A 144179-nucleotide genomic window follows, 5' to 3' on the forward strand; every position below is an offset into this window, starting at 1 on the left:
CACACTCCACTCCACATCCTCAAAGTAGACCTCATTTGATGAGTCCTCTCAACTCTGGACCAGCCGGATCCCATGTTTGGCCAAGACTCAAATCTCTGTGTACAAATGACCTCCTGCTCCTGCCAATTACAGTCCTTAACCACTTCATCAACAGCCTCTTCATCCAACACTGCCAGGGGTGGACTGGGAAAAAAATTCAGCCCTGGCAAATTCCAGCCCTTACTGGCCCCAATTTCATTATTCACTTTATAAAAGAAAAAAAACAGGCTCATGTGAGATTATGGCAGAAGCAGCACGAGGCACACTTACAGGCTTTCATAATTAAATAATACACACACTGGAGCAATTTCTAAAACCTTCAAATAAACTACCATGGCACCACCAATAGAATGAAAATGCTTGCATATTTAAAACATATTTTGACATGCTTTTATTTTGAAAAGTAGAAGCCCGACGGCACCAGACTGGAGGCTCCAGCCGTACATTCTTGCATATTCTTGTCAAACTAGTGTGATACATCAGTGTTGCTGCATTTTTTTCTTCTTTCCAGCGGCTCAAATCGGCCCAAGAGTGCGTCGGCCTTTCTGGCATTCGCCAGAACTGCCAGATTGCCAGATTTCCAGCTTGCCAGCTTGTCAGATTGCCAGTCTGCCTATGAACACTGCCCACACACCAATGGAGGCAAGAGTCATTAGATAGAAAGTAAATGTTAAAGTGATGGTCTCCCTCTCATGGTAGCCTGGATGATGTCCCAGAAAGTGCTGCGTAAAGGGTTGGTTCACCAAAATTACAAAACATTTTCTGACTTATCTAGAGTGGTATCTTGTCATGGATTACCCAGGGTTTGAGATGTTGACATATGATGGAGAATAAGATTTTCTTTGTGGTGCTCACAGCATAAAAAATGCATTCTAAAGAATTAAACAAGAACATCTCTTTCAACAAACAGTGCAAGTATTACTTAAAAAAAACACACAAGCTATTCAAAGTTCTCAGAGGGACTATTTCTTTAAAAGAAGCAAGTCCCAGAAAACTGTTTACATTGAGGTCCGTGGATTATCTGGAGAAGGGACACTATATCACTTCTTCTATATATATATGAATATATAATTCAATTTTAATCCTGTGAGCCCCATGAAGAAAACTCAATTTAAATCGATTGAATTGTTGTGGCAACATAAATCTTGACCTAGAAAATCAAAACTTCGGGGGCTTTCGATCATATCACATCTTCATCAGCAGATGGAAAGTACTCCGAAAAGATGGAATTAAATTCCATGAGAATCCACAGAAAAGCGACTAAATGTGGTGAGATTGTTTTCTCAACTGCTGTTTCCAAGGACACAAATTAACTTTGAACCTCAACATTAAAACTCTATATGGTTAAATACAACTAGAGAACTAAAATTTGAGAAATTAAAGTGCCCATATTATGAAAAAATCACTTTTTCTGGGATTTGGGGTGTTCTTTTGCGTCTCTGGTGCTTCCACACACATACAAACTTTGAAAAAAATCCATCCATGCTGTTTTGAGTGAGATACGGTTTCTGAATGTGTCCTGCTTTCAGTCTCCTAGTGAGCTGTTCAACATTGGCTCGGACTGTGACGTCACAGTCCGAAATGAGCTAAGCTAACCACAACCGTTAGCTCGTAGCTAACGGTTAGCATGCTAAGCTTGTCGCATGCTACGTCCGTTCTCAATAGCAAAGCACTGCTACAACACACACAAGTTCACCATAATCTACAAAAGAACTACTTACGTGCCCTCATTTAGAAGTCTCCCAGCTAATCCTGCCTTGTAACTGACCAAAGTTGGAGAAACAGGCTTTCTTTTACTGTCTCTAGAGTTAGCTAGCTGACATGCTCTACATCTGAGCTACTGAGCATGTGCGAGTGCAATCAAAGATAGTACAGAAGAAGAAGATGAAAAGAGGTCTCACTCTGTAGCTAAAACAGAAACCAGGTGAAAAGAGGATCTGCAGCTGTGAGAGAGAGCTGTGCAGTACAACAACAATATGGTGTTTTTAGAAAATTAAACCATGTAAACCTATTCTGGTACAACCTTAAAATACAGTTATGAACCTGAAAATGAGCATAATATGGGCGCTTTAATAGCACATTTTTTAATAACTTCAGTGTACATTTTCCAACACACAAACCTTTTAAGGCCTATGGAGCCTCCCTTTTGGGAATCATGCTAATATTTTGTCAACTTTGCAGGTTACTATTACTACTACTATTACTTATTGCATTATGAAAAAGCTTTAGAGTAAGTAGATTGCATGGAAAGGTGACTATTTTACAAATCTATAGGATGATAATCACAAACATAAAAGTTATGTGGTACTGTTTTCCCACAATGTGCCCTTTTCCATGTTGACAACCACCACTAACCACAGAGATGCACAAGGAAACTTTTGCACAAGTCAGGATGACATTTTGCTTTCATCACAGTGGAGCTTTGTGTTGCCAGAAAAGCTTTAAAATAAATGTTGGACCCTATGAGTCATTATGTTGCATGCTGCTTCGCTGGAAGAGCCGCCCCTCTACTTTGCTCAGTGAGTTAAATCACAACCCTTTGATGAAAAGTTCAAACATAAAATGAATACTGACCACAGTGGGAGATTCTAACCCCTGATCTTTCCCACTCTCAATAAAGCAGACCGACAGATCCTGGAAATTAAATTTTTTGCCAAGTGAAAGAATGTTGTTCATGCTATGACAGGCAGTAGCAAAGGCTTCTCCCACTATGACTAAATTGTCACGGAGAATTTAATGGGTATCTGTTCTCCCTGAAAGAGCCTTTTAAAGTGGGACAGACAGTATCTCTGATGTTTTTTCAAGTACATGGAATTTGGTTTGGTTGGTTTGAAGAGCTACCCCAAAAGTCATAGCAGCAGTTTGCTTGATGCTATCAGGGCTGAGCTTTGCACCTGTCTAAGACCCAAAAGAAACTTGTCCCATGCTTTGGTTTTATGGCCCACAACTTAACTGTTTTGGTTCACCCTCACCGCTCCCATCAACCTGTTTCCAGCTGTAACAGGCAGCCTTTTTGCCGAGAAAGCTTTTATAACCTGACTGTACTCTATATGTCCAGCATCAAATGGCAGAGACAAAATCAGCATCCAACTGGTGAACATAGTGGAGCAGTTAGCAACTGACTGAGTCAGAACGATCAAACCAAAGCTAAAAGAGAGTGACTATTGTTTGCCCAGTGGCCACAAACACGCCAACAAATGAATGCTTATGTAGCTCCGTATCTGCTGGCTATCTAAATACGAAGGTAACTGTTTAACACGTTATATAAACTTAGAAGGTGGTAAAACGTAACACTGTCTTTACAGCTTTTTTTTCACCGCCAACAGTGGCCAACATTTTTTATTGAACATGGAATAGCAGGTTACTGCACTTGTACGCTGAATCTATTGTCTGCCATGATTGTCTCTCACCTCCAGGACTGAGCTGTTGAGGCGTCAGTATTCTCAAAAACAAAGTACAGTTCATATTGTGCGTCTGAAGGCAAATGTGTTCTGAACGGTCACACTGTGCAGTAAAAAGCTGCCATGGTGATGGCCGAGACGTGATCACTGTTCAAATGGGGATGAAGACGCACACTTTCAGACGGTCTTTCTTTAAACTCATTCATAGTGGTGGACTCGGTGCACACACGAAATGTAATGGAAGTAATTATGTGAAAAATGAAAATGGGGGGAGCTGAAGTTATTTTCATCAAAAGGTGTACAACTGTAAGAATAATACCTCAGAAGGGTCTTTTTGAAAGAACCTCAATGTTAGTTGAAAGTTGAATGGATAGATGGGTTTTCGGATGGACATATCCACTCATAAGATTCTGCACCAGCCCATCTACTGTAGATGTAAAGCAACAATGGTAAAGTCCATCGCCGTTTGTCTGAAGATATCAAAGTCTTTAAAACTAAATTCAGCTGTTTTACAACCTTTCAACAGTTTCCCTGGAAACAAAATCATGTTTTAAAATTGTGCAGGATGTGACTGCCAAAGAGAATAATACATCAAGTGTTTGGTGGGTGTTTTGACATTTTGGTCATAAGTCTGTAAACAAGGTATATCAAAGTTTTCACATGAAAAGTGAGAAAAGTTTTGATGTATAAATTATTTTATAACTCAGACTGGGCTCTCTCTGTGGTCGATACTGATAGCACTCAGTGCCTGTCTGTCGTAACTGAAATTGATGGTGGTTGTTTCACTTCCAAATCTGGCCCTTCACACTCTTTGGCAGAGCTGCGTAAGGTGGAAGTGGAAAACACTGCTTCTTAAAAAATGTGGCAGACACTGAAGATAAAACTCACTTTGTATATGAACCTTTCCTTTAACAGTATATTAGAGGGTGTCAACACTGTTGTTTCAATGCCAAACACTGAATAACTGGTCTCACTTTCTCTTTAGTAGATTTGAATAATTTTGGCATTTAGCCTTCCCTAATGGAAATCCAGAGTAAAACAGCATGGCATTTTCTAAAGACAGAATTGCATTTGACACTTATACTGATTAATCACTGCTAGAAACCCTTCAGATACATATTTCAGACCAGATCTCTATTGCCAGTGGATTAGCTCCAGTTTAGACTTGAGAGACAAATGTCAAAGGAAAAGCATGTTGAGAGAGTGAAACTCTTCACAAGATCCCTGTATCTGGGCTGTCAATCATAAACACAAAATTGTGTTATGTGGCAAAAGGAAAAGTCTTGAAATCAAGTTGGTGTTTGCTTACCAAGTTAATGTTAGCATGTCCATCCAATGTAAATTTGGGTTAGCTGTGATAGGAATTCCCAAATTAAGTAATTTTAAAAGTTTTTAACAGTTTCTTGCACAACTATAATGCTAAAGTGTTACCAGAACATCATTCATCCATTTAAATTTGTCCGGTTTTGTTAATTTCACGAAGTTTACTTCTTCATAGGCTTTAATAGGCATTTTGTAAATGGAAGACATTTTGCCATTTCACAGTGGGAAAAGCACAGGTGAACATAAATAATTGCTGAATTGTGTTTAGATGCTTCAGTTTCAGGGTCCTGGTATTGTCCATGCTGACTCACTTTCACACTTTCATGGTTTACAGGGACACGGGAGTAGAGTCATCATTAATGTTATCAGAAGCACCTGTGCTGTGAAAAAAAACACACCTGGGACAATCAATTAAGAGACAAAGTTTGCTTCTGGCCTACCTAAACACTCCTCCAGGCAGATGTGTTCAAGTATAAATCTGATGATAGGCAAGTTGTCATTGACAAGACACTGTATGGGCAGATTTCTTCCTGCATGTTCTGACTTGATTAATTTAGCCTGCATTGGTGCTAAATTATCACGTTATGTGACAGACTCCACCCATGAGGCTTTTAAATCAGGTCAGACATATACTCCCAAAATATAAAATGAAATAACATTTCCAATTGCACTTAAAACCATGTATGCTTAACTCCTCACAAGTGGCTTAATATAACCTTAAATACTTGTAACTGCAGTTCACTCAGGTTGCCATGTGGGTGCAGCAGCGCACTGTAACTATAGGCTGCACTATTCCCATCAGTGCAACCAACTCTGGAAAAAAAACACGTCTGTTTGCAAAAATAGCAAGAAAATACCAGAAAATAACATCCCTCATTCACCCTCTTACAAAAGTGATGCATTTGCACTTAAAATGTTGACCTGCTGGATTGATATCCACTTTTCACAGCACATCAGTTTCATCACCAGCTGCATTTAATGTCAAATCTGAGCGAACTGCAAGAGGGATGATGCAGCATTAGAGAGATAAGAGATACCTGCAAGAGAATTGTACATTTTACACAGTGTAGTTCGATCGACACAAAATGAATTCAGTTACAAAGAAATCTATCAAAGAGCATGTTTATATTTGGATAATTTGCAGTATGCATAGTCCTAGCGCTATAGATGACCTGAATGCACATGCATTTCCTGCACTGATAAAGCAACACTATTATGAATTGCCAGAAAAAAAGGAAAATATGGAGAGAAGCGTGTCCACTTGAAGTCCCCGGGAATTCTGTCATCAAATGAGCTGTTGGCTGTTTACATATAATTTGGCATGCTTTCATCTAGTTTTGCAACAACGTTGGTTCTAAGTGATCATTGCTGTGGTGTGTTTACACTGTACTTATCACATATCACTTATTCCAAACACAATGCTGTCGGTGCTGCCAGAAATATAAAATGCTTGTGTACTGTAGGACCTTTGCTTTGTGTTTAGAAATCTAAAAGCTGTTGTTAACTGTCTGAGACAACATTGCCTTGGTACCAATTATCATATAGTATAGCAAAGCAGAAACGTGAAAATGTTGTGAAATTATTTCTGATTTAGGTTGACAACTAACTTTTCCACTGTCACTTAACAGCAGACAGGTAAGGTCAAAGTGCTGTTTGGCTGCCTGCATTTGATAGGTCGCGGCCAAACACAAGGTTAGACCTCCTGAAAGTCACGGCTGTTTCCAGCTGTGATCTCCATAGCCGGCGGCATGTGTCACCTGTCCTGGCTGTCACCGGTAACCCTGGGACGTCGCTATGGTGACAGCCTCATTACAGTGATGACTTGGCCAAACTGAAAACGTGATCGTGATCGTGATGTTATGATGTGCAGTGTTCCAGTGATGACCAGGGGGAGAGAGGGGGACATTTCTGCAAACTTTTAACTCCTGAGCTACAGGCTTTGAGATATTTCATCCACGTACGTCCTGCAGGCTGAAGAAGGGGCCGAGGGAGCAGTTTCCACAGCGACAAACCACAGCAGCCCTGACTCATAAGCTCCTGTGGTTTATCGCTGTGTGGCTGATGCTTATCTAATCCACCCAGACTCTCCGGTGGCTCACACCTTGACAGCAAACAGGTCATAAGGTGTTATGTGCATAGCTAGAAAAATAACATTTTAAAACAAGGCTTTGTTATTGTAGCTGCTTAGAAGAATTGTCCTTTGATAGGGGAGGGCGGGGCATTTTTCTTCATTACTCACAGACTTAAAATACATTAGTCATCTTTTGATATAAGAAACATATATGTGTGCACAAATTAAAAAAATGATACAACTGCCTCAGGTCTCCTCTATTTGATTCCTTGATTAGTAGCTACAAAAACAGCAATACCCAGGACCCCCACTGACACAGAGTCTTATCCTGCCCCAATGTTTCGTTAACATCAATTTTCCACATCTGACTCAATGGGTTACATTAACGCACAATTTTTTTTTATAATTTCATTATTATTTTAAAAACACAAATATTTTACATATTTCTTATTGTAAATGTTTCTATTTTTTTTATTTATGATTCTTGTCTTTTGCAGTACTTGTTTGTTTTTCTCTCTCCCACTGTATGTTTATGTGAAAATCTGAATCTGCAGTTCTAAACAGTTGCTGCCATTGTTTCCATTCCTGTGGGTGGTGCCGGTTGTCAGGTGAGACAACTGAAAAGCTCCCCATTGGGGAGAATCTTGCCGCCGGCTAAATGTGAATGTGTAAGTTTGTGATTGATCAGTCACTAGTCTGACAGTCTAGTCTAGATAGTCTAGATTTGAAGTGCATAGTAACATTTTTGCCAGAATGAATTATACTCAATGATATACACCAATTTCATCTATCCCATGGGAAGTTTCTACTTATATTCAGTTCAGACTGCTAACACCACACTGCTAACAATATGAGCCTTCTGAATACACCGTGACCTTGACGACTGAGAAGTTTCCCAGATAATATAATAAAGGGGATACTCTTTTGAAAAGGAACATTTTGGTCAAATAAAAAAAGGAATTGCCACTGAAAGATTAGTTTTTAATTTTGGTCTAACTAACAGAGTGAAGTGTGTATTTGTTAGGGACTATTTTTAGTGGTGGATTGAAACATATTTAGTGCTCTAGTGAATATTTCCGGCAGTAGGATGGTGTATATGTGGGATTGAGTCAAAATAAACTACCATTACTTTAGAATATCTACCTTACGTAAATAGGACACTCTTATCCAAAGCACCACGAGTATGATAAATGAGCATACAGCATCGGGAGCCCCAGAGGGAATAAAATCCTGAACTGTGAAAGCTTTAGCGCAGCTCTGTACCAACTGAACTGACTGAAATAAGCTCAATAAGCCTGAGCAGAAGATACAATCACTCTCTTAGCTGAGCTTTCACTCTGAAGGGCTTCAGGAAGGTTATATTAAGAGATTGTGATCTTCTAGCCACCACCACCTTGCATAGTACCAGTGATGCAGTATCACCAACTCTTTTACAGATACTTTCCCTCCATATGGCCCAAATTAAATGTGTTAATGTATTTTACCGAGATTCTTATTTAGTTCCTTGAAGTGAAATGGAGCAGTGTAAGTATTTACACCATCATACAGGCTGAAATATGAGCCAGTCATTGTCATGGAAGATCTCCTTTAACTAGTTCCCTGCCCTTGAAATTTATAGCACCTTTCAAAAGTGTTCACACACGAGTGCTCATGGCCTGACGCTCAGACACAATGTGTGTTTATAGCTCTGTGTTATTCATCAAGGTCAAAGTGTCCGTCTCACTTGACTGACATCTGTTTGAGCCAATAATTAATGGCTCAATAATTGATGTGCCCGTCATATGGGCAAAGAGATTACAGAGAGGTTAGGTCAGTCTGTTACGCATGCTAATGAGAGGTCACCAAACAACCTCTGCAGTATTGGATGCTGTATTGGCTGAGCCGTCCAGGAAGTGATGAACATTTCACTATGAATCATAATAATAATAATGTAAACTTTATTAATCCCTCAAGGGGAAATTACAATGTTTTCACTCTGTTGTCATTACACACAGGCCTGAATACACACATGCTCAGTACCTATACATGCACTAAATGGAGAGGTGTCAGAGTGAGGGAGCTGCCCATGGAATGGGGGTTTGGTGCCTTGCTCAAGAGCACCTTGAGGTGAACTGGAACCTCTCCAGCTACCAGTCCACCACCATACTTTGGTCTGTATGGGGACTTGAACCAACAACCCTCCAGTTCCCAACCCAGCTCCCAACTGACTGAACTACTGCCACCCCCGTCATCATTTGAGTTTCTGTTACCTTAATTACAGTAAACACTCTTTTTAGCTGTTTTCATGACAGCACTGGCTGACAGTTTTCTAAGACTAAGGCCTAGTCCACACGTTTTTTTTTTTTAAACGTAGCTTTTTCTATGCCTTTTGGCCTTTTGTCCACACAAAAACAGCATTTTAGGTCACTCTAAACGGAGCTTTTGAAAAACTCTGGCCAGAAGACTTTTAGAACTACAGTTTGTGTATTGTCATGTGACAGGGAAAACAGAGTTTTGGGCTTGTGTGTGCGCCGTTATCACCGTTGTCAGGTGTAAAAAATTTGGCGACATTTCTTGCAATGGAGGACGTTGCCAAAATAGTACTGGTAATTGGCTAGCTAGAAGGACTTTTTTGGTGGTGGTTTTGTTCTGGGAGTGCTTCAGAAGTTAACTAAAGCTCAGAGTTGTCCACTTGTGATTAGATTTTAAAACCAGGTGAAAACAGCCTTTTTAGGACGTGTAAGTAAGCACATTTTTTTACTTTAGAGTCAGGCTAGCCGTTTCCCTCTGCTTCCATTCTTTGCGCTAAGCTAAGCTAGCCTAACTGGCTACTTACATTTAATAGACAGACATGAGAGTGGGTCTTCTCATGTTAAAGCGAATAAAATATTTTCCAAACAATTGAACTTGACTGTCTTGTTTTGGGACTTGACGCAAAAAGACTTGAGGATAACTTGTGACTTTGATTGCTGTCCACTATGGTGTAGTAAGTGAAATACAAACAACATTAGAATCTAAGGGAGATGGACAGTTAAATAGCAAGAACTATTTTCTGTGTCAACTTCTTAGTGTGCGAGTCACACTAACAGGAGAAGGCAATGCTGTCTATATGCAGGAGCACTGTGATAACACAGCTGTCAGACAAATCCTTGAAATGTTTTGGATTGCACTGTTCATGTACCCCTGTTCTTAGCAGAGACCCAGAGTTTTCAAGAGCGAGATGCAAGCAAGCATCTGACAGTGAGACACTTCACAAGCTGTGTGTTATTAAACTCAATCACAATGAGGTAGAAATCTGTTTTTAAGTCTAGTTACCAAAAAACTAAAAAATTGGATACAGGGAGACATGGAAAATCAATTTAGTTTAAATTAAAGGCAAATGATTACTGGGGACACTTTTGGGGGAAAATATTCCTGGTGGATAATTTGACTCACACTTAAATGATCAGCGGCTCCATAAACAAATTAAACCTAGAAGAAAGCCCACTTTTAACTTCGAATTAGCTTTGTTTTATCAATACTTCCCCCTATTTGTAATTGAAATATTTGAATGGGTTTATTTTTTATGTTTCATCGAAATACTGGCATGAAACACCGACAGCCCAGGGTAATGAAAGTATTTGAAGCTCTATTCCAGGCATAATGTGTTTTATGATGGTGCCGACAACAAAAACAGGTCCTGCTGTTGCCACAAATTGAACTTGGCTTTGCTGGCTATTTTCATCCTGGAGGAAGGACTCGCTAGCTAGCGGTAGCCGCTAACAGCTACTAACAGCTACTAACAGCTACTAACAGCTACTATGTAAACAAACCAAATTTGCATGGATGCATTCACTCTCTCTTGTAAAATACACGGAACCACATCTGATCTGGTCATCATGTGACGTGATATGGCTGAAGATCAGGGTCATTTTATTTCTAGCTAATCATTATCAATTTTTTTATTTTCTTTTTAAAGTGCCATCGCCAAAACAAAAGGAAAGAAAATAAATCTCTGCACTGCACCGACACTGCTACTTAATATATTTATATTAATGTAACTCTATAATATATATACAGTGCCTTGCGAAAGTATTCGGCCCCCTTGAACGTTTCAACCTTTTGCCACATTTCAGGCCTCAAACATAAAGATATAAAACTGTAATTTTTTGTGAAGAATCAACAACAAGTGGGTCCCAATTATGAAGTGGAACGAAATTCATTGGCTATTTCAAACTTTTTTAACAAATAAAAAACTGAAAAAGTGGGCGTGCAAAATTATTCAGCCCCTTTACTTTCAGTGCAGCAAACTCTCTCCAAAGTTCAGTGAGGATCTCTGAATGATCCAATGTTGACCTAAATGACTAATGATGATAAATAGAATCCACCTGTGTGTAATCAAGTCTCCGTATAAATGCACCTGCTCTGTGATAGTCTCAGAGGTCCGTGTAAAGCCCAGAGAGCATCATGAAGAACAAGGAACACACCAGGCAGGTCCGAGATACTGTTGTGGAGAAGTTTAAAGCCGGATTGGATACAAAAAGATTTCCCAAGCTTTAAACATCCCAAGGAGCACTGTGCAAGCGATAATATTGAAATGGAAGGAGTATCAGACCACTACAAATCTACGGAAGACCCGCCCGTCCCTCTAAACTTTCAGCTCATACAATGAGAAGACTGATCAGAGATGCAGCCAAGAGGCCCATGATCACTCTGGATGAACTGCAGAGATCTACAGCTGAGGTGGGAGACTCTGTCCATAGGACAACAATCAGTCGTATACTGCACAAATCTGGCCTTTATGGAAGAGTGGCAGGAAGAAAGCCATTTCTTAAAGATATCCATAAAAATTGTCGTTTAAAGTTTGCCAAAAGCCACCTGGGAGACACACCAAACATGTGGAAGAAGGTGCTCTGGTCAGATGAAACCAAAATCGAACTTTTGGCAACAAATGCAAAACGTTATGTTTGGCGTAAAGCAACACAGCTCATCACCCTGAACACACCATCCCCACTGTCAAACATGGTGGTGGCAGCATCATGGTTTGGGCCTGCTTTTCTTCAGCAGGGACAGGGAAGATGGTTAAAATTGATGGGAAGATGGATGGAGCCAAATACAGGACCATTCTGGAAGAAAACCTGATGGAGTCTGCAAAAGACCTGAGACTGGGACGGAGATTTGTCTTCCAACAAGACAATGATCCAAAACATAAAGCAAAATCTACAATGGAATGGTTCACAAATAAACATATCCAGGTGTTAGAATGGCCAAGTCAAAGTCCAGACCTGAATCCAATCGAGAATCTGTGGAAAGAACGGAAAACTGCTGTTCACAAACGCTCTCCATCCAACCTCACTGAGCTCGAGCTGTTTTGCAAGGAGGAATGGGCAAAAATGTCAGTCTCTCGATGTGCAAAACTGATAGAGACATACCCAAGCGACTTACAGCTGTAATCGGCAGCAAAAGGTGGCGCTACAAAGTATTAACTTAAGGGGGCTGAATAATTTTGCACGCCCAATATTTCAGTTTTTTATTTGTTTAAAAGGTTTGAAATATCCAATAAATTTCGTTCCACTTCATGATTGTGTCCCACTTGTTGTTGATTCTTCACAAAAAATTACAGTTTTATATCTTTATGTTTGAGGCCTGAAATGTGGCAAAAGGTCGAAAAGTTCAAGGGGGCCGAATACTTTCGCAAGGCACTGTAATTATAGAGTGTGGTCTAGACCTACTCTATCTGTAAAGTGTCTTGACATAACTCTTATTATGATTTGATACTATAAATAAAATTGAATTGAATTAACAATGACTCCAGTGCGTGTGGGTGGATGTACATGGGTAGATTTGTTAGAGTACCTGTGTGTGTGTGTGTGTCTCCTTTAAGTAAGTCTCCAACCTTCTGCTCTAAACCTATTTTGAGCTTCAGTGAGTCACCTGAAAAAAATTGCCATAGTGTTCAGAGAGCAACCGGTGAGCAAACCTTTCAGCGACTCCTCTGCAAACCTCCCCTCTCGTTAAAGCTTTATCTTTTGTTACTGGCTTCTAAAAGCACTCTGTAAAACACACACACACAGGACAATAAAACCAGGGCACTTTTAATGCAGATGTTCTGTCAAACTCACAAGCAGGACCATGTTTCAAAAAGATTGCTGCCTGCGAGCGAGGATTTTTGAAAACGTCCAGATAAAGTTAAAATGTCAACACCTTAATGGACTGGAATGTTAATTGAGGCATTTGTCACAATGTTGAATCAAAGCTTTTACACGGACATGGAAATGGGCTGCCTGGACCTGCACGGTCCTGCCAGGAGTCCTGGGGGCATTGTAAGTGCAGCTCATGTCGAGTATCTGTTACAGCATCCCGCCCGTGCTGCGGCCTTTAGGGGTTTCTCTTCTCGAACGTCTATAAATGAAAAATGAAAAACAACTCAATATAACTAATGAAAAGCAACGTCTTTCTTGTTACAGTGACAGAGAAGCACAAAATGATGAATCTAACTGGAATTTGGCCAACACGTGCAGGTAGCCTGCAAATAAATCACCTCCCTGTACAGTGAAATGAACAACAGAAACGTAGACCACGTGGAGGAGAATCTATAGCAAGATGTGATATTCTCTTCATTGATTCCAATAACAATGAATGTTTTATTTGAATCTTTCAATACCATTGCTGTCATTTTCTTTAACAAGTCACCCACTTTCGAGTTTTATGTGCAGATATCCCATTGGAAATTTAAAAGGCTATCTGTTGGCCAGTCTTTCAAAAACAGATGTCGACACGCTCTTTAAAGTTACTGTGGACTCGTAAATTCAGTACAGGCCTCCAAAAACACTCATAAATAACTTTGTCAGACTCTGTGTTGTTATTATTTTTGACAGGTTGAACAGTGCATGTTGTAATTTAGTCATGCTTTTATTCCATTGTTCTCTTTGTACATCATTGTGTATAAGGAAATGTCAAATGTATCTTTTGTGATTACAGGAGCCTAAAATGTCACATAGTTATGACTCAAGATCCGTGACAACAGACCCGCGGGAAAAGAATCCTTTTTATATTTTAGGATCATAACGAGCTGTGTGCTTATAGCTTCGTCAGGACTGATGATAATGACATCCAAGTTTTTCCCATTATAAAAAAAAAAGATTCCTTTGCACCTATTATATGTTATAATAAAGATGTTTTTTTTTCTCCTTCCGTTGTCTTACCAGCACCTCTCGTCTGGCACACTCCTTTTGTTAATAACTGCATCACTGCCGCTAATTCAAAAGTCAGAATTATATTATTTTTATTATTATTTCAATTTCATTCTGCCATGTCGTATTTGCAATTTTAGCCGGATAATCAGACTATGCCATTTCATTTCACGTCATCATTCAGACTGACACGTTTATAGCCATGTTCTGTCTGGGAGAGGTTGTGTTGTTTTGCTCGAACCAATCAGATATTAATTTCAGTCGACACGCATCCAACATATTGCAGCAAAGAAATATTTGTGAAGATATAGCGAAGTAATGGCGTCCTGAGCAGAGAACGAAGTCACTCTCCCTCTGTGTCTGTTGTAATCTGTTCTTTGTTGCGCGTGCATGTTAAACGGCCGTGAATAAACGATATTTCATATATGGGGAATTGTGTGAAAGCTGTGTGGAGGTAATTCCAGCCTGCTGTTTCTTTCAGCCCCTAAAAGTATAATTGTACAAACTAACTGAATAAATCCAATATGAAAAATCCAACTAATTCAGCGTTCTGGGACCAGCCTATTATTATTTAGCATTTATATCAATATTTTAGTGGATAAAACTGTAAATCAACTGTAAAAAAACAACAAAAAGGAACAATAAAACACAGTTATGAAGTGAATGAGAACACTATAAAAATGTATCAGTTTATAGCTACGGAGCTCAAAAGTCTCTTCTTTATTATTTCCTGTTTTTGTATTGTGGCATTTATAATGTTTTACTATATACCATACTATACTAAATGGCTGACTTAAAAACACCTTATGTAATCATCATTATTGTATTGTGTTGAAACACGCATCGGCTAAGGTTCACTGGATTTCAGGATCAGTCTGGTCATCAACTAGAGCCAAGAACGAAGATTTTCTCTTTTCTCTCTGAGTCACCTACATTCCAGTGCTCGCTTGGTTGGACATCCAGCTGTTCACAGCATTTTCACCGCTGACGGGGAAGAAGCCAGGCAGTGTTTTTCTGCTGATAGCTTTCCTGAACAGCCGATAGAGAGGCTCCGCATCCCACTTACAGATGTTTGTGATCAATGCTCCAGTGAGATTAAATAGAAGCAAGATAGTAGCCAAAGATTCTGTATTGGTTTTGCAGAGCAAGCAGGGTCTTCGGTGGAAAGAAGCTCCCCTCATCTGGCTGGACGGCCTGTTTTCTTGCGTCAGGGATCTCGGAGGTAGATGTCCTACAAACGAGGGATGGATGAATAAGCTTCAGGGTTCACGGAAAAGTTCACAGACTGAATTACTGAGTTTAATATGTACCGTATGAGTTATAGTGTTGTGGTGAATTAGGGTCTTTCCAAAATGTCAGAGTTAAGGAGCTCAGACCTGCTTTTGTCTGTGATGTTATTTCCTGGATGGAAAAAAAGCCACCTGGGCTTTAAGATGTCAGACATCATGAATGTATTTATGGTGTGTGCATGGGCGCATCAGTGTCTGTGATTCTTTTTGTTAATATATGGGCTGATGTGTATCTGCCATGTGTACGTATGTCTTCTATTAAAACCTCTGAACGTAGTTAGCACAATATACTGCATCTTTGTCAAATTTACTATGATAGAAAGAGGGTAATAGCTGCAGAAAAAGGTATCATGATCATTGTTTTGTCAATCAGTTGTACATATGCTTCTTACTCTGTTTATTCTGCATGTGCTGAATGCATCAATGAGGTGCGCAATGTTAAAGACTGAACAAAGATAGACATCTTGCCTAAAAGAGGACTTTTGTTCAACTTATTGTACACAAACAAAGTATATTGACGTCTGTCAATGTATGACATTGCTGACATAGGGAATGTAGCCATTGTTGTGCTGAAAACAATTTCCACAGACCCGGATCATTGACAGATAAGTCTGGTGATATTTAATTTTTTGTCAACAAATCCAACGAGAAGTCCAAAACCAACAATTAATTTCTCCTACTAGGTATTGTCTGTGTATAGCCAACGTACGATAGGGCTATATCATATTAAAAACCCAAATGAGCCCCATTGTTGCACTGGATGACGTGAACACACACATTTTAGTTTATTTTGACTAAATCCCACATACAGCTGCTGTACTGTAAATACAAGAGCACCAAATGTATTAATCTACAGCTAGTCTCGCTTTGCCAGACCTTCCTCTACAGTAGAGTCCGGATCGGGCCGATTTTTTCTGTCTGAGGCCGGCCCGCGTCCGACAGAGCCGTGACCGAACCCGGCCCGAGCCCGACAGGTATTAAGAAATTTGTGTCCGAGCCCGACCCGAGCCCGACACAGTTAAAATCTCATTTTTTTCCTCATACTAATGACACATGTAGGCTACGTTTGTTTGTGTGGAAAGCCCGCTTTTGTTAAGCAACTGTAGGAAGGCATTCGGAAATGTCAACAGATGAGCGCATCAGCACACACGGGGCAACAAGCGCACGTTAATAAGCTGTTGCCTGTCAGGACCCGTCGGCCTCGGGTCGGGTATCCATGCATTCCTCTACAGCGCTGAGGAGGAAGGTCTGGCTAGTCCACACAGCATTCCCGGATGGGAGAAAAACGTGCTGTGGTTTATTGGCATTTCTCGAAACCAATCACAATCGTCATGGGCGGCGCTAAGTGCCGGACAGAGCCACGGCGCCTCTGCAAAATAGCCTCAGGAAGGAACTTGTTTTGGTGGAACATGTGTACGTTCAAAAGTTGTTTTAGTCGTGCAACAGAAAACTCAGATTGGACAGATCAACCATAGCCCTCAGAAACTGACCGGAGTTTAGAATGCCAACACAAAGGAAGTGGAAGGTAACAGACATCTGGTCAAAAAGAAGGACATCCGGCCGAATTTCCTTTGGCACCAGAGAAATCTCGGAAGTGGAACGTTGTGGATATAGACTAATCCACAGCTGAAAATAATCCCCAACAAATACACACTTTACACCTGTTTGAGTAACGTTATCAAAAAAAACTACAGTGTCTAGCTGTTCTTGGAAATTACTTTAAACTTTTTTTTTTAAAGACGTATATATTTTTGACTTGAGATGTGGGAACAAATAGGCCTCGGGCCACAGACAAAGTAGGGAAATGTGAGGGGACTTTCTCCCCAAACACATTTGTGACTGCACCAGACTGAATATGTTCAATAACTTAGTCGAAACTCACACCATTTTAGAACTGTTTAATTTAATGTCTTGTGCTATCTTGTGCCTTCAGTGTTTTTTTTTATTATTATCTAGAATCTTTTTTAACTTGTCATGTAAAGCTATAAATAAAATGTATTACAATATTGGCAAAAATCTGAAAGTATTGAGAGATATAACACATTGATTTTTCCGTCGACAGTAAAACAAAATACAATTATCCTTTGACTGCACTGTAACTTTTGCAACTGTAAGTATTTTTTGTCTTACTCTACTTTAGCTCGTTTTTATTTCTTTTCTCTTGGCTCTTTAATGACTCTTTTAATTGTCCTTTCGCAATGTTTTTCGTTTTCACTTTGTCTTGATGCTTTTACATGTTTTATATAAAGCACTTTAAATTGCTTGCTGAAATGTGCTATATAAATAAACTTGCCTTGCCTTTGATGGAAAGTGAAGTGAATGTAGTACAGATGCTGTATATAGTCGTGCCTAAATGTTATGCTGTTCGGCATCCGCCGTCGCTGGAGTAAAAATAACTACATGCAGGTAACAATCTGCTGCATTATTAATCCAATAGGTCACCTGTCGTTCAGTAACGCAGCAGATTTTGTTGAAATTACACAAATAGTAATAAATGTAACATCACTTTCGGACAGGTCTGCTCTGCCTGCTCATTCTAGTTAAATACAATATGAAACTGAATAGAATCCAGCAGGAACATTTACATTGATCGGATTATCGATTAGCTTCTGCTTTACGAGCACACATTGGGATACAAACAAGGAGAGTGCACATCCTTCAGAAACATATTTTGTTAGTAGTGGAAATGGAGTTATGCTAGGACTTATAATGATGTATTCTGAATTTGAATTAAGTAATCTGAATGTGAATGTTGCTATAAATCCACATCTTGATACAAACACAAGTAAAGTGAACATCGTTCAGTTCAAAGTAAGAGATACATATTTTATGTACTGGATGTCTATATACTCCATTTATATTTTTCTACCTGGATTAATTTGAAGTACTGCATATACTGAACTAACTTTGACACACTGAGCTGCTTTCTCCTCTCCCTTTCCATTTGTGTGCATCCCGTCCCAGAAATGCTTGTTACTAACCTAGCACTGGGGAGTTTACTCCCCGGAGTCCTTATGCTTTTTCCACCCAGTATATTTCCTTGGAGTACGTTGGCACCAAGATCTTGGTTGCAGCTGTCGCCGTGGTCCTGCTGCACTCCCTGCTAAGCTCTGCGGTGCCCTGCAATGTCATGCTGCGTCCTGCTGAACCCTGCAGCTTCCTGCTACGTCCATCCATGCTCTGCTGTGCCACGCTACATCTTGTAACGCCCTGCAGCGCCCTGATATGACATGAACTACTACGACTACCATTTGAAGTCACTGTTCCATTATCTTTAATGTGACTATTATTGCCACTGTTCATCACATCCCCAACCGGCGCCAAGAGTCTGGGTCTGTCCGAGGTTTCTTCCTAATAGGGAATTTTTCCTTGCCACTGTCGCACTGTTTGCTCTTGGGGGAATTATTAGAATTGTTGGGACTTTGTAAATTATAGAGATCTGTAAAGTGTCTCAAGATAACTCTTGTTATGATTTGATACTATAAATAAAATTGAATTGAACTACACAGGATCACGAGCATTAACAAATTAGGACTCTTTTTATTTGAAATTGTTCACCTTTTACACACTGACAGTTAATATACACAAGCCTTTGTGGTCCCTCTAGCCCGAGACATGGTCAGTAACAATGTGTGCTGGATATCAACAAGGATTGCATGTGGTGGATGGGAAGCATACACACACACACACACACACACACACACACACACACACACGGACAAGCACACACTTGCACACACATGGATATGCAAGGACAGATACAAACACACACATCACGACACTTACACATACAGTCTAACACAGTCTAGCCATCTAATGTAGACATCAACAGAGGAGGGGCTTAAAGTGCATACAGGAACAGAGGAGGGCCTTGCTCGCTCTTATGATCATTAACAGCCTTTTAAATTATGAGCAACATTATTCCTCCACTGAAGCAATGATCTTAGTGCCACGCTGTATCTTTACAAAAAGCTTATCCCTACCGCATTTTTTTTTAGCTCAAACTGTGCCTTGCATCATGAAATAATGACACTGCATAGTACACTGGGGTTAGTCTTATACATTATTGCGGTGCAATGTAGATCCAGGTCCGGGGGTTCCGGGTATGAACAATGGGCTGCAGGATGGCACAGAAAGCGTACTGTATACTGAAGCCCAGGTTTTTCAGTGGGATCAGAGAAATAAATCCATCATGAAGAAGTGTCCAGTGCTTCGCTGCAGTCCGGTTAGCTTTACAGTAAATGTGGGATAATCCATACGAGGAGAGGTGAGAAGATGTTCCCGGATGCATAGAAGGAGTGCAGATGCTGACGTGACTCCTCGGCCTGGTCTGGGTGAAGCACTTGGTTTGGTCCTTGACAGGAGGCGGTGCAGAACCGCCCAGGTCAGACAGGTCAATAAGGGGCAAATAGGACTTGTGGGTGGGAGGTCCTCCTGACAGGCCCGGGGGCCGGGCGGAGCAGTGCGGCAGGGAGGGTCTGTGTCTGGAAGAGGGCAGGGGTCGGGCCGTGGTTAGTAGCGTGGTTCGTGCGGTGTGTGAATGTGTTGCTGAGGGCTGCTGCCACTGCCGCCAGGTGAGCAGGTATGATCTGCGCGGTCAGAGGCGAACACTGGCGCTCCTTACCCAGGGACAACTTTATCTGGTGGGGGAAGACAAAATACAATCAATACAGTCTGTACAAAACAATGTAAACACATCAAATAAAAAAAGGCCGGGTCTAAATCATCATTGGAAATTGTGCTACTAAGCACAAACATATTTTTACCTTCTGGCTAGTCTAGAAATCCCTTTTTTTTATACTTTCATAACTACAGATACCAAAACAATACTTTTTTCAATACATTACTGTGAGAAATATAAAGAAGGCACTTTTTCATTTAACAAAAGAAGCCAAAGTGTGCAAACATTAAATGTCTTCTAAGCACAAGCTGTTTTTAAAGTCTGTTTTTTTGTCTAAATAACAACCAGATCAGGAACTATTTAATCAAAGAACAGGGAAATTCAATTGGAAAATCAATGCAAACCTTTGGTACTTTTATATATTTGTTACTATTGGTCGGTACCAAACCAGTACTGTGGCTCGATCCTAAGCCACAATTTTTTGTTGTAAAATGATTTGCCAGTTAATCGATTATATTTACAGAATGTTCATCAACAACTATCTTCATAATCGCTGAGGTCGTTTATTCAGGGAAAATGCGTCTAATGTGAGGATTGGATTCTTTTCTCCATCTTATACCACCGTAAATTAAATTTCCTGGATTTTGGGCTCAAAACAAGCAATCTGAAGACATCAGATTGGTCGCTGGGGTGGACCTTTTATTTATTTTTTTCTACTTTCTGACATTTTACAGTCTGCATTTTATCAATGCAGTGTATCTGTTTTGTTGATTTCCCAGACTGTTAACAATCTTGGATCAACAGAGGCAACATGGTGGCATTACAAACATCAGATTTATTACAAGAAAAATGAATGGACCTTTTTCACAGCAGACATTTTGACTCGTCGGAAAAGCACAGCTGAAATTGATAACCTTAACGATGGCTCAATTCCATCAAGTGTCCCAGTAAGCTATTTCAGTGAGTCAGCATGCACAATACCAGGGCCTCTCCTAAGTGGAATGCAGCCATCATTAATGGTTTTGAATACTGTGCTTTTCCTACTATGACATGTCAACATGTCTGCCATGAAAAAGGTCTATTAACAGAAAGCACAGGTGGCTGAGGACGCTGCTGCTGCTGTAGTGCAGTGTGCAGGCACAGAGAGATTGGGGGGAGGGGATCACACGGGTGCCACAAATCAGCTGCTAATGGCTGAAAGGGTTCCAGATGATCTGTGAGACACCAGAGCTTACATCAGAAACAGCAAAAGACATAGTAGCCCCTTTACATTATATTTAATTGTTCAATCGCTTAACTAATACCTGCAATTTAGACATGTGACCTCTTTCATGTCTGACAAATGCTGCTATTTTGTGGCAGTCTGTTTCCAGTGGGGATTTAGTTATTTCAAAGTCCTTAATTTTTGCACATCAAAAATTGAAGAACTGCTTTAAGAGTGAGAATGGAGTTATGTAGTTTTTATTCTAAAAGAAGAAATGAAAGAAAAAAATGACAGAAGGACAAAGAGAAAAAAAGCGCCCAACCTCCAAAAACAGCCCAATAAGGGTAAGAAGGTCACCAAAGTTATCTGGCCTAATCTTCTGTATCAGTAATGGAAAATCGACGGTCTCACAGCACCAGGATGGTAGCCGTCGTCATGGGTTATCAATTACTGACTCAGGCATCGTAACCCTATGGGACGCATTCTTTACTCTCCGCTCATCAAAGAAGCTCCTCTCCGTTAACTCAGTCAATGATGGGTTTCAGAAAAAGTCATTTCCCCCACACTGGTAACCCCCGCACTCCGTCTCGGCAAACAGTGGGTGTGATTAATGCCGTCTTCTGAGAGCTTCTGTGAGATGGAAAGTCAGGCTCTCCTATATCTTTCCCACATTGAATCCACAAGGCTCCTTTATGCATCCCACCAATCCTGCGTCATTTGCCACTCGACAAAACAACTTTTAACATTTGTTCTAACTTGCCTGGAGTGCAATAAGGCCGGGGGTTTGCCACATGGGCAGCTAGTACCAGAAAGTTAAACAATCACCTCCAAGTATTTAAAAGTTCTTTCAGTTCACTTCTTATTCTGTGGTTTGTCAACTTGCCTGACGTTAATTCTGCCTTGATGCAGAAGACCACATGCTGAGCTACTCCGAAGAAGTTAAAACCGACATTTACAATTACTTATAAATAGTATTCGACCCCGGTCTGCATTCCGCCTCCAGAGAGCTGGCTCAGCGGAGCCTTGATACATGCCATTTTTGTCAATAAAATATCAAGTTTTCCAATTAAATCCAGCTTTTACCTGCCATGCATCTTTAATAAAAGCCAGGTAACAGGTGATCCGGTGATGAAAGTTGACATTTTATTGAATTAGGTGCCGTCAAGTAGATTGAATGTGATATATTAAAGAACAGACACTTTGGACGAGGTGTATAGGATTTTTTTGCTTATAAGCAAAGAAACAATTAACTGCCAAACTTCTGCATGGATTTTTGTCCAATGTTCTCTCCCATGCAAACGGAGCAAGACAGAAGGGTATATTGGGGTTAAGCACAGACCTATGCTTTTTATGTGACTGCAAACTACCGAAACGGGAAGTGGCTGGAACAGGAGAATGACAATGAACACAGTCTCAGATGTCAAACAATAACTTTTTCTTATGGGTTGATACATCTGTCTCGTAAGAGGCTATTAGAACTGAGTCACTGTGATTGTTGTGTCGACATCAGGACTTTTGTAGCTGATAAGATGACACTGAGGCGTGCAGTGACTCACCGGCTGCTTGGTCTGGCCTTTCTGCGGTTTGCTGTACGGGCTGTATTTAGGCTTGGCTGGTTTACCTGCTGCTCGGTCTTTATGACGCCGGCTGCTGATGTGCTGAAAAGAAAAAAAAGAAGTTTTAAATGAAGTCAGACAGTTCCTAAATCGCACTATACAGTTGGTTTCAGCATGTCACTCTACTGTGGTCAAAGCTGCAATGTTTAAAGATACTTTTTCACATTAAAAGTAATAATTAATAAATGTATAAACAGGATAGAACATTTTTCTTAAGTGTCTATCTGTGACTTTATATTTATGCCTAAAACCCACATTTGAGTGTCAATTTTCTCCAACCTTCATAATATTTTAGAACTAATACAGTTTGCTGTTGTTGTGGCCAGGGGTTAACGTTACCAAGGCGAGCCAGTCAAAGCAGATTTTTTTTTGAGGAAGGAAGTAATGGTTCTTTCTGCCTCCATTGCTTCCAATTTAAACACGACAAGCGTCAAGCAGAAAGATGTTGGCTGCTGTACTTATGAACATGCACTGCCATTTGCCCAGTTTATGACGGCTGAACTTCTTTTAAATAGCCACGGCTCGCTGTGTAACCCTGGCAACCATAGAAACCACACAGAGGAAAACAATTGACATTTTACATTTCCTCACCAGCAGTGAGCGAACAGAGCAATCAGAAAAAACGGTCTTGTAGTAACATCAGCTTCCAAGTTTGAGTATCTAGGCTGAGTCATTTAACAATGTTTACGATATTGGTGAGCTAGATGGCTACATTCATCATATCATATTGCTACTTTTCCTTTAATTAAAGATACAATCCACTCTTTTTTTGCTACATTATGAAATTAGATTCTGTGTAATGGATGTAATATTGGATACCAAATACTAGCAGTAAAGTCCAGTTATTAAGGTTGATTATTGTATATTGGGCGTACAATATATACTTTTTTACCATCATAGAAATAATACAAATAAAAAATATTTTTCTACAGGAGTGCCCTCTGTATTTTCTCTCTACACAGAACTGTTGTCTACAGTTTGTAGCCACGGCAGCGGAGGAGTTGCTCCATACTGCCACCCGTTGAAAATACAGAGGTTGTACAACACAGCCAACACATTCTTAGTCCCAAGTCTCCTTTAGCGTCATATTTAGACACGCTTGGTCGGGACTCTTGGCGTCTCTTTTTGACGCTCTGGATCGGAACTATTGGCGTCACTTTTGCAAATGTATCTGTCTCTGCAGTCATCTCAACCATTGAATACAGCAACAGGAAATTCTTTTTTAACAAAACAAAACACCACTAAATGTTGCGTTAAAATGTGTTGTAACTCGCGTTACTGAGATTGTAACGGGTATAATATTACCGATATTGAATTAGTAACACGTTATATTACTGCATTACAGCAAAAAGGAATACATTACTGTAATTACGTTACTTTTGTAACACGTTACTCCCAACACTGGTGGGGTTACAAAATGTACGTATTAGTGACACGCGGGACAAAAACGGGGACACCCATCCACCACCCCAACCAACCATGTGGATTTTCGGTCTTTCATACTACTCGCTACTGTTGTTGCTTGTAATACTGCGTCATCTTACAGCGCCGCGGTCAAGCTGCTGCTCTGCCCGCTGCGTTCCATACAGACGCAAAAGGGTGATTTTTGCGTCGAGTTGGGAGTGAGAACGGGTTGACACAGCCTATCCTGTCACGCGTCCTGAGGATGGCCCTAGAGGAAAGGTCTTTGTGTCATTAAAATCAAAACAATTCAACCTCAGGGGGCATGAACGTTCTCAGAAAATCTTTTGGCAATCTAACAATTTTAGGGGGAACCCAAACCATATGATCCATTTTCCAGGAAGCATTCATATCCTTAACCCTTGTTTTGTCCTTCGGGTCACCGGGACCCGAAGGACAAAACAAGGGTTATGTACTTCCGTTTACTTTGTTGAGAATTGCTCTCTAAACCCTGTCTCTTGTAAAGTAAGTAAGTAAAGTTTATTTCTAGAGCACATTTAAACACAGTTTAAGCGGACCAAAATACTGTACAAACAAGCACTAAGGTGCTGTATTAACCCTTGTTTTGTCCTTCGGGTCAACGGGACCCGAATGATAGTTTGTCGGACAAATTAGCTATTCAATGGGAAGGTTTGACCAGTTTCATCGCAATCTGCTGAAATACTGGTTTAGATACTGCACCTTTCCCTGGTTATATCATAGAAAAACTGTGAAAATGAAAATCGTCCATATCTTTTTTTTTTTTTTTTTTGCTTTCCAGATGCCTGTTATTGCATCCTCAAGCTGGATGCCATTTCAGGTATAGATAGCTTATCATGCGTCGAGGTGGGAACCTGACCAACAGAGAAGGAGGGAAGGACTAGAAATACACCTCCTGCCTCAAAGCGTAAAGTATTAAATCTTTAAATGTTTTATTGCGACTGGAGCCACCCATGGTGAAAACGACCGCAGTAATGGCTCTGCAAAGTACAGTGCAGAAAGCATTTACTAAATGACATGTTATGCTCTCATGTTAAATACAGTTTCTGACAACCAGTGGATCTGAATAAACAAGTAAAAAATAATATGGAATGACATACACAGAAATCCCCTGTAACCTCAAGCCAATAAATAATTCAGTGTGAGTACACGTTGACAACAGAAGGCAGATTTCTGGCTATGTCTAATATTTCACAAGTGCATGCATTGGATTTAACAATCACACTTTTCCTCTGGTTTTCAGCTGTAACTGAAATGTGTCATGGTGGATTCTTTTCACAGAGAATCACTGCTGTTTTAGAAGTACTCAGTAAAAGGCCCTGCATGAAAAATTCATACAAAGCCTGTCAGAAAAAGCCAGTTTTCAGTGAAAAATCTCAAGGTTAGCTGGGACAAAACAGAGTAAGTATTGTAGATGGAATCCACTCCCCCCCCAGTGACAGAATGATCACCAACTACAAGAAAAAAGGAATTGTGGGGCGCCCCAAAGCAACAACCAAGATACACATTACTAGGATGAGTTTTCAGCCAAGCCACACTGAGGAAAATATCACAAAGAGATCAGATTTGCGTCAGCTTTCTGACCTGATTTCCTTAACATCATGTAAACTAGCAACCTTTTTCCTTATTTGAGGAGATGGATTAGGAGAAACTCGATTAGTTTTACTCCTGCTGGAGAAACTTAATTTCTTGGCCAGATTTTTGCAAGAGATTTCAGGCAGGGAAAGCTTTGCTGTGACAGCAGCGCAGCTGGATGAAAGGAAAGATCATTAGTAGCAGCGGTGCATCTTTGTATTCAAAGAATAATCTTAAATCCAACCAAAATGGAAATCTGACACTGAAGTAAATGAGTCTAAATAAGAAGGTTTTCACAGATAAAGAGCAAAGTACTTTCAGTACATTCAGACACATGCACAGAGTAAATTGGGTGCTCGATGATACATTGAGGATATGTTGTACGAAATCTAAGTGCATCAAAAGAGAAAGAATGAGCCAAAGAAAAAGTGAAGTGAAAATGCATTTTCCAAGTTCTTATATGTCCCTGTATTTATTGGCTTAAGCTTAAATACTTATGGTTATCTGTATGCTGTGTATCTTCTGTGCCAAATATCTTTCTAGTCTTTTTATTGTATTTTGTGTATTTTGTGTTTTTTAAATATTAAAATTCCACTTCCTGTAAATCATTGCTCTATTCTAATGAATTTTATCTTGAACTCCAGGGTGTTAATATACAGGTTTTCTTTTTTACTCATGTCACTCATAATTCCACATATCATCCAATCACAAGGACGCCTGGAGGCAACGAGTACTATCAGTCAATCACAGCACAGTAGGGCAGGACTAGGTGGAAAAACACATGAATTCTGATAAGACCCTTCTTACTGCGGTCTATTGGCCAGTGATGGGGTATGTATCAGAAATGTCAGTGGAAAAAAAATCTGATTTCTGTGTCCAAACCACTCTAAAAAAAACAGTTTTGTGTCACATAAGAGCAAAAAATAAATTGGATATGGGCCACATTTTTTTGTAACGTGAATGTAGCCTTTAGTCGTCTACTTGCTAAGCCATGCCCCATCTTTGAGTGATTTAAATCCGCCCATGAATTCTGTTTCACTCTGAAATCCGTCTGTTTCACTGTAGAGAAAAAGAATAGTTTGAACTTTTATGAAGGGTTATGTGCTGGACTATTTCTTGGACAGACACAGTGAAATTAGAGGTGACCGATAAGAGAGTGGTATCAATCTTCTCTCATAACTCAACGGCAATAAAGCTTCTTTGGCAAAATGTCGACTATTACTTCAAAGGCAAAATGTTAAAAAGTGATATTTGAACTGTCAAATAATGATAAAATTTAGTAAAATATTACCTTTGTATCTCCATAACTCAGTAAAATCCAGTACAATGCCATGACCTTGTAATTAGTAGTTTGACTATATTCCAGACCAATCTTTTCTTCACTCTTTTTGCTTGAATTTATGTTTAAAAACTTCACTTAAACTCGCTTTGTGTGCAGTAAAGTTTGGAAGAAGTTTACAAAGTCTTTCTCTGTCCCTCTCACCTGTTTTAGCTGCGTCTCTGAGTTGACATGCACATCACACGTCTCACAGTAAAACGTTTTGTTCTGCAGGCCCGTTGTTGACTTGGTGGTTGTAGCCAGTTTGCTTTTGACTCCCGACCGGGGGAAAGACTTGATGGAACCCACGCCGGTCCTGGCCTCGAGCATCGTCTTGTGCTTCGTACCTGCAAGTTCAAACAAGAAGCAACGCGGTCAGTAGATTAACTTCATTCGATACATGCTGCCCGAAGGGAAGGTGTTGTCCCTTTTCTTGTGTAGGAGATATGAGGGTCAGTGTGAAAGGGTCAACTTGTAAATTACCCTGAAATGTCAATGATAAAACTAGAGAACTCCTATGAAAAATGTCATGGTTCACACAAATCTTGCTTACTTGCATGTCACCGCAGGGCACTGTTTGCATTGAGGTTTAGCTCAGTCTTAAGTCTCACATTGCGATGCGGAGGAGGGTCTGGCTAGTCCACACAGCATTGCAGGATGGGAGAAAAACCTGCTCTGGTTTATTGGTATTTCTTTAAACCAATCACAATTGTCATGGGCGATGCTAAGCACCGGACGGAGCACCGATGCTGCTGCAAAATAGCCTCGGGAAGGAACTTGTTTTGGTGGAACATGCATACATTCAAAGGTTGTTATAGTCATTCAACAGAAAACTCAGATTGGACAGATAGTCTAGCTAGCTGTCTGGATTTACCCTGCAGAGATCTGAGGAGCAGTTAACCAAGATAGTCCTCATAAATAACATACAGAAAGCGGAAGGTAACGGACATCCGGCGGAATTTCGAGTGGGAAAGGAGCAATCCTGGAAATGGAACTTCCTGGATATAGACTAGTCTTTAAAGTAATGGTTTGGAGTAATTTACCCTAGGATCCTTTGCACCATGACCTCGAGCCAAACACCCCCAGAAGCTTTTTTCACCTGGGTCTAACATTGGGCGAGTTAGCGTAGAGTAGCGTTAGCCGCTGAATAGCTTAGCGCAGGGGCTAATGGACCCACGTTTGTATCTCGTAAATGACCCCACTAATAATGCCCGAAATGATACCAAAGGTCTACACTAGTACAAATAGGTTATGCACTCATAAAACGATGGATTGGAAAGTTTGTAAGTACACCAGAAGTTTATGAACACTTGCCTGCTCTCTTCTGCTCTCTGTTGCTGCTGCTGCTACCTGCAGTTAGACGAGTGCTTAGGGCTGTCTACAAATTACTACACCGAAAAGAGATACAAAAAAATATGTATTAATTTAATGATTAAATAAGGTAATGTCTCCAAACTTACCTCAATTATTACTTGTCTCCTGCTAGTTATATTACAGCACTTACTTTAAAAAATAAGTTAAATTAAAAAATATTTTTGTTGCATCTCTTTTCGGTGTTGTAATTTGTAAAGACGTCCTAAGCATCTACTGCTCGCAGCCAACAACAGCAGAGAGCAGAAGCCAGCAGGCAAGTGTTATTTACATAAACTTCTGGTGTACTTACAAACTTTCCAATCCATCGTTTTATGAGTGCATAACCTATATGTACTAGTGTAGACCTTTGGTATCATTTCGGACAATATTAGTGGGGTCATTTAAGAGATACAAACGTGGGTCCATTCGAATAAAGCTTCTGGGGGGGTGTTTGGCTCGAGGTCATGGTGCAAAGGACCCTAGGGTAAATTACTCCAAACCATCACTTTAAGTGACTGGACTTTCATGTGCATTCGCCATTTTTATGTCCATTTTGATTCCCTGCCGATACAGGTCGTGTCAAGGTGTGCTCTTGAAGGGATAGTTCAGATTTTTTTTCATAGTCAGTGTATTACCATAGAAATAACATTTTAAAATTAGAATGTTTGTTTATATTAGTTTGTTTGTTAGTTTTGTTAGTTCCTAACCCTTTCAAAACACCAAAGTCACACAAAAACACAAACTAACTAACCGATCGAGGCAGCGGTAGACCAGCAACTCCCGTGTTCTGCGAGGTAAAATTACTGTTTTTGTTAAAGGAGTCTGTTGGCTTTGATAATAGCATAGAACGGCTTCAATTCCCCCATGGAAACTTGAACAGGGCTGTTTTACGGCAGGGTAAAGTGGTAAAGATATTCTAAATATAGCTTAAACAGATTTTTTTAGGTGGCTAAAATAAAAAGATTTTGGTGCTGTCCCTGTCCACAGCAGTACCCTTAGCCTATATTGCTTAGGTACATGTTGGTATTTCTGTCTGCTTCTCCTAACTACAAGCATTCTGACCACCATCTACTGTAGGTGATACACTAACTAAGTAGCTTATACAACCCCACTTCAAAAAATCCGAACTATCCCTTTAAAACAGCAGCAGCTTTCAGCACTCACACGCATTTTAATTCAATTCTGGGTCATGATGATAAATGGTGATAAAAGGAACAGGGTAGTCACAGTGCTAAACATAATAATGACAAGAAAGGTTTTTTTTCAACCTGTTGTGCAGTGAGCTAGCTTTTCCTCAGTTCTCAAAAAAAACGCTACAGTTTTTGGGAAATTCACTACATTTCAAACTAACGGAGTTTTTTTGTTGACGAAATTGCCCCTCCCCCTCCTGTCATATTTGAAACTGCTCTATTTTATATATACTTTAGCCATACTACATGCCTTACTTCCTTCACTTTCACAGCAGCTAAAAGAATATTGCTGAGACACTGAATGAAAAGATGTGCACATGCTGGTTATGAAAGCGTCACACGCTCTCTGTTGAACAAGCACGCCTTGGCCTGGCTTTCTGTAACTTTGAGGTCAATTGTGTAATCTAGTGTAGACTGCTTTGCTTCAGTCTGGAGAAAAGGTCAGTGTGTTTGTGTCTGCCATGCCCCTGTTGTTGTTTGATTTGTTCTTTTGTTCAAATGTTTAATAAAATGCTCACTCGCACATCGCTCCATAAAAGAAGTACGCTATGAGGCAAAAGCAATAAGACATTCCGGTGCATGAAGCGCAGATTGAAAACATAGACGACTCAGAGTACTGTCATACTCTGCGTGTTATGAATGGGGTATTAGGAATTAGTTTGACACAGTGTCTCAGAATACAATCTTTTTTTTCTAAAGCAAGGCTTGTCCCACAATACAGTACCTGATCACAGTTGAATAGAAGGAGTCTATGGAAATTACTGACAAACCCCCAAAATGTTTGAAAATGTGTTTTTTAGACTTGACAATTATTGTTGAAGACAGCCAATATAAATCAATAACGATGACAAAGAACACTTCAAGACTGAAACTGGGTCATTGTGTGGAAATCCACCACATAACAACCTTCTTCACAAAAAACATCGGCTGAACAATACAACACTGATGCTTGGGTGTTTTTTATGGAAATTGCATGACATAAAAAGGAAAAATCATTTACATTAGTAGCACATGTCTCCAGTAGTGGAATGTCACTTAGTACATTTACTCAAGTACTGTACTTAAGTACAAATGTTGAGGTACTTGTAATTTACTTGAGTCTTTTCTTTTCATGCCACTTTCTACTTCTACTCCGCTAGATTTCAGAGGGAAATATTGTACTTTTTTCTCCACTCCATTATTCTGACAGCTACTAGTTACTTTACTAATTAAGATTTATGCACACAAAACACATGTAGTTTATAAATGACGATGTTTTATTATAAATTAAACTACCCCACAATATACAGGCCTACAGGTCCAGCTGAAATGATTAGATGATTAAACACAGAATGGTTTTGATTGTTTTCAGTTTCATTTTTCATTTCAGTTTCAGTTTTTTAATCCTCCGTGTCCTCCTTGGTTACTAGCAACTGCGTGGAGGGGTGGTATGTGATCACGGGAGGCTTGTATCATGTGGACGCGCCGACAGTTTTGTTGTCATTACTTAGAATTCCTCCTGGGGGCGACAGAAACTACGCACTATAGCTTTAAGTAACATTTACAATGCAGGACTTTTGCTTGTAACAGAGTATTTTTACAGCGTAGTATTAGTACTTTTACTTAAGTAAAGGATCTTAATACTTCTTCCACCACGGCATGTATCTCACACGCCTCTTACCGCTGTTGTGAGCCTCCAGCTGCGACGCCGAGTTGACCGCCACTTTGCACAGCGAGCAGTACAGAAGACGCCGAGCTTTCTCCTCCTCTGTTTCCGCGTCTGTCTCCGCCTCAGGGTCGGCCTGAGGCTCCACGTCTGGTTCTGAGGGTGAGTCTAGAGCCGAGTCCCCTCCAGCAGCTGAGGTAGTCTCTGGGGCTGTGGCTGTGGCTGCAGTTGGGCTCGGGACTATCGCTAAGGCCGCAGGTGCCAGCTTTGGCGTCGTGAGGGTTGTTAAAGATGCCAAGGGTAGTGCCGGTCTGAGCCCAGGGGATAGCGGTAGGGGCACTGCTCCAGGAACGCCATCTGCACAGAGGAAATAGATCATTTGTTTTTGAATCATATGGCTTTCATTCATCATTTAGGGGCAAACATGTTTTATTCATGTAATGTTCAACAAACAGGTGGCTGAACTTGTTTAGTCAGTCTTTGAGATTTGGACATGGAAGACTAAACATACCAACAAAACAAAAATGCCAGATTATTACCATAGTTGAAAACCTGAGTGAGTAAAACGGGTTTCGTTAGGATTATGTGAGAGTTGGGTTAAAAGATAGATATTCTGTCAATTTGATTGGTGTCACACATTGGTGTGAGTTAAGATTTTAGTTTAAGACACTGCCCAAACCATGTTTAAAGAGTTTGTGAAGAGGACAAGAACATAGGACTGGGCGATAAAAACACAATAACAAAAGCAAATGAAGAAATTATCTTCACCACTTTGACAACACCTGTACAGCATTTAGAAACTATGCTGCAGAGTTAGAAACATGTCCTAATATAGAAGCGCTGCAAGATGCACAGAACACAACGGAATTGAATTACAAAACCACAAAAGTTTCCAGGGAACAAAGTGTAGGCGCTAACAGTCTCAAGCACCAGAAATTAGACCAGTCCGCTGGAAAACGCTGCAAGGCTCTTAGAGAAAGCCCCCTCAACAAAATGTAACAACATCTGCTTTTTCCAGCACATAATAGACACATAATAAATACAAGCTGCAGCCTTTTACATGGTGAAACACATGGTGAGGATATGCGAGGTCGGAAATTTGGATGTTTAACAGATACATAACTGATAATTCACTTCAGTGGCTAAAAACATTTTGGAATTTATATTGATTATATGCCAAAATGTAGACAAAAGTAGAAAATTAAAACTGTACATGTCTTTCTAAATGTATAAATTAGAATGAGGAACAGGTTTGTGTGCTAAAAACTAAATGACCCATTTATATTTCTAGAGGCAGGAAAATGAAGTCAAACTGGTATCAGACTCGACTTTCAGAGGCAAAAAGCCCTGATTTATATTCATGATAAAGTAGTAAATGGTATATAAGTGAGGAGTTATTCAGGCGATAATTGATTTATGCCATGGTATGTATGTACATATCAAACAAAATGCAATCTATATTATTGAAATAGACAGCTCTGCAAAAATAATAAGCCCTTTAATCCATGTGTTTGTGCATGAGATCACATTGACATGTTACACAAATAGCTGCTATGTTCTGAAAGAAATGTGGACAGCAGTGGATCAATATATTTGACTCATAAAACAACACCACATGGCAGTGTATGTAATACAGAGGACTTGCTGCCACACGTAAGACCTACGGAAATTTAATTTTGCCTTGGGAGCGCCACCTGATCGATGCCAATGCCTCTGAGTTGTCCGCACTAAAGCGTCACACAAAATGAAGATCAGCCAGCAGGAGAGCAATCAATAGTGAATTATGTCATGCTATTTTTGTGAGCCATTATATATGGTTCTCATTTTAGTTAAGAAATACATCAGATGTTTGGAGCAGCAGATCTGTTTCTGTCATGACCTGTGGTGAAAGAATGACAGACATCCTTTACATAAGAGGAATCAGCGAGAAGCCTTTGGTGAATGCTGTCTATTTACTCAAGCTGAGGTATTGAATGGCATTCAAGGACTGGAGCGTCTCACTCTGGATAAAAGCTTTCAGCTAAATGTTTGAAATGTTTGAAATGTACGCATTTTTCTTTTAGCATTTCGGTGTTTGTGAGCATCCAATCCATTAACCTTTGAAATGGATTTGAGGCACATTTATACTCCTAACACTCTTCTCTTACAGTTGACTGACGCCAAACTGTGAAATTTGCTGCGCTTTCATGAAACCCGCTGCCTTCTCTGAATGCAGATCTTTAAAGTAATGAACAGTAGCAGGTGGGAAATAAACATACAGGAAATAGGACGTTTGCATTATAATGAAGTGGAAAGCTGCAAGAGGGTTTGCTCTAGCAATATGTAAACAACAAAATCATAAAACACATGATGACAAATGCCTTAATATTATTATTATTATTATTACTTCCTGCTCTGAACCCGCAACAAAAATACAATCAACAGCCAAAACAGATACTACCCTATGACCTTACTTCTCACAAATGCACAGACTTTAACCATGACGCACAACATTTCTTTTTCAAATCTTCTGCTTTGTTAAGATACTCCATCCAACCGGGCCATCCATCCTTCCCCATAGGTACATCCTCCAGCTCTTCCTTGGAGATCTTGAGACGTTCCCAGGCCAGATGAGATATATAATCCCTCTAGTGGTCGTCCCCGGGGCCTCTTCCCACTCGGTCATGTCTGTCTGTCTCATGTCCGCAGGGAGGCATCCAGGAAGTCTGAACCATCTCACCTGACACCTTTCAGCGTGTGAGTGCAGCAGTTCTACCCCAAGCTCCTTCAGGATGTCTGAGCTCCTTAACTTATCTCTAACAGGGCTTTCACTGCAAAAGTGCAAGAGCAAGGCTATTATTTCCAACAGGCTCTGTCTCGGGCTTCTGCGCGAGTCAGAGCAGCACGCACTACAATGATTTTCCACCAGGTTATGTAACATTAAGTCAACTTAACACTATGACCTCCACAACACGTGTCCAGTGGGATTTAGGCATTGCCAGGCGACAATTCTACTGAAGAGAAGAATGGCGGAAAAGTTCATTCAGAGTTCTGTTAAACTCTACTCTCTCATTCTACTGGGACTTCAGCAAAAAATCTCTAGATGGCAGCAAACAAATTAGAGAGGAAGGGGATCCTGGTTATTAAAGTGACACTGTGATGCTCTTAATTCTAGACACTACCTCACGCAAACTATTTGTTCTTTTGCATTTGGTCTGAATGCACCATAAGGGGAGCCCATCCTCTCTTTGAAGGAAACTTATTATGGCTGCTTGTATCCACGATCCATTCTTTTGCTAATCACCCAAAGCTCATGATCAAAGCTGAGGGTTTTAACAACAACAGTGAAATCAATTTGACCAACAAAAAAAACCATGGTACTTGAACATCTTCACTCAGGGCAGTTATTATTTTTTTTATTAACTTTTATTTATTCAGGGGAAGGTTCACTGAGAGGCAACCTCTCTTTTGCAGGAACGCCCTGATCACATTCACACAGATATACATTCAGACCTGGAAGCTGCCCGGTACAACCACAGTCTGCTAGCCACTGAGCAAAGTTAAGATACTATTTTGAAAAGCCATGGACTGAAGTTGCTAATTTTTGGGATGCACAAAGTAAATTAGACCTTTATATTTGAAATAACGAACTGGATTACATGATGTGGAAAATGAAACTACATTCATCAGTTTGTCTTTTCATTCTGTAAGTGCTGCAGCAGTTCGTTTATTCAGACTGTCCCTAACGGGATCTGTCCATCCAGCAAGGACGTCTATAGATTGCTGTTGCCAGCAGAGGATTGAGCGCTGGTGATGCAACGTGGTGCAGCTATGACTAATTGACCTCTACTTGTATAGCTGTGTGTGTTTTCAGTAGACAATGCCTAAACTGATCTAAACAAGAACATTTGGCATGAAAAGGCCATTATTCCAGGCTGTTGCACTCAATACCCAGACTGGAACATTTATTTAAAGTCCCTGGATTCTGAAAAGGGGAAGCAGTGACTTCACTTATTAGTTGTGCATAATTTATGTTCTGTTTAATTTGAGTTGAGGCTGAACAAGCTACAGGCAATATCAAAACTGCGACGCTTATATATTTAACAAGATCACAGTATGAACACAAAAAAAGAAAACCTGAGTACTCATTCTCTCGCATACATTTGAACTTCAGCTAAAGCAATACACATTTTCAGGTTTCATGCTGACAACCATCAGTTTTGATCGAACCCTAATGGTTTAAAAGCCATCAACATAACTATACATTACCGTTTCACATCAAGCCCAAGCCATTACCACAAGAAAATAATGAATCTGCGAACTGTTTATGATGTGGCTGACCTTGTCACTCTTGATGAATAATGTTTATGCCAGGAGCATAACGCCAGCGACCTCTTTGCCTTCTGCAATTAGCAACCCCCCTACTCCCAGTCGGCTCCGGTGTGCCAGGCATCAAAACAACCTGAAATCACAGCGATTAACTCACTCAATCTCACCGTGCTCACCAGTGAGCAAAAAGCTGCCATCACACCTGCTTCTCTGGGCAGCTTCTCAATGGCACGGTCACCAGGCTGAGTGTGGTGCAAGTAAAGGTTTGGGGTTCATGTAAGGGCAGTAGGTTTTTGAATGTGAGTCGTCATTTATTGGCAGATGTTCTTACCGTGAGTGGGCTAAAATAAAGGCACCACCACAATAATCTTAAAGTGGTAATCCAAGATTTTTTGGTCATTGTCAGGGAGTATTTTCTGGTGGCATGTTGTCTTTGCTGTGATGTTGATTCTCCTGACCGTCACAGATTGCTTTTGTTTCTTTTTGTAGATGGCCCTCATTTCTCCTCTTTAATTTATTAAAAGCTGGAAAGTATAACCTGCATTATTTCTCCCCAAGAGAATGTTTCTCTGGCGAAGCATGACTCTACATTGACAAAGTGAACAGCAAACACCAGTTGGGGAACTTACATTGTTCAAGTGCTATTATTAAGGGATTATCCAACATTTTGGCAATCTCCTTGCTTGCTCTGATTGTGAAGTGTGAAGATCAATATCAATTTCATTTTTAGGAATTCAGTAGAGAGATGGCTCCATGATTTGGTTCTTACAAATCTTCTTATCTAATTTAGCACAAAGATTGGAATGAGAAGAAAACAGCCACCAAAAGTGGAAAAATATACCTTCCAACACTTAAGCGTGAATGTTCATTCTTCAACCTAGAAACAGTAGTTTGACATCCTCAGCGTAATCTTATCTCTGGCTCGACACTTAACGCACTGACATTTTATTTGATCAATCTTCCTATCTAACTCTCAGCAATAATATCAATAATAATGTATCTTCAGAAATGTCAAACTATTCCTTTGAATGGCGTGCAAAGACAGCTTTGGAGTAGTTTTTTTAACCACGGTTGGGTATCGCTTGAGTTTTTTTTCCAATACTGGTGCTAAAACGATTTAAAACAGTCCAGTGCGTAAACGGTGCCTGACTGATACTTTAAAAAGAAAGAAGAGCACAAAACGACAGTTGGCGACATTAAGGCTAAGACCATATGGTCTAAATTAAATAAAGTATAACAATAACTTATTTCACTAGTTGCTGTTATACAACAAAAAAAAGAACCACTAGATGGCAGAAGGCTACTTTACAACAACAGGTTGAGTTTCTCAAGGTGCACTTGAATGCAACATTAAGTCCCATTGGTGTTGTTTTTCCTACAACAACAAGTGGCCAGTGTGTCTCACAATGTGCAGCTAGCCTACACTGTGTCTTTAGCTGCAGACTGTTGTACGTCCCTGTGTTGGAATCCTTTCGAGTGAAATACAGCCACACATTAGACTGTTTACCTCTCAGCATTTTAACCGTGTTCAGGCCAGCTAACCTAGCCTAGCTAACAGCAGGCAAACGTTACCTGCTGCCAAGTGTAATTTTAACTAGCATCACATGCAGTGATGCTTCTGTTGCCTGTAACATCCGTTGCGAAGCACCAGAGTGTAACAAAAATGAGGCACCGAAATCTGTGTTTCGGTACCCAACCCTATTTTTGACACATCAAAGGTGGACATTTTCTTGTTGCTAAGCTAGGCATAACATGTCAACAAATCTACCCCTGAAATGAATGTACTGAGATAAAATAGACGCCGAGTGACTTGTCTAAAAGTCCCTTTTTGTGCACGCATATTTTCCAACATGGCAGAGTACTTCTTTAATTTTACTGACAGTAAGGACAACACAAGTCAGAGCTGATAGCTTTTTAATCTCTGTATGATAGAGTGAAGAATTATTATTCAACACGAACGAAAAAGGTTCTGTCTTTATCTGCCTACTTATTACAAAGCCTGGTTGGTGAGGCCATCCCATGTTTAGATATGCATGTCTTTGCCCTTGTGTTGGGGTGAACCCATCTACCACAATGTCATTAAAGAGCCATTTGCTGTTGGAAGGGCAGGTGATTAAAGATGTACTTTGGCTGCCCCAGGACGCCGTGCACTCTGGGTAGCCTCCAGTAATCCATATCACCAGCCAGTGTGACCTAACTGGCTCTTGCGAGGCCCAGTTAAGAACTCAATCCCCTCTAAATAATGGAGGTAATGACTGTGATCAATCTAAAGTTGGTATGGGAGAGCGGGGCCAGACAGCAAAGAAAGAAAGAGATAGAGAGGCCAGGTAAAAGAAAGGATAAGAAGCAAGAACAAAGGAGGGTAGATTTGGAAGACAGAGAAAGATGGAGCTGAAAAATGAAAAGTTAGATGAATAACATTGAAAATCGGCAGATGCGACAAAAATACAGAAAATGGGAGGTTTCAGAGTAGAAAAGTAGATAGAAGATGGCAAACAAAATCAAGAAAAAGGCAGACCAGGACAGGGGCTGCGACCCTTGGAGACCGGACAACGCCTCTTTTCTTTCCTCCATTTGTACCTCAGCCTCTCCCAACTTTCCCCTGAGATCTGCTTTGGTGATAGACGAGAAACGCCGCTCTAAAATCCTTCCACTCTACTTAGGCTTTCAGGCAATCACAGGACTCCCCAGAGATCTGATTACCTTTCTCAATGCAGCTGGATTAAGCTCTTTAATTAAAATGATTGGGCCTTATTATATGCTGTCACAATTTAAAGGATAGAAATCCCTCATGGCTCTTGAGTTCTGTCAAATTTCATTTGACATCTATGATTTTTTTTTTTTTCCTCCCCTGTCAGTATTCAAAGTAAGTAAATGAGAAAAGTGCCACGGTTTAATATTCACAGAACAAAAGATTGATAAGGTCAAAAATTTGCATTCACAAATAAGTGTGCATTGACGCTTGCAGTCATCGTTTTCGTTGAAGGGGGGGAAGCTGACATTATCTCAGACATGTAACAGCGGCAGGAGTCACTGAATTGAATTCACACTGATTTATCTCTTTCCAATTTCATCCATAGCAAATGATCCGCACCTAATTTCTGTTGGGAAGTTTTTGCGGTTACACATCGCCATCCAAAAATCCCCACAAATGAGAACATTTGCAGCCCTGCACAGGTATGGAGCCAATCTAATCACACACTCATCAGGTTTGCTGCTGTCTATGTCTGTAAGCGCTTTTTACAACCCAGCGCGCATCTACTGAGACTTAGACACAAAGGGTGTTTTTTTTGAGTGGAGGAGGGTGGGGTGGGGAGGGTGGCGGAGGGCGCCGGCAGCCGATGGGGACCTGAGGAAGAAGACTGTGGAGGGAAAAAGCCTTAGCTAGCCTCCTGCCTCCCTGCAGCCCCCGCTCCATTGTACAGCTGCTGTCAGTGCTGGCATGGCTCCCCTGACAATCTGCTCTTTAATAGCTAATATCAGGGTACATTTCCTCAGGCACTGGACTGGAACTGAGAGATGGCGGGCTGTGCTGTGGGCATTTCTCTCTCTCCCTCTTTGCCTTACTCGCTCTATCTCTACTCTCTCTGGCGCTGGCGTAAGGAGGACACACACACATACATACACACACACATACACACACACAAACTTGACAGGCAGCCGCTGAGTCACCCGACTAATCTATACTATCTCGCTGTGTCCAGCTGTCCATCCATCTCAGAACACACACAAGTTAAACGCTGAAGTAAAGAACGCGGATGCTCGGTGCATTTTATTAAATCTATTCTGTGATTACACGCCTTCACTCAGACTCATTATTCCTCTGTGATGCACTTATGTTTTTTGTACATCGACTTCTTAAACCGCCCTGAGGAGATGGACTTGAAATCTAAATCAACAGTTTCGTTCACAGTGAATTTCTTCCATTATAGTGTGTAAGAAGTTTTCTGTGTTTCAGTATTTCACCCAAACAGTTTGTATTTTTTGCTTGCAACTTTAGAGACTTTCCTGGGTAATATACATTTCACAGTAAATTTCACAAGGTCACTGGATGCAGCCTGACATGTTGTCTTTGGAAGTCTCCACTTTGGTGGCCAAAACTGTTTGTCTTTGGTACAACTGAAGAACTGACTTTTTAAATTCATCAAGTAAAACTAAACAGTTGTTGATTAAACTTAATATCTTAGTTCATTGAAGTTAACTGAGTCAGTTTCACATTTTCAAAATTAGTGAGACGACTATGAATGAATCAGTTCAGTTGACTCACATTTTTAAGGGAGCAGAAAAACTTTCATTTTTTCAATTTCATGTTTTACAGTGTATTAAAATAATATAACAGCTGCCACAACAAATAAATACTCACTAATAATGAAGTAATTAGACCTCTGGTTACAAAACAGATCCTGAATGACACCATCAGGTGTATTTCTGAAACAAAAAACAAGCAAGCACCTTTCATTTTTCCCGGCATGGATATGTGCTTTGGAATTATATTATTACAGACCATATATGTTGTTCACTGGTCATTTTGAAGCAAAACAAACCCATTGAAAGCCCACTCTGCAAAAGCAAACAGAGCTCCCCCTCCCTGTTGTTTCTGTCGTCTCCCACTACGGCCATTACTCTTCCCTGAACTCTGCTTTTCATTAGAGTGAGTTTGGTGCCACTGATATACCGTCAAACTCTTCAGCCTTACAGATAATGCAGCATTTACCCGCCTCGACAATTAATTCTTCTGACATCGGAGCACATTAATATTCATTACCCAGTGCCACTCGTGACAAACCGCCCCCCACCCACACACACACACACACACACTGAAGATGTGATAGTGAGATGGTGCAGAAATGTGCTGTGGGTTTTTTAAAGAGCACTGAAATGATGGATAGCCATCTGTCTGTTTGGTTCTGAAGGCTTGTTGTTTAAGGTCTCTCGATGTCACTGCCTGTGTATAATGTGTTTACAATTGTGGATGTTCTGTAAGTGTGTTTAATGTCAGGGCTATGTAGTCCATTGCAGATGGGTATCTCAGTGCAGATACAATGGGAGGAAGTTTTTGTGTGAATCCCATCTTTACTGTTTAGTTGTGGTGTGCAATATTTGGTATCGATCCGATACCAAGTAAATACAAGGCCAGCATCGCCGATACCGATACAGATGCTTTTTAATAATTAAGGTGGATGCGTCATCAAATTGCTAAATCTGAATTAATTTTTATGACGTGTTTTTGTGATTTTACCTTTGGATTATTAATTACTTAAAACTAGAGATGGCCCGATACCATTTTTTGCTTACCGATTCCGATACCTGAACCTGCGTATCGGCCGATACCGAGAACCAATCCAATACCAGTGTGTCATATATTTTATTATGTTTTAACAACTGTATACTACTATCCCTGTATGGATGTGATATGATTTCCATCTTTGTTGTCTGTCTGGCTCAGGTTAAACTCTTTGTGAAACATGAACAAATACAAACAATGAATGCCAGAACTTTCTTTTATTCTCCAGTTTGCGGAAAAAGAGCATAAATAAACTACTTTAACGTAGATTTTCTTTAGGGCTTTATTACGTGGTATCGGATCGGTGCATGAACCCTACCGATACCAGCGTTTTAGGCAGTATCGGAGCCAATAACGATACTGGTATCGGTATCGGACCATCTCTACTTAAAACCCAGGACAGAATTTTGATATGCTTGTATAAATTTGTTGTGTTACCACTTTATCATACAGCCTTTTTACAAATTATACAGCTTGCCGTTGTTTCATTTTTGGCCTCAAAATATAGCCACACAGCACTCCTATTCCTCTGCTCTCTGCTCCGTCTCTGTCCTGCTTGTGTGTGTGTGCTGCTGGCCGCCGCTAAGTGACGTGACGGTACAACATCAAATCACAAGAGACAGACAGCCAGGTTGCCTTTTTGATGAAACCGCTGGCGAGAAACTGATACTAAAGTATCAATCTCATTACACTGGTATTGATCAATATCGATAGCAAAGTTGGTATCGATATTATCGATATTTAGATCGATCTGCCCACCACTACTGTTTAGTAGGCTACTCAGAAGGATTATGTATAAAGAAGACTACAAATACCAATGTTCACCCAATATGGATGCAAGCAGCAAAATTAGACAAAAGCTTAATTTGACCTTTTAAGTAGCTTTAATATATGAAAAAATCTGCTTTTTATTCTGCTCTTTGAAACTACTATAGTTTTTTACATGTTGTTATTTGGATAGTCACAGGGTGTACAAATAACAAGGTCACATGAGACACAGCTGTCTTCTAACCGTATACAAACTGGGAACTATATTCTCAGAAAAGCGAAGCACTGCTACTTCTGCTACTTGGGCGGAGTGATTTGCTAGCAGCACCTGAAGCCCTGTGGTGAGGAGCAGAGAGTTCGCCTGGAGTTCACTCAGAGTTGGAGTAATAGAGCCAACAATTACTAGATAGTAAAAGCATAGTGACCTTGTTATATGTACACCCTGTGACTATACAAATCACAACATGTAAACAGGAACATGTTGGCGTTATTTTGTCACTTATTCTGAGAAGTAGGCTAGTTGGAACCAGTTACCTCCAGGATCTGTGCTAGGCTTAGCTAGCGCTGTTGGCGTCAGACAGAGTTACAACACGCATGGAGATGAGAAGGATATGTATGGACTTGTCTAACTCTGAGGGATACGGTGAATAAGCTAAAGTCCCAATAAGTCGGCGTGTTCCTTTAAAGCCACTGGAAACCCAAATCCACAATAGCATTATAACTATGTAATTTATGATCTTATATACAAAATTTGTTCACATATGAACTCTGGACAATATCCCACGAATCAGGTGTCAGGATCATTGTCCAAAGTTTCCCTTTTACACATGTAGCCTACAACAGGAAATCCGTGTCCATGTGAGACACACTTTGACTTGATGGAAATACTTTGTTTGCTTTAGTCGAGGGGTGGCACATGGGTTGAGTGTGCAGGATGGAGGACATGACGCGGATTGCACCACAGTCATAGTCGGTTTGTAATTTGGTCATTAAAACCGAGTCACCATTCCTTGAATCTGTCTGAGGATTTTGCGTTGTCACATACAGCTCTGCCGGGTATTGTGTAGATAATTTTAGGTTTACAGTGTGTGTGTGTGTGTGTGTGTGTGTGTGTGTGTGTGTGTGTGTGTGTGTGTGTGTGTGTGTGTGTGAGTGAAAGGGGCATTGGATGCTCACGGTTCCCAAAGAACATGAACACCCCACAGTCCTTAATGTGGTATAAAAAGATGCATGAAGAAGAGTTAACAGTGAATACACTGTTTTAACAAAGAATTGAACAAAATGTGTTCCTTTTTAAAATGGCCAAGTTTTAAATTTAAACAGTTTTAAGTTATACTTTCATAAATGCACCAAAGATTTCACACGCACTCTTGCTTGAGACCTCCAAGATGGCAGGCAAAGGGTGCATTACTTCACCTAAAAGGTCTCTTACGGTAAATGTTGACAACTGCTGCTTGGCTTAGCTCAGGGGTTGCTGAAGTGCAAATTGCTCCACTTAACGGTTTGACGTTTGTATAGCAGCTTAGGAACTCTGTGGGATGTGAGACAGAATGCTACCAGGTGTAAAGTTACAATTTAAAGTACTTGCTAATGGTGTTTTCTCACTGACTTTTGAACTCAACAGAGGAACATTATTAATATGTGTAGCATTTATGAGCCAAAATCACCTGAACATTGTGTCTGAGACATGATATGAATACCAGGGCATCTCCACTGTTTAATGGTTATGTTTTCACCTCAAGCAACCTTTAAGCTTCAAGCATGAATAGGTCAGACTTGACAAATAGGTCATGGTGCACGATGAGCTCCAGAAATGTGCTCCTAATTTAAATACTTGTGGAACATTGGAAGAAGACATGGGCAGAGGTAAAATTAATCCCAGATCGTGACGGCTCAATGTGTTTCCAATCCCTTTAAAAAACTTCAATTGTTACAGTTAAAGGGGAAGACTTTCATTGGGCCAATTTCATGACATAATAACAGGAGGCTTAAAGGACATTACAGTGGAGGAGACGGAGAGAGCAGGGCTCCTCAGCCACCAATGACGTTATCCTCCACAGAACTAATATGAAGTAAAGCAGACAAAATAATTTAAAATAATCTGCATCTGGTTCCTGTCAGCTGCAGGAAGTTGCAGTTAGAGTTTGTTTACTTTTTCATTATGTTTTAAAGGAGTTCCACCGAGAATAGGAATGTTTTTTGGCAGACACCTGGCCGAGATAACCGGATTTATACAGCCACCTGGCTGCGACGTGATGAATATTTAGTTATACACAGTCAGCACACAACAATGTGCACCAGCAGAAATGTAATTAAAAATGGGATAATAGGACTAACAAAAAGTACAAATCCAATATATGGAGGCATGAGTTTTTGAGCACACGGTTATATAAGTTGCAACGTTTCCTAAAAATGCCAACAAATTGAAGAATTCAGTATGCTTTAAACTAACTAGTTCGTACACCATGTCTTCCAATTACATCTAAAAGTGTACCTGTTCTGAAAGCCTGCTGTCATAGCCTCCCCCCTGACTGCCACCCTGATCTCTCTCCAAGAACTCTGTGGTTTTTGCATGTCTTTGGAATGTCAACGCAATGAATTGTACAAACGGGGATCATGGCACACCCTCTGAAACACTCTGTCCTCAAACGCATAAGTAGTTGATTGAGAAATGAAAAAAGAGAGCATCTCTCTCAAGATCAAATCTCCAGCAACACTTAAAGAACAACTTTAACTTTGTTTCAGCTTGTGGTCTTCATCGGGGTTATTTTAATGCATTTTATGATGACCCTGATGAAGGCCACAAGACAATAAGTTGTTCTTTATACCACAATTGTTGCTGGAGTTTTTACCTCTTCATGAAAGTTACATCCCCTTTATTCGGCTGTTAGTGGGTTGAATAAGACATTTTAGTGGCATTCAGACTGAAAACATCCCTGCATTTCATTGCTGCATCGACAAAACAGTTTCATTCAAATGATTGAGTTTTTCCATACAGTGCTTTTGTTTGTCTGAACGCAGCCTTAGATGATCCGACAAGCATTTTGGTTGAAGCGTACCTCATTTTTCTCATTTCTGCCAGCCACTGGCAGACCAGCTAACACAGGGTTGATATAAGTCCATCCAACTCCTAAAGCGATTGCATTTTGTGTGCAGCAAATGTAAAATGCCAAAAAGTTTTTTTTTTTAGGTCCAACATTCATTCTCAACAGAAGGGCAGCAGCTACAAAAAGAAAACAACATAGAACGTGTTGGGGAATGTGCAGCAAAAAGAAAAAAAACACATACCTTTCCTGTCAGTGGCATTGGGGACCTGCAAGGTGTTGATGCCTTTGCCGATCTCCTGGTTGGTGGTTTCCTTGGTGACCACTGAGCCTTTGAGCTTACTCTTCGGAGCGTCCAGGGCTTTTAGTTTCTTGGCGTGTTTGGTCCCCTTATAGTGGGCCAAGGCCTGGCTCTGTGAGGAGAACAAATAACAAGCTCAATTTAACGCTGGGAAAGCAGCTAAACACAGAGCCAGGATGAAATGGAATATGAAAGCCAGAAGAACACAGTCAGACTCAATGAAGCACGCTAAACACAATTAGCGGGGGACAGTTGATAGGTCTTGCAGCCCAGCGTAACGTGTAAACATTTAAAGAAATACAATATTTTCGTACAAAATGATTAATACACACAGGTAACTGGTTTTCTAAGTAATAATAATTATTATTATTATTATAGCTGCTCCGCAGCGATGGTCGGCCCGAGCATTTTAAGGAGGAAAAGGAAAAAAGCGGTGAATGGAGAAGAGGAAGAGGAGAAAAATGGCAAATACATGAGCGTTCTGTCAGCAGAAGCACCATACATTTTGCACACTAAATCTACAGTGCTCTTCGAAAGTTGGGAATTTTTTCCATGAACATTAAAGATTTAAAGCTTTAGTGTGTAACGTTTTGATATTAATGAACGTCCGTTACATTCAAGCCATTGCCAAATGAGCTGCTACAAAGCTAATTAAGACTATCAGCTCCACACAACTCTCTCTGTATCTCGCAGTATGGCTATGTTCAGAAGATGGTGTCGTCCGGCGACTTTCCCCCGCCGAAGCTCGAGTGAAGATAATTACCTCTTCTGAAGAGTCCATCATGTTTTTTTAATCCTCTGTGTACTCCTTGGCTACTGACAACTGTGGGGAGGAAGGGTGGGGGCGACAGTGTTGTTGTCATTGCATAGAATGGGGGGCGACAGAAACTACGCACTATAGCTTTAATTTGGAAACATTTCCAGGATTTGTTTACACTACTGTATGCAGTAAAATGTTTTAATGCACTGTGGGCTCAATTTTTGATAAAACATCTGAATACAATTTTTGTGGAGAACAGTCTTGAGATGAAGTTCCCATAATTTGGTGTCAGTTAAAACAAAAATGTGGGAGGCGAGAGATTTAATAAGTTTTGCAGTTTTTGCAAAAGGTAGAGTGATGGACTTCCAAATTGCTAGTGGGTAAATGCAGAGTACAGTTTATTCTCTATTGGGGCTACAGTTTGACGTAAGCTGCGAGGTTGTAGCATGTACGGTTAATTTGTTATGAATTTATAAAGTTTAGAATTTTAAATGGCTGTTGTAGCTCCACCATCAATTAGCACACAAATTGCAGTAATAAAGTTTGGCGGGACTTGTGTGCAAAGTTTGGTGTGTTTTCATGCATGGGAACATGGATTTCTAAGGAAGAAGAAGAAGAAGAAGAAGAAGAAGAAGAAGAAGAAGAAGAAGAAGAAGAAGAAGTAGAAGAAGAAGAAGAAAAAGAAGAAGAATACTGGCAAAAACCATAGGGTCAACTCATCTTGGCCCCTAATAAATAATACATTTTATTTATACCGCTCTTTTTACGACACTCAGACACTTTAGAAAATAGTTAATAAAAAAAAAATAATAATTCAAATATTAAAATCAGTTCTAAAAAGGTGAGTTTTGACTCTGCCTCCCCAGGTCTGGTGTCCGACCCTGAGAAGTGGAGATGGAGACAGGTGGTTTGCCTCAGAGGAGCTGGTTATGGAGGGCTTTGTAAGGGAGAAGAAGGACTTTGAATTGTATCTGTTGTTGGACAGGGAGCGAGTGGAGGTTCTGGAGGACAGGAGTGACGTGATCATGAGAGTGAGAATTGGTGAGCAGAAAAGCAGCAGTGTTCTGGATGTACTCAAGTTAATTTAGGACTTTTGGATGGTGTACCGTAAAGAATGGTGTTGCAGTGGTCAATTCTGGATGTGATGAAGGCATGGGTCAAGGTTTCGGCAGCAGAGAAAGAGAGTGATGGTCGAAGACGAGCGATGTTCTTTAGGTGAAAAAAAAGGCAGTCTTGGTGATTTGATCGACATGGTGTTCAGGTTAGATTTTTATTTATTTCACCCAAATAGCTATATATTAGTAAATGCAGCATTTTGGAATTAAAATAATTAAGTACAATTCAACGAGCTGCTTTAGAATGCATTGATCTCAAATACATATTTTCTTATATATTTCTTTGCAAAAGCTGTCCCTTATATAATTAATTTTCCTTGTTTCCTGCACTTCAATAGCTGTTGAGATTTCAATTGTGTATGGCTATTCACAATATAAAAGGGGTGGTAATGAAATGACCATTCAGTGTTAATATGAAGCTAATTTCTTTATTAATAACAATAACACCTGGAAGTCAATGATTGAAAAATTAGTTTGACCCACGATGCATCATGTACGGAGTGGCTGTTTGCTTTAAAGTCCAAACACATGGCACTACTAAGATTCACCTTCACAAAATATTCACCCTGGCACACAGAAGTGGGACATATGCAAAGACTTTGAGCTGTCCTTGTTTACCTCTGCACACATCCCTGCATACTTTGCCTGTGGCAGGAAGGTGGTATCAGGAGAGATGCAATTGCCTCTTGGAATAAATAAGTGCACCAACCACGCATCCCCAGAAGACATTTGTAAGCATCTTTATTCATGGACACAGTGGGGACATTCACTAAAGACAGCTGGGAAAAAAGAGAACATTCCAGGTAGTTCTCAGCATTACCATATGAGTAAAACATTGTCCCTGTTTCCTTTAGTTCCTATTCAGAAATTAGCATCAATTGTTTCAGCCAGTGTATGGAAAAATATAGAAATACCACAGTTGAAAAATTCTCCATTACAAGTAAAGGCCCTGAATTCAAAATGTAACTAAAGTAAAGTACAGAAGTGTATTTAAAGTATCTAAAGTAAAAGTACTCATTATGCAGAAGGGCTCCTTTTAAAGTGTAATATTTTAGAATATCATATTGTGTATATTATATTGTGTTTTTAGCCAATTTTAGTCTTGTGCACTACTGGGTAGATTAGTACTGCATCATATCATATAAGAATATCATGTGTTTTTTAATGTAAAAAATAACCAGCAAATATAAGATAAATCAACACATTCTCGCTCCCGTTGCGTAAAATAAGGACACTTGGTCATGTGCCTTTGGCGTTTGTTATTGCCGCTGTCACCTAAATTGGCCAAGACAAGTGAAGAGGTTTTTAAAAATGAGGCAAAGTTCAATCATTTTGTTGGCAAAGGTTGTGAAATTGCTGAGGTGCCTTAAACGTTTTCCTTTCATTCCAGAAACCATTTTTGGGTGAGGCATCACTTTTTCAAACTGAGTGCACATCTTATTCTGGCACGAAACGATTCATTTTAACCCACATTCGTCACTCTTCAGGTACCAAAGACACAAGTTTTTATTTAATTTTGTCATGAGACTCAGGTGATATGGATGGGTGTTTAATGCGACTACGCCAATAATTCGTCTTTCATTAGAGCAATGAAGTGGAAGAATTGCCTGAATTCCAAGTCTGACACATGCGTGATTAAAACTGGGGGGGGGGGAATCATTTGTTTTCCCTCTCGGTGCTCTGTGACAGGGGGAAAATCATAGTCGGAGGGGTTGTTCTAGGATTGAGGATAGAGAGGCTGTCTGGAAACCAAAAGGGCACTGTTTAAATCCCCAGGTATCCATCAACAGACATGCGCCCATTAGCTGTTTTGGCGCTGTAAGTCAACCTGAATGTGAGTGTTGGCTAAAATGTAGATCGTGCTTAGTCCTTCCTTTAAAGGCACCGAAAACAAATTTGCTTAACCAGCTTCTTACTATGAACGATAGGGTCCAATCCGAACACAAACTGTTCTGCGAAACATAAAATTGTGTCCTGAGTTTTGAGTGAAATTTGAGTTTTTAACTAATAATAAATAATACCTTTCCTTTATTGTTTTTTTTTAATTTAATCCACAATATTTACTGTTATAGAGAAATACTTGCGACTCGCAAAAAATATTCCCCAAAATTATGTATATGCCTATTTTTTTAAAATAAGTGATGTAGTACAACCAGCCTGTGATTGACCTAGATTCAGGGTGTTTGCCAAGGGGTGTAGCCAGTAGTATCATAAGAATGGAAGGACAGTGTCTTAACGGGCAATAGAGAATGTAAATTTAAAAACTTTGTGATGCAGATGTTTGTGGTTTCCTACTTGGAGGTCCTCCTCCTTGTTACCACATCACTGCTGCACACATGCAAAAACTTACCCGCCCATCCACATTCCTGTGGATAACTTAACCCCCCAGTCAACGATCCCAACTCACAACAAAGAACCAGTGATCATTGTTTTAAACCAAAACACCCGGTGTGGGAGCCTCAGTGTCAGTGGGGGAGGGGGATCAGGTAACATGGGAGATAGCCATGCCTTTAGACTGATGTGTAAGTCAAATGTGCCATGACTAATGTCTAATCCAAATGGAAATAAACACATTTTTAAACATACTTGCCTCTGGCACCAGGCCGCAGCCAGCACCTGGTTGATGGTGAAGCATATTTGTATTTTGCCTCAATAAAGTTACATTAAAATCTAAGCATTAATTTCCCAAGAGTAAATGTTTGACAGTAGCCCATGAGTGCTATTAAATCCACAATCTAAACACATTCCACTACAGCTAAAAAGTGACACAAAAAAATGGAAGTACCTAAGTAAAGTACCTAACCCTAACCCTAATCTACAAAACATACAAACCACAGGTACAAAAGAGTAGAAGCATTTAAAAAAATATATACAACAAGGCAAAGCCCAGTAAAGATGCAATTAATACTAACATGGTGATCTGTCCTTCAATCAACACCTGGGAACCTTTGTAATTATCATTTTAAAAGATGCAGTTCTTCCCATTCCTAATCTGACAGATCAGGACTAATGAGAAAACCATGCCCAAAATCATCAAGATGCCAAATCCAAACGCAATCCCCATGAGTGAGTCTGATACTCTGTCCAACCACGTCATAATGTGCATTATACACGGTGTCGAGTATATCTCACGTTTGTCCAAAACCATGCACTTCCTGGAGGTGTCTGTGCAGTTACAAGAGTAGGGCACCACTGTTGCGTTTCCCCAATCAAGATATCCTTGAGATAAACCACAACAGAACCCGGACATTTCCAGCTTCTGAAACTCCTCCTGAACTTCCTTGGGCTGTTCGCTCAGCGGAAGCAGCTGCTCCATGTGTTTCCTCGCCAGCTCCTGGGCAGCTTCAGTTCTTGATATGGCTCCCAACGCTCCCACGGCCAAAAGCATGAGGAACATTGCGAGCAGGCCCAGGAAGAACAGGATCAGCAGGCAGCGGTTCTCTCGGAACGCTCCACAGCAGCCCAGGAAGCCAAAAATCAGAGTCACGGCACCGATAAATATCAGGAGGTTTAGCGCCAGCAGAAGTTCATCAGTCATCTGGTAATCTGCTTTGTTGCACTTGATGTGTATGGAGAAACTGAGAATAATGATTCCACCCACAAAAAATAAAAAGTTGAAGGTGAAGAGAAGGTATTTGATCACCTTGCTGACCGTCATTGTTCAACCCCAATGTCAATCCAAAAGCCAAATGAGAATGACTCCACCACTGGGTGCTACTGGGGAACTTTTGACCCTTGTTGGAGGCGTGTTCAGTGGGGGAGGGATCACCTTGTTTAAAGCAGAGCACAATGAAAACTGGCCTGAGTGGGTTTGAAAATGTTGTTGTCCCAGTTGTTAAAGCTATCCAACACACACACCTCCGGATGCTCTCTCAACTCAAACAATGGGATGGCTTGGAGGGTGAAACAAAGATTGTATTCATTGGAAAATAATCGTAATAGGGCACCTTTTCGACGACCGCACGTCTCGAAGGCGGCGGGGGCAGCGCCCAGCTTCCGCGTGCCTGCTAGAAATAGAACCAGCGCCTATTTTTCACGCTACACGCAAGCGTGTTGGAAGCGTTTCCAGGCAAAATAGAATAGGAAAATATGTTTATATGTCATTTAAACACAAATACATATTAATAAATGACATGTTGATGTTTGAAAGTCTCTAGGTTATGATGTAAATGCAGATATATAAATGTAATAAAAAAAAAAATTGATTTTCTAATATTGCACCTGTCAATAACGAACAAAATATTCTGTAGCCTATTTTGCCGTCAATACTGCCGACGTTGTCTTTGCTGTAATCAAATCAGTATATATTTATGTTTAACATGGCATTTGATTTTATCAATGGGAAACATACTTGTGTCCAGACAAGGCTAGCAGCAGCAGCAGCACCGCGTCAGACACGTTTCTGGTGTGTAAAGACATAGAAAAATCCATGCAGCCGCCACGCAGCTGACACGCCACAGAAAGGCCACGCTCATGCCACGCAGGCAGTGTGTAACCGGCTTAAGATTATAAATGTAGGCTCTGCTACTCATTCTCTGTATCTCTCTAACAGGCAACCCTTCCTGATTGGGTATCTTTAGTTTCATCTTGGTTCTCTTTTGCTTACTTTTATAACTTTTAAAGGCCTTGAACACCCACATAGGTGTTTCAGTTATTCTGGCTGATTAGACCTCTTCCTAGGACTCATGGTCCTCATAGGTCAAGACACATGACACCGTTATCATTCTTATTGGTAGATTACATTTGTGACGTACTAAAATCCCATTTAAACTCCGGCCCACCTTCAACCTGGGCAGAGGTCTAATCAGCCAGAATAACTGAAAACACCTGTGTAGGTGTCCAGAGCCTTTAAAGGCCGGGACACACAGGGCCGATAATCGGCCGTGGGACAGTCTGGCGAGGTCAGTGACTCGAGTCTGTTCGGTGTGTCCCGTGCCGTCGTCAGTCTGGGGGGCTGTCGGCCTTCATTTGGGCCGACCTGACATGTTCGGTCGGCGGAAGGGCAGTCGGGACTCACCCGGAAATGGCGAGCGGAATGAGGTGACTAGAGTCTCTCAAAATCTGACGAAACTCTTTTAAACTGACCTTTTGTTGAGCTGAAATGAAGACAGATTCAGCCACTGCACGGCCTATTTCTCGCTTAAAATGTTTTCAGAAACACGTTTCAGTGAACTATTTTAGTACAATATGAGATCGTATTCTGAACAAGCCGCCATGACAGTCTGGCTTTGAATTTCCGGAGAAAACAAACCCATGTGACGCGTTCGTCCAATCAGCTGCCGGTTTTCATTTCTTGTGCAACAGTACAGAGTAGCTGTCAGTACCCGATCCGTTCCACCTGCACAATCCGTTCTGCGCATGTGCAAGATGACACGTATGCCATGACGTAGGCGCAGATGATAATGCTGCGTTCATGCCACCTCGAAATAACAGGCACCGCCCCACTGGTTACGTTGTTTCTGCAGCTAGATTCAGTCTAAAATAACGTTAAGTCAAACTTAATGGGAAAAGCAGGCTACAGCTAAATTAAGACATTACAGTAATAACAATAAAGACAAGTATTGAGTGATTGTATTTTAAATGAGCACAAGTAAAGTAGAACTGACGTAACAGCTGTTATATATGTTAACGTTTATTTTCAAGTTTTATTTTGAGGGTTTTTTAAAGTTTACATGCTGTCTCAGCTAGCGGTTAGCCGAATTAGCTGTTAGCTAAACTAACGTTAGCTTCCCGGTGGAGGCTAACGGCAGACCGCTATAATCACCTAGCGGTCCGCCGAATTAACCGTTAGCTAAACTAACGTTAGCTTCCCGGGGGAGGCTCCGTATTAACCGTTAGCTACCGCTATAATCACCTAGCGGTCCGCCGAATTAGCTATTAGCTAACTAACGTTAGCTGGAGGCTAGCGTGTGAACATCTTGCGCATGCGCAGAACGGATCGTGCAGGTGGAAGCGGTGCCGTTATTCCAAGGTGGTGATGGAATGAACGCAGCATTATCATCTGCGCCTACGTCATGGCATACGTGTCATCTTGCACATGTGCAGAACGGATTGTGCAGGTGGAACGGATCGGGTACTGACAGTAGCGCTGCCTGCTGCTATGGAGACGTATTACGTTTCTCAAGTCGGTGTCGCCTCAGAGGCAGTTTTTTGGACCTCGGGGACCCGACTGATCATCTCGACTGGCTTTTCTGTCGACGGTCGGCCGTCTGGCTGGTGTGTCCCGGCCTTAAGTTGCCTACATCCCAGGTTTTTTAAGGAGGTTCTTTTAGTGTCCCTTGTGCCTGGGTGTTTTAACCCGAACCTAACCCTACCGTGTGACAGAAACTGAGATAAGTGAGCCCTGATAGCTCCTGGACCATCAGAAAGTTTTATCTCTGTAAAAGGGACTTTTTTGGGAGCCTGGAACTAAGCAAGAATAGAACTCTCCTGCTGTAGAGATAGGTAATGCTATAAAGTTCCTAAAAGGCTTCCTGGCCTCCTCGAAAAATTCCTGTGGTGGAAATTAGATTAAAATGAGAAGCAACGTGTACAGTATATTGCTTCACGTCTATTTCAAGAAAATATAAGAAAAAAAAGAAAAATTCCATTTAGATTTGTAGCATGTGAGTTACATTTGCAAAAACAATACGTCAAGGAAAAGAGTTGCTGTAAATGCATCACATGTAAACAGGTAATAAAGTGTTGTCTGCAAAGGGAGTAGAGCAGACTATCTGGTGACTTACTTGCTGTCAACAAATTACAGATTGAGTCCAGTTTATGATCTTGACTCATAAACATGACGGCATCTAGTAAAGATCTAGCAGAAACATCTTAAAATCGTTTAAAACAGAGAAGCTCTTTTCTCTTTATGTCATTAGGTCATTAACTGGTTTACAAACAGATTTCCTGTTTCCTAACAGAGCAGCTTGGATCGGTATTTAGCACAACACCACAGGCTTCCTGCTCTGCATCATCTCTCAGTCCGAGCTGCAGTTTCACTTTATGATAAACTGTCGCTGAAGCAATTTAAAAGACTTTATTTCAATGCAAAGAAAAAAACACCCTCAGGGTATTGGAGATCGCATAGCTCAACACAGCACTACCCGGTGATTTACAGGCAAACATAGTCCATCTCTGGTACGAACAGCTGATGGACAGTAAATATAGACCAAGATAGATTTCCCCATGTAAAATATAATAACCTCATATATACCTAATAATCCTGAATATTTATATTTAGAGATGCTACTGATTTGGCATCATGCTGCAGCAGCAGGGATTTTCCTTTTGAAATATTTTGATTACTTTCGAAACCGTATGGAAATTAGGTGCGGGGGAAATCGAAACCCATCTGCGGGTCCATGGGTTAGATTTAACAAGCTTGTATTAATGTAATGCATTTCATTACTGTATCTTAGAGTACACATATGAGCTAATGACTGCAGAAATACTTTGTGGTGAACTCAGTTTGTAATACAACCTCCTTTTCCGTAATCTATTTTGCTCATATGATGCATCATATTGAAACCAAAGATAAAGAGAAGAGATCCAGGCAAGCTATCATGAGCATGGGTTATAAGGACAAATGCAAAGAATGCTATAGGTGCCTCCCTGAACCCCAATGTGGCATGCTAAGAAGATGCTTTCACATTAACAGCACATTATTTCAGACATGAAACCATTCAACAACTGAGAAAAGCACATTTGTACTTGACTCAATCACTTCTCTTGTTTCACCATCGTAAAGCTAACGGTGCATTATTTCAATGAGAATGGGTTTCAGCAAGCAGGTCACTATAATGTGTTCCTTTGACATTATTAGATGTTTTATTTATTTTGTAAATGTTGTAATTGGTTATTTAACACATGAATACGACCATAGATACCAGGAACATTTTGAGTCCAGGACAATATATCTCTTGAGATTAAACTTATTGCAGATATATTGGTTACGATGTATATGTAACCTAATAAGTAACCATAGGTTGCAATACAGAAATGTCAAAGATAGGTTTGATGGAATTCAAACACTCAATCACTGTTACTTAGTTTGTCCACCTTCAGAGCACTGACAAGTTTATTTTCCAAGACTTGTGACATCTATTTTTAGATTTTGACTTTTTCAACACCATTTTTTCATACAGCATGGTGGTACTGAGATACATATTTCTATTATAAATGAGCAAGATCAGTAAAAATGCATTTACAAAATATACAATAGGGCAAAGCCCAGTAAAGATTAAATTAACACTAACATGGTGATCTGTCCTTCAACCAACACCTGGGAACCTTTGTGATAATCATTACCCATTCCTAATCTGACAGAGCAGGACTAATGAGAAAATAAGGCCAAGAATTATCAAGATGCCAAATCCAAACGCAATCCCCATGAGTGAGTCTGATACTTTGTCCAACCACGTCATAATGTACATCATACACGGTGTCGAGTATATCTCACGCTCATCTAAAACCATGCAGTTCCTGGTGGTGTCTGTGCAGTTACAAGAGTCGGGCACCACTGTTGCGTTTCCCCAATCAAGATATCCATCAGAGAAACCACAACAGAACCCGGCCCTTTCCAAATCCTGAAACTCCTCCTGAACTTCCTTGGGCTGTTCGCTCAGCGGAAGCAGCTTCTCCATGTGTTCCATTACCAGCTCCTGGGCAGCTTCAGTTCTGGTAATGGCTCCCAACGCTCCCACGGCTAATAGCATGAAGAGCATTAGAACCAGGCCCACGAAGAACAGGATCAGCAGGCAGCGGTTCTCTCGGAACGCTCCACAGCAGCCCAGGAAGCCAAAAATCAGAGTCACGGCACCGATAAATATCAGGAGGTTTAGCGCCGGCAGAAGTTCATCAGTCATCTGGTAGTCGGCTTTGTTGTGCTTCATGTGTATAGAGAAACTGAGAATAATGATTCCACCCACAAAAAACAATAAGTTGAAGGTGAAGAGAAGGTATTTGATAACATTGCTAACCGCCATCGTTCAACTCCAACGTCAATCTAAAAGCCAAATGAGAATGACTCCACCACTGGGTGCTACTCCTTAAATATGGGGACCGTTAACCCATGTTGGAGGCGTGTTCGGTGAAGAAGGGATCACCTTGCTGAAAGCAAAGCACAGTGAAGGGACCTGAGGGGGGTTAAAAAAGTTTCCCCAGTTGTTTAAACTATCCAGTTGCAGCACCTCTTGATGATGTTGTCGTAGAAAAACACAGTTACAGATATTTACTTAATTTACTTTAATACAAATGGTTTGTACTCATCTCTCTTTGCATGATATATTGCTTTAAGAATGATGGGTGGGTTCCCAACTTGGTCAGAGCTGCTGCTAACTGTTCAGCTCCTATTTCGGTAGTATGTGAGGTTGTAATCTGAACCCTACAGAAGGGTTTTCCGGGGTGAATGCCAAGCCCCTGTGATTGGTGGAGGGAAGGGTGGACGACCCTTACATAAGAATCAGACCCTCTGTAACAGACGCCCTCCCTAGTCATGTGGCATCTTTAGTTTATCCTTGGTTCTCGTTTGCTTATTTTGTACAACATGCACACACGCCACATTGTCATACATGCAAACCTTACATTACTGATCTTACTGACATTCACATCCCACGTTATGTGTTCCTTTGTTATGCTTTGCAAATTAATTATTTTTGTTAAATAAATTACTTTACTGTTTACTTTAAACTTGCGCATCTCCCATATTTGTCCTGGCCCAAGAGTCAGGTTAGGACAAAATGGGGGCTCTTTCCGGTCAAAGTTATTAAGAGACTTCATTTTTACTAAGTCTGTTATATTGTTCTTTGATTTGTTTGGCACGTGGTTGTGTTACGCACAGATCAGGTTATTGAGTCCTGGTGACCTGACGCGCCACAGAGAAAGGACCACTGTACTTGGCCTGGAAAGGTGAATTAACCAGAGGAAGCAGAGAAAGAACTTGATTGCCTGGTGTAAACTGAAGAACCTTAACCTGCTGGTTATAGCGGTTCTTCATCTTTCCCTGCGTGACCCAAAGGTTTTTGTCTCACCATTTCACCTGCCCTATACAATCTCAATCTGAAACTATTCACATAATCCATGAGGTTCTGAAGGGGGTCCTCAGGGAAACAACCATTCTTTAACACTGCAAGGGACCATGCACCTTGTCCAAACACTAAACACCTGAACCCCTTCCCGAGCTGCTAACATCAACCAGGGCAACCCATCCTTCCAGTCACCAGACAGCTCTGTACAGTAAGTGTGCAACAAGAACTTCAGTGTTTGATGAAAGCGCTCAAGTGCTCCTTGACTTTGAGCATGGAATGCTGCCAATTTATTATGCTTAATGTGCAACTGTTTAAGCACTTCAGTAAACAGATGGGATGTAAAACTTTAACACTGGTCAGACTGGAGCACTTTTGGGATGAAAAATATAGTGAACTGAGTCAACACTTTGACCACTGCCAGCTGTAATGGTGCAAAGTGGCAGCAGGATATCTTGTAGCTTGACATATTACAGTCAACAGATATGTGTGTCCATATTTGGACTGAGGCAAAGGACCTACACAGTCCACAATTGAGTGCTCAAAGGTCCGTCCCATTACAGGGATTGGAAACCAGGGAGCTGGTTTAACAACCTGTTTAGGCTTGACAGTACCCTGACAGGTATGGCATTTTTTGATTAATCGGGCAACGTCTCGCTTTAAACAGGGCCACACATTTTTTTGCACTCATATGTTTTATGGACACAGAGATGACCTCTGGAGGAGTATACTGCAATGGTTAACAGGGACATCAACCTGGAAGATCTGCTCTCCCAGAGACTTTAAACCCTGCAGCACCCATTTACGAACCAACGAACCAAGCAACCCAAGAAAGGAAATAACACTGAGCAGCACTCCTAACCTCTGATGCTGGTGCAACTCTATCAAACAGCTCAGTTAAAGATGCATCTTCCTTCTGTTCTGCCATCAGCCTGTGACGCTGCTAGTTGGTTTATCAACTGTGAATCTGGCAACTCCAAGCACTCTAGTTTCTGTACATCTGGCCCAGCATGAGTGGCAACCCAGCTGGCAGCTCGGGTGACAGCGCAGGCTGGGAAAATGTCATGGGAGCCCTGTGGCCTCGCTGAGGGTGCTACCACTGACGGGAACTGCTGGCGGTTTCCCTACATTAGGCACCCCGTCAGCCCTCACATTATCCCAAACCAAGCCAATATTATATGAACACCCTCAACAGGCAACTGTACCCGATAGGGGTCGTGGATTTGTATTTAACTTTTTAACCTTAGCTCCATTAGAAGAACCCCTGTAGAAGGGACTTTTTGGGGGGCAAGAGTTGAATTCTGGTTTCGCCTGTAGAGATAGTTAATGTTATTAAGTTCCTAAAATGCTTCCTGGCATCCTCAGACAATTCCTATGGTGGAAATTAGACAAAAATGAGAAGCAACATGTACATTTCTTCATGTCTATTTCAAGAGAATTTACAGAAAGAAATCCCATTTAGATTTGCAGCTTGTAAAAAATGCAGGTCTGAAAAGTAAGCCAGTTTACAAAAAAACGTGAGTCAAGATGAAGAGTTGCTGTAAATGCATCAAATGTAAACAGGTAATAAAGCATTTCCTTCGAAGGGAGTAGAGCAGACTATCTGGTGACTTACTTGCTGTCAACAAATTACAGATTGAGTCCAGTTTATGATCTTGACTCATAAACATGACGGCATCTATGTTTTTTTTTAAAACAGAGAAGCTCTTTTCTCTTTATGACCTCAGGTCAATAACTGGTTTACAAACAGATTTTCTGCTTCCCAGCAGAGCAGCTTGGATCGGTATTTAGCACAACACCACAGGCTTCCTGCTCTGCATCATCTCTGAGTCCGAGCTGCAGTTTCACTTTATGATAAACTGTCGCTGGAGCAAATTAAGACACTCTCTTGCTGTAGCAGTGTTTCAATACAAAGAAAAAACACCCTCGCAGTATTGGTGACCTCCTAGCTCAACACAGCACTACCCGTTGATTTACAGGCAAACTTAGTCTATCTCTGTAATGGACAGCTGATGGACAGTAAATACAGACCGAGATAGATTGTCCCATGTAAAACATAATAACCTCATCCTAAGTAATAGTCAACATATTCAGTGTTAGAAATAGACTGAATACTCCTTTAATGAAGGAAGGATGACATTGCTATTTAGAGATGCTACTGATTTAGCAACATGCAGCAGCAGCAGTGGTTCTCCTTTTAAATATTTTGATTACTTTCTAAACAGTATGGAAATTAGGTGCGGGGGAAATCGAAACCCATTTGCTGGTCCATAGGTTATATTAAGCAAGCTTGTATTAATGTAATGCATTTCATTATTGTACTGCAAAGTGCACATGTGAGCTAATGACTGTAAAATACTTTGTGTCAAACTCAGAGTTTGTAATACAACCTCCTTTTCTGTAATCTATTTTGATGCTATGACTATGAGTCAATATTGGCATAGATGGCGTAGATGTCAGGCCTGGACTCTAATTAGGTATACTAAATTTGGGCCTGATTGGACAAACCACTGCCTGTTTCGTGGTGAAAGTTGGACATTTGAAACCTTGCTAGGGCCACACCGTTGGACGACAGCTAAAGTGCTTAGCAATTTAGTGTTGCCGAGTCCTCTAAATTGTACTGACGAATTTTGAAGTCAATCGGGTTACTTCTGTAGGAGGAGTATAGTAAAGTATAACGCCTGCAAATGGTCAAAAACTTCAAAATGGCCTCCTGTTGGGTTAAGGGTATGACTCCAAGAGGCGTTTTTGTAAGTAAGTAAGTATGGACATTTGTATATGCCTACCAAATGTCATACATCTAGGTGAAACCAACTGCAGGAGCTACTTTTTGTAAGTTTGTAGGGGGCGCTATTGGGCCAATTTTCCACACCTAAGCTTTGGACCCATGTAGATTTCTTCAGACCTGGACAGTCATCATGGATGAAAAGATTTGGGGCAGATTGGACAATGTACATTTGAGTTACAACAACTTCCTCTTTCATGATGTAACATTGAAGTTTGCCGTGCCACCACGGCCACGCCCTTGAACACAAAATCACAATCTTTACAACACAGCAGCATCAAGCTATTTAGGCTTTCCTGAACACTTGAGTTGAATCTATTCAATCTGCTAGGAGTTACACATCAAAGTATAGTGACTGTAAATTCCTGTTGCCAGTAGGTGGCACTATGACTATGACTCAATATTGAGATGGAGATGTACTGACCAATTTAGAAGTCAATCAGGTTAAATCTGTAGGAGGACTTTGTTAAATTTAGTGTTGTTTTTGGCAGCCTTTTTTAATTTTAGTTTTAGTCTAGCCTTTGTGTCAAGCTGTCATTTTAGTTTTTATTGGTTTTAGTCACGTTCCTACTCTTTTTAGTCTAGTCAAGTTTCAGTCAACTAAAAGTCTGAGCATTTTAGTCTTATTTTAGTCAGAATAATCCATGACTATTTTCGTCTAGTTTAAGTCGACAAAAAATGATGACATTTAGTCTAGTTTTAGTCAACGAAAACTGACGACATTTAGTCTAGTTTTAGTCAATGAAAATTGTATTTTAGTCTCTTTTTAGTAATGCAATTCTATTTAACTCAGTCAACATAGTATACGTACCTAGTAGGGGTGGTACGGTTCATGAAAAAACACCCGAACCGCTCGGTTCGCTCGTCTCGGTTCGCTCGTCTCGGTTCGGAGCATGTGTGTACCGCACGGTTCGTCAGTACACTGTTAATGTGCACTAACCTCTTACTGCCGTAGTGCCCACTTTATACACCTATGTTAAAACACTTACTGGAAATGACGAATGGGATGGGCGTGACAAACGCAACACATGGCAGCTGATTGGACGATCGCGTCACATGGGTCTGGCTGGTCCCTAATTTCTGGTCATGGCGGCTCGTTCAGAATACGATCTCATATTGTACTAAAATAGTTCACCAAAACGTGTTTCTGAAAACATTTTAAGCGAGAAATAGGCCATGCAGTTGCTGAATCTGTCTTCATTTCAGATCGACAAAGGTCAGTTTAAAAGATTTTCGTCAGATTTTGAGAGACACCGAGCCAACCGCTCCTCAAGTGGAGTGGGGTGCCGCTGCAGGTCAGCGTCAGTCCTGCAGAAATGTCCAGTGGGAGAGGCGTGCCCAGAGCTGTAGGATGCGCCAGCGTGTTTGTATGTCTGGTGTGTGGAACATTTTGGATTTCATGTTACCTATGATGAAATAAAACAATATATAGAACTGCCACTGTGTGCATGTTTTGTGCAACATGCATTCAATATGCTAATTTTAGCTATATATCATATGCTGAAGTATATTCTGGAGTGTTAAAGATTAAAAGAAAAAAATAACAAGAACCGTACAGAACCGAAAACCGTGACCCTAAAACCGTGATACGAACCGAACCGTGGGTTTTGTGAACCGTACCACCCCTAGTACCTAGTAGTATAGACAAAACCAAAATTTTCTTTTAGCCAATTTACAACATATTTATTTTACCAACCAAACATGTTAGAAGTACACACACATACATTTAAATAAAATGAAATAAAATGGCATCACATGACAATGCCAGAAAAAAATTAATACATTCAAGTTGTACCTCCTTGTGGCAAAGAAATCCTGAGCACTAGATGGCTTTTCCATCTTCTTGGGTTGGACTTGCTTCACTGGTGCCATTTCTGGAATCTAGCACAGGAATAGATACAATGTCAGGACAGATGCAGCCTCTGGAAAATCTAACTGTTGTAAATTAAGTAGCATAAATCCTTGCTATGATTTTTACCATAGTAAAAAGTCTACATAATAAAAACAGAAGAAGTCTAAGCAGTAGTCTCGGGAGGCATGTTAATGACAATACCATTTGTTTAAATGTATGTATTGGTCTAGAATAAAGTATTAGCAATTTAGCAACACACACACACACACACACACACACACACACACACACAAGTTAACCCACTTTACACTCTCTCACAAACAAATATACACGCACACGGTAGTCACACACGTTTGTCTCAGTCGTTTTCAGCTCCAGTGGCTAACGTTTAAAGCTAACGTTAAAATGAGACACATTAACCACAGCCTCATGAGTTGGCATGATCTTTCTAAAATAGAAAGTAACATTATGTTAATGTCTTGACTTACCTTAATTTCTTTCTTTCCAAATGTCGTTTCTTCTTTTTCTCCCAAAGACGAACGAGCCGGCCATCGGTCCCTTTCTCTGTGTCAGACTTAATTTTGTTTGTTGTCGTTTACGCTAGCTAGCTAACTCACCGCAGCTGCATATTCTAAATAATGCTGCGAGTGGGGCTTGAATGTCACCTGCGTCTGCGCAGGCAACTGTTATAACATTTCGTCTCATCTCGTTTTGGTCAATGAAAATGAAGAGACATTTTAGCATAGTTTTTATTTTGTAAACCACATTTAGTCTCGTTTTTATTCGTCAACAATATTGCATTATATATTTAATTATAGTCATCGTCACATGACCAACATTTACGTTGCGTCTCGTCTCCGTCACGTAATAAAGGTTCATTGACAACGATATTTCGTCATAATTTACGTTGACGAAAGCAACACTAGTTAAATTTCACCGTGGCTCTTGAAATATGATGGAAATCTCACCATGGATAATTTCGTCGATGATTTATACAGATGACGAGGTTGAAAAGGTCAAAAAGTCCTATTTCTTATATGACTAAATGTATTGTAGCCTATACGTTGTTCAAAGATGGTGTAATGGATAAGACTCCTCTGGACCTCCATATTATGTCTCCGTGATGGATCAGACTTCACAAAGCTTATAAAACCCTTACACTTGGACATTATTTTCTTCTCACATCTTTGGGTCCATCTGACAAATCAAAGCCTCACCGTAATAGCAAAATGACAACTAACAATGTGTGATTTTCCATCAATCTTTTGTCTGATTCACTCTCAACACCAACACCTACAGAAGACCGAATACATGGACTGTATTTCACATCTTTACTGGAGCTAAATCTTTCAGTGATTTACTTATTTTCTGTCCCTTTCAGCTACAGAACAAATCTGTTGATATTAATCTCTGAATCAACATTTATTTAATTTATATTCATATTCCTCATACATTAAACTTGTATTGTTTCATTATGTAGCACAAAAGCTTATTTTACAGTTCCATCACTAATGCAATAAAAACTAAACTAAACTGCTTGTTAATGTCAGTTGGGCTGTACCAAAAGTGTTTAAGTCATTCACAACTTGGTAATATGTTTGCTAGAAATTAGTTTCAATACTATGATTCATCTAACCTCATTTAATAATGTATTGGTCGGACTTAAATGTTATTCAAATGCTGTTCAGCGTCATTCAAATTAAAATGCTCAATTGCTGGAAGAGGGCCGTTCAGACTAAAGCTTAGAAAAAACCTGAAAACAAGCTGAAACCTACAAAGACTGGACAAACCACACATAAAGACTGTTTTCACCAACTTAAAACTGGCTAAACAGAGAACAACACACTGAACGACTGAATGAAGCTCTAGTGGTAGAACTAAAGTACTGAAGTAGTATTACTAAACACAAAGTAGAGCTGAGGCTGATGGGAATGTCATTAGATTTGCGTAAACCAAAGATATAGCCATATATAATTTCTGACCTGTTGAAGGTGCTAGAGGAAAAGTCAGAAGATTAACAGTTATACTTCATAAGGGAAGTAAATTGTGTTCCAACCCATCTGCTACTTGTCAAGACATTTCACTGAATAATATAAACTTCAGGGACCTTGAAAATCTTTTGGCCCGTTGGTCTTACTCATTGTTTATACTTACACGAAACGTAACACCATTTAATTTTTATTAAACCTAAATAATCGTGAGCTAGGATATGCAGGGCTGTCTCATGGGGGAAGTCGGGCGACATAATGTAAAGAGTGACAAAGTTATTGTAGGGAGGAGGTCGGAGTGGATGGATGGGTCAATTAACACAGGACTTTCTCCAAAGAGACCACCCCGTCTAAACATGTTCTGCACTGTAAAGGCTTGCACAGGCGCACTGATGGCTTGTGTTGCTGGAGATTCCTAGGATAAGGCACGAAAAAGAGTGCATAACTTTTTTAAGATAGCATGCGAACCGTTGTATGACGATACATTGCTTGTGATGGTGCTAGAGGAAAAGTCAGGGAACCACCAAAATTAGGAGGATTCAACAACAAAGGTGCAACAAATTCCTATACAAATTTCATTCAACAGTTTTTGAAATATTTTAGACTGGACTCAAAGTGGTGGACCATCAAACAGACATGGAAGCCACAGGGCTAAAAAGACAGTATTCGTATTCTAATGATAACTATGTGAAGGATAACATAACATCAGGGCAGGTGAGGTTAAATACTTAATTCTTTGGAGTTTGTAATGTGGTTGGGGGCAGGAGTACTTTCACTTTTTTTTACTTCAGAAGAAAACTTGCTCACCTGTGAGTTGAACCTCAGCTGACAAACGCTGCAGGAGACGTGCTTCCTCTTTACGGTGGGAGGGAGGCCGAGGGTGTGATGGAGGACGGCTTTCTGCACGGGGTCCATCTGGAGGATGGAGGGAAACACAGGGAGAGGCTAATTAAAACTGTGCTAAAGCAGACCTGTAAATCACATTCACTACTCCATCGCTCACTGGGCTGTAAAGAAAAAAAACAGGCTGCCTGGAGCTTTTTAGAAAGCTGGCCATTCATCTTTCGCTTCAACAGGTGCTTTGTGGCTCAGACATTAACACAGACATATCAAGAATCAATGCCCCATTTCCAAACTTGAGGCACACACTATCCATGTTTCACTATAGGGACTTTACTGTAATGGACGTAGACAAAATCCCTCAAGTGAGCACTTTAAGTACACCATTGGCATTATTGCATCCTCTATGCATTTCTATATTATTAACACTCTCCAGAACATACAAAAAAACTACAATGAAGTTAACCTACAAACAATAATTGTCTGTGTAGCCACCATCTGCTTACCTTATGTTATAGTATTTGATAGCTGTCCAAAAATATATAAAATATTAAAGAAAAGTATTTGGTGAATAATTAAAGAATATTCCTTCATTGTGATCAGTGTGGCCCGATGAGTTTATTGCCTATATCTCATTAAACTATCAAAGCAGAGAAAAACAGGACCACACACACACACACACATCTTTGTCTTTGGCAGTAACTTTTGTCCAAAGCGAGATACAAATGAGTTACAATGCAAGTCACGGTAGATCAAGGAGAAGACATCAAGAACAAGTGCCTCAACACTCTTCTGTTCCACTTTCCACCTGACACAAGTGCAACAAGGCTTGCAGGGCCATGAAGTAACATGTAAGTGCCTAGCAAATGACAATCTTAGAGCTAGAGAAGGATAGATAGAAAGAGTAACAAGCTGTTGCTCCTGAATAAAATCAATTCAATGTGTGGATTGCAGTGAAGATATACTGTAAATCACCTAACGCTGCTTTTGGAAGACAGCCAAGTTCTATGGTGTGGAGGCACAAGCAATATCACGCTGCAGCTTCACAGATAATACCTGTTGGCAAGATAAATTCATTGGGCCCTTGAATTGGTTCACCCATGGATGCCATTAAATCCAATGCACTGCAAGCAAGCCCAACAGAAAAAAATGCAAATTAGATTAGATTGGATTCAACTTTATTGTCATTGTGCAGAGTACAAGTACAAAGACAAGGAAATGCAGTTTGCGTCTAACCATAAGTACAAAAAAAAAGAAAAGTGCAATGTGATATACAAAGTATAGACAGGTGGTGCATAGGCAAGACAAGAAATATATTGCAGTGTTATAAGAGCAGAATAAATATGGCTATGTAATATGAACAATGTATGAACAACATGTACAGATATGTGCAATGTAGTAGCAGTGACATTATAGTAGCAGTAAGAATAATAAGAAAGTGATGCACATTGTTTCAGAAAAGTTGAAAAATATTGAAGAATTATTGTAAAGTTACCTGAGATTATTCACAAAGAACATGAGCACACAAACAAAAAGGCATCTACCACACAAATATATATATTTTTTATTTTTAGGACTAACTAGGAGTGAACAGGCTACTGCATTGCTGCACGCTGCTTGTCTGGTTGGCATGGGCCTCCCTCTGTGTGGTGACAGGGCTTTGGGCAATGAACAAACACATCTGCCTCACCGAAAAAGTGCCTCAATAGGCACCACTTGGCTGCAGAGGGAGGAAAGGTGCTGGCGGTGTGTGGGAGGATTAATCCACCTTGACAATTGTGCTGCAGAAGGTAGTTACCCTGATGTTACACGGTCACCTTCTGTGGATGCTGTTTGGCTGAACTGAGGCTGTTTTTCAAATATTGGAATTTTGAAAGTATTTGTCTGCAGAGGTAGAAAAAGTTGAAAACTACTGGTGCTTCAAGTAGAACCGCACAATAATCTTTACATAAATGTCTTATTGCATTCTCTGTTGATTCATGTGATATATCCATGCAGTGGCTCTACAATAAATCCAAGTTGTTGTTGACACTGTGTCAGTGAGAAGTTGATTCAACTCTTCGGGTTAGGTTTGGGTTAGGATTAGGGTTAACCCCTCAGTCGGGAGTTAGGGTTACAACATCAAGGGTTAGGGTTAACGCTAACCCTTGATGTTGTAGTTGGTGTTGGTGCTGGTCTATACTCAAAGGTATTCCTAATATTTAGATTTTCACCCACACTGGCAGCTAAACCAGCGAAACAATCCCTGAAGCGCTGAGGCAGGAAGGAGAGTAATCATGTGCAGGTGACAGCAATGGCTGGAAAGCTACAGCAGCTTGGCAAAACAGACAATCTGGCCAATACTGGCTGAAAACTGGTCTCCATATTTACACTGTGACGGACTGAATGAGGAGCAGCTGGGTATGCAGGTGACGGGGTCAGGCGATCTCTAGAGGACGTAACCTCACTGAGGGCGACTACAGGGCATGTGATGCAAAAAGAAAAAAAGAAACATGGGATTGAAATGTGCAGAAAAGACACACAGTTGGAGGAGGATAAGAAGGGGCTGAAGAGAGGGAAAGAGGGAGGCAGTGCAGACATCGCCATAACAGACTCCAAACATCCCTCCAGGCCGGTCAGGGTGCCACCAAGAACTTGGAAACCGAGTGACTTGGCTCAGAGGGACTGGATGGTGGAGAACTGGGTCCAGAGGAAGAACTGACTGAGGCAGAAAGCAGGGGGAAACAAACTTGGACGGAGGCCTAATGGAGACAAACTGCAACTGAAGCTCAGAAAAGGCCGGGCGAACAGATGCAGACTCTCTAAGAGAAATAGAAGCAGCCTCTGGTACAGTAAGTAAACATGACATTGGTCTGAAGGGGATGCGGACTCTGAAAGAGAGACAGATACAGGCTTGGACTGACTCTCGCCGCATGCGGCTTTAGGCTCAGACTGTGACGACAAAAGAGCCACTGAATAAAAAAAGCAAAAACTGGTTCTGAGGAGACCCATTTAGGATCAAACAGAGAAGCAGAAACAATCCGCCAGAGACCAATTTAGGAAGCAAAAAGGGTCATCCAGGTTCAGACTTAAAACAGACTCAATTAGGTGAAAAACCAGCCACCATAAAAAGGGTGTAATAATTGTTTAAATATGGGGATACCAGCACACATGGCATTTATATTGTTGCACTTGGTTGTATACATGAAAGGTGACAAAAATAGTTGTGTAAAAAAAGTTTCTGTCTTCCAAAATACTAGCAGCATAAAGTGATCACGGTATCCATTCACTGCAATCCAAACAAGGAATTCATTTTATCCTTAAGCAACTCTGCAACTCAATTTTCCATTGTCAGAGAGCAGTTTCACATCAGCTACTTCATGGAGCTGCACACCTTGTGGCACTCGTGGCAGGTGAAATGTGGCACTGAGTGTTGAGGCACTTATTAGTTAAGGCTTCTCCTTGATCTGCCGTGGTTTACATTGCACCTCATATTTGTATGTTGTTTTGTACAACATCATCTGCCAAATGAATGAATGTGAAAGTAATCAGGAGGACGTCAGCCTCGCATGTGCGGCTCTGATAGTTTAATGAGCTGTAAGCAAAAAGAGCTTGAGAGAGAAAAGAGTACAGCTGGTCAATTGCTGCGTTGGTGTGAATGTGTTTCTGAAAGTTACATAAATTGTCTCCAATTCCGACGTCGAAAAGGTGTGTGGGGAGGGAGTTTCCAAAGCTGTCTAACCATCTGACAAGCTGTTCTGATGAAGTATACTGGTGCCTTTGGACACAGAAACAGGTTCAGGACAAAGACAAAGAAAAAAGTATCAGATTCAGACAGAAGCTGTTTCTCATAAACAAATCAAAGTTCGCACATTTTCCAGAATTTCCCTTTCACAAAAAAGAGATGGTCCATATAATACGGGTTCTCACCTACTGGAAATACTCAGATGCGGTTTACACCACGGGCACGTAGCCAGTTCGTGATTTGTCATAAACAACCAAGTCCCTTGCCGTTCCTTGAATTTGACTAAAAATTTCAGAATCTTGTTGTCTCTCAAGTTAGACATTTCCGTCGCCGTCTTTGTGTAAATCAACCTTCTTCTTCAACCTTACTTTTTTTTTTCTTCAGAATGGTGTAAGCTGCATGATTGAAACGTCATTAACACGCCCACTCTCTTGCCGTGAATTCTCCGGACAATGACATGCCCTGTTCACATATGGGCTCAATTGGACAGTACTAGGCAGCTGACAGGGTAAAGTCCATTTAATGTCCGGACATTTGCATTGTCACATGCAGCTTCTCCGGGTAATGCCTAGATAATTTCGGGGTTGCAGTGCATGTGTTTGCATGTGTGCTTCAGAAGGAGGGACAGCAGGGACATATTGTGGATTTATTGCAGGGTTGTAATGTGTTGCTGGAGTTATGAGGTCCCAATATGGTTCTGACTTTGACATCAGATTTAATGCCAGAAAACGCAATAAAAAAGTTGTTCATTACTGATGCTCTTTGAGTGAGCAGTGAAGTCAAAATCTGTAAGTATGTATTTAAATACAGTGCTTTACACTAAATAACGTATATTTTTCTTCCGCTTTAATCACCTGCATCTTTTTCTTCCATCTATTAATAAAAACATGTCTCAAATAAAGTGAGTTGTCACTGTAATATTTTTGAACGGTTCCACTTAATTTCTGACACAACGATTCATACATGTAATCAAAATCATGCTTCAATAAAAGGTTCCTCTCACAGCAAAAACAATTAGAGCAATTGAGCTGTCAGCGAAGTGAGGCAGTCTCACATGAATCACTCACAGTGCTTATGTTCACAGACAATGCTCAGTATCACAAAGTAGTCCTTGGTGGGTGTTTTTCAGACACTAATGTTCCACTGTGGCACTCAATATAAAAGGTTTTCTGAGGAATGGCATTGTGTTTCAGCACTGCAGTAAATTTATATTTCTGATAGGAACAGAGTGTGTTGACACACATCAACACGGTGCAGGTCTGCAGGGAGAATGTATGTGGTTTTCAGTACCAATTAGTAGTATGGACCAGGATCAGTTTCACAAATTGCCAGAACCGGGACAGATGCTACATGCTCATGCTTTGAGCCTCTTCGTTGTTAAAGAAGTCGCCAGCAAAACACATACACAAAGTAAAGTGCTACCCAAAAAAGCTCTGCTAAACCAATTGTATCCGACCTGCTCGGCACCACACGGCAAACAGACTCAGTTAGCCACTAGCTGGTGAACATAGTGGAGCATTTAGCAGCTAAGGAGCCAGATATTTCCCGTAGGAGTCAGCGGAGGTAAAAGTAGAATGAATATGGGGCTTAACATTCATCAGGTCACTAGAAACACAAATCTAAATGAATTCTAATGTTGCGTCATGTCTGCTGCATGTGTAATTAGGCTATAGCACATTCATCATATCAGCTTTAGAAGGTGATGATATGTTGAGTATGATCCACTGCTTGTAAGTGCCAAAAAACTCAATTCATGCAGCTTTAAGGCAGGAACAGGTCCTTAGTTTTGCTCTTAAGATGCATCCAGATATAACAAAAAATGGAATTCAGAGATGGCATAAAGAGACAATAAAAGCTTTTACAGCTTTAGTAGTACAGTATTCAAGGGTAGAATGATCTAACACTCCTACGTAACAGACGGGGAAAAAAATTGGATGCATTATCGGCTTTTAATGAAGAATAAATTTACTAAAAATGAAACATTTAAAATATACAGCAGAGCATTTGAAAGTAGCTCCTGTCAGGAAGGAACATCTAGAATAGCAAAGATGACTGAGTGCATATCACTTTCATATTAACAACATCAGCTCTTTTGTTCCATTAATTGCTACGCTATGCACAATCAGCATTATGAAACGCTGCACTCACTGTGTAGGCAAAGTCAAAGAGGTAGGAGCAAATAACGCCCACTTGCTCAATTGAAATGCATGTAATGATTTACATTGAAATGTGCAGCTTCTCACCCTGAAAACACAGAAAAGTCTGCATTACGTTACCAGAGCAGGGACTCTCCTCTGCCTTTGCCCTGACACACTTTGTTGCCAAATTGGAAAGAAAGAGAGTGTTATGCAAGAGTCCACCTTTGTACTGTAAATCTCACCCAAGTTTTTGGGAAGGGAGAAGGGGATGACACATGGAGTTGGCGAGGGTCGCTGGCAAGAGTAAAACACTACAGCAGAGAACCAAATGCACTGCAGCCTGCTGGGAAACTGGGGCCTGAGCTCTGGAAAGCTCCTGCCAGTTAAAAACATCTGGGCCACGAGAGAACGGATGACCTCTTACTAGAAACACGCACCGGGATAGAAACATGTTATTTCTCCTTCAGTCTGGTGCAGATGCTGTGAAATGAATTTGTGATGATGAGGCCACAAGAAATGGCAAAATCCTGCAAAATGATCAGGAGAAATTTAAGTACGTGGCACTATCATTAATCATTGGGTATAAAGCGAAGAAAAAAGGGATGAAATGTTCTTTATCCAGTGTGCTATTCTTGGCCGCTAATTTACGGACAACTCAGCACCACAATTTCACCATCTCCTGTGTATCTTTTACATGTATCTCTTTAAGATTTATTCATGTAGCATTTCATTCCCTCCCCGCACTAAAACATGATGTGTTCAGGCCCCGTCTGAGGAGAGCAGCTGCTGTGCCAGGGACACGTTATTCCCTGAGCTCCTGCACCCATCAGCCACCCACTGAGCCACACACTCCGCACGGGCCACGCCTGCCAGGGACGGAAATGTCGCCGGAGCAAATGTACCGTGACACACATATAAAGCACGAGGAACCACATAAGTACGAACACCCACGCACACGCCAAAGCATATCACGCATGCCCATTTTCAAGCCTGCAGCAGCGTACAGTGCACGCTAAATTCAGTGTCATCTTTCAAATCACTTCCTCAAGCTCTAATATGGAATTTTTTTTCTCAGTTGGTTGAGTTCCAGCACTAACACTTGTCAATCATCCTGATGAGCTGTCTGCCTTGAAACAGCCTCCCGCCTGAGGTAACGGTAAAGCCGCCGCAGACGATCAGAGAGCAGGTGGCGAACACAGACAATCTGCAATTAAAGAAAAATAAATGTTTGCAGTTCCTCTGAACAGGTCTTGGGCTCACATAAACATCCTTAACATTGTTCAAAAAGCAATTTCAGGTACAAATAAAGGGTTTAGGATCTTACACATAGAGTCAAAGACACAACCAGTAATGTGTATATGGTAGCTTATTTACTATTTGAATGTACAAATGTTGCATAATGCAGCTTTAAATAGCTTTTTTTGTATTTGTTGTTATCCTGCGCGAGTGTTCTAGTTCTTTAAATCAGTACTCCTAATCTTTTATTTATCTCACATACTCACTCATTTTTTCAAGCAACAATTTCCTTTGTCTTACCTTTTAGGGTGGCAGTAGCTCAGTCCGTGGGGACTTGGCTTTGGAACCGGAGAGTCGAGAGTCATTCAGACTGATAGATAACTGACCAAGTATGAAGGGTGGACTGGTAGCTGGAGAGGTGCCAGTTCACCTCCTGGGCATTACCGAAGTGCCTTTGAGCAAGGCACCAAACCCCCCAACTGCTCAGGGCGCCTGTACATTGGCAGCTCCCTCGCTCTGACATCTCTCCAATGGATGCATGTGTGCGTATTTTCTATGTGTGTGTGTGTGTGTGAGTGTGCATATGAAAATAATAGTAATAAAAATAAGTGTGTGATAAGTGAAAATGTTGAATTTTCCAAACAGGGGTTAATAAGGTATACATTATTATGTGATTTTTTTTCCCTCTTTCCTTTTTCGTTCATTTACGAAATTTCAGATTAATTTGACCATGAAGTAAAATCTAAAAGCACATTTTAAAGCTTGCAGATAAGTGAAATATTTTACATTTTACTTTCATTTGCTAGCTTTCAGAGACAATGTATCGTAAATCTATTTTCTCTGTGGGCGTCTCATTTCACTGGTCCGGCTGTCTTTGATTCGCACTGATGTGTCTCTGTCTCTGTCTCTGTGTCGACAGCGAGGGAGAATAAGCAGGTTATTTGCCGGATACTATCTGACAGCCCACAGAAGGCCTGTCCGTCTCAAAGTTCAGCAAAGCAGCCGCCGCGGTTGTTCCCCCGCTCAGCGCTGCCGGATAATGTGACAGGACAAGACAGTGATGAGCTGAGATGGCGGTCGAGAAAGGCTGTCTTTTACAACTGACGACTGATAAAAGGGACAAAAACACACCCTAAGTGCTATCTGTTTTGGTCGCACAAGGCTTCGTATGCCAACCGTCCCTGATGTCGGTTTGTGTGTGACAGAAGGAGTTTGTGCCGCACAAAGAAGCTGGCAAAAAAAAAAACTCAACAAAGGATCAAATAATCAATTACGTGACATTTTGGTTTAATTCGGTTGTCTGAACACTATCTGAGGGGATTACACAATCTCTTTGAAGGAGCAAAGCAGTTAGTCACAGTTGTACTGCCCCACAGCATGAATGTGTGCTCTTTATCCTGCATCGTGTATGAGCTTTGTTTTTTATTACGTGATGTAAGTTTGTAAAATCATATTTGCTCCTTACAAAAAAAAAATCACAATCCACAGTAGAATAAAATCAGGTTTTCTCTTCTACCTTTTCACTCTGCAATAACGATCTCTAAGTTATTTATTATTGATGCTATTATGTTTTGTTTACATCAATAAAGAAGTAAAACCGGTGCGCAGTTGGTTAATCATCTCATAAGCAACACATAAAATGGTGGTTTTCCATCAACAGTATAACTCAACTCTTTTTCATTATGCATGTGAATGTATATACATCATTTATGTGGTCAAACAAATTACAGACTAGACGATACTGGAGTTATAAATCTGCTTTCTACGAACACAACTGGAAGCAGTAACCCACTCATCTTCTAGATATACAGTAGAAACAAGTCCAACAATGACTTGAACATGTTTTTGGATATATCGCCTCTATGTTAAAGGTTGAGGTGCTTTCTCACTGAACCTGTGCACTTTGGTTAAAACTATAGTCTCACATTGCCAGACCTTCCTCCATAGCGCTGCGCATGAGGGTCTGGCTAGTCCACACAGCATTCTGTGATGGGAGAACAATTTGCTGTGGTTTATTGGCATGTCTTTAAACCAATCACAATCATCTTGGGCGGTGCTAAGCGCCGGACGGAGCCACGGTGCCGCTGCAAACGGCTGTACGTTTAAAGGTTGCTTTAGTCGTGCGAGAGAAAACTCAGATTGGACAGATAGTCTAGCTAGCTGTCTGGATTTACCCTGCAGAGATCTGAGGAGCAGTCAACCATAGTTCTCAGAAATCAAGTTTAGAATGCCAACACAGAGAAAGCGGAAGGTAACGGGCACCCGGGCGAAAAGAGGGATATCCGGCGGAATTTCGAGCAGCGACGGAGCAATCCCGGAAGTGGAATGTCGTGGATGTAGACTAGGTTTAATACAAACTCTGGTGTGGTTTGTTTGGGCTGGTGAGAAAGCTGTTCATTGAACCCTGGTGTGGTTTATTTGTAAATGGTTCCATCACAGGAGTTTTTGATAGTAAATGTAAAGTGATTTTAGCATGATTTCAAAAACTAAAAACTACTGTTGAATCTGCTGATCATGATCTGTTCATGAAGTGATATTATATCCGATCTATATAAATCATGATTACATTCATGCAAATCAACTATGGTAACCGTGCAGAGATTTCCCCTCAATCAATCAGTCCAAAGCTGTTAAAACCGAAGTCTGCTGTGCTTGTTTCTTACTGTGTGTACTTCAGTTCATTAAGCTCATTAAAAAGTGAGCGACCTAAAGATCCCCCAGTAATATCCTGCAGATTATTGCTGAACAAGACGCCTCTTTTTCATTATGCACAACATGCGGTCGATTTGCAATCTAATAATACTAATAACGCTCATAATGAGTAATTTCTTTGTGAGCTCCCTGTGACGCCAGAGAACAGAAATAGACACATTAAAGCATTAAGTGCAGCAGAGTCTCGCATTACCAGACCTATCTCCACAGCGCTGTGTCTAAGTGATAAGTGAGGAAATGCTCTGGCTTGTTTGTATTTCTTTAAACCAATCACAGCCGTCCTTGGCAGCTTGAAGCCCCGAATGCAGCAACGATGCCATTGCAAAAAATAGATAGTGGAGATAGTGAAAAGGGGAGGGATTTTTCCCTGCACATCTGTGCACATTCAGTGAGCTGGACTAAGTACAGCATGACCGGCTGTTAGTCATCCGACTTTGATTTCCCCACGTGGGTCCTGATCTGATGATGCGGGATGACAATCATCAAAACTGCCCAATCAATGAGTTATATGCAGTCTGTTTGACTTCATGTGTACTCGTTTTGGTTTCTTTGTAAAAAAAAAAAAAATCAATGTGAGCACGAAGCAGACCACAACTAAAAGGCAACTATGACTATTTTTTTCTCTTTGTCAGGACCACATGAACTAAACTGCAAATGTGAAAGCACCCTAAAACCTATATTAGGGAAAGATTGCCGTCATGGTTAAAAAAAACAAATGTTGACTGCAGATAGGAGACGAGACGTGAACCGCATCCTCTGGTGCAAAATTCTCACACTTTCATAGCCCAACTATACACCCAGAATTTGCAACAGCTGTGTGCTTGGCCATCAAGTGGTATTTCCTACCGGACGTGCTGCGAGGATCAGTTCACAACGACAAAACACACAGATCACTTTGGTCTTGTCAATGGAACCATTTGGCAACTTTTTAAAAGTAAACTTTCCATTCAGAATCTTATTGGCATCCATTTTGGCGTCTCACGCTCGCCATCCACTCAAAATGTAACATTAGCCTACTACTCTTTGGCCGGCTCGCAAGCCCAAACTAGTGTGTGCGGTGTGCCTGTTGTTTTGTTTGCGGTCTAGCTAGATCCGGTGTGGTGTTACTAGTTGTTGCAACAGCATGTAAAAAAAACGACAAAGTTTGCTAGGCCAAAAAGAACGTTAATCTCGCGATAAAAAAATTGACGCCGTTAAAATGGGTTTGCGTTAACGCCGTTAATAACGCGTTTAACTGACAGCACTAGCTTAAACTGAATTTCACCTGGATTGTATGTCCACACATGCCAAAAAATTTCTGTTTTTACAGTAAACAATGTCATCTTGCAGTAATCAAAAGAGAAGAGGAAAATTGGACAACGAGAGCAAATCAGCTGCTGATTTAACGTTGGATAAAAATAATGAGCCCACACAAAAGCCAAACCGACTGCACATACCTATGCATTTTAATATTAAGGAATTTATTGCAGCACCGGTCATTTTAAAGGCTCTATAATGATATCATGCTAAGGTGTATGTCATGCGTAGAGCTGCTGGATAGCACATATCTGTCCAACAGACGCCTGTGTTTTGATAATTTATACACAATGTAGACTATATTTGAAAGGTGTATGACTGAGGCATGTAGTGTTTATACTGGGTCTTCTCTTCACATGCTCCGGAGGCACAGAGGAATCTATTCTGTAAAAGCAAGCAAGGTATATAATATAAACATTCATATCTGTTAAAATACATACAGAAAGAAAGAGTGACTGGTCAATGACGGCTCCACTGGTGAGGTCTATTCATGGCCGCCAGCCTTGCTTACTATTAACCAAAGTGGGATAAATGACCTGTCAAATGTAATCCTCGCCCCTATGTGTCTCCCATTTACCTCGGCCATCTGACCCAGTCCGTTAGCTCATCATCAGCTGATGTCATAGCTTGTTGCCACACGGGAAGGACTTCAGAAACTAGCATGTCAAATGCGAGGGGGGATTTCATTAGTTTATAACGAACGAGAACAGGCTTCCAGGTGTTCGTAGAAAAACACAGAACATTATGATAAAGGAGGAAAAGAGGGGAGTGACCACCAAAATATTACGCAAAATGTAGCAATTGAGTCCAGCTTTGAGGTTTCAAAAGTACCACAATAACTCAGCATTAAATCACTAAAGCTAGTGTGTAATATTTTCAGATATTAGACTAGGAGCCCCAAAACTGACAAATTAGATTAGATTGACTTTTTTGTCTGCCTCAGTGGAAATCTGTCTTTGACTTAGTACAGCAATGTACAATACCAATAACACAACACACCATTACAAATAGTGCAAATTGGTAGGTAGCAGCAAATAAGCTATGTAAATAACACTTGAGAGCAAATCTTGTAAAATAACAGTTGTTCCCAGATGCAGTCATTCTATGTCCAATGAATGTATGTCATATGGATATACATTTAGTAAAATGTAATACACCAATACATAATATTGCTAGTTACATATGTAAAATGGGTAGGGAAGAAACTGTGCTTTGAATGAATTTCATAAAATCTGCATTCTGTCTTCAAATCCTTCTTTTATATTTTATTGGTTTTAACTAAGTTACTAAAGATCTATTTGGTCATCTTCAAACTTTTTGGGGAAAAGTCTGTTTTACTTAAATAAACTTGTTTATCTGCGTTTCTGACTGAAGGATCCCTCTTGTACATCACACTCAAACAGGTACATGTACGTGTGTTTAGCTTTTTGTATAAATATTTCAGTCCAATTAGTAATCACAGAAAAATGAGGAGTCAGAGACAATGTAAAATAGATCTTATGAACATGTCTAATTTTTTTTTTTAAGCCAGGTTGCTTAGTGATGGCAATTAGGAAATAGAATTGCCAAATGAAGGTGAAAAGACACACAAAAAAGAAAGGTGCAGCATGGGCCAAATGGATGTGTTTTATTGTGAGGACATAGCACTCTTATTTTCTTTCACTGTCTTTCTTTCTTTGTTTGGATATTCACTTTCACTGTCTTTTTTTCTCTTTCTTTTTATATTTTCTTTCACTGTCTTTCTTTCTTTGTTTATATATCTATGATTATGTTCTCCGCCCTCCAACAATCAGCCCCTCCTTCTCCCCCCTTTCGATTTCTTTCTCCATTTTTTGTAGCCCTGATCCTTTTTGTCTTCCCTCCTTGCTCTGCTCTCTTTGCACTTCTCTCTCACAAACACAATGTTTTTCACCAGGTATGAATGTTCCCGACAGATTCTCCCATTGCTCCACCGCTGACCCCTCTCACACCACTGGGCCCCATCAGGATGAAATATTGAACTGGGAGAGCTCCCTTAAGGCATTTGGCAGCCTCACAGTCTGTCCCCTGTCCAGCTGAGATGAAAGATAACAATGTAGCACCGTAAGCCCCCTCTGCACCAGGTCCTCCCATAACCTTAAAGGATCACGCCCCATTCAGCACCAGCAGAGCGTCCCAACTGTCAGCTGTTATGGTGATAAAACTGGCTGCAATGCTACATAAACTAAAGTGATTATTCATTACATTTTCATCTAATTGAAGGTCTATTGGCTTCTCTCTGTGATCAACTGCTATAAAATATAGATACAGTACATATATATCAGTTTTGCCACCAGTGAATCACAGCTTTTACATCTGCCATTTTACAAAAAGAACTCCAGATAGAACCATGTCAAATACTGCACAGGAAGTGACACCTGCAGCTCTTCTTTGTGTTTAGTGCTAATTAGCAAATGTCAGCATGTTAACGCACTACACGAAGAAGGTGAGCGTAGTAAACTTATATCTGCTAAACATCAGCATTCAAGCAGAATGTCATTTTGAGCATGTTGCCGGCATTAGCATTTAGCTCAAAGCACCACAGTGCCTACAGTCTCACAGAGCTGCTAGCATGACAGTGGACTCCTGATCTATGTTCTGCGTTGAATCTATGCCCTAGGTACGCTGTAGCCTGATGGGCACCTCCCAAGAAATGTAAGTACACGTCGCGGTGACGCAGACCACAGCGACTGTGATTGGTCTGCTTGGCTGGGCTTGAAAGCGTCGCATTTCCCTCTACTCATTTCCAGGTTCTCCTTCTCCGTGAACAACATGGAATCAAGGAGAGGGTTAAATAACTTTTCCTGCTACTTTATTTCCGACCGTGATCAGAAAGCACTTTGTTTCTCCATCTCTATCTCCAGAGTTGGTACTCGCTCCGAAGCTAATCCTGTCACTCTCTCATTCACTCTACCACACACTCCCCACGCACACACACATACCGGCTATTGTCTTAAAGAGATACGCTAGACCGATGCAGAGAAAACCAGCACACAAGTATGAATCCTCACAACATCGTAGGTCACTTATGTAGGCTATGGAGCTGTACGCAGAGCCTACGTACAACCATAAATCAGCCTTGAGTCTTGTTTCTATTTTGTTTTACATTGTTTCAGTCGGACCTTCATGAAGACCAGTTTGGTAGCCAAAACGGTCATATTTTATGCTGCAGTGGACATGACTACGAATATCCTGTAGCAGCAGAGCACATTGGACTAAGACCTAACCATGCCTAAAAGTTTATATCTCAATCTCCAAATCCAAAATGCTTGAGTTCATTTAAGGTGAAGCTTTTAAATGTACTCCATAGGGGTGAGTTAATGTTTTCCCAATACTACAGAGCCTATTAAAAGCAAACACTCTTGTGTCATCGGTAAATGTGTAGTTTAGTAGTGATGACATTGCAGAGAGCTGATGGGGGAGTGGGGAGGGGGGGAAAAAAAATCGAACTGAAAAGCTTCCAGTGCTCGGTATGCATCACTGAGACTGTAGCTTTACAGAAAAAGGAAAGAAACTCAAACTTCAAAAGGAAAAGGTTGTTACAGTCCCGTCCACATTTTAATTAACAGGTGATCTCTCGGACATGCACGGATGTCAGCAAAGCAAACAACATTGGAAACACATCATGAACATATTGGTTTTTGATGAGATGCATGTGCTTAAAAAATGATGTATTCTGCTTTTAGCATATACCGTAATAAGCTCTGGAATAGTGCAATGTCAGGACATTGAAAGTCTTTTTGCATATAAATCACGTGCAGTGAAACTCAAGCGGACAGAGTTTGATCGTGTTTTTGCTAAATTCCCTCACTGGCTAATTTCTAATCCATCATTCTATCAAAGTGCTTCAGCTACGCCCACAGGATGGAGGAGAGTGTCTCACTCATGGCAGGGTTCAATAAAAACTAAGATGAAACGATTTATCTTCTCATAATATTCCACCATGAATATCAAACAAGGCTGATAGTGTGGTAATGAGAGAGGAGCCCGAGGAGCGTGGCCATCTATTGGATTTCCAAAATCAATGCCCTCGGATAGAAAACTGCATGAGCCACCTGCAAACACTGGATCTTAACAATGCAACGTACGCGCCGTATTCCTTGTAACTTTCCTCACAGGCCCTGCGGGGAATCAAGTTTCTAATTCTGCTTTCATTGATGTTGGTATTCTTTAGCTTCATTTAATGCAGGGAAAGTTTGCTGAGCAAGCATGCTCTTTATCAACACTCCCTGCTTCTCATTTATTCCGTTATACATATTTCAGCATATGTGCTACAGTAAAGCTTTGTACTGTTAAATGCTGAGGCACTCATTAGCTGCATGTGAGGGGCTTCTCTTGTGTTTTTTGTCACAAAACATTTTTGTGTGCCCTTCAAACTGCAACACAATGACAGCTATTGCATTTTTTCCAGTTATAGATTGCAAAGCAAGGAATTCAAAGCACTGACTTTCAGCTCAGTTTCTTCACCTCCAAGTCAGCTGTCATTTGTTATGGGGGTTTCTGCAGCAGAAAGGATTTACGGTTGACCCTCGTTTGAGTTCTCTGGGCACACAGGGGACACGTTTATATGAGCTCATGAAGAGAAAAACTTGCTCTTGAAAAAAATACACATGAGAAAGCTTTACAAAGAGGAAGTATCCCTGATGACAAACAGGGTTGGTCCGAAGACCTCATACGACTGCAGCCCCGGGCTCCTTCATCAAAACGATGATTTAATCCTGGGAGTTTTGTCACTCTCGTAAATCCCCGGGTCAACCTTGTCTCCGTGCAAAAAGACACTGTTGAATTCCCCCTCTGGGACTTGTGTGTTTTTCATTATGGGAACAATGGCGTTGCAGGTGCAAACTGCTCGCACTCGCGCTCCAGCTGGTTCTGTTTTTACGGTGAAACACGGTACAGCGTGAGGCCAATCCTAACGCACGCACACACAGTTAAGGAGATTTACTGAAGGACGGATGTCAGAGATGGAACATGCTCAGCTCTGGGAAACTCTCACACAGCTGTCTTTAAGGGTAATAGTACTCGGTTTTCATATGTTTGCAATGGGCAGATTGGATAAACATTTCTTGGAAGCAGAAACAATCCCCAGTTGAGTTCAACTTTAAGAGGCAAAGAGAAACCACAACTTTTCTGGCTAAATAGCATCAGACTCAGGCCTCCAGTGAGACAGGCTGTCAATGTGAGAGAGAAGAAGACAATATGAAGCCACAGCTCCCCTTAGAAACTTACAAAAAAAAACCATTTGCCTGCATAAATCTAATGCACTTCCAAATTCAACCCAGCCATAGTATCCCATAGTGATCTATGGTAATAATTCCCAACCTCTTTGGATTGGGACACTTTTAAGGAAAACAATGTTGACTCACAACCTTTTCTCACAGGTTGCATATGATTTTCAAAGGTCCGAGGAGGTAAAACCATCCAGGATTTCACATTAAAAAAAGATTAGAGAAAGTGAGGAAAAAGTAAACAATCTGTGTGGCTGGAATACGTTTTTTTTCTTTTCTTTTTTTCCAATCAACTGTGATCCACAGATTTTTCTTTAGACCTAAAGGCTCTCATGGGTGTGAACCGTGCAAAATCAAGGGCGCTGCTTTCACTCGTGAAACTGTTTTGAAGAGTTCTCCCTTCCTTTCTTCCTCTGCACTCTTGGGCTCGAGTGTTTGCTTATGGACATCTGTGCTAATCCTGTGCATGCCGAGCTGTTTTGGGTTTGTGTTCTTTTATGCAAAACGAAGCAAACTTATTTTGATATATCTGACAGAAAAGTGAAAATAACTGTGGACTAGACAAGACTACATAATCTAATCTAACTTCTATTATAATTGCATCCTCGCAGAAGGAGGGTTGACCACACTGACATGCCACAATTGTCCCCAAACTGTGACCATCCCCACCTCAACCAAGCTTCGTCAGCATCATGTGTTTAACATTTGTGGTCACGCGTGCAACAACTGGAAAGACAGCATTTTTAACTAACGCTGGCTTTTTCCGACACTTGTTTGCCAGCAGGGCGACATTTGTGATAAACCTCAGAACCTCATGTCATCCAGGTCCTGTTCTTTTACTGTTGTTTACAGAAATCTACTGAAGTCACTGTCTGTGACCACAATTCTCCTAAATCTAAACCTGCTGTTTTTAAATGCTACGTACATACATTCTTGAATTGTCAAATTGAGCAGTCCCTGTTTTAAGATGACCAGATGGGCATTTAAAGCGGACATATTTTTGTTATCGCCTCAAAGAATCCCAGGCACATGGCAACGTCATCAAATAAGCAAAAACAGATTGCTTTTGTCTTCCATTCCTCTCCTACATCCAAGCATCTGATGTGCACAGTGTGTGCACTGAAACACAAGAGGGAAACAAATATACATCACTGTCATTCGATTCAAACCCCCGTGTTCATCAGTTATCACACCGCGGTTGACATTCACAGGTTTTAAACACCCAGAGGAGCTTTGAGAGTTGTTAACCTGACTGCGGCGTGCAGTGCCAGTAGGTTATAGAGACAAGGAGGAGACGCTGGACTACAGCGTTCGTTTGGGAAGCTGGCACTAAGCACCTCCATAAAAGATCATCTAGAGCTCCCCCGCTATTATCTCTGCATTCCACCGGAGAGAGAGCTGTGAGCTGGAAGCTATCCACGGAGAGAGAGAGAAACAGTATCGTGGAAGAACACATCAAGACGAGCTCCACCAACATAAAGCTATCAGTCAGTTCAGAGGGGTTAAAAAGCCCCAGAGCATGGGCTAAATGATAAGGCCCGCTGCGGCGCACATTAGACAGATATGCACTCCACTGCACTCCAGCAGGTGTGACTGGCTGGAGGGAAGGCGGCTGGCACCGTGGTGGTCCCGCTCGCTCTCTAGCTTTGATCATTCCCCGCCGTTTTGTTGGCTCGCGCGCTTCCCCCCCGGGAATACAATTTATAGTATCCATTAGATGTTTATGAGACATGTGTAAATCAAATGAGAGTCTGCAAAACAGTCCCCACTCACCCTTTGTACTTTTCATTTTATCATCATACAGAGCACTGTTGGAGCGAGCAGTTGTCATTTAAAGGTCAACAAGAAAAAAAAAGAAAAAAAGGAGCGGCTGGTTCTGGAAGTTTTTATTTACCACCATTAAATCCTTTTTGAAGATTTTTTTTGAGTGATGATCAAAATGTTCCAAAATAGAATCGTAGTCTCTTTGATAATGCAACAATACGTAGGTTTAGATTAGAGTAGATCACACGTTACTGTCCGAAAAGTGTCTATTGTAGACAAATCTCAATGTCTCTGAAGTGACTTAATTCATTCAACCCTAATGTAGGTGTTATGGTTAACATGTTATAGCAAGATCTTATTTACACATCCAGCAGAAAAAAATAGCAACATTTGAATTAATTTGGAGTGGGAATTTCATACTTTTGAGCTGCTATTTAAAAAAATAATCAAATAAATTACATTGATGAGAGCCGTGAGAGTGAACCAAAACAGTAAAGTTACGGGCCGTAAAACTAAAACAATGAGCTGAAAGATGCAAAAAGAGCAGCAGTGATAATTTATCACTAAGCGATAACTACATTGTCATTTGATCCATTGGTAATATAAATGTATTGATTAGTGCAGCTTAAATTTATGAAAAACTTGTTTGATTTATTTAGTCAGCACAAGTAAAAAACAACAACGGTGTTACATATACGAACAAATTAAGTAAACAAGACATGCAAAGGAAATCCAGAATACCCTCAAGGGGCTTGGCATGTTGGGTTCCCTAAAATAATTCAACGAAAGGTAGCATATAGAAAATTAAAAATTAAAAACATAAAGTCTGTTTTCCTTCAGTGTTTTTTTCAATTTGATACTGTTCCATCTCTAAATGCAATAGAGAGCCACAGCTTCCTTTGCTATGGAGAACTACGGACACAGGTGGATAATAGTTTTTTTTTTTTATCAGGTCACTTTTGCCCCGTGAAACAGCAGGAGGGTTAATCTCACATAAGCCACTTTCACACGTGCACTGCTAACCTGAAATGATCTAGACATTCCCTTGAGAAGCTGTATGTGAGTGAATACAAATGTGAGAATCAGTTGGACCGGACATCAAACGGACCCTCCCTATGCAAAGCCCCTGTAACGTCCTGTTGAGCCCATGTGTAAATATAGCAGGTCATTGTCCGGAGAATTCACAGCAAGCGAGTGGGCATGTTGGTGACGTTTCAATCATGCGGTTTCGCGATACCGAAAGAAAACAAACATCCAAGGGTGAAAAAGAAGGGTCGTTTACACGGAGACTCGAAGAAGGAATTGTCTAACTGGAGAAACAGCGAGATTCGGGGACTTCTGTCGGTAAGGGCCAATGCCAAAATCGTCCTGTTTGCTTTAAACCAATAAGAGTATTTACAGTATGTGAGAACGCGTCTGACACGGACAACCTCCTGTTGTGTGCTACATGTAAAAAGGGCAATTTTGGACAATGTCCCGACCTGATTCGTCAGATGTTGGCCGGAGTTCGTTCTAGGAAACTGCACTACGAAGCTCAACTGTTTCTCCAAACAGCCATAATGGAGCATGACACCCCTACTTCCAGAACCCTGAATGCACAAAAGAATTCCTCTGACCTCACTGTGTTGTTGTGTGTTGTGTGTGTGTGTGTGTGTGTGTGTGTGTGTGTGTGTGTGTGTGTGTGTGTGTGTGTGTGTGTGTGTGCTTTGTCAACGGTCACATTTCCACTACAGCCATTGATGTTAACATTGACTTAGCGAGGGTGGGTACACAATGAAATGGACTGGGATGCTGTCGCCGCTGCAGACGGAGGCCTGTGTGTCACTGCTGCTGCAGGACCACAAAGCAATTTCCCAGCGTGCAGATCTGCGTGCACAATCGATAAATCACATTCCCGATTACTCTGCAGGGGGAAATGGAGTTTGTATTGTTTTTCCAAGACAAATGTAGGCTCCGGGCAAGATAGATCTTATTTTCAGGGCCAAAGAAAGACAACCCAAACACATACACACACACACACACACACACACACACACACATACACCTCCTCTAAACTACTTTTCCGCCTTTCACTTTTCTCTTTCATTACACTCCAAAACTCACCTGTTCCTGTTGAGCTCTCCCCCCGTTTTCTTCTCTGGTTTGCCCCGTTTCTTTCAAGGTGGCAGTTGTAACAACTCTTCCACGATTGAATCAATTGAAAGTTGCAGAGCAATCCCAAAAGTTCTTCAAAGCTCACTTTTGGCGTTTTTTCCACCACATGGTACCTGCTCGACTCAGCTCGCCTCTACTCACCTTTTTTTGGTTTTCCATTATGAAAAAAAGTCCATGGTACCTGCCAACAAGTCCTTTTTTTTTTTTTTTGTATCGCCTCGGGCGAAGTTCCAGGCGAGCTGAGGCAATACCAAAAGGTAACGTGAAAACCTGCAGACTACTAATTGGTCAGAGAGAATCGTCACTAATCACTGCGTCATCATTGCCAGCAACAGACTAGGGGTGTCCTGAACAAACCCGCCATTTTTAAATAGTTTAGCCAGCTGTGATTTATTTTTTTTGCTGCCTCCAGCTTCTTTTGAAACAATATGTGTCTTCTGGCTGCGGCAACAGCCACATGCCGAGAATCAAAGACAACACACATTCGACGTTCTGTGTGTGTCGCGTTTAGGTCGCGGCAGTTTCCTGCAGCGTCGCTATGACGACCAGCCATTCAATAGGCGATACTAAATCTGCAATGGAAAAAGGAGGACGGGGCACCGCGGCCGAGCCGAGCTGAGTCGAGCAGGTACCATGTAGTGGAAAAACGCCATTAGTGTTTCTTTTACTCTGAACTGGCCTCTTCGCTGCAAAGCAACTATGTGCCATCCTCAACACAGACACATATAGTATGTTCAGGTTAACAAATGTGTCAAAAAAAACTTGTTACTGTTGTTTTAGTGATACAATTTCTATGATTAAGTGCCCGGATTTCACATTAGTTAAAGGATTATATTGTTTTGGTAATGATTGAGAAAATTCACCCAACTGCTGTTGGGTGAAGGAATTCAAGAATTTTTATTAAGAGGATATAATAAAATGTGACACGTTATTCATCAGTTTTTCGCCTTCATTTTAGCTGCTCAAAATTCTGGCCCCAAAGGGAAACAAACCAAAACACTAAACCTCTTTCTTAATGATATGAAAACAGATGGGGAATGTTAAGTTGGACAAAGCCAGAAAATTCTTATTGCACCAGACACGTTTTGATTAATTTCATCTAGATATGTCACTGATGTATGTATCTACAGTACAAGCCAAGGAGCTGCTAAGAATTAAAATAAGGCCCCTGACTTTGATAGGTATTTGGAAATATAGATTAAAATCTCCACAATGGAATTTCATATTGTCCAGAAATTCAGCTGAGAGACTGCTAATAGATTAGATAAGAAGATGGGAATATCTGTTTGTTTCGGAGCCTGTTAGACAACCAATTAGTGCTGAAAGAATAAAAAAGAATTTATAATTGTGATACAATAAACAATGAAATAACGGACACTCCAATGTAAAGAAGGTGCTTGGATTTAAAGTATTTTTGTTGGAGATACGTATGTGAATATAGTTTTATCTTTGACATCCCATAACCATATTTCAGAATCTTAATATTATTCATGCACATAAATTATTAATTTGTGCCCCCAAGTTAATAATTCAAGAGCCCAATAATTTATGTGCATGATTAATTATTTGAGTGCACAAAAAAACACACACACACACACACATACACACAGAGAAAACAGGAGTTTAGATATTTTGAAAATTATTAAAAAGAAAGAAACTGAAATTTCACATTGACATAAGTCTTTAGACACTTTGCTATGACGCTTTAAATGTAGCTCAGGTGCCTCCCACTTCTCTTGATCATCTTTGAGACGTTCCTACAGCTTGATTGGAGTCCACCTGTGGTAAATTCAACTGATTGGACATGATTTGGAAAGGCACACACACTTGTTTATAGAAGGTCTCACAGCTGAACAATCAGAGAAGGAACAAAACCACCAGGTTGAAGGACCTGCCTGCAGAGCTCAGAGGCAGGATTGTGTCAAGGCACAGATTGGGGGGGGGCTACTTAAAAATTGTGCTGCATTGAATCTTCCAGAGAGCACATTAACCTTCATAATTCTGGAACGACCACAAGTCTTCCTAGAGCTGGCCGCCCGGCCAAACGAGCAATCAAGGTAGAAGGGCCTTGATAAGAGAAGTGACGAAGAACTTGATGGACTCTGGCTGAGCTCCAGTGAGCCTGTGGGAGAACGTTGCCAGTGAAAGATACATAAAAGACTCCCAGACTGTGAGAAACAAAATGCTCTGGTCTGATCAAACCAAAGATTGGACAGTCTGGCCTCAATTCTAAGCGTCATTATCTGGAGGAAACTGGGCACCACCCATCACCTGCGCAATCCATCCCAGCAGTGAAGCATGGTGGTGGCATACTGCATACTGTGGGGGTGATTTTCAGCGGCAGGGACTGGGGGGGGACTGGTCAGGGTTGAGGAGAAGTACAGACATATCCTCAATGAAAACCTGATCCAGAGTGTTTTAGGACCTCAAACTGAGGAAGACTCCAAATCCAGGTGTACAATGCCGTAGTCTCTGCTTCAACTAAGTACTGACTTAAGGGTCTGAATACATATTAATACATATTACAGTTTTTTCTTAATAAATTGGACAAATCAAAATCCTGTTTTTTGCTTTGTCATTATGGGGATCCGAGTAGATCAAAAATGAATTTGAAGGAGTTTAGCATAAGGCTGCAACATAAAGTAGAGGGGCCTGAATGCACTAATACTGGGTTGATTCCTGGGAAAAAGCATTTAAAAAAATTTAATTTAAACATGAATAGAACTGACCAATAGTTTTCTATCAAATCAGTCTGCAGTCAAAATTTCTTATGTTGTTAAGAAACAGAAGTAGACATAAAATACAGTAGCTCATAAACCGCTCCACACCTGGTAATAAAAACATAACCGCTACAAGACATGTTGCTGATCGTCTTCTATACTCTGAACTCTACAGTACCTTGTTTGTCTGAAAGCTCCTTTCGAACTGGAGCCTCCTCGAAGACCTTTTTACCCCCCCCTGTGTCTCTCTGAGCACCTGTAGTGAAATGCACGAAGTCATTTTTATTTTTTTTAATTTTTTTTGTCACTTGAAGCCACATTTTTCTGTTACATTTCCTCGAATTAAGAGGCCCACCAGGGACAAAGGAGAGAGAGAGAACATGTAGGGGGATAAGAAAACTTCTTTTCTTACCCTCTGGCAAAATACTTCCTGATTGTGTCACAGTCACTCAGCCCAGAACAAGATTGCACAAAAGCTCAACAAGAGACTTTGATAATAGTCCCATTTCACACAGGTGTGGGCACGCACACGCTTTCACTATTCTCTTTATTTTTCGTACCGCGTATGAAAAATACATCTAATAATGTGAGTGTTTCTAGGATGAAGTGTGTTCTTAGCGCTTTAATGGAAGAACTGTCATCATCTATGAGTTTATTTGATGTGTGTGTTTTTGTTTTTAATATGGAAGTGTAAATGTTTGTTGAGCCCTGGAGGCACCTAAGCAAATCTGACCTCATCTCAAGCAGATATAAAGAGTGTGCTGTCAGTGGGAGTTCACATGGAAACTAGCTTCGTCTGTAAATCACTAAATCTGCTGCACTCAACTGAACAGCTGTTGGGTTTCTGCGCACAATTATAATCAGAGATCCGCATCTTCTAATAAACTGCTTGACTGAAGCCATATTGGCCATATGTGGAGGCAGAAAGCAACTTTTTTAGTTAAAGTTAAGAAAGATATTTGCATAGATTAGTAAAGAGCATATTTTATTATTTTCATTTGCACAACTTGATACTTAAACTGTTACATTTCAGAGGGAAATATTCAGCTTTTTACTCCATGTGTAACATGAAATAAACCCATAAAATATCATTAGCATCTTTATTGTCCTGTTTGTTTTTTATCCTTCCCCTCTGTTCTTTTTCTCAGTTTCCATTTCCTCCTACCTTCATTTGATCCTTATTGCCTTTTTCTCTTATTCCTTTTCTTCTGGCCTTTTTTTTTCCATTTGTCCTCATTTCTTACCTTCTTCAGATAATCTATAAGCGAGACTGAAGGTTTTCACTTTCTTCATGGAGAGAACTGTTACTTTGCTTACTTTAAAGGGGCAGTTCACCCTGAAATCAAATTTCATGTAGTAACTATTTTCTTTGTGCCAAACTACACCCGCCAACTGTATCACTGTGCCGAAGTTCCTCGTGCTCCGATATTGCTAGCATACATTGTGGAGATGAGTTTATAGCTAGTCTCGCATTTCCAGACCTTCCCCCACAGCGTTACTGAAGAGGGTCTGGCTAGTCCATGCAGCATTCTGTGGGCTTTATTGGCATTTCTTTAAACCAATCCCAATCGTCTTGGGCGGCGCCAAGCACCGGACGGAGCAATGCATTCTCATGAACGGGTCCATATGATATCGTACGAAAATGTATGCACACCAAACCCTATGATATCCTACGTAATTAGGAGACCGCTGGCTGGTCATGTGATGGCAGGTGGTCACGTGACGTTGGCTGGCTACAAGCTCCATGACGCCGAGCGGCAGTTGCTATTTGTTTAAGCCACTACAGAGCTTTGTGACGCCGACTACAGACCTCCGTTGTATCAGCGGTAGTTGGTGGTTCAGTTACCTGAAAATAGGTGACATTGAGCCGGGTACAAAGCACCGCGACAAAGTTAAGATTCGGTACCAAAATGACCAGTTAAGATTAGGAAAAAGATCGTGGTTTGGAGTAAAACACTCCTGAAAGACTCTAGTTTTCCCCGGGAAGCAAACTCTGCTCCCTGGCTTGAAAGTCCTGTATGTTAAGGCCCACCCATCCACCCCGACCTCCTCCCTGCGCGGCAAGCTTCTAATACAGTGGCCGTCAATGTAGTCAATACAGCAAAAAATACGTGGAATGCTTACGAATTACAGTGCTTAACTTTGTGTTACTGTTTGAACAAATGGTTAATGAGAACAGGCTGGACGGAGCCTCGGCGCCGCTGCAAAATAGTTCCTACATGAAACTTGTCACAACCAGGTCTGGGGGTTATCTTGAGTGACCGGGTCATGATTTTTTAAAATAGACATTGCTGTAAAAAAGTATTTTTTTCTAGTTTCATTATATTGGAGGCAGACATCTCTACGGCCGATCTCTCCAACACTGGACAACTCGCACCAAAACAAGATTGATGAATAGCACTACAGGTAGGAGGAAAAATATATATTTTTGATTTGTGGTCTGTCCCTTTAGCTGTCCCTTTTAAGTACAATTTGCTGCCAGTTTTTTGTTTACTTTTACTCAAGCAACCATTTGAATCCAAGAGTTTTCCTCTGTGGCAATGATTTGACATTTCAGCTCTCTGTTTATAAGATTTGTAAAACATCTTTTCCCACCCAGGAAGCCACCGACTGTGTGACACATCAAGAAACCTGATCAGACCTCCAAGCTGGCAAACAGGCTCCTTTGTTGCACCCTTGAAACCAAACTTACACTGGTGATGAAAGCGCTAAAAAAAAGGGGCCAGCACAACAACATAATGTACAACAGTAACTTGTCGTCTGGTATCAACTCCTGCTTTTACAACTGAGTTTTTGATTAGGAAAGGGACAAAAAGGGAAACAGAAAGAGGCTGAGAAAGAAAAGTGAAGGGTTGAAAGGGCAAGAATGGTGTGTGTTTGTGTGTCTGTGCGACCGAGAGCGAGAGGTGATTACTTTGAGTTAATCTAGTATCAGCTTTCCAACACTTGGAGGCTTCCCAGTGTATTACTCATTATCTGCAGACAAGTCTGTTAAATACAGATTAGACAGGGCGAGAAAAGAGACGCAGTATTCCTGAACTTTCTCATGCAACAATCTGCCTTCCCATGGGTTATCTGAGCTTTTCTCAACGATGTCCCAACTTTTCTTTTTGTGTGTGTGTGTGTGTGTGTGTGTTCTCACTCTTATCCAGCTGTGCTCCATATGTCAACCTCTCTTTCCAGCAGTGTTAAAATTGAGCTATCTTTGTAATTCCAAAGAAGACACTTTTGACTTATATCTGTCAAGGTTTGTCTTTTTTTTTCCAGAAGTCATCGTATTTTTTTTTGGATGACCTCACTGATCCGAGCTGTGCGAGGCCACATATTTCCTCATTATTACTTTCTACTTTCAAAAAGAGAATCAATAGATCCATACGAGTTTACACATGAGTCCTGGTACACTAAGTGCACATTGGGTGAGTGCTCCATTTCGAAGGTAGCGCCTCACCAATCGCAAAGTCAATAAGGGGTGTGTAGAAACATGCATTTCCGAAATCTGTTCACACCGGTTCTAGATCTTGAAAGAAGAGTTTGTCTCTGAAATGTGACGCCCCTGTTTAAAAAACAATGATCTCTAAGGGAATAATTTCAAATTTTAATAGATACTTCCACATCGACATTACAACAGATAAATAGTATACCTACTGTATAATATAATAATAATTAAACAGCAAAAACAGCTAAAACCAATCACAGCATAGAACAGGAGAGGATCATTATTGTGTTTAGGGCTGCGATTATTTTCAAAATCGACTAATCTGCAGATTTTTTTTTCAATTCCTCTGTCAATCGTTTTGTCTGTAAAATAAAAAAAATGGCTCGTTTTGTCCAACTTATAGTCCAAATCCCAACGATAATTGGTTTCATACCACAAAATACGAAGGATTACAACAAATCTTCACATTTAAGTAGCTAGAACTAGCAAATCTTTGGATTTTTTTGCTTGAAAAACAACAATCAATAAATAATCTAAATAGTTGCTGATTAATTTCTGCTGATCGCTTCAGCTCAAAATGTAGTGCAAGAGTGGAAATTGTAGTAAAACAAATGAAATATGTTAAGTGTGAACATTTTCCTGATACCATAAGTATGAACATTTTGCGACTTGCCAGATACGTTGATGAACAACATTTCCTTGTTATGTTATTAAATATTTAGTTGTATATAAATGTAATGTCAGGTGGACATAACCTGTTATCACGTAACTACATTTTTATACATAAAGGTGAGTTGTGGACAATTGCATTTTACACGTCATTTAGCTGACGCTTTTATCCAAATGAACTTACAATTGCTATATATCTCAGACGTCGCACGCCTCTGGAGCAACTAGGGGTTAAGTGTCTTGCTCAGGGACACATTGGCTGATGTATCGCAGTGGGAATTGAACCCAGATGAAATCAGGTGTCATATCCACTGCGCCATCACCACCGACAACATTCGATCTGATACCAAGTAACACCAGGGACAGTATCGCGATACTGAGACTTTCTGGGTTTTTTTCTGGTAATGTCCTTGGGCCCTATTTTAACGATCTAAGCACACAGCGTGAAGTGCAAGGCGCAGGTGCGTTTAGGGTGTGTCCAAATCCACTTTTGCTAGTTTGACGGCGAAAAAAGGGTTGTACTTAGTGTCTTCATTAACACATAGGTGTGTTTTGGGCGTAACATGCAATAAACCAATCAGAGTGTCATCTCCCATTCCCTTTAAAAGCCAGGCGTGTTTGTACCTTGGAGCAGTGCTATTGTGATGGCGGATTTGCACCTTAATATTTTTATTTGTAATCTATTTTACTAATTTGCTGTTAAAATAACAATGAAATGCTGCGCTATTGACTTTAGACCAGGTTTTTGTTGGTCAATGGCGCGATCACTTCCCGCTGCCTCAACATAACAATATGCCAAGAATGCACCTGAACACACCTCCCTGTAAGACCAGCATGCCCATGGGCGCAGGTGCATTTGCTATTTAAACGACGTGGGCGCTGGATGGGAAATTGACAACTACGTCGGTCTTAATCTAACAAAGACACTTGCGTCGGGCTTTCCGCTGCGCTGGGTGCAAGATAGGGCCCCTTAACTCTTTGGAGAGTTGTTGCGAGTATGTCCAGCAATGACAATGATGGAAGGATGTGACAGGCGTCAGAAAAATATGCAAACACGAAGAAAACACAATGAAGATTGGTGTTTCTTTTCAACAACAGACCTGAGAAGGAACAAACAGCTGAGCTTTACTCAATGTAAAAACTGCACACAAAACTTTCCTGATAAAGTGCAAGGACGTTTCCGTTAAATAACTACATAACTTGGTACTAATTGTGGAGAAGTAGGAACGTCATTGAAAGAAAAGCTGAATTAAAATGTAAAGTAAATGTTCAGCTAATTGAGAGTTAAAGTGTTGAACACCCTCTCTATAATTTCCCAATAATTTGCACCAAATTTGATCGTACTCCTAGAAAACTTCTTGAAGATTATTATTATTTCAGAAAGTACAGACCAGTAAAATAAAATGATTTGCGCTGCTTTGCAACATTTCTGCAGGTAAACTTTTGCTTCCTGCAAATGTTGTGCACCATCTGCACAACCTATTGCAATCTGAGGAGGAGGTGACATCCATTAACACTGTTGTATTCCAAACTGACATTAGTGCATCATGGAGCATGTTATTTAGTGCATCTTCATCACAAAAGATGCACTAAAAGGCGTTCTTAGCTGTTACTGTGAGAGATTGAGTTTTTCAAAGAGACAATCGAAGCACCGGCACTGACTGCCCATTTAAAATAAATGTTTTGTCATGTTTTGGATAACTAGAATGCCAACTGGCTTTCAACATTTTTTTTAATGTTAAACCATGTCTCTGTGTTGGAAGATTAAAACAAAAACAGATGTCAATGTTAACAAGGAGATGAGTTGTAAGCGGCAGCCAAATTCCTATAGATCCCATAGAGCCTAAAGGCAGAGCTGTCAATAAATCACTAAGATAGAGTTGAGTATGCAAACTGTCTGCAGAGTAAGTGCACTATCAGAATAATCACACAGTTTCCACGAATGCTTCTCTCCTTTTTGCATTACTAAAAGATAAATGATATGCTTTCAAGTATAGAAATACACTAAAATGGTCAGAGACTTCAACACATTGAATAACTGTTTGCATAACAAAACATGCATTTCTCCCAACTCCTCTTAAGTGGAGTGTCAGCACCATTAAACATTCCCTTACGATTTAAAAGCATAATTTCAATCAGATGTTTCATGGGTAACTATGAGAGAGAGAGCATTTTATAAATAAATAAAAGACAGATGCCTGAACTTGACCAAGGAACGTCGGACCTTGCTGTTTCAAAGCTAAAATCTACGTATCGTTTGCAGCTCTGAGTCAGTGATCACAGCTTTGAATAAAGATGTGTGACTAAATATGAATATATTAGGCATATGTAGAGATTAGAAATAGATGTGGAATCCTAGGCAACAGAAGCAGTCATATCTGCTACTGAAAACATCAGAATTACCTCAGCGAGGATCAAACAGCATCTGAAAGCCACACGAGATAAAGATGAGACTCACCGTGTTGAATCCTGGGAAGAGGCTCATCGCTGTGGCCGTATCCAATGGAAAGGGGAGAAACTGCTTCATGCCCATTGAGGTCTGGATGGCAGGCAGGGTGGGGCGCACCAGGGTGGGCATGAGGCCATTTTGACATGTGTTACCTGTAGGAGGCAGAGCAAAGGCAGCATGTTAAAACTGCAGACAGCAACAGGGACAGCTGCCTCACCCTCCATCCAAGTGAACCTTCAGTGTGTGTTTGGAAAAGGAAGCAGGAGATTTCTTTATTTAGGCCTAATTGTTTTCTTAATGTTATTTTAGAAGTTGTTGTTGTAGCTATGGCTGAAACTGGGGCAGGGCCATCACAGGGAATAAGGAAATTAAACAAAGAACAACTAAAAGCTAAAAGGGAAAGTGAAAGACAATGGGCAATAATGTGAGTCAACTTCGGTAGGGCTATCAACAGATGGAGACAATTAGGGATTGTAAGTGATTCAAACCCGACCCCGAATTGGCCCTCAGGTGTGATGTCTATTTCATTCATAAAATAACTTTATAACGCGCAATGTGGTTGTACGTCAGTAGCCGATATATATATATATCTATATATATATATATATAGATATATATATATATATATATATATTATATATATATATATATATATATATATATATATATATATATATATATATATATAATTACGTCCCCCTTCCATTTAGCGCGGAGGTTTCACCTGTACTCCGTGTTTGTGTTGGCGTACTATTTTCTTTTCCCTTGTACCCCTGTAACGTTACTTGTGTAAACCGTCCGCGGGTTTCATGAAATGCGCAATATGAATCTAAGTTATTATTACATTCGTTGCTACAACAACTTCTTAATGCTTTGGCTCGTGACACAGTGACAGTGATACCCGGGTTATCTCACGAGACATCCAAAGTAGGCTAAGTTACCGTATGCAACACTTGAAATGCAACGATGCATCTGTAACTTATTCTCTTATTGTAAATTAATGATTTTCTGAATCTGCAAAACATTCATCGCAACTATATGACCTCCCCGTAACGCTACCTACGGTAATACAGTGGGCAATACAGCACCATATAGAAAAGAGCTTTACGACAGCAGGTGTGTCCAAAGAGGACGCTACAATCGACACAAACTGAAAGTTCCATATAGCCACTTTAAGTATTGCACTTGCGCCAACAAGGCCGCCAAAGCAGACATCCCTTTATTAGTTCCAGTGCTTACAGAGTTGATTGAAATTAATGCCAGTAGTAAAAACAATGTTCTAATCTTCTAGTGGGGTTGTAGCTCATCTGATAGCGTGGAAATCCCCCAAATCTTAAGGTTTTAAGGCTTCGACCCTGGAAAATCTTGAATCTCATAACGTTTGGAGGATTTCCATTATTTAAAAGTGATATTTTTCATCACTTTATAATAAGATTATCATTACTTTATCACAAACCCTTCATAACTTCTATCTCACATTATGGGGCTTTCAACAAATTCGATAATGTTTTTGACAAACTAATCTCAACTCAAGGTCCACTTACAAACTTTTTCTGAGATTTCAAAAGCTCCAAAGAGCAGGTTGAAAGCTTCAATAAAAACTATTTAGTGGACCTTGAGTTGAGATTAGTTTGTCACACACACTGGTCCCGAGGTCAAGAATGAGCTTCCTTGTTCAAATAAACAAGTTTAAATTATTCCTTTGCAATTTTTGTATCATTTGAGCACAAAATTGTCATTATTTCATTTCAGTCAGACAACTAATGTTTGAAATGTTTATTATAACCAGTTTTCAGTAAAGGAGTAATCTAATTAATTACTTTTCCCATCGTTGCAACGCCAAATACCAAATGTTCTAAAATACTGCATATAGTGTTCTTATTCTTCAATCAGTTAATATAAACATCTTTGACGTTAAAGATGTTAAAGAACGTAATAGCGTTATAGAACATAAAAAATAACGTCACAGTTACTTTACTGAGTAACTAATTACTTTTACAATGTGGTGACTGAGTTACTAACTCAATTACTTTTTGGGAGAAGTAATTTGTAACTGTAACTAATTACTTTTTTAAAGTAAGATGACCAACACTGATTATAATAGCAGAACATTGTGTTTAGCGGCCAGACTCCGACCTTATCACTCCCCGTAGTATGGGTTTACATGAGATATTGGGGAGTGATGATAAAGTAGCTCCCCCCTGGCCGGAGTCTGCAGGTGGATGCTGGGGTGGTGGGGGGGCAGCAGCATTGACAAGGCAGAGATGGGGAAATTGTGCAGCTTAAATAGACATATTGAGGGGGTGTGTTTGGTAAATGATACAGGGAGTGAGGCATGTCACGTGTGTGTATGCAGTGCAGCTCGAGTTGACTGACCTGAACTAGCTCGCAGGCGTCGCCCCATTTAATGCATTTTCATGTTTTATTAAGTCTCGATAACTTCATTCTCTATCTTCAATTTGGTGGGATTTCCATGCTTTCACACTAAATCTCCAATGTTTGTGACAAAATAACAACTCAAGGTCCACTTGTAAGCTTTTTCAGAGCTTTTTAATCTCATTTTAGGTGATGAAGGCCGTGAGATATTGATCCGAGTTCAGGAATAAACTTTCATGCTCAGAAAAACTAATACTGAACTCCAGTGTTGGGTAAAAAACAACAAAATTGAACCACACCTTCCACAGATTTTCATTCTTTCATTACATTTTAATTTTTTTATCACGTTCATCAAATTTAGCTTAAAGTGCTCATATTATGCTTTTTGGCTTTTTCCCTTTCCTTTATTGTGTTATATGTCTTTTTGTGCACGTTATAGGTTTACAAAGTCAAAAAGCCCAAAGTCCACCCCAAAGGGACTTACCATCTTCCAAAGAAAACACTGTTCACAAACTGTTCCAAACAGCTCTGTTGTAGTCCAGCCTTTACTTCAGAGACAAATGTGCGTCACTTTGTAACACACGTTATAATGCTCGCCTAGCTGCTAGCGTGGCACGCCCTCATACTGACTAGCTAGCAGTGCTTACCTAGCTACTGCACATGTGCGACTCCCAACAAAGATTGAACAGAAGTGAGATGCCTCACTCGGTAGGTAAAACTCAACACACAGGGTGAAAAGAGGAGCTGCAGTAATGTGCAGTGCAACAAAAATATGGTGTTTTTTTTTTAAATTAAACCCTGTAAACCTATTCTGGTACAACCTCTGAATACGATTATGAACCTGAAAATGAGCATAATATAAGCACTTTAATATCTCCAGTTTTTCATTATCAATGCAACATGTACCAGGTATGTTAAGATGTCTGATAACTCCAGGGTCCATTCTTCACAACGAGTACTTTTACTCTTGATGCATACGTACACACTAATGTGTGCTTATTCACCCTATTTACTCATACTAATATGTTTTGATTGCAGGACTGTTAATTGTCATTGAGCATTTGTACATCCTAATTGTTATTGAGCATTTGTACATCCTGAGGATGCCACTTGTACTAGACAAGTATTTCAACACTTCAATCACAATCACGGTTAAGAGAATGGTCTCCATTACTGTGAATTGGCTCAGTGATAAATTGGCTGCAGACTCTGAATTCAGTTTCTTCTTCCAATCACAATCAGACCTAAATAAAGAAATAAGTTGTACACCAGATGACCACTGCGCGATGCTGCGATGATGTTTAGCGCTCCGAAACAGATGTTCTTATTCTGAAATTGTCCCCACAAATAGCTGCTGTGGAATGACTGCAACAGGCACATGCGATGAGTCAATGGCAAGAGAGGCCTGGCCCACACATCTCTAGGAAAAACAAAAGTAAATACTTCACTTTTATTGTCATGTGAGAGCACCACGCCAGTGGAGCGCCTTAGAAACCACCAATTGGAAACAGCACAGGGCTGATTTCAACACTACGGGATCAAAACATCAAAAAAATAAAAGCAGGGAAAACGGTCACAGCCCTCCAAAACATTAGGAATTAAAGAAGCCATTTCGCAAAGCTGTAATGAGAACCAGAGGGATGATTTCTTTTTATCGCTGCACATTTAACAGCAGTGGAACTCTGGGCCAGCATGGCTCTAAAGCGCTGGCAGATACAGTATCAAACCGCCGTCTAGAGACAAATAAAAACAAGGTTTGCCACGTTTCGGTCCCCAGGCAGTGGTAAGGGGTAAATAAAAAGCAAAAGTCATAAAGACGAGAAGAGAAAACCACAAACCGTCCCCCCTTCTCTCACTCTTGTCTTTTCCCTCCAGTCGCCAGAGCGCTGCCATCTGTTGGAAAAAGAACACATGCCGCCTCTCATGTGGAGGCACGTCTTTGTCCCAACTTTAGCAAAGTATGTCCTTCTGCTGGGATCATCCAACCATGCCATCACTCGACATGCCGGGCACTGACGTCAGCCCGCAGGCACCCCTCACCTAGCGCCCGGCCAAATCCACCACTCACAGCTCTGACAGTCAAAACAGGCCGTTCAAACACACCAGGGCTGATGTGTGAGATTACTCTGCAGCAAAGATGAAGAGTGACAAACTGAAATGTGAATTTGTTTGATAGGGTCGTGTTTGGTTAGCTGAGTGACAGGAGATGAAATCTGACGTGTCAGCACGGCTGAAGCCCGTGAGTTTTTTTACTCTGTTACATCACACAGAATTGATTAGTTTCATAAAGTCTTTTTTAATGGGGGGAGAGAAGTATTCAGATCCTCTACTTAAGTCAAAATAGCAATACAATAATCTAAAAACATTTCATTACAGGTATAAGTCCCGCATTAAAAATCGTACTTCTGTAAAAGGACACAGGTACTGTACGTACTTGTATGTTCCATTATATACTACTGTTGTGTTCATAACTACTTTTAATCTACAACAGTACATCACATTTTATTCAAGAGTCTACAGCTAGGAACAGATACGTTTTTTCCAGCTGCTACACAGTCTGCGTAAAGGCAGTTCACGCTGGCTATGAGCATGTAAACTATGGTGCATTTTTACGCTTTTCTTCCATTTTATGCTGCAATGATTGTGTGTTGGGCTCTGAGTGCTGCCAAAACATGAGTGACCTACACTCAATATTGTGCCTGAACGCATCATGTGTAGACACACATGGAGCACTGACGCTGCTAAATGGTAATCGGCCTTTTTTTCGGGAGACATTTTGACTTGCCACAGTAGGAAAAGCACAGGTATAAATAATTAAATGAATGATGGCTGAATCCATTCAGCAGCTTTGATTTTAGCTTCCTGGTATCGAGCATGATGGCTTTCTCTCCCTTGAACTCTTGAACACTATTGAACAGAGCCACCGTTAGTGTTATCAGCAACATCTGTGCTTTCCCTACCATGACAAGTCAAAATTGTCTGCTGTGAGAAAGGCGTATTAGCACTAAACACACTGTACAGCTAAGACTGATGGGAATGTGATTAGTTTTGCAGGTATTTGGTCATTAACCACAGTATTAAACACATTAAAAATGTTGATGAAATGGCATCAATGTCTGTATTGAATTTCATGGCAATCCAACTAATAGTTGTTGAGCTATATCCATCTGGACCAAAGTAGTAGAGAAAAGTCTTTTAAAAAAGCCCTGACTGGGGCGCACTGGTGGTTCACCTGGTTGAGTGTGCACCCATTCAGTCCTTACCACTGGGCCCGGGTTTGAGCCCGACCTGCGACCATTTGCTGCATATCGTTCCTTCTCTCTCAGGGGCATTTCCAGGATTTTTTAAGTTGGGTGGCACAGGGGGGTCAATAATCAGTCAGTTGGGGCCCATTTTTGTCAGAATACAGCATAGAAAAGGGGGGTTGGGGAGGGAATCATATTTCAGGGGGGGCGGGGTGCCACTCCATGCCCCCCTTCTAGCCCTGCCTCTGTTCCCTCTCACCTTTCCTGTCTTCAGCTGTCCTGTCAAATAAAGGCCATGAAAAAAGCCCCCAAAAACTTATCTTTTAAAAAATAAAAGCCTGACTGGTCAAATGACAACTTTTAATAACTTGCAGTTCTACATTTTTCCCTACGGGCATCACTTTTGTGCACCAAAGAAACCAAAGACAGACCAACATTCATGCAGCAAGCATGGCTTAAAATTCTAATTTGTGAAGGAACAAGTAACTACAGCTGTCAATCTAATATAGTGGAGTAAAAAGTACTCAAAAGGGGTGAAGCAGAAGTATACTGTAGTTGTGTAAAGTAGAGGAAAATGAAAGGAGTGTTGTTGGAGTAAATTAACTTACTTTCCCTCACCAGACACATTATCTACTGTGACCCTCTTCTAACCACACATCAGTGGCAGCTTGTCAAACGAGGGCGCTAGGGCGCCGCCCCCATCAAAATTCCAGAAAAATAAATGTATACTTAAACACAAAAATAATATAAAAATAAAATAGTTTACTCATACGATGTGCTGGCTGACAGTAATCGCCTCAGCATTTAATACAAATTGGTTTTAATCAATTAACTATTTTCTATGTAAATACAAGATGTTTCATGCGGTTTCTTGGGCAGGGACGCCGGACAAATAGATGTCTATGTAAGTCTTAAAACTTTAGGCAAGCATGTGACCTAAAGCTGGTCTCTAATTGGTTTCTTAAAGATTCTCCTCCGGGGGCAGGGCGCTGCGTCCCTGGGCGATCCAATCTGAGTGGATCCCGACACCTGTCATTCGACTTCACGCTCTTGGTCACTTAATGCAGGCGATACCGTCGCGCCGCCAAAAACTTGCTAGCTTACAATCACACAAATCACTTTCGTAGAGAAAATGGCAGCAGTTAAACCAAATTCTGTCATTGATTTACAAAAAAAACCTTTCATAAGACGTTTGCTGGAAGAAATAAAGAGGATAGAGGATAGAGGACCGGACCAACCCGATTTACAAATCCAGCAGCAGGCCAGTGACAGTGACTTAGGACGAAGATACACCGGGGCTTGTTATGCGAAACAGAGTTGGCTGGCTGGATGTGATGTTAGCAATACCTTTCCCTGTCTTTTATTTCAAAGTGTCTGCACTGAGGTTTTGTGGACAACAACGGGGGGTAAGAGACCTAAAACATTGGTGGATTTTCTGATTTCTTTCTGTAATTGTAACCTGTACTGGATACAGTATGTTATGTTTGTCTGTTGTTTGCTGAGCTAACAGTGTTATAGCCTACACACTACTGTAGTAGCTGTATGAAAACTGGGACATGTTGGGATTTTCCATGTTGACATGTTGACTGATTTGGGTAGATGCAGAGAAATACATTATATTTTCCTCAGTCTGCAGCTTGGTCTTGTGTAGTGTTTGGTGAACTTATTGTATATTTGCACTTTCTCTGTGTACTTCACTTTCAGTACTCTAATCACTGAGAAGTAGAATTGCTAAAAGTGTTTCAGGTTAGCAACAGCAGTGTGCAACTGGTTCAAAGTCAAATGAAACGTGTGTGTTTCATATGGTAACAAAATGTTTTTTTATAAATTAGTGTATAGTTTTTGCAAAAGTGTTTGATTTTGCAAAGGGTCTGAGGTGTTCTGCTGATTGGGTGTAGTGTCCCTACTTTCAAAATAGTGCTTAAGCAATAAAAAAAAATAAAGTAGTGGTGGTTGTTTTGCCCAGTTTCAAAGTGCTGCTTTCTGTTTATTTGCCCCCCACCCCCCCCCCTCCTCACCAAAAAAAAGCCCCCCCACAATTTTTTATCACCAGACGCCACTGCCTCACATACCTTCCTAAACCTCACCCTGTTTAAGGTACAGTATAATAAGGCAAACAGATTTTCTTTTGTCTCCAGTTGTAAAAATGTAACGTGTAAAATTCGCAGTCCAGCAAACATGCCCAAACATAAAGGCACATTCCAGCCTGCAGCAGCAGATAGTGTTTCAACTATCTTAAGCCTGATCATCTGTCACCACCAGCAAAGGTGCAAAACATAAGGCAGTGCAGGAGAACGACCCCCGGCTGCTAATCTGAGCTATAACCCCCCCGACCTCCGAGCGCCACACAGACTTTAAGATGCTCCGGGACTGAGACAGAAAAAGCCTGTTACAGCAGGCTCTGGCAGAGAAGCTGGCATCCGTAATTATCACCTTGTTAGAAGTGTCAATATTTGACTTCAAGAATGTTAATATTTGAGTTCTGTGGACGGCTTCTAAATTTGACTAGCAGAGTCCGTGGCCCAGGTGGGCTAAAGTCTCTCCAGCAGAGACTGCCATCTACTTTGCATGGAGAGTCGCTCAGGAGAGTCGCTCCACGCTGAAAGGTCAGCAGGTGACAGTCATTAAAATAACTACAAGAAGTCTCTCTGAGCCACCTGGGAGTCAGGCAGCATACAACGGTGGAAAATAGATTTCACAGTTTTGTCTTCAGCCCGGTCTTTGTTTGCTTTTCTGTCAGAAGCATTTATTGGGATGATCCAACCAAAGTAATCGAAACAAATCAAAGCCAAACAAATATAACATTTTAATGATGGTTTAATGTGAGACTTGAGGTTGTAAAGATGTTGGTATATGTAAAACTTTAGCTGCAGATGTTGTATTTCAGGCCACACAGAAAACTGCAAAGAGTGGTTACTTTCTGTCTGCAGCTATGGAACAACAAACCTGAAACCAATAAATACCAAATATTCAAATAAAATATAAAAATAATATGATTATGGCCTGATTTAACTGCAAGTTGGCCTCAGAAAGAATCAGCTGTTGGGTGTCTATTTACCACACATCCCCTCTCTGTGCGTTTTGTATTCCAATATGTTTGAATACTTTTTGCTGCATGACAATTTATTTCAGAATATGCAACATATAAGCACATTACAGAAATAATGAAGTCTAAAGGATTGAGACAGGCAGGATGTTTAATAGCTCACAACTTCACTGTTCTCACTCTCACTTCTGTCATGTGTAATTTCCAGATGCAGCAGACAGCTGTTTTCAGAGAAAAAAAAACTCTAAAAACCCATTCTATGCCACCTGCTCCGCACCAAATGTCAAAGTTGAAAGGAATGAATAATAAAGTGTAAAGTGAATTGCACTGCATTCATCATGTCATAAGAGACTGCAATGACTCCACATGAATGCTAACGTTGCTCCATGTCCGCTGGATGTGTAAACAGTTTGCTAACACATTATCCATTTCAAATTTATAAGGCCATAATATATTAAACTTGTGTGTTTTCTAGCTTCTTTCAGAGTGGCCAAACAAAACTAATGAATGCAGATTTGAAGCCCTTATCATGTTAGTGGATATGAAGCTTTGAGGGTGCATATTCCTAAACTTGATTTAATTAAATTACCACAAACCAGTTGACACACACTGAACCTGGGGCTTTTGGAGATGTTTTTTTGCCTGCTTTGCCCATTAGTGTAATGATGTAGAACTGAGATGAGCTCTGACTTCTGGAAATATTTGAAATAGATCAGAATTGATGAAAGTTTTTACCCACTGGCCTTTGTTTATCCATTCTCTTTGAGGCTGCGTTTAATGATGCAGCACATACAGTGTAAGAGACATTAAAAGCAGCTCAGTGAACAGGATGTGTATGGCTACAGTATCGTGGTGTGTGACTCTGGCTGTCCTCTGCATCGCCCTTCCTGAAAGATTCACTTATCGGGGCTGAAGCGTTTTTTACTCCTGCGGCAGTATGTCGAGAGAGCAGGGGAGTAAAATGATGGCTGGAGGACGCCGACTGGCATTAATAATTAATCACCTTACGCCGCTCTCCTCCACCCTCTGCCTCCTGTTAGTGTCCTGGACCTCCGATAAGATCTGTCCAGAGAGTCTACACCGCCGGAGAGCCTCAAAATTAAAAGCTCGCTCTTGCACAACCCTTCCTTTTCCCTTAGCAAACATAAATCCAATTATTAGATGAATCTGAATTTCACTGAAAGTCATCTGTATGCTGATGACGCCCCAGATGTGATTAACACCTCTGTGTTTTCATGGAGTGTGCTGATCGTATTCAGCGGCCTTTAACATGCTCTGAGATCAGTACTTCCCTTCAAGCGGGGAGGATAAAAATCATTTCACCCCTATTACATTGAACAAAGTGAGCACAAAGGAGAGATTTAAAGCATTCCTTTTTTATTTTTTGTAAAACTACACTTTCACTGATTTTCCAATTAACCTTTACAGGATAAACTCCGTATTCTTATGATATAATCTCACCAGCGTGTGGCATACAGCGTGCGTTTGGCTTCGAGCTACATAACACACCCTGCCTTCATCCCCTTCAGATTAACATACTGTAGCTCTTGCTGCTGTCATGTGTGTAGCTCGCTAATAAACAGAGCTGTCTCTGAATGGGATCCAACAATCACTTCCCGTGCGCTCTGTAATCTGAGGTTAACCAAAAAGACGTTTACGTGCTCTTAAACGCCAACCTCCGGGCCTTTGACTCAACAACCATAATAGCTTGTATGATTGCAGCACACGCTCAGGACTTATTAGCCTGCTGGGTTGCAGTTCTTTTACTGCCTGCTTTGGATCTATGTGGACGGCTTTTAAAGCAAGCGGGACGTTTCCTTCTGATCTGTTTATTCTTTTCCCTTTTGGTGTCTTGTTTCAAAGAGGTCAAGAGTGTCATAATGTATCGCTTGATATTTATCACAAAACATGTTCTGGTTAAATAGCAGCATTGCATTGGTGCTGAACAAGCCGTGTTATTAATCTTTTAAGAGATAAGCATCTTTTTTTCTCTTTGCCGTGTAGTTGTGCACTCAGAATTCATAAATGTTAAAATGATGCACACCCTGTATACGCAAACAGGCAAACAGTGACCTTTCCTGCTCTTGCTGTTTTGTTTTCCACCGAGCGCTGGAGATAAGACGGTATTTTGTCTGACACAAAAAGCAGACAAAACAGGCATCCCCAACAACAGAACCACCTGCCTGAGAAGTTCTGTCTCCACTTTCACTTAACCCATCCGTCCAACCTGCATCGCCTCTTTGCTTTCCCGAAGCTGCACACCTGACCGACATCAGCGGTGGATCTCAGAGAGCCGAAGCTGTCTCTGCACCTGACAGCTTATTCATTTATAAGCTCCCAGCACTCTTCCACCCCCCTCCTCTGTGTACGGCATAACAAGAGAAAATCCTTCTCGCTCTTACAAACCACGGTCTGTAACTTCAGATCGCTTTAATCCTCGGGATTAAAAAAAAAAGAGTCTTTCATTTAACAAATCACCCCCTCTGAATTCAAGATCCCTGTGTAATTATTCCTCCTATGTGACTGTAAGCCAGCCGTGAGAAGAGCACTTGACGAGGAGCCACTCGCGGATTAAGTCTTCCTAAGCCTCCTCCAGTCTCCTCAATAAAAAACTAATGGAAGGGGCCTTCCTTTGATTTCTCTAAATATCCCACACAGAAAATAAAGTGGCTCTCGACGCGTGCATCTCCAATCTTACTTGGATTTCTACGGACAGTCAGCTGGTCAATCAGCCAGAATGAAATCCAAAACTTGTATTCTCAGCAGCCCAACCACCTGGGATTTAGTCCAATAAACCAGAACATGTGCATGGGGAGGGGGCATACCTGGTGAGCAGGTTCATTCAACAGTTTTAGGAACCCTCAGTGTGCAACTGCACTCTCTTTCTTTCTTTTACCTTTTTATTTTCTGCTGTAACAGCAACTGACTCTCCTATCCATCTATTTTATTTTCCAGAACAAGTACCAGGCAGGCTGGAGCCCATTTACATTTAGGAGAGGGGAAACATGCCCTTATACTCTGCATATGACTGTGAAAAAGCACATGCAGTGAACACAGACACACACACACACACACACACACAAACACACACACACGCACGCACTCACACAGAAAACGCACAACCCAGGTCTCCTAGGTGTGTAACTTCACACTCGTTTTTCTGTCATGGAAAACAGAGCTTCTTCTGTTCATGCTTTTAGTATCCGGAAACAAGTAAGAAGACACACATTTAGATGAAAGAATCTGACACACAAGGATGAAATTATGCATGTAAGCGCATATAAATACAAACTCACCAAAAAACATGCTGCTCTCCATAGCTCCTCAGGCTCAGGGGTCTGCTGTATTTCCTCTCTGGTGCCCTGCCAGTGTGTGTGTGTCCATGGACAGCAGCCTGGGCATGTCTCATACACTCCTCAGGGGTGTGTGTGTGTGTGTCTGTGCATGTGTGTTCAATCCAACTGCAGCGTCAATGGCCAGACCGCATGCTGCACTCTGCACGCCGCTGCTGTCTGTGGACCTCCGTATCTCTCTCTCTCTCTCTCTCTCTCTCTCTCTCTCTCTCTCTCTCTCTCTCTCTCTCTTTCCCTCTCTGCGTACTGGTCCTCCCTTGCCTGTCTCGTCCCCTCCTCTTTAGCTCCCCCTCCTCATCTGTCTTCCTCCTCCTCCTCCTCCTCCTCCTCCTCCTCCTCCTCCTCCTCCTCCCTTCTGGCCCCTCCACACACTGGATCCCTTTGCTTCTTGCTTTTCTCTCTCCGGGGTGTCTATCTACATTTTCCAGCAACAGCCTCTTCTCCACAAATGCTCTCTCTCTCTCTCTCTCTCTCTCTCTCTCTCTCTCTAGGTGTCTCATCTTTGTTTTATGTGTCAACCAAGCCTCTCTCTTTCTTACTCTCACTCCTTGCTTTCCACCGCTTGCTCTCCCTCGTTTGATCTTATTCCCCTTTCCCTGCTTCCATCTCGAGCTCGCTTCTTTTTCTTTTTTCTTAATTCCGACTGTTGCCTCGCTCTCCCCTGGTTCTTTTTCTTCCTTATCTCTCTCTCTCTCTCTATCACTCTCTCTCTCTCTGTGTTTCCACATATCTTTGCAGTGTGTTTTTCTCCCTCTCCCTGCCCTACCTCACTTACTCTGTTTGTCTCTTATTGTTTTCTCCCTTTCACTCAGCATGTTTACATGCATACACACACAAAAAAAAACGGTTGCTGGGAGAAAACATCACCCGACTCTGCACATCCCCTCAGCATTTTAGCTACTTTCAGCTCCTTGTTTTGTGTTTTTCAGGCCACAACTTTACTGTTTTGGTTCACTCTCACCGTTCTCATCAGCCTCATTGTCAGCCGCAACAGCCAATTTATTTCAATGAAAACCCTCTTAAATAACAACTGTACACTACCTACTCAGCACCAAACGGCAGACAGACAATGTTAGCACCTTGTTGCTGAACATAGTGGAGCATTTAGCAGCTAAACAGCCATATATTTTCCTCAGGAGTTGGTGGAGACCAAAAACAGAGCTAAAATGAGAGTGAAAGTCAGATTTACGTTTGTCAGATGGCCAGAAACAACTCCAGATGAATGCTATTGTTGCTTCGTAAGGAAATGTATTAAAGTGCGTTCCATTTACCTTAGAACTTGGAAGCCGGAGCTAGGAATGACTTCACACCCGAGTTCAATGCGTTCTATTTACAAGTCTGTTTTTTCATTGTGGGTTTTGCTCTAGCCAGGTTAGCCGTTGTTAGCAATACCAGTTGATAACAACACCTTTTTTTTCTCTTTTTTTTTTGCATACCAACAGCGTAACAACATGTCCACAGATAAAGTTGGACAGGACTGTATACGACTGATTTAGTGAGACACAAATAAGACAGAAGTGCTAATAAACTGTATGTTACTACAGCTTTCACTACTGTTGATGCACGGAGCAGCCATGTTGGATTTTGAGCTCGGGGTCCTGCTAGGTTGTCCCACTTCCCAACTCGGAAATTCGACATCAGGGGGTGTGTTTGACCTCGGAAATTCTGACCTTTGAGTACAAATGGAAGACATTATTAATGCAGGATTAGAACAAAAAACATTATTGATTCAGACAGACAGAATTATCTTCCATTACAGACTGATCTCATAAAGTGGCGTATGTATGACACGGCAATTCGTATGCCATTTTGGTATGTTTATCAAGATGCATAATCGCTTTTTAACGTGTTTTTCAACGCTGTTCGGCCGCCATTGATCAACATTACATGTGAATTTTCACCGTAGTTAGTAGTATGAAGGGATGTAAGTCCACGGATGGGTAAAACACAGGACTTTCACCCAGGAGAGCTGGGTTCGCGTCCCACGTATGGTGTTTTTCAGCTGTTTTCTTTTTTTTTTTTAAGCCTTCCCCAATGTTTCTTTCCTAAACCCAACCATTTATTGTTTTCCTAAGCGTGCGACGTTGGTCATCGTCGTGGTTTTGTCGTTTTTTTTATATTTTTGTCATTTTTTTGTGTTACTAAAGCCTTTCCCAACGTTCTTTTCCTAAACCCAACCTTTTTTTTTGTAGCGTGTGGACGTTTTCACGATAGTACGCACGTTCGCGCGGAGCACGTTACCGCGGTGTGTGATGTATACATCTGCTGTATAAAGCGTAGACATACACATGGATAGCTCAAAATGCATACAGATAACACGCCATTTGGCTTTAGGAAAGTGGAGTGTATGTTTACGCAAAGTCATGATGCCATGTTGTCCATTAACATCAATATAAACCTTCTCAACTAAAATATGGTACCAGATTTCTGTCTAGTTCGCCAACTAGTTTTAAAAACTAATCACTAAATGTATAAAATACGGACATAGTTTCTGTGACGTCACGCACATAGGTTTCTGAAAAGCCAAAATGAAGCTGAAAGTGGACGACTCCTGGTCGCTTCGGCCGTCGCCATCTTGGCAGTGCTTGCAGCTAATTCAAATATGGGCAAAAGAGGTGGAGCGTGGATGGAGCTGCGGCAGGATGAATGAAGCCTAGAGTCTATGCTCTATGTTACGATCTTTCCTTTTCCCCCGACGCTCTGCTGTCACACTGATACCTTCCTAGCCTGAGATCTTTTCTCCATGCAGGAGAAAGACAACGCTTGCAGGTTTCTCTAATTGCTTACCCCAATTACTGAAATCAGGTTTATACATGAGAACTGCAGAAAGCTAACAGTAACAGTTAATTAAATGCATGTAAGTTCTCTGATTCTCTTCTTTGTTTTTCTCTCCCTCCTCTTTTACACCTCCCTTTCACCCTTTGTTGATGACACACACTCTTTTGTTTTCTCTGTAATGCTCACATACTCCTTCCCAGACTGTCTTTTTGTTGCATTTTGCTCTCCGTCTGTCTCTTTTTGCTCTCACTTTGTTACTCTCTCTCACTCTCTCTTTTCATGATTCGTTTTTTCCCCTCTCTGGCTGGTTGTAATCAGACTCAACAGGAGCTGATATCAGGCTGCTGCTGCTCTGCTTCTGCAGCCATGAGACACTGCTGCTGCTGCTGCTGCTCCCCTCTAACTGTGGTCTTCACACACACACACACACACACACACACACACACACACACACACACAATCCTGTTGAGACACTTGGGATTGTTTGAACTCCTGTTATCAATGCTTCGTAAACACAACACATCTGTACAGAAACACACAAAAACACAAAAAGCATGCACACACACACACACACACAACATACACTTTACAAAAACATACAAATAGCCACACGTAAATGTACACAGTCACATTCACACATGCAATGCAAGGAAAATATGGATTATAAGAAAATAGATTTTTTATTTGATAGGCCTATCATCTATAATATATGATTCTAATAAAAAAGTCAGTTTTGGCGATGATTCATAGCAGCAAGATGAAAAAGGAAATTCATTTCTAGTTACATGTCTTTGTTTAGTTGATTCACCCAGTAAACCTGCAGACCTTCTTTACCGTGATATGTTTTTTATAGCAGCATAAAAGGATTATTTTAGGTGATGAGAAATGTCTTCTAAGAGCTGTCAGTGTCGCTAAACAACATGGCATGTTTTTTTTTTTTTTTTTGGCCTTGTATTTATCTTGTGGCTTATATTGTGACTCAAATGTAATCGTCAATGCAAAATGGTGATTACATAACAGGCACAAAACTGAGAGCTGACATGTCATCACTGCTTCCCACCTGATATGGTGTTTACTGTATGTAATTGTAAAGAATTAATCTGTGTGCTTTGTCCACACAAACTGTGAGCAGCCGTTTGTGTTATTATTTTTATTTTATTTTGGTCTTTCTGGTAAAATCGAGGCATGCGTCAGAGGAGCCAGCAACACTGGATTTCCCCGTTCACACATACAGACTTTTACAGCTGTTTACAGCTGCAGATCTCAATATGCAAATGAATTAGGCGTGGCAGGCAGACTTGTCAACAAACGTGTCCCAGGTCAGGGGAAGTAATGCCATGGGCAGACGTCATCACTTTTTGCATGGTACAATGTGCTAGCTACTGCTACTTGTAGTTTTTGCCATGCTTGCTTAGCAGGAAGAGTCAATGCCTGCATTTACACTGCAATAAAATGTGTTTTTCCTCATCAGTCATTTTATTTTTCCTGTTGACAATATACAGACACAAAGTACTATTTCCCAAGTGATGTATTCCCATGCATTTCAAGTCCTGGGAGATTGTGAAAGCTATATATATATATATATATATATAGCCTAACAAAGATATATAAATTCCCCCGGTTGTCAATCCAGCGTGTCAGAAGGCATTTGAAGTAAATCTAAATTTTTAACATTAAATAAAACTACATTAGCTTTGAATAAACCAAACTACAAAGAGCCACATGTAAGTGCAACATGTAAGTAAACATTATTTCATCATCTTCTTAGCCAAGGTGCAGTGGAAGATGTGTAGACTTTCAGCTGTCCTGATGACATTATGGAGCTCGTTCCACCATTTATAAGGAGCCAAGACAGCAAACATTTGAGGATTTCAGTGAGTGATTAGGTGTCCCTCGCAGGAAGCATGAGTATGAGGATAGCAATTCATGGTGCGGTGTTGTTATTTTGAGGTACAATTCACATTATCACACCTCTATAGTGACAATGTGATGCTAAAAACATGAAGAATGAGCAGAAGCAATATGTCACAGCATATGGGAGTGGGTCCTACAACGTCTTTATATCTTCTTAAAAAAATCAGCTTCAACCGTCTTTATTGCATCTTCTCCTAATTGATACGTTACATTTTTATGTGTATTTTTGTACATGAGTTATGTATACAAGAAGCATATCAGTGCACATATTTGCACCTGTGTTTCCATACAGATGTGTTGTGTTTATACAGCGTTGATAACAGGAGTTCAAACAATCCCAAGGGTCTTACCAGGATTGTGTGCGCGCGTGTGTGTGTGTGTGTGTGTGTGTGTGTGTGTGCGTGCGTGCGTGCGGTGTGTGTGTGTGTGTATTTGGGATGCTATTCCTGCACATGTTTAACCTCTGCCTGGGTTTTGGCTCGATCTCTCACTCTCACTCACTCACACACACACACACACACACATATACACACACACACACACACACACACATACACATACACACTCTGTCTGATTGGCCCACTGTAACGCTTCTGCTGAAGGTCAGACAGAATTGACCGCTCCTGAGCTCCGGCCACTGCCATCGACTGCGAATGAAACGCTTTTTTGATCAAAGCGATGTCTGCCTGTGTGCACACACACGCGCACACACACACACAGACACTGAGATATCCAACCAGACTGTTGGTGACATCATCAGCTGTCTCCTCAAGAGTGAAAAAAAAAAGAAGAATAAATAAATACAAAATCCAATACACAAATATTCTCAAGTGCTGTGTGTGATTCCTCTCTGCTAGTATCCCCTTCAGGCTCCTCTGCTTCAGCCATTTTGCACAGCACAGATGTTTTCAATTAATCCCGAATTCCCATACTCCCTGTCCGCCCCCCACTGTCACCCCCGACTCCCCCACAGAGTCCAGCTCCAGTAAATAAGTTTATTCTATATCTGAAATGGCAGCTCTCCCTTTTATCTTCTCCTTCCTCATTGTCCTCCCTCCTCCCTTCCATCTTCCATTCCTTTATACCCATTCTCCCATTCTCCCGTCCTGCCGCCCTTCGCCGTGCACTGGCTGTGGCGAATATGTTTTTTAACCTTGACTCGCAGGTGTCGGTGGCAGAATGACATTATTTGTCACCATAAATAGCGGTTAAGCAGCGGCAGCAGCCCTGCAGGAAAAGCCCCACTGCGCAGCATGCGAGTGCAGCCCGGGATACTTCATTAATCTTGCTGTCACTTCCATGACTCTTTCCATTAGTTATAGGGCTATCTGATCAACAGGCAGACTCTCGACTTTACAAAGCTGTCCAGGGAGAGGAGAGAGGTAGAAGAGGACCTGGAGGTTTGTAGAGAAACATAGAAATGAGCCTCAAAGAGAATGAAAGGAGGATTTCTGATTATCTTGGCCTGTAACAAATCAAAGTCTTGTGGGAGACGGACCCATGTGGCACCACTGAGAAACCAGCTGACCCTTTAACAGAAACATTACGTGACAGAGAAATTGAATTGTTATTTGTTTGTTTGGAACATTCAATCTAAATCTCTCGATTTAATCGGCTCCCAATCAGATTCTTTTTAAAATAACAAACAAAACCAATTTGTCAGTACACCAACTTAAAGTTTGCAGAGTTCAAGTTAATGACAATACAATGTCAGTAACATTCTGTGATTACCTTACCATAGAGTGGTTTTTATTGTAAGTGGCGGAGTCCTCTGCTCCTGCCCTGGATTCAAATTGCCTTGACACACAAGTGAAACAACACAAACTTGGAATCCAGCTGTTTGTAATTCTCTCGCATTGATAATAGCCTCACTGTTGCGCTTCTCTTTTGTTCCTGAAAAAAGCTGGCCGAGTGTTGGCTGTAGTATTAAACCCAAGGGGGTAAGACTCTCCGCGTTTAAAGACTTTATTTGTCCGTTGTTTAATTCTAAAGAAACACGACAAAAAGGCTCCATTACCTTGTACCTCACGTTATGGCTCCGTAGCAGACGTTTTTGTAAAAATAGGATAACGATTGTGTCATAACCACAAGACTTACTGTCGCATAGTAGAGGAATTACCGTACAGTACAGGAGAAGCTTGCAGGCTGTTTCGACTCACATTAGCTGTTTAGGTTTAATTACTAATGTTAACTAGCATGTTAGTGATCAATAATTAGCCTGTGCTTATGTTATCTCCTTACATATACCTACGCTCTCCGTCTCCGCAAGATTGGGAATGATTGAGATTTCTCTTGGCACAGCTACCAGAAGACTTACAACTTTCAGACACGTTGCTCACGTCACATCTACGTCGTCTCTTTCAGTTGGAGGCTGCTCAGTAACACTCAGCGCTCACCGGAAAAGTGCTTCTAATATCCTTCACTGGTCTCCGTCCAGAGCAACGGGATCTGTTGGTCCATTCTTAAATACTGTCTATGGTTAAACCACACTTCCTGTTACCACGATAAACGTGGGCGTGGCCAAATCAAGCAGGACTGAAATCTTAAGAATTACATTACATTACATGGCATTTAGCTGACGCTTTTATCCAAAGCGAAATTAAGTGCTTTCAACTGTGAAAGTTCAAACTCCAGACAACAAGTAGTAAGTGCAAGTACATTAGCTTTAAATAAGCAAAGCTACAAAGAGACATATGAAAGTGCAAGTTTTTATTTATTTTTTTATCCGAGGTGTAGTCGGAAGAGATGTGTTTTTAGCCTTCGGTGGAAGATGTGTAGGCTTTCGGCCATCCTGATGTTGATAGGGAGCTCGTTCCACCATTTGAGAGCCAGGACAGTGAACAGTCGGGATTTTGTTGAGTGATTAGTTCTCCCTCGCTGTGAGGGGGCAGCAAGCAGTTTGGCTGATGCAGAGCGAAGTGGGCGGGTTGGGGTATATGGTTTGACCATGTCCTGGATGTAAGCTGGGGCTGATCCGTGGCCCTGTATGTAAGTAATGTCTTGAAGCGGATGCGGGCAGCAATTGGTAATCAGTGAAGAGAGCGGAGGAGCGGTGTAGTGTGAGAGAACGTGGGGAGGTTGAAGGTGGGAGGTTGTTACAAACTAGAGGTGGGTAGAGTAGCCCAAAATTTTACTCAAGTAAAAGTACTGTTACTTCAGAATAATATGACTCAAGTAAAAGTAAAAAGTAGTCATCCAAATAATTACTTGAGTAAGAGTAAAAAAGTACTTGGTGAAAAAACTACTCAAGTACTGAGTAACTGTTGAGTAACGTCTGGTTTATTTTTAACACAAACATTCAATCAGACAGACAAAAATAGAAAATAATCATCTTTAGGCAAATTATAGCCTAGTTCATCCAATCAATAAAATTAATTTAAATTAATTAATTAATTACAAAATAGCTTAAATTCAAATAATCCAGATAAATTCAAATATTTAAAAAATAAAACCAGGCTACCAGGTTCTACATGCAGAACTAGAACAAGGTAATGTAGCTGCTGTTTGGCACTTTTACTAAGGTAAACATGCTTTCATTATGAGGCCAGAGGCCTGGACTACGAAGCAAGATTTGGTTTTCTGTATCACGAAGGTGGATCACTTGTTACCGGGTTCAATCGCCGTGGTAACTCATGCTGGACGCCTAACCTGGTCGGGAGCAGGTTATGTTGGAGATCAACCGGTGTAAAAGCACCGCCTACTGACCAATCAATAGTCGATTGATAAGGGCGTCACCGTTCTTAGAAGATCAGGCGGAGCTCGGTGCGCAGAGAGAGAGAGAGAGAGAGGGGTGCGCTCATACAAAAAACATTTAGAGACCGACAACCCCGTTAACATTCCCTGATGGGTATATTTATGAAATATATAGATTTTAATGGGAGGGAATTACATATCGGCTATTTGTCGGCTTCTTGAGCCGTGTGTCGCCAATGCGCACAGCGGTTTGAATTATGTTTTTATTTTTTTTATTTGCTCTCACGATCGCTTCCACTGCCAGGGTTGCAACTGAAATAACAGGCTAAAGCAACGGCAATTTATGGAAAGCACAAGTGTAATTATGGTCAGATGTTGTGCCTGACTGATGGGGAAGTGATATTGATAAGAGTTGTGATGTAGGCTGGCCTACGCATCTACAGCGTCGCCTATTTTATTTTTTTGCCAGCTGTCCTCCTGTTTTAGGAAGCAGCGACTGTATTGCGTTTTGTCTGTAAAACCGTGTCTGTGTTCTTCATATTTATGTAGAATTATAGTTTGCTCTTCTTATGTAAAATATGTGGCTATAGGTCATGTTGTGCAAACATCGCCTCTTTTATGTAAACACGCCCCGATAGATTGGGAAACTCTGAGGGTTGATTGAACTAGTTGTTAACCACCGTTATATAGGCCTATGTCAGTGGTCGTGACACAGCTTGCGGGACCGCGGTTGTTAGGTTAGGTGAAGCCGGGTAACTGAAAGAAATCCACAACATCCACAACATGTTGATGTGGATCGATACTGTCGTGATGAGATCGATACTTTTGTTGCAGTTTCACGAGTTCATGCGAGCACAGCGTCTCTCCAATTCTGTGCGCAGTGTGCAAACAGCGCAGCTCTCTCTCTCTCTCTCTCTCTCTCTCTCTCTCTCTCTCTCTCTCTCTGCCCCCTCCCCCTCCCTGCTCTGCCGGAGGCGGAGAGCGGAGAGTCAGAATAGTTCATATTTATACATTGTGGCTTTTGTTTACTTATTTTGAACAACTGACTTTGGTACTTTACTACTGACTTTATTTTTCACAAATATCTGTGTGCAGTGTATTTTTTGTTGTGTTTTTTATATTGTTACATTCATATTTATACATTGTGGCTTTTGTTTACTTATTTTGCACAACTGACTATTTTCAAAGATATCTGTGTGTAATGGGAGGTATTTTTGGTTGTGTTGTTGACTTTGTTATATTTATATTTTGTTATAGCCTATATTATTTTATTATTTCTATACCATTACATTGTTTTATATTGTTCTAGTTAGTAAATAAAAACATTTAGATTTGCCTGTGTTTTATCATAATCATAATCAACTAACTAAAGGCAAAATCACAAAATTATTCAATGATCGTGAGTTACGAGTAAAAAGTATCGGAATCGGTATTGCTATCGGCGATACTAGCCCTGTATTTACTTGGTATCGGATCGATACCAAAATTCCCAGTATCGCCCACCCCTATCTGACACTGTCATTGTTGTTTTGCCGCGACTGTAAAGCTAACCCGTCCCGCCCATAGACAGTATATAAGGTCCCGCCGATGAGATTGAGTACGGTCACATGACGAGACTGCACAACTACGTTTGATTGGTGAAACACAGCCACGTGGTAGAGCCTTTAGCGGAAGTCTCTCTCTCTCTGTCAAAATAAAACATTAAAGTGAGGCGAACGCGGGGGGGATAAAAACAATGACTACGTTTACAAGCTGTCAATTTTCGGGTTATGGTCGGGTTAAGGTCACTATTCGGGTTTCTGAAACATTCGGAATAACCCGTTTACATGCGTGAGCAGAGAGAGTTACTCCTGTATACATGGCATTTGTAATCAAATGGCAACATATCGGAACGCGGCGACCACGGTTAGCGTCTGGACGTAGTCCCTGCGGACAACCTTAAGGACGCAATAACTTTTCGGTCACCTTCTTATAAATCTCACTATCTCGGTACTTTCTGCCGTCAACAAAAGACATTATATTCATGGTTTTCACCACACTAATAAAGAAATTGGTTTCCTCCTCGCTCCAAAACTGTGGTGCTGTGCTGCGTCTCGCCATGTTTACCTCTACTTCTTGTTATATATATATATTATTATAGTATATCATTATTATTATAACTATGTTTTCTGGCGCATACAAGAAGTTCCTCTACTCAAAAGACCAAGATTCCTTGCGAATAGAACATGCGCAGAACACAAATCAATGTTCCTTTTGATGGGGATATGCCGATACGCGTTTACATGACCAAAATTTCGGGTTAGAAAAGGGTAACCCAGGTAGCATATTCGGGTTTTTAAAAACCGGAATATGAGCATATTCGGGTTTTTGCCGGTGTTTACATGGCCGTGCGCGACCGGGTTATTGCTAATATTCCGGTTTTGAACGGGTTATTGGCTGCATGTAAACGTAGTCACTGACACGTAGAATACCAAAAAGGTAAAAAGAAAAGTAACGAACCCATTGTAGCCTAATGTAGCGGAGTAAGAGTACAGTTTCTTCTTCACAAATCTACTCAAGTAAAAGTAAAAAGTATAGTGATTTAAAACTACTCCTGGAAGTGTAATTTTTTCAAAAACGTACTCAAGAAAATGTAACGGAGTAAATGTAACTCGTTACTACCCACCTCTGGTTACAACTTTATGCTTGTGTAATTACCTGCCTTTCTTAGTTTTGTTTTGATCCTCAATCCACGAAAAAGGAAAGAAGTACATTGAGAACAAGAGAAGAAACATTTCTTGCAGTGTAATCGCGTCCAGGTTCAGTTCTTGATCTCAGGCAGCAGTTGAATATTTATGTCAGCTTGTGCACATTGACCAGTCGGTGTAACGCACAAAATCTATTACCGCCACACCTCTCTAGAGTGCCGAACCAAAATGTCATGACAACAGAGGTACGACAAATATAAAACAAAAAAATTAATAAGCTGAAGCGTTTCATTTTTATTTGCATGGGATTAAGGAGCGATGATGAGTCATTCACAGAGAGAAATGTCCTAACTGCACATGTGGAAACTCGACACCAGACGAGAAAGCTCTGGCCCACGTCGGCTCGACCACAAGCTTTCTCTAAGTAGACCGAGCATTACACTGATGACTGTGATGGAGGGGTTTATGAACTGCACTGCTACATAAAACTGCGGCATGTCAAATGCGGCTTGTGTGTAACCCACCTACATGTGTGCCGGCGGCACTGTGGCCTGCTTCCCTCCCACTAAGCCTTCTGGGATTAAATCTGGTTTCCCACCATTTCCTCTCCATGTGTTTTGCATCATTGTGTGAATAGCAAACACAAGGGAGATAACTGCTCATACCTGTAGGCTAGAACACTGGCGAAACAAAGTAGTTGAAAGAGCTTTTATTCTGAAATTCGATATACACCAACAAAAACAAGTGGCAGTATTTTAAAACTAAGCTGGCATGCGAAGTGAAGCTCATGACTGTTTCCAATTTCAGTGATGAGTCATCCAAAGACCTCTGTGCTGAGAATGGTTTTATTTTTTAAGGGATGTCATCAACGTTGTCGAGATATCGACTGAAGGTTTTCTTCTCGGAGTTTCAGGTCGGGTTAGATGGCGGCCTGCAGCAGTTAAGAAATAAAATGACACGTAACAGCACTGCAGTTACACTTCCACATGCTGTTAGATTGAAAATGGAATAGAAATGGGTTTTCAGGTAATTGGCCTGAAGATGCTGCGGCTGCATGCTCTGCAGCGCCCGACCGCTCACCAAACTGTTGATCCATCCCTCATCCTTTTTTGTTTTTTTTTGTTTTTTTGCCTCACAGTTTCTCAGCAGATAGGATCAAAGGGTCCTCACAGCGCTTTTCAACATCCACCACCACAACCAAAAGAACAATGATTGCAAAGCAGTTTAAAAGAGTTCGACTGCTGAATAGTTTGTCTGTGGTTTTTGTTATAACACCGGTCCCCTTAAGTAGTAGTCACTGGACATGAACACCCGTTTCATGGGTGAAAGTCTTGTGTTTCCCCCTTTTAACTTCTTCTGGGACACAAACTCTGCTCCCCCGCTTGAAAGCCCTGTGTTTAAGGATCCCCCCCCCCCCGACCGCCTCCTTTCTATATTGGCGGATTTTCACGCTCTTATACGGCAGCGGTCAATGTGGGGCTGACAGTAATAAAAACGTGGTATACATTTGAATTATAGTCCATTACTTTTCGTAGCTAGGTGTACGAATGGTTCATGAGAAGAGCCTGTGTGGTTAGGTTTAGGCTCCAAAATTTGTTTTTCCCTATTTTCGGGAAAGATGGCGCTTCACCATTGACTTTGATCTTTCCCCGACCTTAACCAAGTGCTTTGAGTTGCCGTCAAATAACAATAGAAATCGTGCCATCGTTCCAATAAGGAGATGAGAAATGTCAGTGAATGCTTTACAGATATCTTTCCTTATTATGCTGATTAAAACTCTGAGGCATCATATTTTAATTTAAATGGATCAGTGGTGGAGAAATTGATAATGTTGCAGGAGTGATTTAAGACCCCAGCTCGTCATTTTTAACACATCCATGTATCTTCAGTTCCCAACTCTGTACGAACTCTGTCTGCCCATCTTATGTCACTAACAGCATCCAGTACAGCGTGTCAATATCAGCCTTTTATCAGCCGTCATTAACCTTTGATATGATTGAGCTTCCACCCTGTAACACTGTAATATGAAATCTCATTTTCTGCACACGTTTCATTTGTTCATTTAATTGTTCAATTATGTCCGGAAGAGTGACGCAGTGTCTGCAGCGATGAAACAGAGCTGAAATGGAGAAAAAAGAAAGTTGAGAGGATGCTCTGAATACATAAATGAAAAAGGAACTGAGACACTTTTCCCTCCGTTTCAGCTGAATGCATTTATCAGACTGTGGAAGACTTCAATTATGCTGAATGTTTTGTAAGTGAATCCTTAATTTCAAGGCCTAATCTGTTCCAGAGACTCCTAACCATACAAAATATGGGTCGCCCTGCCTTGACAAGCTGCTAATCTTTAAAGAAATTCAATTTGTCTGACTTTCAAAGAAAAGTTGTTGAGTCTCAGTGATTTTTTATATAATAATATTTCTGTTTGAGTAGTTATTCAAAGATAAAGCTACTAAGCTACTATTAGGCTTCAGAAATCTCTACTAGTCAGAAACATTTGTCAGGAACATTTATTTTATGGAAATACAATAGTGCAAAAAGCTCTGTAACCTTGATCTGAAAACATCACACAGGCCAAGCAGAAAACATCAGGGAAGTCATGCTCTAGCAATAAAACCAATTCCAGATTTACTCTGCAGCTTGGCTGTTGTGATTCCCTCCACCTCTATTTCCCTCTCTCTTTTCAATCTCGCTCGCCCTCTTTCTTTCCACTTTATCTGTCTTTACAGCTTGTAAAGCCAAACAGGCAGAAAGAGACGAGCCGAGGTATTGATCTCAGGGGGAGGGAGAATTGCTGCAGTCTGAAGAACACAAATTGGTGTCAAAAGCTCATCACTCGACTAAGTTTGCCTCAGATGAATGTTTACAGCCGCTCAAAGAGATCTGACGGGGGGAAAGAAGACGAGATTAGCCAAAGTGCTTAGACAAAAGAGGCTTCAAAGTTTAAAGATTATTAAAAGGGTAAAGAGATCTATACGTGTCAGCTATGGTGTTTTCATCTAATCTTGGACCGTTGTACTTCTTCTCGATGTGTTTAGACATATTAAACATAATATGGACATGCAAGGCTGTAATGAAGGACCAGCTCAGTGCATGCCTTTGGCTATGAAGTCACTCAGTGTCAAGAAGGGAAAGGGAAGTCAAAACAAGAGTGCTGCAATTTCTGTAAAAACATGGGGAAAGTCTGGTGGACGCTGGAATGATGTGATCTAAGACAACAGGCGTCCAAAATGGATTTTGTTCGTCTGCACTTCGAACGCCAGCGGCTGTCACTCCCAAAAGTACAGCAAGCATTATTCACTCCACCACTCCCCATTTTGACACGAGAGCAACGGTTGAACCTCTACCTCTGCCAAACTCTACACGCAAAGGTTCCCACTTTTAACAGTGTCTAATTGGATACTCATGTGTTCCTGACGACCTCCTCCATTTCAGTCTCCTTGAAAAGCCATCGCCCGGTACTGAATCAGGAAAAGCGGCAACGTGTGCACGACATGGTCTACTATCTCAACATCTGTTTTTACAAAGGAACAGAAAGAGTAAACTGTTGTTTTTGCCGCACGGCCTGCTGTTCGTAACCCCTGGAGATGCGAACAGAAAACGATCACAAACAAGTACGCTGACAACATACCGTGTTAATTAAGACAAAGTGCAGACATAATGACTTATCGAATTGGATGAGATCTCTGCTGCGGCTCTGCGTGATGAAATATTACTGGCCGGCTGCGTGGCCAGTCGTCTGACTCTTGTCATCTTGAAAGCCGAGGAGGCATTAGCGGTGGAATGTCATTAGCTACACACCAGAGACGGCTTTACGAGCGCTCGAGACAAACCGTGTAGTCGTGGTGACATTGTCAAGTCAAACCTGATGACTAAACTTCAAGGTACTGTCCAAGAGGCTGCACTTTATCCTGCTTGATCTCTGACTGGGAATCTTTCCCCTCTTGCGGTTGTTGGCCGTCTCAGATCTTAATTAAACCTGCCAGGAATGGGGCGTTTCTCTAGGAATAAATCAGAGAGCTCACAGACTAACACACAGATCTGTGGCCCTAAAGCCGCTCTGGTGCGGTCGTATCGATTGCAGCCCGAGTGGCTCAACCGAGTCTTCAGGATGTCGGGTCAATGCGGATCTGATTTGCATCACCATCTCAGAAAACTGAGTTGGAAGTTTCCCCCTGAAATCTCCAGATGCATGCTCGGTGCGTCTGCTGAGTGTGTCATGAGGTCATTATGGAGGCTAGAGGAAATGACAGCTGAGAAAACCCAAGACTTATCTTTACTGCACTTAACTGTTTGACTGCGTTTCCATCCGGATCAAAACGTTGTGCCAAAGCAGCAGCCAGAAATCTTCAAACTAAAATTCAGCTTGTTTGTTCGGTTGCTTGGTTGGTTGTGTTGCCAGTATGCGTCTTTGCCAAAAGACAGTTTATCCTTTTTTTATGTTTTTTTGGGGGGAATGAACTCGTCAAAATCTTTTACACTCCTATAAACTTCATTATTATGTAAATATTTCATATATAATAATAATGAGTAAAGGTCTTAGGTTGCCTATAAAATTAATGTTGGACACAGACTTATTTTCTCAGAGTAAATGTCCCATTTTTCAATCTGTGGAAATCTTCATCGCGGAACAAAACCCCAGTGGATATTTTCCTCACAAGTCGTGCAGATCCCGGGCCTTAAAAGATCTATTTTCCTATCAGATCTGTCTTCATTAGTCCTTTTAAAGAACCAAGTATTTCCCTGACATCAGGAATGCACAGGCCCGAGTAAGCACTTCACTGCCTATACAAGCATGTCACACATCCACTCGCCGTGCTTAAAATGCATTTGTGATCCGATCCAAAATTTTCTTGGCTGGTCAACAAAGGCTGCCTTTGTAAACCATCTGAGAAAATGTTTGCTGTATTTTCCAGCATCACTGGATTAGCGAGCAGAGAGGAGAGAAGAGGAGCTGCAGGAAATTAATGTAGCAGGTCGGCACTACAGCTGACGGATCAACGAGACCTCTGCTTAATGAGTCTATCATTTCACCACAAAAGGACGCGTGTAACAGATCTCATCAGTGCATTGTACCGAACGGACCCAGATGTTGTTGAGTGTGTTTGTTCACTTTTCAGCCAGCAGGAATCTGTTTTACTTGTTGTTCAGTGTGTGATTTCTATTTTGCTGCTGAGTCCAGGACATGTCAGGAGTAATTCTTTGATTATTTAAGCACAGAAATGAGCAACTACTGTGCACACATGATTCATTCCTCCAATTCCAAGATAACAATCAAAATCATAATCAATATAATTTTGAATTTGGCCTGAGATAAGTGGATGCCCTCTCGGTTTTAGTTGTTTTTACAGAACAGATGTATTTCTGTTCTGCTGATTTGTGCTGATTAATTCACAAATAAAGACCATTAAGTATTTTTTTGTGTAGGATTATGAAAGGATTGTCCCCCTGATACCTGCCAGTCTCTGTACTTTTTTTTTTTCTTAGTCGTTGGTGCCGAACATCTGCCATGGCATCATTGTTTTCACATTATCAGCCGTAAAGCAGGCAGAATGTGTTTCCTCCACCTCTGTTCACGCTTCACTGGGAATTCTACTCGTATATTATTTTATATTTTCCTCCACAGGGCTTCAATCATAAATTCAACGCAATGTATAACTCAATAAAAGACATAACCTCGAGGTTATTTACAGGGAGCTCCCAACCACTATCATCTGGGCCCATAATGCACGGAAAGAATGTGCACCTTGTCACAGGATGACACCCAAAGCCCAATAAATCCCGCCGCTGCCACTGCACCACAAGAGAAATGGAAACCTCCTCCATTCCAACTACGTAACCCCCCCTCCCCCCGTCCACCAGCAGTCACTGTCAAGGTTACCCAGAGCGATGCACTTTCGGAGGGATCAGCACTCTTTATTTTCCATCGTCGCAGTCCCAAGCCCAATACAACTGGAGTAGAAGATATCCCACGTGAAGAAGTGGGGGATCAACGACGCCTGATGTCTGACTGAGAGCTGAGCAAACCGACTCGGCAGCCCCGCAGGAGTCACAGATGAAGAGAAGCATATATTTATGCACGTTCCAGTTTAATTAATATCATGCCAAAGGTTAAAAACAGGCACTTTTAGAAAAATAATGAAATCTGCCGTCAAATCCATGCTCATGTCATGATGTGACCAAACTCTCCTGGTATGGGGGAGGGGGGGCGATATCAATAAATCTTCTTTCTTTCTTTCTTTCTTTCTTTCTTTCATTCGTTCATTTGTTTTTCATTCCCTCGTCACGCACAATATCGCAGACACAGAATGGAGTTTTCGTTCTACAAACACAGCTGCATTGGGAGCAGGAATAATCATATTGGTTGGTTAAACCTCAACAGACAGAGTCAACAAACCCATTTATTTTTCAGAGCCCAAGAAAGCTAAATTGTAAACTGATGAAAAAAAAAGAACATTGATTAAAATGTAAACGCAAATATGAATAGCAAACACTACGTTTGGGCAACATGACGATATCAGATGATAGAAATTCAACAGTTTTTTTAAGGTAGCTAGATCCCTTTATTTCTTCACACGTGTGTCGGTGCAAACGGTCAAAGTGTATGCGGCCACGTGAATGCGGAAAGTATAATTTGGGATTTTACATCATTGTGGATAATGTTGCACATCAGAATAGTTTTTCCCCATTCTGCATTCCCATTTCTTTAAACCATGTTGCTGTTACTTAAAAGAAACACGGGACTCTCCCAGATCAACCCGTTGTCAATCCCAACTTGTCAAATACTGACGCTTAAGTCAGTGTCTCTCAGCGTCAGATACCGACACAAAAATCACCCTTTAGCGTCTGTGTGGAACGCCCTGGGCAGGTTAGGGTGGTGGACGGGCCAAACAACACAGGACTTTCACCCAGGAGAATGGGGTTTGGTTCTTGTCCCGGGTGTCACTGAAACGTACATTTTGTTACCCCACCCATGATCATTTCCTAAACCTGTCTCGTTCTTGTTCCGCATGTCAGTTAAAGCGCCCATATTATGCTCATTTCAGGTTCATAATTGTATTTTGAGGTTGTACCAGAATAGGTTTACATAGTTTAATTTTCAAAAAACACCATATTTTTGTTGTACTGCACATTGCTGCAGCTCCTCTTTTCACCCTGTGTGTTCAGGTCTCTGTTTTAGTTACAGAGTGAGGCATCACACTTCTATCCCATCTTTGTTGGGAGGCGCACATGCGCAGTAGCTAGGTAAGGATCACAGCAGCTAGCTGTTTGTTTCTACAACTTCAGTTAGTACAAGGCAGGATTAGCCGGGAGACGTCTTCTAAACGAGAGCCCACTTCCAACTTTGCGTGGAATACCTGCAGAACAGGCACACGTAAGTAGTTCTTTTGTAGATTATGGTGAACTTGTGTGTGTTGTAGCAGTGTTTTGCCATTGAGAACAAGCTAGCATGCTAGCGCTAGTATGCTACGGTTAGCCACCTCGTCTCGGCTGCTGACGTAGAAAGCCCTGCAGATTTTGACCAGCTCACCCGGAGACTGAAGGCAGGATACATTCAGCAACCTGTATCTCACTCAGAACAGCATGGATTTTTTTTTTCCAAGTTTGCATGCGAGTGGAAGCACCAGAGACACAAAATAACACCCCAAATCACCAGAAAAAGTGTTTTTTTCATAATATGGGCACTTTAAATGTAGGACTGAACACTAAAGGAGACTTTATGCGCACCTGACTAAGCATTGCTTTTTGTTGCTGGGAGTGAGAATGTGTTGCCCAGATAATCGTATAGGTTTAAAGGATGACCACCACTTTTAATTACTAGTGCAGAGCCGGAACGGGCCGATTGCTCGGCCTCAAATATTGCTCATCCAAAACAACTTCACACTTGCCACTGTGTTTCCTTGGGTCCTGAGCAATATCTGCCATGACATAGTTGCGCCCCCGAGCAATACTAGAGTACACAGGTAATTTGTCCCATAAAAGAATCATACCATTGCCATGTACCAGAGTTTTTAGAATATGTTGTGCATTTCTTGCCGTTTCATAATCCTGAAACTGGGCATGCAGGTATGTTTTTCATCTTCTTTCCTTGTAGCCTGTAGCGCTACACCCACACCAACGCAACTGCTTGTGCTGTGTTGCTGCAACGCTTTCATCCCTCAAAACATGTTTATGTATTTGGTGATACATGTTTGTGAGGGTGGCTGTATCATTCATGGTAGAATATGTTTACAGCTATTTTATTTTAAGATTTTTAATTAAAAACATTAAAGTAAAATAAATGTAAATACATCAAAAGCCCTATTCGCTGTCTGACATTATCCCCCACATATGATGTCATAACTCTGTCAAAACCTTCCTTTATAATTGCCAATGCAGTCAATACAACCCCGAACTACAGAGATGCCGATTCGCACGAGACTAAAGCCCTATTATCACGGGATTAGTATCATCTGGAGACTTTGTGTATGTCAAATGTAGGTTATGTGCCTCTGTTAACCTCTGCCGGGCCTGGCCCAAATAGATATGGAACCCCGACACAAGTGCGGTACGGCGGCATCGCCCAGGTCGTCCTGCGCGCTCCTCCAGGTAGCTAACTCTTGGGGTACAGATATGTCAATTCAAAATGTCAAATGTCAAAATGTAAATTCAAGTAAAAGCAGGCTTTGGTGATCCCGTGCGAATGCGCCACACGAAACTCAGATGTGGGGAGGGGGGGTCATTTCAAAATTACACAAGGTCCCCCGATGATACTAATTCCGTGCAGATAGGGCTTTAAGACTTGTCCTGTCCCTAATGGAGCTCAGTGCAAATTCTTTCGGGAAGACTTCTAAATAACTTCAATCACCACTATCTCTTCCTAAAACTATTCAGCTGTTAGGAGGCATTCACTTTTCAGTAAACCAACCAAAAATTGGCCACGAAATTCATGATCCAATGAACTTAAAATGTCTTCTCTCCTTGCTATCAGCTGTCTTTTCAGGTAAACGTGCAACACTCCTCCTCCTCCTCCTCCTCCTCCCTCCTCCTCCCCTTCCACCTCTGGTCATCGTCAACCACAGCAACCTGAGTCCCTTTCCGGCAGACAGCTCCTTCGTTCGGTCTACGGGTTCCTTCTCCACCACCACCAGTGTCTAGGCTCCATCGGTGTGGGGGGGGGGAATATGTCTGGCTTTTCTACCCCTTTAAATATTTTTAACGATGGAGTCTAATCACCAAAGACTCTGTACATTTCATATTATGCTTATGTACAATAAATCTTTGCATATCTGCAACAAAGTCTCTCCTGATTGAAATAGGGCTAAGGGACATTGCTGCCATGAAGGTTTCATCACATGTATAATGTGGAAATTTACACAATAGCAAAAGAAAAAAAGAACAAGAGGGCGTGAGTAAGATATTAGCAAAAATTGGTGCCACGTGGATCTTTTTAAGTGAACAAAACAGCCCTTGTGTATTCAGCAGAGATTTGAAGCTCTGAATAGCATGATGGGAGGCTGAAGAGAGGCTTGGCGATTAGAATAATAACATAATGATGATTACACATTTCATTTTTGTTAACTAAGAGGAATATTACAAAGCACTCACCACAATCAGCTTCAGTGAAGGAAAGTTGTACGCCGCTTGGCTTCATCAGCACCACAACCTGCCAAGGCTGACTCAGCACAATTCAGAAACCACACCAGACTCAACATGGAAATTACCAATGAAACAACAACATAATGAAGGTGAGAACAAATAGGCAGCAAGTTTATTAAAGTTTTTAGTTGTTCAACAATCCCTGAAGTTTGTGGTTAGCGCTGGTCCGGCCGACACAACAGCTAAATAAACTCCACATCGTGCTGAGCAAAGGCGGAAGTCGACAACAGTAACGTAAAATAAAAATAAAAGTAAAAGTCCTGCATTCAAGGTTTAACTTCAATAAAAGTACGGAGGTCATCAACAAAATATACCTAATCATTACTCATGGGCGTAAAACTAAATTTCCAGGATAATCGCCCGCTGTCAAACTCTGTTCTCTTCGGGAAACAACAATAAACTTCGAACTACATTTTGAAGAAAATTTGAATAGAATAGTTTAATTGCTTTCCAGTCAACGAAAAGCCGTTTAGCAGCTCCGCATTGACTGCATAACACATTATTAAAAACAGTCATGCCAGGATAAAATAAATAAATAGATTTAATCAATAAATAGATTTGGATGGTGCAACAAGGCAGGCCTGCTTGCTTCTTTTGGAGAATAATTGTAAAAATTACAAAGAATATGTTTACGGCATTTACTATCTAACTAGGATAGGGACCGGTTGGCGGTCAAAATTCACACGGTACACATACCATACACATACTGTACATACAGATGTAAGAGCAAATTACATTTAACAATGTATCCAGCTAGTTTATATTGATGACTTTATTTAATATTGTATGTGGCGTTTTCTTTTGCGGGGTGCAAATGTTCCAACAAAACAAGTTCCTTCCCGAGACCATTTTGCAGCTGCACCGTCGTTGCGTCCGGAGCTTAGCGCCGCCCAAGATGATCGTGATTGGTTTAAAGAAATGCAAACAACCCAGAGCGTTTTGTTCTCCTATCCTGAAATGAATGTGTAGAAGAGCCAGACCTTAATCCACAGCTCTGTACAAATGGCTCACGTAAAAAAACTTTGTGACATAAAAATAAACTTCAGTCACCATTAAAAGATGTCATAACTTTGTCACATTTCAATTGCTTTTCAAATTTAACCATTTTAGGACAGGGCAAATGGCAAGGAGAATGATAATCTTTTCACAGAATGACACCTATAATAGGGCAGAATACTGCAGCTGTACTGGAAATACTGTCCCTGTCTTTTCTTTGCAAATTAATCAACACGAGTAAGAAAAATACTCTGAATGGACCCAGAAATACAAAGCCTATCTTGACATACAAAACCCATTTTGTCTATCAGTGGTTTCACGCAGTGCTTTAGGGTATTATAGTGAGGATTCTTCCATGAATGTGGTTATCTTTCCATCACTCATGCATTCATGTGGTCCCTGCGAAACACTATTATGGTAATTTGCAGGTGAAAAGATGTCTGTGCATGAATGCAAAAAATAATTTAAAGAAAGAAATCTAAAAAGCTTTCACATTTTAACCAAACCTTTTCCTGGTTTCAGCCTTGAGGCTTAGACTTCTTTTCACCTACTGTACAAAACATCCAAACGGGTTTTCACTTGGTTGCAGCTGCGGGGATACAAGATAAAGAACACAATCAAATAAAGTAGGAAAAAATATCTGGGGACAAGGACACCAAAGGAAGCAATGTATATGTAAAATACAAAGACTTTTTGTTGTGAATATCGGGGAAGATGCAGTGTCTGACTTATCAACAAGGCCTCATCTCTGAGTATCATTAGCACAAAAAAACTGGGCTGAAAAGAAGAGCCCTGCTGCTTCACACTCATCACCAGAACAAGAGAGGAAAGAAAGAAAGAACAAGAGAGGTAAAAACTCACAGAGGGACAAAACACCAAGTTGAATTTACAGAGAGCCTGAACGAGGCTGCCGCCAACAGCGAGGTGAGACAAAGGGAGGTGGTGACACTGGCACTGACGCTTTTTTTCTTTTTCTTTTTAAAGATCCTTTATCGAGACGGGCCCTTTTTTTGCTTTGATGAGATCTGCTTGCCGGAAGGGCGACACAATCTTATTTCACTCCTCCTGTAAAGTGATGAACACAGCATTTCCCTGAATTCTTATCTGCAGCAACACGCAGCGCGGCGCTCCACTTCGATATCTGCGAACATATAAGCAGAGAAATGTGACAGCGCTTAGAGCCGGCTTCGGCTCAGCTGTTATCACACAAACAGCAGCTAATGTGTTTAAACACTGCCGCTGCTTTTCCCGTTGAATCCCGCTCAATCAGATGAACATGTCATTAGAAAACTAATAGACGAGTTTTCAATTCAACTCCCATATGAATCATGCAACGGCAGGAATGTGCTCCATTTTTTTACGTACAGGTAACCCCTCAGAGAGGCTTGTTCATTTATCAACTGAGGAAAAAAAAAAAAGATATCCTTTTGCATACAGATTGCAAAGCCTTATGGGAAAGTCACTCACCAAAGAGGCACATCTGCGATAATCTAAATCAAAACCTAGCGGTGCTGTCAACACGTTTGATTTATTTTTACATCACAGCAAGCAGATGTAGAACTTTCAGCTCTTAACAGATTTTAAATTCTTTCTATCTTGAAAAGACAATCTGACACACCGCCATCGGGCATGGACTGAAAGGAGGAAAGATCTGGTCTGTTTCACATCAGCTCTATTTTTTTTTTTTTTGGTAAGGTGCCCCTCTATATAGACACGTTCCACTCTGGGAGCTGTATCACATTTGCCTGATAGGTGTAACGTAATCTCAGAGAACATCTCTCTGAGTTTGTTTCAAGCGTTCATTTATCCGGGGGAATGTCAGCCGAGAACAGCGTCGCCCCTCTTCATTCGCTCAACCCACTTCCACTGCTTCCCAGCACGGCCACAGTCTGCTTTTTGCTACTCACTGAGCAGCTCTGATGGAGCTCTTATGAGGACGCTGCTTGTTCAGGGAGCGCAAAGCATTATTCATTTATTCTTCCCTTAACCACATTCTCCCAGTCAGTCGGGGAACTGGTGACTCTCAAGTCATAAACCGGATCTCTAACCTCCGCAGACGGTTTCTCTCTCTTATACGTGCACTGACTCACATTTAGCATTAAATAGCTCATAAATATTTTTAGCTCACCATGTATTCGTGAAAGTATTCCTTCACTTGGCGCGGACCTCAGCTTATATAACTATTCAGCCTTTTTATGTAATAACATTTTCAAATTTGCAGTGAAATTCTCAGAAGCTGTAAAGCACTCTCCTCCATTTGCTGGTACAACATCTTTAGCGGTTAGAAATTAAACATTAAATTGATTAAATTGTGATTGTTTATATCTGACGATGATGGTTTAATTATGAATGAGACCTGCTGTTTTAATGGAGGATGTTGTTTGTCATCGCCGGCACTGCAGTGATAAAGTTTTGATTAACCAAATGGAGCTTCAGAGAACTGGAGCAGAGTGCGCTAGCTTTTCTGGCCCAGATTTCAGGGAGAACAAAAGAGTTAAACAACAGCCTCATTACACTGCATTGCTTCAGCACTGGCTCACAGTGTAGACACGCTGTATTGCCCGCTGAGGTGGATATTGAAAAGACAATACAGAAATGTAGACAGCCCAATCCATTACAAGGCGTCTAGAATTACATTTACCTCAGATACAGTGGAGCCCTGTGAGACCCAATTCACTGTGTTCCTGGAGATGGAAACAATTTGGCCCTGCTAGGCTAATTCTCTGAGACTATGTACTCACTGACAGCAAAGATGGTGTAACACACAAAAAAAAGACGAGACTCTCAGAGGGAATTTGCGACTTAAATTTATTGGACATAACTCAAGAGCGATGTGCTCCCCCGTAACGTTGCAGACTTGAAACATCTGGCTGCGTAACCTCTATTATGGATGATAAGTGAGCTTTAACCTCAAGCTTTTTTTTTATCTGACATAGTGCTGCAATTCTTGGGTCAGCGGATTGAGCAACTAAAGCAAGAGTCGTGGGTCTTTTGTTCAGCATTTCAGTCACACAGAAAACTGAAGAGAGAGAATTTTTTTTATTTGGGAGCAGATGGCTCCCCTTGAGAATGACTGAAGGGTGTGATTCAAATGAAAAGAAAATTAATTATGAGGGTTTTTTTTATGGAATTGTGCCCTAGCGAATATTGTCAAGGGACAGAAGTGGGGGGAAAAATAAGTGTTGTGAAATTAAAAGCTGTGTTGTCCATAGTTATGTGCTATAGACATTACAGAGAGCATATTGGGGTCTTGTTTTGATGACATCAGCATTAAGAAGACTTGTGGAAGCCGTGACGTCATCCATCCACGAAGCACAACACGCTCAGGATAACCACCAATCTGCACCTCTAAACGCAAGATAGTCCAAATGCATTACTTACAGTATCTAGAAGAACAGAATAGCATTAAGCAAGAAAGCTGCTATTCCAAATGAATGGTCAATGAAAGGAGATATACTATACTGTATGTGTACAATCAAATGTTATTTCCTCATTCTTTTCCTGTTCAAGATTTATTTCTATGCATACAATTCAAAGTACCACAGGGACACCTTATAAAAATCTATTAACCCAACTGACATTTTGTCAAACTGCTGCTGCATTAACTCATTTTGGCAGGTTGATACAGGCAAAATACTTTGAGGTAAACCATCTTAGTTGTGCATGTTAGCATACTAGCATATGCTAACATGCATTTAATCAGAGAGTAGAGTTGAGGCTGATGGGAATATGTCGTTATTTTTGCAGGTATTTGGTTGTTAACCAAAGTATAGGACAGGATGACATTTTGACCTGATGACGACGCTCGACGAAAGGTTGGGATTAAATGTATTACAGTTTATCCTCTGGGGACAATACATGTATAATATGACAGTAATCCATCCAATAGTTGTTAATGGTGCAGTAGGTAAGACTTATAAAACTAACTTTATGTCATATTTGTTTAAACTGACCCTATGTTCGAGTAGAACTACATGAAGCAGGTAATAAAAAAAATAATCTGGCTCCTCTGGCACCACTTACAGCCTGTAGTGAGATTTGCAAAAATCCACAGCTCCCTGTTCAGATGCACCAATCAGGCACCCCTGTCTAACTGCGTGTCAATCACTGCTCATGCACACGCATTCATTCTCCTTTGTGGGGGGAGGGACTTAGGAGATCGTTTTGGGCTTTAGCAGAACGGGGGGAGGGACTGAGAAGTTGTCCATATTCAAATTTGTTGGCTAAGTCCTGGATTTTTGCAATCCTACCTACAGCACCTTTAATAAATAGGCGCACTAGAGGAAAAGTCAGGGTACCACCAAGGTTAGTAGGATATATAGTCTGGGGACCATGAAAATCTGTACAGAATTGTGTGCAAATCCAGTAGATGTTGAGATGTTATTGTTACCAATGATAGTAGTAGTAGCTACACTATAAAAAGTGCTTAGTTGTATCAACTTAAAATAACGAGTGAACTTATTGCATGAATTACTTTACTTTATTTTACAATACTTTCTGGATTGTGCTGCCAATGTAACAATAATAGTTGAAGGTACGAAAATAATTTGTCCCTCCAACTAATTACCAAGTTTTTATAACATCTAATATCAACTGGTAACTTGCAATTATAATAGTCAGAACAACGCAATGTTTCAAGTCCCGTGGACAAAAATATTGTTTTTGTTGACACAAAATGAAATAGCATGTACTGCTGACAAAAAAAACAACCTTTTTTTACAGAGTATATTAAAAGTACATCAACCTATTCATCCTGTGGGGGACCAAATCTCATGGCAATTCGACCATTAGTTGTAGAGAGAGTAGAACCAAAACCACAATGTCAACCATCAAAGTTAGAAGGATACATCATCTGGGAACCATGAATATTAATTGTACCTATTCATCTCATAGATGTAGAGCTACTTCACTGGATTTGTGTTTGTATTTCGAAAGTTTGACCTGCTGGTGGTGCTAGATAAAAAAGTCAGGGGATGACCAAAGTCTGTAGGATTTTTCCTCTGGAGATCGTGAATATCTGCACCAAATTTCATGCCAATCTATCCAACAGTTAATAAGATATTTCAGTCTGAACCAAAGTGGTGGACCAACAAACTGATATCCTTAGAGCCTTTATATAAAGGCCAACTCCATCTCCTTTGTGTTTTATTCACACGCTAACATCTACGTCTACATTTTTGTCCAAATTAAATCAATTTTAAATGGCTCACTGAGCTTGTTACAAGACATTTATGACCCAGCACAGTCTCTAAATCCACACATTAATTCACACAGCAAATCTCTGTCATCCTTTGTCCCAGCAACCATTTGTTGGTGTTGTTTTACAGCTTTTAATTGGTCACTGCTGTTTCTGATTTCCTCATTGGTTTTTGGTATTAAACCGCAAGTGCCCCCCAATTGTCATGGAGTTTTAAATGCTCAAACAACAAAAAGCCGAAGCAGGTATTTACAGATTCGCAGCATAACACGATGCCTAAAAATATATACCCATGCACAACAAAGAGGTTTTCTCACCACAGGAGGATTATGTGTCAGTTGAGTGGAGGTTTCCTATTCCTAAAAAAATGTTTTCTGCTGGCAGTTTTCAGTGTTTGGCTGGATGCACGTTGATTTTTGACCACAAGAGGACACAAAGTGGCTTCTAAAACAAATGTATTGAGTTTTTGTGGCCAGAAAATTTCATACATGGACAACAAGCATACTACACATAGCAACATGAGCATCCCATTGGACTCGTTTTTTTTCCACCTGTTAAACCCAATGCTCACTGGTGTTGACGTAGCTGTGGTTCAGTCCACCAACTGCGGAGAAAAATATCTGTGTTGGGGTTTCCACCACTCTCAGATCATACTGTTTTTTTTTCAGTGGTTTTAAAATAGAGGGCACTTTGAGCTGGAAGCTGAAAACTGCAAAAAGCTGCAGACTGTTGATTCAAGCAAAGGAAACCAATAGATTCAGTGTCCTCATCACAAGCTTAACAAATTGGATCTCCTCTTACCAAGTAGTAGTAGCTTCAGTAGCCATTGCTGCAAAATTTGCTGTAAGTTAATAAACACTGCAACAAATCTGCAGATCCAAGTCATGTAATTATCACATCCGGTCAAGTTCACAGAGGAATGCAATGTTTGTATTCCTCCATCTGTGTTGAGACTTTATATTAATTCCACATTCATTTTATTAGAATGTTTGTTTTTTTCTCCAGTTTTGTATACAACAAAGCCTGCACATGCTATTTTTTTTTCCATAGTATGTCTAAAGATACTTATCTATCTCCCCTACAAACCTCATGACATCTGAGAAGGAAAACAAAGTAATACATGAATGCAATTTCCTGTCAACCTCGTGAAAGCAGCATGACTCTAATTTAGCATTCCTTCTAAAATTCCAACCACTTAACCCAGTCAGACATATGAAGCCACTCAGCAAGACCAATGTCTTGACACTGTCATCTTATGCTTTCCTTCCGAAAGTATGTAAGTGGCAGGAGCAGGTAGAAATGAAGCTGGAATTAAATCTTGTGTGATTCCGCTATAATAGACACCGTGACGAGTCGGTGAAACAGGATGAAAGGTTTCTATCGCTTGTCACAACGCTGGCAGTTTTCTTTGATTTAGCTGGGATGTTCCCTTTTTTGGTTTCTGAACTGTCTGCACATGAAGAGCTTTGTTCCAGATTTGAGATATTTGAGATAGCAGGGAACAAAAGGTAACTTTAAAAAAAATCTCTGCAAAGGATAGGAATTTTATATTTTTCAAAATGATGACACTTACAGTTTATACCAGTTTTTGTTCCCATTTGTTTCTGTATTTCAGATCTTTTGAAAAGATATGTAATAAAAGCCATCACCAACTTTGCTTGTGTTTAAAAGTGTGTAAATGTTGGGCTGGATATCATGCTGTGTGCGGAGTTGGGAAGCTTCCCAAAGCCAGTGGAGTTGAAGTTCAGAAATGAAGTCAGTGGTGAGGAGAGAGGGAAGGGGGGGAGACACCATTTCCTGTTTCTAACCAGAACTCCATTCACAAGCTCAGTGACAGCTCCATTGACAGCACACTAGTGACATATTGAACCGGCGGCGAATAATAACAGAGACTCAAACTGAAAAATAGGCTGCCTCAGTTGTCCTTTGTCAGCGGTGCCATTAAAATTCAGAGGAAAATAGCTGGGTGAGAGACTTGTGAGCAATTACTTCAGTGGATGCTGTAACTGCAAGAGAAATGCTAACCTGATCTATATCGGTGCAGTTCAACAGTTCCATTCATTTATTGTCGTTTCTTAAATGAAAAGTTTATGTTTCTTAATGTTAGGGTGCAGATGATAAATAAACCCAATATAAATGTGTCTAAAATCCCTCTCTATAAATCTCTCTGTCCATTTATCTTTCTAGTGTATGATATATATATATATATATATATATTTTTTTTTTTCCTTCCTCTCTCACCAGTCGTATCATCTCACTACTTGAATTCCAGCAGACTCGGGCTGCAGGTTATTTGTCATCCCTTATATCTTCTTTGATCCCACTGCTTTCCGAGGCTCAGGCGATTCAAGCCATCCCCATCACCCTTTTGTAATTAATAACAGGCTTCTTGCAGGGGAATTCTACTCATTTGTTTTCTTTTCTTCCCCCTAAAACCATCCAGCTGTGTCTGTGCGAGTCCCACAATAATCGTTTTTTGGCCATTGTTGGTGCAGACTAGCAAGGAAATACAATTAATTTCAGTTTGAGAAAGAAAGAGGGGGTGGAGGTGTGGTATGTGCGTGCCAGCGGGCAGGGGAGGAATTTTCTGTTGCTTTACTGGCCCACCTTGGACCTCAGATGATGTCATTTCCTATTAAAATAATTGGTCTTGATAGGAAACAGGAGGGCTTTGATATTTGCTTCATCCAAAAATATGAAACTAATTATTATTTTGGGATCAAGTAGTTGCTTGTTGGAAAAGGCAGAAGAATATTGCGTTCTTCAGGGATAAATTCTCTGTTGTTGTTCACTTATCTTCCATGCTTATTAATCAGAAACAAGGTTTTAATCAGGAAAGGAGGAATTAATCAGAAAAGAAATAGAGCTCAAAGAACACCGGGAGCAAAAACACATTAGCAGCAAAAAATGCTGTGTTTTGCCTGGGACGTGTGCCAGAGTGTGTAAAAGAGGACTTTAGTTCTCTGCGCAGCATGTGGTGTTTAGCTGTGTCCAAGGCTCTTACCAGTTTCTGCTGGAGAAAAAGTAAGGCAGGAAAATGAAATTGTAGCATACTTTAGATAATCACTTAAGGCTATCACAAGGTCACATAATTAATTTATGTACCAATTTTCAGCCGACCTGGCCTGTGTCAAGATGATCTTAATGTGTGAATGGGTTAAACACTGTAGACCTCGCATAATGCGGGGCTGGAAAAAGCCTGGGCTGAAATGGTCGTACTCAGATTTACATTTAAAGGTATAGTAAATGATGTTAATCCAATACGATTTTTGTCAAAATCAGTAAATATCTCCTCACGGTCACCTAGCTCTCTGTTTTCTGTGTGCGTTTTTTTTTTTAATTTGGTGTTAATACACAGCTATGGCTGTGTAAATGGAAACCAAACAGAAAGGAGTGCAAGAGCCACGAAACATTGTAGCAGTTTTGACCATTGGATAGGCAAGAGGGATTTATACAGTAGTTGTGCATCAAGGTCTTACAGTGTAGCTTTGGAGCCATTGTAGCTACGCCAGAGGCTACATCAAAAGGATCCTATAAGTTTTCGATGCCTGGGGAGGTTTTCTTTCTTGCAAAGAGGACATTGAGCTAGTTGTCAGTAGTCTCCTTTAATCCTCTTTAATCTCTCTCTGTCCTAATGAGTAATGACATGAAAAAGTTGCCTGGCTGGAACTGCAGTTCATGCATAGTTTGCCATCACTCTTTATCATAAAGTAGATTAAAAAACAAATGTAAACACAATTAAAGCAAGATACGTCCTGATCACATTCAATACATCCACCTAGTGTTGTGGTGGTGCCATCAATGGGGGAAATCTGATGCTGAACTATGAATGTGCTAGGTATAAAGCCATCTTAAAAGCACAGTCACATTACACTTCGAACTGTTTATAATCTCCTGGCATCTGTGTCCAACTTTGCCCTGCAAATTTGCAGAAATAGTGATGCACTGATGCATATAGTTTTGTCCAATGGACCTTTTTCACAGCAGACATTTTTACTTGTCATAGTAGGAAAAACACAGCTGAAATTGATAACTTTAACAATGGCTCAATTCCATCAAGTGTCCCAGTAAGCTATTTCAGTGAGTCAGCACGCACAATACCAGGACCTCTCCTAAGTGGAATGCAGCCATCAGTAATGGTTTTGAATACACCTGTGCTTTTCCTACTATAACATGTTAACATGTCTGCCGTGAAAAAGGTCTATATCACACTATCAGAGGCCTGTACTACGAAGCAAGATTTGGCATTAACGAGGTAACTTCAGGTTCAACCCAGGATGTTGTGTATCACGACGGTGGATCACTTGTTACCGCGTTAAATCGCCGTGGCAACTTACGCTGAACACCTAACCTGCTCGGGAGCAGGTTATGTTGGAGATTAGAGATCAAATGGTGTAAAAGCACCGCCTGCTGATCAATCAATACTCGATTGATAATGGTTTATGGAAAGCACAAGTGTAATTATGGTCAGATCTTGGTCCTGACTGATGAAGTGATATTGATAAGCGTTGGGATTTACGCATAACAGCATCGGCTTTTTTGCCAGATTTCCTTCCTGTTTTAGGAAGCAGTGACTGTATTGCGTTTTGCCTGTAAAACTGTGTCCGTGTTCTTCATATTTATGTAGAATTATAGTTTGCTCTTCTTATGTAAAATATGCGGCTCTAGTAGATGTTTGCGATTGGTCGTGCTGTGCAAACCCCGCCTCTTTTATGTGAACGCGTGCGTTGCTGGATTGGGAAACCCTGGGTTGATTGAACTAGTTGTTAACCACCGTCGTGACACAGGTTATGCGGGCCCGCGGTTGGTAGGTTAGGTGAAGCCGGGTAAGTGAAATCAATCCAGGGCATGTTGATCTTGATTCGTAGTACAGGCCTCAGATGTGACAACCCTGTTGTTGTCTGTTGTGTTGGTTTGGTGTGTCTGTTTTCTCACTGTTTTCCACAGGGCCATAGGCGGAGCTAAAGCCAGGGTCATCTGGAGATGTGGCACACCTGTTCAGCCTGGTTCATTTTTTTGGGGGGGGGGGGTCTAAAGGCAGCAGTATGTGAAAAAACACAGTTTGAACAAAATGTTGTACGACCACATATTAAGCCAAAAATATACCTGTTCCGACTCCACCTCAATCAAAGTCGGGGCGAAAAGCCTGCCTGTCACAAAGTCTGCCTCAGTTGTTTTTATTTTACTCAGTCTGCCCCTCAGCCCCATTGCCGTTCTCTATCCATCCACCAGATGCCCTCAAATACCTCACACCCTTTCTCACGAGTCCCAGTCGCCTGACTCCAATATCCACCTGCTCATTTGTTTCCCATTCTCCAATTACCCCCCTCAGAATGTATACCAGCCCATCTCCACCTTCTGGCCAGATTGCCAGTGTTGTTGTGTTGCTTATAGCTTTTGAATGCAGCTACCTGTCCCTGTTCCTTGTTCCAGTATTTTGACCTGTTGCCTCTCCCAGACATGTCCTTTTGGATTTCTTTGACTGTTAAGACTGCCATCCTATTGCCAACTTGTATGTCTGTTCTTGACTACTGCCTCCAGTAAATTTCCCCTTCATCCTTCCTGCTTGCCCTGTGTGTTTGTCTGCATTTGAGTCTTCCTCCCTATGCTGCTTGAATGTATTAACCCTTACACTGCCGTCATTGAGAAGAGCAAGACCCTGAGAATAATACAAATGGGATTTACAGTGCACACTTTTAGACAATCTTTCTTTAAACACACCAAAAGTTGAAGAGGTTGTTGCATGAAGAATGACTAAAACAACTTTTGAACATACACATGTTCCACCAAAACAAGTTCCTTCCCGAGGTAATTTGGCAGCAGCACCGTGGCTCTTTTCTGATTGTGATTGGTTTAAAAAAGGCCAATAGACCACAGCACGTTTTTCTCCCATCCCGGAATGCTGTGTGGACTAGCCAGACCCTCCTCCTCCGCAGGTCTGGCAATGCAAAACTAACTAAGAGACTAAGGGCCCTATCTTGCACTCAGCGCAATTGCCTTTGTACACCGACGCATGTATCATTCCTATTTTGCACCCGACGCACAGCGGACTTTTCCCTCCACAGACGCACGTCGGTAAATTAGGGAATGTATTTGCGCTCCTGGGGGCGGTTCAGCGAAAAGAGGAGGCGTGTTCCGGCGCAAACGTTACTTTGTGCTATTTTGCAGTTTCAGAAAACAATTCCGCCACTGACCAGGAAAAACCTGGTCTAAAGTCAGTGGCGCTAGTCTAAAGTCAGTAGCGCGTTATTAAGATGCTATTTTAGGGGTGCATGCTTGGCCATAATGTAGCGTGTGCACAACACGTATACACTGCAGATGCAGTTCCCATTTTTGAAAATCATACATAATTACAAAGGAAAATATTACTGAAAATGCGCTTCAGGTGTTTGGATAGATCAGGAGGCACTTACAGTCCTCAAAAAGTCGCAGCATTCTTTGTGGCTTGTTGTGTTTTACACATTTCCATGAATCATGGATGTGTTGATGACATAAATGAGGAAATATTAGAGGACTTAAGGAGACGTGATGTTGAACTACGGTGGGATTGGACACTCCGGAAGTAATGCGCGATGCGCTCCTGGCGGAGCGGGTGGACGGAGATGGAGTTGGGGGGGAGGAGGAAGGGGCACAACAGGTGCAGGTGGTGTGTTTGGAGGCCCACGCTCCATTGCTGCAGCAATCCTCTCCAGACTTGAGGAGATGCGCCCAAGTGGCCGCAGCAACATCGCCACCCGGTCAAGACGGGCATTTGTTACTTTGCCGCATCTCGCATCGGTAGCCCCTGGCGGCGCGCCAGGCAACTGCGCGCCATAATAGCAATCCGCCATGGAACAAGCGCCCTGCTCTTAAAGGGAATGTGAGATGATGCTCTGATTGGTTTATTGCATGTTACGCCCAAACCACACCTAGCTACTTCAGACCAACCCATTTTAGATTTGCGTCGGGCACAAGAGTCATTTATCCCGCCGGTAAAATAGCAACAGCGCCCGAGATCCGCCCACAAAGCTACTTGCGTTTTGCGTTTCATACTTGCGTTTCAGATCGTTAAAATAGGGCCCTAAAGATCAAAGTGGCATTTGATCAAAGGGTCATTTGTCCCGAGGGATGGTTAAGGGGTAACACGTCAAAGGCTATTATTGGAGGTACATTGACATGAAACCTGTAGGCTCAGAAAGCCTGACTCAATCATTATCTCTGTCAAGAACTTTTCCTTATATACTGTATGAGTATAGACATTGTAAAGGAACTGGAGAGAAGACCATACCAGAGCTTCTCTGTATAGTGTGTAGTTTATTCCACCCCCACAACAAAACTGTCGGCGCGTCCACATGATACAAGCCTTCCGTAACCGCGCACGTGCCCCCACCTTTCCTCCGCGCAGTTGCTAGTAGCCAAGGAGGACACGGAGGATAAAATAAAAACACGGGCGCCTGGGTAGCTTACCTGGTAGAGCGCACGCCCATATACAGAGGTTCAATTCTGCGGGTACGCAGGCACAAATAAAGGCCTAAAATTCCCTAAAAAATATCTTTTAAAAAAAACAAAACATGATGGACTCTTCAGAAGAGGTAATTATATTCACTCGAGCTTCTGCACGGGAAAGTCATCGGACGACACCATCTTCTGAACATAGCCATACTGAGAAATACAGAGAGAGTTGCGAGGAGCTGATAGTCTTAATTAGCTTTGTAGCAACTCATTTGTCAATGGTTTGAATGTAACGGCCGTTCATTAATATCAAAAAGTTACACACTAAAGCTTTAAAGAATCTGATTCATCACATCGTCGATGTGAAATTCTTCTACACTTTTCACCCCTGCAAATCTGGCCAATCGCTGCAGGCAGCGGACATGCTGGTTGGATTGTTGGTTTGGGATTATTGCTAAATTTGTTGGATGCAGCCCCTCCTAATTCTGACTTTAGATAAGTGGTTGAGAAGGGGGGCTCGGGCCGTGTTCAATGATTCGACAAGCACTTAATTTGAAGCATACTGACACCTTAAGTTTTGGTGAAATTTCATTAAAAAGATGGCTGCCCTTGAGATCAAATTGAGGATTTGGACAGAAGGAGTCTATTTAGCCATGTGTTGGTGGGGGTTTGGAGCATACAGATGAAGAGAAGGATGTGAATTATGCTGCAGGAGTAGTTTGGTAAGCTTTAATTGATATTTGATAGATTTTCAACCGTAAAAACTGGTCACTGAATCCAATATAACTGAAGCTGAACACAGCCACTGTTCTCCACAATGAATCAAGATTTTTCCCCCCTCAAACCTACAGGGAATTCATGTTTTATATTCAAAAGAGAGCTTTTAGGTCGAGTTTCAGTTAAAGTTTTGGCCGCTGAACATTTACATTTACAAGCTTTGATATAAAATCAAGCCCAGAAGTTAAACAATAACTAAACAACATAAAAAAATAAAACATGTATTCAGGCCTCCCTTCCAATAAAAAGGCTGCTGATCATCAGTGTCAAGAGGTTGGACATTCCCACAGCTCTGAACGCACCACAGCACAAAAACAAATGTCAGCAGCTACACAATCACAAAGCAGCCTGCAGCAGACTTTTCAAATCAAATAATGAGTGAAAGCATGGGGAAAAACCCTGTTAGGGTTCTTGAACATCATTATAAAAGATGCATAAATGAAGGAGGATGATTAGCAGTACTGAGGGAGAGGACTTGGATACAAAAACAAGACAAATGTGACGTGACAAATATTCATTCCGGCGTATCCAAGTGTTTCTCAAACTGCAGTATTGGCTTGTAATATTTGGACTGCAGTATTTGTATCTGCACATATCTCAGTATCTCACCACTGAGCCTGAAACATTTTTGCCAACAACATGCTGAGTGGGAGCACATGAGTACATCTCATGATGTGGTCCAAAAATCTGAAGCTTAAGTTGGATCAAGAGACAGATTCCCACCTCTTTTCGACTTTTCAATTGTTATATATTCGGCACATACGCACATATTTTGCAAATCCAGGAAAGAGTGCACCATAAGGCCTGCAATTAGTTTTATTGTTTTTACCCTTTCTCTATCTTAACCAAGTGTTCTGTAGTGTGACTTTGGTTCCAATCAACCAATCGAGGCAGCGGTAACTCTCTTGTTCTGAGGTAAAATTACAGTTTTTTTCAAAGGAATGTGGTGGCTTTAAAGAGAGCGATATATACTGCATATATAAAATTCCATATCAGTTTAAGTTTACACTATATTGAAAATATTTTACCACTTTACCTTGCAGTCCCACAGACCTTTTTACGATGGGGAACTGAAGCCGTTCTATTGCTCTCTTTAAATCTACCAGACTCAAGTGGCAAAACTTCGCAGAACACAGGAGCTGGTATTCTGACTTTACCTAGTCTGTGATTGCCAGACCTTTCTGAAGCAGGGTCTGTCTAGTCCACACAACATTCCAGGATTGGAGAAAGAAAGAAACGTGCTCTGGTTAATTGACATTTCTATAAACCAATCACAATCATCATGGGAGGCGCTAAGCACCAGGAAATTCTGGTGTCACCGGAGCAATCCCGGAAGTGGAGCGTCGTGGACATAGACTAAACCTTACCTAACGTCTTGTCCTCAGCAGTAACGTTACATTGCTTTGCTTCTGTGTCATTATTTCCAAACTTAGCACAGCTAATGTTGACTCACCCATTATTCATAACCTTATTGATTAGCTCACTCTAGTAACCCCCGTCACAGCTTTTTGCTAAGGCTGAGTGGGCGTTTTGGAAAAAAATGGAAAAGAACGCAGATAGACTCGGCCTTTAAAATATTTGGATTTTTGGTCATAACATGGGTTCTATGATGTTATGATGGGGTTTTCACTATTTTCTGACATTTTATAAACAAACATATTGAAAAATAGTCTAGATATTGATTTACAATGAAAATAATCATTAGATGCAACCTTACACATACACAGGTTTTAAATGGCACGTGGGGTTGGATCAAGCCACAAGTATGAATTGAAATGTAGTAAAATGAGCCATACAATATATCTTTCTATCTATCTTTTCCACTTCTGTCCCTCAAATATTGCCTCCCAAAATTATATTTATAATGTGCAGTACATGTTTCAGTTTGTCAACTAGAGCACTAGTTACGACACCTATTTGGTATACAGGGAACCAACAGGAAAATATTGTTAAGACGTGACTGGAAACACAAGCTGTTTGACGTTGAAGTAGCGTGATGGAAAATCAGCGTGTGGAGGTTTTTTGGGTGGAAGGATGAATGGGTGTGTACATTTACCGTCAACTCTGATGACTCCGGTAGCACTCATGCTTCTCCTGCCGCTAGTGGAGTTCTTATTTAACCACTACAACCTTTAGATTAGTTTTCGGAAGACCATGCACTGCCAGATTTGAACAGTGTGACCTTGTCTTAAGCAGAAGTGGAGTGTTCGTTGAGAGGGTATGATGTATTATATGGCAGCGAATCAGAAACCTCGACCGTGATGAGCTATTATCACTCTCCCCGGTGTCGCCCTATTTCATTCCCACCTCACCAATGACCTTCATTGAACAATGGATCCTGCTGCTGACTTAAAGGTTCCTCTGTCCTTTCTGCATGGATGATGGACGCCCCACCTGTCCTCTTTCACCCAGCACGAGGCAGATGTCTGTGTCGGGGGTGGAGACCCACGGCGCCGCAGATAAGGATAGTTACCGTAACTGTCTTCCTCTTCTTTTTCCGGAAATCGACTGCAGGCTCTTCAATTATTCACACTGTTGAACAACGTCGTTCTGCACCTTTATCTGTACTTTTCCTGACCGATGATTCTTATCTGAAGGTTGAGTAATGGCAGAGTCAATTGCAGGTGGCAGGGTTTCAATAGACGGCCGTCGTTGTCATTGTCGTTGGATGCTTAAGCTGAATAACGGCGCAATTTAGGGCAAGAATGACAATGAGAAGTTCATATTTCATGTAATGAGCTACACAGGCAGGGTCAGTTTACATCAATCACCTAAACACATATGGACAGCTCAAATCTCCATAATCTACGTACCATGTATAACATGAAAGCTATTGGTCGCAGTGATGAAGTTGCGGATAATTTGCACCCATTTTTGTAGCTTTTAGCTCATTTTTAGGGTTTTACGGCTTATTTACCCTATGGTTTGATTCTCAACACTCGTTTTAACCAGCAGCAGCATCAGACATCAGTTTGCAGCTACAAAGCTTCAATAAACCTGCTGGATGCTACCTGTCATGCACCAACAGACAGACAAATCAAAGCTAGCGAGTTGGTGGAGACCAAAGCATAGCTAGAAGCAGAGTGAACGTTGGTCTCATATTTATTAAGTGGACAGTAGTTTGCGTTGCTAGACCTTCCTTCACAGAGCTGCGAAGTAAGGTCTGGCTAGTCCACACAACATTCTGGGATGGGAGAAAAACGTGCTCTGGTTTATTT

At 41.0% G+C, this 144179-nt stretch overlaps 2 protein-coding genes across 4 annotated transcripts; both read right to left on the reverse strand.

Annotated features, from left to right (window-relative positions):
- Positions 1-18785: 18785 nt before the first annotated feature.
- Positions 18786-106056, reverse strand: znf385d (zinc finger protein 385D). Of its 2 annotated transcripts, XM_039807057.1 has the most exons (8): positions 105793-106056; positions 93839-93981; positions 64253-64360; positions 44885-45053; positions 31252-31593; positions 27214-27395; positions 22656-22757; positions 18786-19914 (listed from the first exon to the last, which is right to left on the reverse strand). In XM_039807057.1, the coding sequence occupies exons 1-8, from the start codon at positions 105812-105814 to the stop codon at positions 19669-19671; spliced, it is 1314 nt and encodes a 437-aa protein (XP_039662991.1). In that variant the 5' UTR covers positions 105815-106056; the 3' UTR covers positions 18786-19668. The 2 variants fall into 2 exon arrangements, with proteins under 2 accessions (XP_039662991.1, XP_039662992.1); XM_039807058.1 differs by lacking the exons at positions 64253-64360; positions 93839-93981; positions 105793-106056 and adding exons at positions 46808-46910; positions 61401-61590.
- LOC120563053 (tetraspanin-8-like) lies at positions 54554-60467 on the reverse strand. 2 transcript variants are annotated; one of them, XM_039807060.1, is made up of 2 exons: positions 60417-60467; positions 54554-55683 (listed from the first exon to the last, which is right to left on the reverse strand). In XM_039807060.1, the coding sequence occupies exon 2, from the start codon at positions 55660-55662 to the stop codon at positions 55102-55104; it is 561 nt and encodes a 186-aa protein (XP_039662994.1). In that variant the 5' UTR covers positions 55663-55683; positions 60417-60467; the 3' UTR covers positions 54554-55101. The 2 variants fall into 2 exon arrangements, with proteins under 2 accessions (XP_039662994.1, XP_039662993.1); XM_039807059.1 differs by lacking the exon at positions 60417-60467 and having other exon boundaries at positions 54554-55813.
- Positions 106057-144179: the final 38123 nt, after the last annotated feature.

The sequence above is a fragment of the Perca fluviatilis genome, chromosome 7 (assembly GCF_010015445.1).
Source record: "Perca fluviatilis chromosome 7, GENO_Pfluv_1.0, whole genome shotgun sequence".
Taxonomy (NCBI): domain Eukaryota; kingdom Metazoa; phylum Chordata; class Actinopteri; order Perciformes; family Percidae; genus Perca; species Perca fluviatilis.

Excerpts from the sequence above, each read along its gene's own strand:
- znf385d (XM_039807057.1), bottom strand. The coding sequence starts at position 105,814 with ATGGAGAGCAGCATGTTTTTTG. Across the intron at positions 93,982-105,792 it reads GGAGAGCAGCATGTTTTTTG|GTAACACATGTCAAAATGGC; the intron begins GTGAGTTTGTAT and ends TGCCTCCTACAG. Across the intron at positions 31,594-44,884 it reads CAATGCCACTGACAGGAAAG|ATGGCGTTCCTGGAGCAGTG; the intron begins GTATGTGTTTTT and ends TCCTCTGTGCAG.
- LOC120563053 (XM_039807059.1), bottom strand. The coding sequence starts at position 55,782 with ATGGCGGTTAGCAATGTTATCAAATACCTTCTCTTCACCTTCAACTTA.